The sequence below is a fragment of the Perna viridis genome, chromosome 9 (assembly GCF_037379345.1).
Source record: "Perna viridis isolate PV_CMFRI_1.1 ecotype Kerala chromosome 9, ASM3737934v1, whole genome shotgun sequence".
NCBI lineage: Eukaryota > Metazoa > Mollusca > Bivalvia > Mytilida > Mytilidae > Perna > Perna viridis.
This window is the reverse complement of record NC_142453.1, coordinates 12,458,144-12,602,322: the sequence shown is the minus strand read 5'-3', so window position 1 is coordinate 12,602,322 and position 144,179 is coordinate 12,458,144. Positions and strand designations below refer to the sequence as shown.

The window sequence follows — 144,179 nt, the reverse complement described above, 5'->3', positions numbered from 1 at the left end:
ATTTAAAAGTGTTAGTGTCTAGTAAAAGGTACAAGTGACAGAACTGAACTGAACCAAAATGTTCGAACCTTAGAATATAAGCGAAAAACTAAAGTGAAATTCAGACTACATCAATTAAGGTTTTGAGTTTGTTGTTAAGAGAAAAAATGCATTTATTGCTGTGAGTTTTCAACATGTAAGACTAAGTTTAAATTACAATTTTTTTTTCTTTGAACAGTGGTATTTTGCAACTACATGTATATTAATTGCAAAAATGAGTATCCTTTCTAATGTAATGACTGTTTTGATAGGATGTCAAGAGTTGAATTCAAACAAAGTAAAGCAAACAGTTTGTCAGTTCATGATTGACATCTTAGCGAATGATGTGTTGGAATCCTCTCTTGATCACATAACAGGCAAGGGCATCGCAGATAAAGATCGGAGAATGCTGAGAGACCTGCTAGATATATTTATCCTATTGATCGAACTCTCTGATATCGAACCAGGTTCAGGTTTTTATTAATTATGAGCGATTTATAAAATTTAATTTAATAATTATAAGAAATAACAATAATGATAATGATAATAATAATAATTTAATAATTATAGGAAATTGCAAGTCCGATTGACCTTTGACATGCAAGTGCAACTCTCACTCGAGAACAGTGTTTCATTAAGTGTAAGTGTTCGTAAGAATCATGCAAAATGGGAAAAATCAGAAACATGCATGTCAAAACCCCACCGATCTGACAATCAAAATATAAAATAAAATAACCAGCGTGGTATTGAAAATCTTGTCATTTTTCATACCATGTTTCACCCACTGTCTGATTCTTACAGATACTGACACTTAAAACTGCTAAACTGAAAGTTTTACAATGTATTATGATTCTTTTTTCTTTAACGTTTTTCATTTCGTTAACCTTTGATGATTGAAGAAAATATAGAAATAAAATATCATCAATAGAATTACAGTGTTGCTGTAAGTTTCCTTCGTTATCTATAAACATAATGTACACAGCATTACAATATTTAACATTAAAAATCATAGTCCTGTAGGTTAATAGTATTGCTTCAGGTTAATACACCCTTTAATCTTTTCAGCTGTTGACGATCTTGCTGCCGGTCAGACAGTACCACCACGAATAAGGTTATTTTAGATGTTTACACAGTGTCTATGGAATTAGACATGAACCAGGCAAACATCTCCTCCACCGCAATTCTGAATAAACCATTATATCCTATTTACAATTAGCAGAATACTAACTAGTACGCCTTTGTTACATGAATTACACTACGTGAACACGACTGTGTAATCGTCTGAATATAGCTGAAATATTGCTGCTCGGACGTTAAACCCCAACAAACAAACAAACAAATCAAATGCACATTATCTAAATTCAAATCGATTCATCACACCGTATAACCAATCCGAATCATTTTTTTTTAAATTTCATATTACAATCTTAATCACATGAAATTGCGTTAATTGTCATTGAATGCGTAATGCTACTAGATTCCACTATCGCGCGATTAGCTACGATTGGCACGATTGCCAAATCGTAACTGATTGTGGAACTTTTTTCAAGAATTATATGTTTTAGTACGATGTGTTGCAAGTAAACAGGGATGGTTACGAGTAGATACGATCTAATGCGACATGACCACAATTTTCAAATTACGAGTACAATGCACGACCTGATACGATGGGACACGTGCTATGTTACGACCAAATAAGTAGAGATGCGATTGTCCCGATTGAGATCAGGACCTCCTGGATCATTACGATGTATCCATCTGCACCTTGAAAGCCGATTTTTTCAACGTGTCATAGTTTTCCTCTCCTCTTTTGTCTACCCCGGACTTGACTTTTTATGAGCAACTCGGTTTTTTTTTTTGAACAACAGAGGACGCTTACCCTAACGGTGCACCTTGTCCATGCTTCCACTTTTTAGTGGGGTCCGAGTTGCTCAAGTTATATAGAAATCGCAAGAAAATGCAAGTTGCTTAACCGAACTGATCGTATCGAATCGTATCTGATCGTATTTCAGTCGTGTCGGGTTGTGAACATCAGGATACGATGGACCGTAGCAGGTCTTATCTGATTGTAATTAACCATAACAAATCGCAACGAGTCGTGTCTTTTTTTCTGGCCTAAGCGTATCCCTAAATCCTCCTCTTATGCTCGAAATGTTTGGTTGATTATATAAAGAAAAGAATGGAAATCACTGCATTGGGCTCTCCCACTCCCTTCGGATTGTCTGTATCCGCCACTGATGTATGGATTTCCCACTTCGAAAAGCATTTATGAATTTGAAAAAAAAAATTATTGAATACACATATATACATTGTGCTCCGCTTATTACTAACGTAGCAAAGCAGTTTAACAAGTCAATTTTCTTTTTAATACATTAGAAGAGCTTTAAAAGAAATACATGTAGGTGCAAACCAAATGGTTGTAACTCTATCACAGATTCAGAAGTTGACATCATCGGACGGTTTACAGGTATTGTCGGAATAGGAAATTAACATTTTATGATGTAACCAACCTTAACACATATTTTCTGTTCAATGAATGTCTCTACCTAAAAAAATAAGTAATAATGTATTGAAGTTAAGTTCGTAGGTTGAATTAATAAACGGTAATAATACTTCTGTTATATAAATGAATAAATTATATCTGCTCAGTTCTTAAAATCCAAAAGAAATCCATCAATTCTGAATACTGTCGCATACGGTGTAATACTTTAAAAATCTAAATGCTACATGATCGAGGATAAGCTACACATAACTGAATACATTTTTATCTATAAAATCAAGGCACTTAATTTAATTTGATATAAGAATATTATATTTATTTTCTTCAAATAACTGTACACATATATAGTAAGTTCACAGATGTGACGCTGAAAGGGCAGGCGATTTGTATTGTGTCAACGTACCTTAGGCTTATCCTAATAGAGTTTTCTGTCCACGCCTTTTGCAAATTTCACAAAGCGACAGGCGTTCGTTTCCTTTCTACCGCTGCACCTGGTCCATGCTCCCAGTTTTTAGTGGAATCCGAGTTGCTCATTTACTTTTGTTACTTTGTATGTATGATTTTAGTTACTTTATGTTCTTTGTTGTGTATGTCTGTTTTCCATGTCTGGTCTTTGTCCCTGGATTGCATTCTTTTGATTACCGCTATAACCTTGGTTCCCTTGATTACTCTTACTAACTGCTGCAGAAAGGTCTTCCGAAATTTCAAAAAACGTCGTTCGACGATCGGATAACGTCGCGTGAAATCATTCGCTGTTTCTCGATTTTGCATGACTTTCTAATTGCGCATGCTCTGAACAGCGTCTGACGTTCGAAATTCAGTCTAGACGCTGTAGCAATCCCTCTCAGAAATTTCAAGAATCTTGAAAAGTTGGGAAAAACTGAATAATTTTACGCGACGTTGTCCAATGGTCAAACGACGTTTGATTTGAATAATGTCCGAGAATTTTCGAAAGGCCTGTCTGCAGCGGTTAGTAAAAGAAATAACGGACGACTACCGCTCGCTGGAGCTTGGGCTGTCGGTAGCGTGTAAAGTGATTTTCGAACGTCAGACGCTGTTCAGAGCATGCGCAATTTAACTGTTGTATTATCAAAAACCGAAAATATCTCTGAAAAGTCTTTACTCTACATTAAAGAAAGAAATATCATTCTTAATTTAGAAAATTAAAGATGTTCAGCAGACAAATCAAACACGGACAACACCGAAGCAGTTGAAGACCTCAGAAACAAGTCCCGTGTGTTGGAGCAGAGTATTGTCCAAATACAAAGGTAGTTTGACCCGTAAGCATTTTTTAAATCGAATCTTATTTGTTTATATATTTGTGAACTTAGTAGCAAGTCCCATGTCTTGGAGCTAAGTATTGCCCGAATACAAAGTTTACCAGTAAACACACTTTAAATCTAATACTATTTGTATATACATTCGTGTACTTCAGTAGCAGGGCCCATGTCTTTGAGCATAGTATTGTCCAATCCTTTATCAGTAAGCACACTTGAATATTTGTTTATAAATTCCTGTACTTCATTAACAAGTCCCGTGTTATGGAGCAGAGTTTTGTCGTAAATCTTTTTCGAATGTACTTGTATGAGTTCGCAGCCCTAACTGTTTTGACGATAACGCACATATACCTAATTGAATCTCAATAAACCACCCATGTTGATGATTGATGCCTACTAATATATATATAATGATGTCTTGTTCATTTCATAAAGAGGTATGCGAAATAGTTTTCAAAGTGTCATTTTATCTTTTGAATCAGAACATACGTGGTCAACTATACAACAGAGAAAGCCATTGTCTTCTGTGCATAATGCAAATATAAAACCAAAGCCTGTCATCAGTACTAAATGTAAGAAGACTAGTCCAGCAGCAGTGAAAAGTACGTTAATGAATAATTAATGGTTGATCAAAGGCTAACACTATCGACTTTCCAGTACTTGGCCACCACAGTAAAGCGTTTATTTGGTTTAAGGTTTAAGATAAAGTTTAGAAAATCACTTGCACTCGGTATGGAATAAACAGGTTCAAGTACACTCATGTTGAATGAAGTATAAAGAAACACTTGTGCAATTGAGTAATCAAAGTAACCAAGATTCAAGAAATCAAAAGAATGTAATCCAAGGACAAAGAGCGGACATGGAAAACACACACACACACAACAAAACATAAAATAACCAAAGTAATACACAAAAGTAACAAAAGTAAATGAGCAACTCGGACTCCACTAAAAACTAGTCCAGCAGCATGGAAAACGGCATGGACCAGGTGCACCGGTTAGGGCAAGCTTCCTCTGCTTTTCTAGAAACACCTGCCGAGTTACTTATCAATAGTCAAGTCTAGGGTAGACGAAAGAGGGAAGAAAAACTATGATACGTTGGATAAATCAGTTCTCTTGGTGGAAATGGAAACACCGTAACGATCCACGAGTTCATATGATGACATATAAATTTTGTGGTGATGACTTTAAACTTTAAGCAATATAACCCTGTTCCTGAAGCCGAAGTCTGGCGCGTTACAAAAAGTCTGTAGAGTTACGGTAAGCAATGGCATAGCGTCTGAGTTGTGATATGAAAACTCCATGCGCAGGTACTGAAGAGATGCTGCCACAGATAAAACGCATGTCCTGAAATAGAAAACAAAATGATCAGATATGAGCGCGCACATAAATTGCACTGGGACTAATGATCTGCATTTGCTTGGCCTCCTCTATTCCGTACTGATCTATTTGAAATAAATCGTCTTTATTTTTGTTTTGTAGATTTATTTTCCGCAAATCTTCCATTTCAAGTGTTTTGATTGGTTGAAATTTGAGTTGAGGAAGAACTTGAGGAAAATCTCAATTTGAGACTCTATATGAAACGGGGCAAAAATTATATTAAAACATTGACCTACATGTTTACAAGTTCATTAAGAAAAATTTCGATGAAGGTTGGTTTGTTCTGGGCTAATCATTTTAAAAAAAATGTTAATACGTACAGCCCAGTACCGATGTGAGTGTCTTGGGCTCCTTAGGGCTTTATTTCGAAGTTTTCTATACTTTACTCAATAGCTTTTACTTAACAGCAAAGCAAACTTTCCAAAACAGAGAAGCTAAAAAGAAGATTCAATCCTTGGAGGAAGAACTGAATAATATAAAAGTAAGGAGAGAGGAAGTTAGAATTTTGATGAATCAGGTAAATGTAGCAGTGTTCAAAGTTAAGATCAGTTGTGGAACCAGGCCAAGGGTTGGTGGGGGGTCTCTAGGTCCCCTTTTGTTGGAATATTCTGTTAGTTTCATGCAAAAAAAATTAGCAAATATTTGCATGGAACCCCTTCATTGGAACCCTTCTAGACAATCTTATCGAAATCTCTGGATACGCCAATGAAGATGTTAATACTACAATACTTTTAAATATTTATTTTTCCATATTACACAACTCGCATTTTCTTTCTATCTAAAGTCGACATTTTGAAACTTGCTTTTGATCCCCTCCTCTAATAGTATATAATCGCTTTGATAACTCTCCAGTGGGCGCCGTGTGAACATTATCATTCATTTCATTTTCAACCGTCTAGACAAGGAACACTCGCACACAATGAAGAACATGAAGTACACAACTGTATTACATAAAGTGCTATGTACACAGAGACAAAGTAAATGACAAACCCGGAGTCCACTAAAAATTGGAAGCATTGCCCAGATGCACCGGAAGGGTGTCTTCTTCTTTTCTAGAAAAACCTGTCCAGTTTCTTATAAAATGTCACGTCCAGGGTCAACAAAATGGGAAAAGAAAACTATGATAGTCAACACATCAGTTCTCATAGTCATATGGAAATACCAAATTGATCCACGAGTTCATGAATATGACGACAATCAAACTTTCATAATGATGACCCCAATGTTGTAGCAACCTCGTACTGTTGCAGATTAGAAGGATATAACCATATTGCAAATTTATTTCTAAACTTTCAGTTCAGAATCAAGTGATAGGTTCAGCCAAAGAAAGACAAATCTAACACATTTATACATTATGGTTTTCAGGGAAAAATCCAAGGTATTTTCCGAGAGATTTCTATTGTACATTACGATTAAAAAAACATAAATGAATTGTTTAAATAAAACCTCTACTAAGGACATGTAGAAAGGTCATTTTTCTGCGAGAAAATAGGGGGTGAATACGAAGATTGTCTTGAACTTTAAATCGCCATTTCTTCTCACTCAACATAAGGCCATAGCTATTGTATTATTAGTTTAACGAAACTTTTTGATGGAGGACGAACAAAAAACCCAACTGCAGTTGATTATTTTGTTTTCAAAATCAAACTTGCGAATATCAAAAATATTTTGTTCTTTATATTTCACTTGGAATGTGACGATAATAACGATTATATTCGTAAAACTTATGCTAAATTTTCTTAACAAAACAAGATTAATGCTTGGTCTATCTTATAATCATTGTTCATATTATATTGCAACAACATTACTCTATAAAGGGACAAAAAGAAAACACAATATTATGATACCCCTCAATATACACCTGCGTCTGTGATATGCAATGCAAGACTGGTACCAAAACCAATTTGCAATTTAGCATACATTTGTAGGTCAAAGGTGAAAGGTCATAAAAATTTTGATTATTTTAATTTGGTAAGGAATGTCACGCTCTTCATTGTCTTTGTTTAAGTATCGCCTCAAGAGTTGCAATAACATTATCGTGAACACTTTCTTTTCATTCGTCAAACTATTGTTATAATCCTTCCATTAGTTTTATCTAACTAGGTTTATACTTAGAAAAATTACTTTCACAGTTGAAGGTCAAGGTCGCTAAGACAGCTTTGAATACATACGAAGTATAAAAGTTTATTTTAGACAAGTTTACCAAACACATTTATCTTGTCAATTACATTAACACGACAGTCGCCCATGAAAGGATTTTTGTAAAGTCAACAGATAAATAGTAGTTTCAATAATTTGCACGTAGTCAGACAAAATATTGACAAAGTATTTAATTATTTTCAGGAATTAAACTCAGTTTCGTGATAGTATGACTTACGTACTGAAATAAAAGTATTATTCCATTTGTACTGCTAATTAAGTACCCACCATTTCGAATACAAAATATCAACTACATGTATCATATTTATGTTTGAACAGTGTTTTACCTTATAGTTACAGAGCGAGGACAAAAGACTCAAACTATTGGAAGCTATACTAGAAAAAGATATACGGTTCTCTGTAAGTGTATTTATACCTACCACAAACAAAGTTACAGGGTATATTAAGAATAATCTCGTCTGTACAGATTTCATTAAATTTCTTAAAAGCTCAACCCTCCAAATTTGCACGTGTAAACGATTTTAGTGAAATTATATTGGAAGGTAGATATGCATGAAGAAATAAAATTATTGTGTATAGACTCCGAAGGGAGAAAATCCAAAGTTAGGGTTTTACATTTAACATTTAAATCCACACTAATTAAGAAGGAAGTCTTCATCGTTGTGAGCTTGTTCACAGTATTTCTTGTTACTATTTATATTTAGATTATATTTTCGTAACAACCTAAAAATGATTCTACCAGGGGAATAAGTAGTATTGGCATACATGTAGGCTATCGGGTCCCATGTACGAATGAAATTACTATACCATCGGCTTGTACACACACGGTGTGGCTATGTTCATAGAATTTTTATGAGTTCAAATAACTATTCGCCACACCTTCACGTAAAAAAGGCACCAACGTATAACCTAAAGACGTTCAACGATCGTTCCAAACACGTTTAAACCATTTCTTTGGTGTCACTATCATGTTTCAAGCGTTAGGAACCGTAAGGATAATTTGACTTTTTATACGCCCTGCCGACCTTCCTTAGATGTGACAGCGGATATATACTCACCCAATACTTAAACTGCACAGTATATGAAAATCAATCCTATTTTGTATATTTTATTTTCTTATTTTTCTTGTAGCGACCAAAGCCAAAAATCAGACCAAAGAGAAGAGATAGCCGACCAATATTTATCAGATAAACCATTTTTGTCTTTTCAAATGGCTGTAAAACTGGATTTTTAAAAAAAAATATTCTCGCAGAACTTATAAATCGTACAAGCAACTTGATGTAATAAGTAACAGGGATAAAATGCTTTCTGAAGTTTAACCGAACTCCAAAGAGAGGGAAAGGGGACTTCTAAAAATTGGTGTAAAACGCAATTAAATTTATTTTAGTTGTCAAATTTAATTAAGGAACAACTAGAACCATAAATAATTTTATTTAATTTTATATATAGTTCTACAGGAACATGTACAATAAAAACATTAAGTCTCCAGTAATAATGTGTTTACCTAAAAGAAATGGTGATAACTCCCAACGAAAGAGATATAATATTTCAATTGAAATCAAGAATAACCAAGTTAATCCAAGGAAAAGCAAAATTACTTGTTAATAGTGCAGAGAAACCCGAGGTTAGAGTTCATGGACTAAGGAATCAAGGTTTAGTTCATAATCAAATGATACAATTTAGGTAATTGTTCATAGTCCAAAGGAAACTGATGTCAGCTCATAATCTATGGGAAAAAGGTGAATATTGAGCATCTGAGACTCCACCAAAAAGCTAAAATCTTGATGCTAAAAAACAAACACATCGTTGAAATAATGAAGACAAATTATAGATAACATTCTACATATACGGTAAATACAGGGCAACTTACTAAATCAAATGTCGGCAGTGTAGGTTTATACAAGGGGACTTAGTAACTCAAATGTCGGCCCATAATCTATGGGAAAAAGGTGAATATTGAGCAACTGAGACTACACCAAAAAGCTAAAATCTTGATGCTAAAAAACAAACACATCGTTGAAATAATGAAGACAAATTATAGATAACATTCTACATATACGGTAAATACAGGGCAACTTACTAAATCAAATGTCGGCAGTGTAGGTATATACAAGGGGACTTAGTAACTCAAATGTCGGCAGTGTAGGTAAATACAAGGGGACGTAGTAACCTAGATGTCGGCACTGTATGTAAATACACGAGGACTTACTATCCTATATGTCAACAACGTATGTAAATACACAAGGACTTACTAATCTAGAAGTCGACATTCTACTTATTATTTAATATATAAGAACTTACTTACTTTTAGTTTTAATCTATCGTCACGACTTCAAAGATAATATAGACTGATAGTCTAAGAGTAATGAAGGGAACCAAGATCCTAGCGGAAATAAAAAAAAAAACGTAATCTAGGGACAAAGGGCAGACATAGATAACACACGCACGAAAAAAAAATAACCAAAATAGTACATACAAAGTAACAAAGTAAATGAGCAACTCGGACTCCACTAAAAACTAGGAGCATGGACCAGGTGCACCGGTAGGATAAGCGCCCTCGTCTCTTCTAAAAATACCTAAGACTCATATATCTCGAATTTTTATTAGACCAAAAATAAACAAACTCTGATCTGGTGAAGATGTTTATACATACATATATGGATAAATAAACAATCTGAAAGTCTTAGTCATGGTACAAACAACTCATCAATGCTGAAACTGCATAATCAAGTTATGAATATTTTGAAATTACAAAAATCAAACCTTATAAATTATGAGGTCCCAGGTAACCGTCTATGGTTATTCAGACAGTCAGTAGATTCTGTTGGAGGGTAAAGCGTTATTGGCTGTTTTAATAGTATATCATAGACGGTTACGGGAGCTTATAACACTTTTGTATGATTTAATATTTGTATCGAATTATTTTTCATAGGAGTTTATGGCAGTCATTAAGTAGTTACTAGGTACAATTTATATATGTCTAGGCGTCCAGGTCAATTTTTTTACCGATGGCATGATTGAACTATCTTTGTCACGACATTCAGGTCAAATCGTTTGAGTGCACACTTAGCGCGCATCGTCTTCATTGATTGAGCTAAATTAGTCTCATCGTCAATGTCAAATCATTGAATAATAGACAGATTATACAACTATATTTATTATTGGCGGATGGGTTCTGCATAGTCGTTTGCATATTGCTGCCTCGGTTATTTGGATGAATTGTTTTATCCAATCTTGATTGGTATACACAACGCAAAACCCTACAAAATACAGGAAAATGAAGCCGGAATCGGACTAGGCATGCACATTTCAACTTGAACTCCAAAGTACGGCTAAATATCTTTTTTTTTTTTTTTTTTTTTTTTTTTTTTAAAAACCAGGTCGTTTTGACAAAAACCCGACATATCAATATTCAAAATGTAAAAAGGTAGAGTTAAAGGAAATTCGGCCTAATATAGAATGTACTCAAATGTTCGAAGAAACATACCAATATTTTTGGCAACAAACAAGTATCGGTCATCTAGGATTACCCTGGGTTTATCTCATAGATCTTTTTTATGAAAGCCACAGCAGAACTACTAAATGTTTAGGACCGGAAATTTCGAATTTTATATGATTACTACTATCACTGACGTCATAAAATTGGCGTAATTCTTTCAAATCAAGACTGTAACGCCAATCAATATTAACAAAAGATTCAACAGTTAAAAGGACTGAAACCAACTTAGCAACCAACAAGTTCGTCCCGGATTATAGTGAAGCTGCAAACCCAATTTGATTTGTAATTCAAATTTTTAAATTAGCGTATTTCTGTGATGATCACTAAAAAGAATTTCTACTACTATTTAATTGATAAATACTTGTACACATTGTGCGATTCGTTCATGCCGAAAAACCGTTATAATTTTCTTTTCAATCAATGTCGCCAAGCATTATGTTGTTAGAAAAAGATACTTGAAACCCAACACAATTACGAAAGCATCACATATCACTTGAAATATTTAATAATATTGCAAAGAAGGATTAGCTATTCATTTTGGTTATGTGGCATTCATTAATACGAGTAAAATGTCAAGCGAACATGCCACATGATAGTCAAATCATCATAATAATGCCCTCTGTATATTCGCAACAATTGTATAAAATTACCAGCAAAAATTGGAACTTCCGCTCGATCGTAAGGTAAAACATTTCGAAAGAAAAAACACACAATGTAATATTTATCTAGGAACTAATGTCATTATTTGATGCAGGCAATCAGTCACCATGTTAAGAGTTCCCACGCATATGTACACGCGATATACGTAGTTTCGTGAAGAGGTTCCATGTGGTCGCTTCAGAAAGACAACGTTCAATTTACCGGTTGAGTTCACAAACACTGAGAACTTGAAATAATGCTTATGGTACTGTTCCAAGATGTCAGTATCCTGTCCTCGGGGTGCATATGCACCTATTGCATATTGGTGGTCTTTTGTCGATAAAATGACAGGTAGGTTGATTGAGTGATACGCTTCCGCTAACCGTGTTTGTGGGTTGAAAGTAAACGCTTCAGTGAATTCATACGTTAGATATAGCGCGGGCGCTTCCATTTGTACATATCTACCATCTTGAGGCCAATTTCCAGCGATTGTAAAATTGGAAATGAATTCAACGCAGTTTGAAATATCATTGGATCCGATGGTTATTTTCTTAGAAAACGTATGGGTGTACTGTGTCCAGTATCCAGTGCGAATCGGACATGGGTTACCATAGTTACAATCGTATGCTGTACCTGATGATGGTTTCACAGGTTTCCAGAATGCAGGATGACTCTGTAAAAGGAAATAAAATTCAGTTCCAAGAATGCGTATCGCAATGAAGGATATATAACGTACTAATTGTTTTCTCTTTGATATCAAGATTTGTTTATTATCTTAAGATAATTATATATTTTCATTATTACCAGTATTCACAATAAAATGCAATACTAATCCAAAACCTTTAGTGCTTAAAATGGTAACTTGTCATATTTTATCTAGATATTTAAATGAAATACATTTAAAAGATATTTCTTTCCAGAAGTTGAGGATATGTTGTTCAACGACTTTTGTACACTGAGTAAGGAATGAATGTAATATCATTTTCAGTCTATGCAAAAATAACCTCAGTTACGTGGTGAACAGAGCGAAAATGAGGAATAACCAACAATCGTTGCTGACACAATGTACAATTTGGTGTTGAAGATGACAGATGTTTGTCGAATAAGAAAGCACATCACTATAAAAATCCAAGACTGAAGTCTTCAAAGTCACTTATCGTCAAATATTCTCTGTAACTGATTTTGGCTTACTTTCAATATCCGAAATGGCACGAATGTGATTTACTCTAAAATCGGGTGACTTCTGCTAAAATCTTGGTTCCCTTGATATGATTTCTCTTCCGTAACCGTGATGACCTGAATGTTTTCAATCAAAACAACCGGTTACTAGGAACCATATTAAACAACTGGCAATTGCTATATATAGACATCGGGCCCTGATAATGTATACGACCTATATAGTCAATTGTTAAGAGCCCCTGTGTTTGAATTGGTAACAGTAATATTACATAAATTCAATCCTAACTGATCATTTGATTTTTTAATTTAAACTTCCCGTTCTCATACAAGCAAAAACACACATAGACATCTGTATGATATTTTTAAAAGAGGTACATTTTAGCGATTTTTAGTTTGTTTATGATTTTGATCAAGGAACACTGGGTTAGGAACCAAATTAATGTACCCCAGATTAAGCGACTAGCGATGAAATTTATAAATATCGGGGCCCTACTAATGTATATGACCGATATAGTCTTATTACGAGCCCTTTTGCCTGAATCGGAAACTGGGTAATGTTCAATTGTAACTGATCATTTCAGGTTAACTTCCTGTTCTCATACAAGCAAGAAACACGTATAACACACAACATGTATGATTTTTAAGAGGTACATTGTTATCTCATATGAAGCTAGAACTATGACGCAATGGCGGTAAACACGGCACAGATCAGCAGCATAACGTGGAGTAGTACTATATAATTATACAAATCATATGCGAATACAAAGTATTGAAATTAAGAGTGCAAGAAGTCGTTAACAATATTAAGTGATGCATATAATTTCTAACTGTAATTGTATTTGAGTTTCCATGAAATATTTCGTATATAAAGTATATATCTTCCCTGTGTTTTAAGGCATTATTTTATAAACGTATATAGGTATACTTACTTGTGTTTCTATGACATTACTTTGTAGATGTATCCAGTCAAGTGACGAGTGAGTTGTGTCTTTTACACCATCACAACTTCCTCCAGCTTCAGTTGGGTTGTAGCATTCGGTATAGGCATTGGTATTACAAGCCATCTGCATTTGTCTGCCGTGATCCCACGAGTTTATAAATTCTTTATTATTCCAAGTTAAGCTATCAATGGCCCCGGCTGTTCTCGTTGATGAACTTATATAAAATCCGTTTTTTGATATTGTCCAACGTCCATCATACCCGTGATTGTCTGGTGGAAGTAATCCTAATCGACGTTCTGTTCTGTGGTGAATTAGGTAATGTTCAACGGCAGCAACATAGTTTGTCCCAAAAGCCTTTTGTAGATCAGGGTATCTGTAAGGCAAAAATGAAACCAAAAGCAAGAAACAAGAAATCTGTGAGCGGCGACTCACTAATAATACACTCCCGCTCCAATTGTTTTCTTTCATGATATACTAAGTACAGAAAATTCCTGTTTATTTTCGACAAACAGGAAGTTGACGTCATACGAGAATGACAAATTATCCCACGATACAACATCTCTGTAGGAAGCTTCGTGTATTATATATGAACCTGTAATAATAGTAGTAAAGATAAAAATGCATACTACCACTATATAAAAGGACAATTCAATTTTTTTTCGGCAAACAGGAAGTTGATTTCATACGAGTACAAAAACGAATCCCACCGTGAAGTATACCTATATAAATCATTGTATCAAATAATTTCCAGAAGCTGAGAATATGTTGTTAAACAAAAAATGTATTACGGAATAACGGAATGACGGACACCGGTAAAACAGTATACTCCCTACTTATAGTGTCTGCGTCCAGAAATCTTGCCTACCTTATTAATTGCATCTACCTTCAACATGTAAAGCAATTTTTGTTTAAGCTCCATTAAAGTCTATGTTAAAGGCTTTCTTTCTCTTTGTTCAAAATTCGAACGGTTTTAGTAAACAAAGTCCATCTAATTACCTTGCTAGATATTGTTTAGAATGAAAATCACCAGAACCCCTCAACCCAGCCTTCATGCCATGTGTCAGCCAGTGTTGTCGAACCTTCTCTATTGTGTTTGCTCCTTGGTCAATTATCTTATGGTTATTATTTGCATAAAACATTGGGTCAAAAACTTCTGGAGATGCATAGTCAATGTTTTCTTAAATGATGAGAAGAAACGTAAGAAATTAAAAAATCTTGAAATAGAAAAAAACAAAAACAAAAACAAAACACCGTACCAACATTAGACCAAAACATTTGTTATTCATGGTAGGAAATGGAAAAGGAACAGGTTTACAAACTAGTGGGACTTTATTTTCAGTTTGAGATTCTTGTAACTTTTTGTTAGCATCTTTTTCAATTATCTTTTGCTTTATTTGAAGCTATGGCCAATAAACACATTTTTTGCTTTTTTTCTAACAATATTTTGCAAATCATATCATATTGTACATGTCCATTTATGTACGTTTAATAATATAGGGTTGGTCATATATCTTTACTTATGAATTATAATATACAAGCGGTGCGTTCATTTTGATTTTTACTTTTTGCTTGTTTAAAGTTTGTAAAACAAACAAAAAAGACGCTGCAATATACTTAACAATTAGAGACAAAGAAATACTAACGATGTATAAAAAGTGCTTGTTCAGATTTAATCGAAATAAGACCACTTAAAAAACAAATGATATATTGGTGTCCATATTCCTATTTTGAAGAAGTAATATTTGACGAATTTGGGTTATGAATATTAACCTCATTTAAGGAGGTAGACCTAGGGTTAGGGACATAACTCACTAAATCAGTGATATGTTTGTATCACATTCAATTTCACCAAAGCCTCTCAAGGTTTCGTTTGAAGCAGAACAAAATGAATCCAAGTTAATTAGATTCTTACATAAAATTGATGTAAATGCTTAATACAAACGTTCCAATGATTTTTAAGAGTTGTGTCCCTTACCCTAAATCTACCTCCTTAAATTAAGGATCACATAAATTTATAAATGAAAATAAGCAGCAACAGAATATTGCACCAGATTATCGTATAAATAAGTTGTAAAATGAAAATAAAGGGCAAACATTTGAAAGCGTTTTGCCATGATAGCTTTTTGTGTGATCGTGTTGCTCACATTTGGCACATATAATCATATATGTCTCCGGATAAACAGATGTATCTTAATCAAGGCTTGGAATATTATACGTTTTTATTAAACGCACTAGTAATACATGAATGGTTAGTTGCAGAACAAATATTTCCTGTCACATTGAATAAAAACTCAACACCAAATCCACTATTACCCAAATACTATTAAAACGCAATTAAATTGAGAAATAATCGTAATGTACATACCTGCACCTTGACAAAACACAGTTACTAAATTAACCAGAATGAAACGGTCTCCAAATGTAAACATAGTTCTATGAAGTCATTGAATTGTTGGAGCTGTTAAGGACAAGGCTAATAGATCTAGACTATTATTGCGTATTTAACAGATAAAACTCACTTAACATTACAGTAAATTCATAAGTCACTAAATCATACACGTCCGGAGGGTAAAATCACGTTTAGGTATATCATGTGTTTTCGAAAACTCAACGTTACCTATAAACTATACATGCTACAATCGATTGACTCTGCCATGAATACGTACATGTATATCATGAAGCCGATTTTAACATCAATCTGGTCACTTATAAAAACATAAGATGTATTCTCCATGTTTTGCTATGGGATACCCCCCCCCAAAAAAAAAAAAAAAAAAAAAAAAAAAAAAAAAAAATAATAATAATAATAGTAAAAAATAAAAAACAAAAGGCAAAACAAAAACAAAAGAAAACAAAAATCATTCAGAACAAAATAAAAAAAGAATTGGAGATACATATTTTTATTTTCAATAGATATTATGGGAATGCTAAGTTTCATCAAATTCCATTCAATGTGTAGGAGGATTTGCAAATAAGTGATGGGCACCCTATATTCATCAAAGGCACAATCTACGGTTAGCTGTGACCTTTCCTTAAAACGTCCAATTAAAATATGAAAAATACATATTTTATATAGTTCATAAATAATCTATCGTGTAAGAGAAGATTTACGTTACGAAGGTACGGACGAAAGGATAGGCTCCCCTATTTGGCCAAATTATCATACCAAATCCGATCTGGTGATGATGTAACATATGTGGATAAACGATAAAGCTGAAAGTCTCAGTCATGAAGCACAACTCTTCAAGCTGAAACAGCATATTCAAGTTTGAATACTAACAATTGATATGCGTTAGGAATATAGTGTAAGAATACAGGACAATGAATCCGGAATCGAACAAGGTAGGTGTGACATGCACGATTTCAATCTGAAAGCCGTTCTAATTTCAGTACTTTGCGGTGCCAATAAATATCCAACATTTCGAATGCCACATCGTTCTGAAACAAACTCGACATACCAATAACAAAAGTAAAAAAGAAGAGGGTTGCAGGGTCAGAGGAAATTCGACCTAGTGAAAAATGCAATCAAAATTATGTATCTCAGCCGAAAAACCCTACCAATATTTTTGGTATACCCTTGTACATTAATGTATGGGTAGATTTCCCATGACTACACACATGTACAAGCTAAACATGAAGCGAAACTGCAACAAACAAGCATCGATCTTCCAGGCTGTAATTGTATATATACTCAGTTCATTCGATAGATTTTTTTATGAAAGCAACAACAGAACAACTGAAGAGCCGGAAATTTTGAAGTTTATATGATTACTACTGTCACTGACGTCATGAAAGTGGGCGTTACTCTTTCAAATTAAGACTGAAACGCCAATCAATGATAACAAAAGATTCATCAGTTAAAGGGACTGAAACAAACTTTGCAATAACCAGATCGTCTCGGACACAGTGAAAAGCAATACCGTGTATACTTAAGCTGCTACCCAAATTTGAAATAATATTTTTTTAAATTATTGATTTAGCATATATGTTGTTTTTGTTTTGAAAATCTATAATCACCCATAAAAAAGGAATTGCTTTCATAAATAAATTAGTAAATACATGACACCAAATAAGAGATGAATATGCTATTGGTTTAACATGGTATGTGACATTCACTAATGTGCATAAAGACAATTCATCATAATAATGCCTTCGATATTAGCAAGTATTATGTAAAATTACCAGCAATCACGTATGGTTAAACATTTTGAGGAGGAAAAAGAAAACCAACACACATCATATTTTTTAATTTTTTATCTTGGAACAAAGGTCATTATTTGGTGCAGGCAATCAGTCACCATGTTAAGAGTTCCTATGCATATGTATACGCGATATACGTAGTTTCGTGAAGAAGTTCCATGTGGTCGCTTCAGAAAGACAACGTTCAATTTACCGGTTGAGTTCACAAACACTGAGAACTTGAAATAATGCTTATGGTACTGTTCCAAGATGTCAGTATCCTGTCCTCGGGGTGCATATGCACCTATTGCATATTGGTGGTCTTTTGTCGATAAAATGACCGGTAAGTGGAGCGAGTGGTATGCTTCCGCTAACCGTGTTTGTGGGTTGAAAGTAAACGCTTCAGTAAACTCATACGTTAAATATAGCGCGGGCGCTTCCATTTGTACATATCTACCGTCTTGAGGCCAATTTCCAGCGATTGTAAAATTGGAAATGAATTCAACGCAGTTTGAAATATCATTGGATCCGATGGTTATTTTCTTAGAAAACGTATGGGTGTACTGTGTCCAGTATCCAGTGCGAATCGGACATGGGTTACCATAGTTACAATCGTATGCTGTACCTGATGATGGTTTCACAGGTTTCCAGAATGCAGGATGACTCTGTAAAAGGAAATAAAATCCAGTGAACGATACATAACGTCCTGATTGTATTCTCTTCGATAACTGAGAAAAAACTCATAATCTAAAAATATGTATTGAATAACAGTTATTGTGTTTCCATGACATTTTTTGTATACGTTTATCAGCTAGTTTACGTTTGATCTCAAGTCATTATTATGTACAACTAAATGTATACGTATGTAGGTATAATTACTTGTGTTTCCATGACGTTACTTTGTAGATGTATCCAGTCAAGTGACGAGTGAGTTGTGTCTTTTACACCATCACAACTTCCACCAGCTTCAGTTGGGTTATAGCATTCACCATATCCATTGGTATTGCAAGCCATCTGCATTTGTCTGCCGTGATCCCACGAGTTTATAAATTCTTTATTATTCCAAGTTAAGCTATCAATGGCCCCGGCTGTTCTCGTTGATGAACTTATATAAAAACCATTTTTCGATATTGTCCAACGTCCATCATACCCGTGATTGTCTGGTGGAAGTAATCCTAATCGACGTTCTGTTCGGTGGTGAATTAGGTAATGTTCAACGGCAGCAACATAGTTTGTCCCAAAAGCCTTTTGTAGATCAGGGTATCTGTAAGACAAAAGAAAATGATATGTCTGTATTCGGGGTCCCTACCTATCCTATTTTATTAAATAAGTATTAATTAAAATCTTCTCTAAATATTTTATGTCATCTTGGTTCAAGCGCCGATATATTTAAGATTGTCTCTTTTTGAACTCAGTGTTTTTTGGGTTTTTTTTTTCGAATTGGAAAATAATTTCCCGGCATACCAATCCTATTCTTTTCTTGCATTTTAGCATAAAACAAGACTACTACGTTTTTGGGCTGAAGAATGAAAGCGACAGAGAAAAATTATTTAGGAATGAAATGACATAGATGATTTGACCTGTTTGTGATGAATAACAAAAAAAAAATAAAAAATTAAAATGCATTTTATTTTTTTTCTTCCAATTAATAGTTAAATGAGTATGAATATGATTAGGCTTTCGATGCCCATTTCAGAAAATCAAAACAAGTTAATTTAAAAAAAATACCTCTTTAGATATTGTTTAGAATGAAAATCACCCGAACCCCTCAACCCAGCCTTCATGCCATATGTCAGCCAGTGTTGTCGAACCTTTTGTATCGTGTTTGCTCCTTGGTCAATTATCCTATGGTTGCTATTTGCATAAAACATCGGGTCAAATACTTTTGGTGATGCATGGTCAATGTTTCCTAAAGTGATGAGATGAAAGTTAAAAAAAATCAAAATCGTAAACTATTAATGAGAGCACTTTCGCAAATATTGATTAAGTCGCAAATGGATATAAAAATGATTTGCAAAAGATAAATGTGACTTTTCTTTTTTTTAATCTCACTTTAAACAAGGCACAATTTGTATGGATTCTTTTTGTATATAACACCCTTGCGGGTGTTTCTAGAAAAACAGAGGTGTATCCTACCGGCACGCCTGGTGCATGCTGTCAGTTCTATTATTTGTAGTCTTTGTTGCTCATCTACTTTTCCTTGTATGTTGATGTTATTTTGGTTACCTCGTATTATTTGCTGTGTGCATCCATTTTCTTGATCTAGTTAACCTGTGATTATCGTTCCCATCCTGGTTCCTTCAACTCTCATTTAAATGTAAAAACACATGAACAATATAGATTCAACTTCAATCTCGAGGGGATTACAAGATTTCTCTACTAGAGATAGTCAAATTTTATATTTCAACACACGAGCTTTAGCGATTGGATTAAATATAAAATTTAATTATTGAGAGTGGAGAAATCTTGTAATCCACCAAACATTTGACTAAATTCGGTTTCTCCAATGAAACTTATAGAAAACTCGGAGAATTTTAACGACCACCCGGTGCTTAAAAAGTTACGTGCATATTGAATTATCGGCTTAGAATGAGAGAAAACAAGATATTTCTTTGTCATTTTGTTTAAAACCTCTGCAATAGAAAATCCCATGATGATACATTTAAAATACCAATATGAATACAATAATACCAATCATATGTATTGCACATTTCGATGGGATCTACACGTGTTTCAAGGAGTAACCTTTATCGAGAATTAACTGTTATGTACATACCTGCTGCTGGACACAACACAATTACTAAATTAATGAGAACGAAACGGTCTCTAAATGTAAACATATTTCTACGAAGTTGACTTATCTATTAGATCTAGACCACTATGTACATGTAATAGATAAAATAAATTTGCTTATTACAGTAAATTCATACTTTACTAAATCATATATGTCCGGAGGGTAAAATCATACTTCATGCTTATCATTTGGTTTCGAAAATTCATCGTAGCCAAAAAATCTGTTAACTGTTCAAACAATAGCAATACATGATACAGTTTGCTGTCAATACGTGTAACACGAAGCCGAATTCAACACTAATTTTGTCACTTCTATTACATGTATTCTCTTACATCAGTATTCTTCATTTTTTATAGAAGCTATAACCATAGCGATATTTTTATTTAATGTCTGTTGGCAAAATTTAATTTGTACACACTTTGTTTTTTTACATACATTTTAGTTTAACAATAGTTATTGCAGTATCCAAGAGAGGTTGTAAATATGCTTTCTCTCTGATTAAAAGTGCTTTAGATCCTACCTTTTTTTCTTCTAGGAAGAATGCATCGTGTCTCGAACATATTAACATTTTTTAAATAACGGTTTTAGTAGAGAACCTTTAATTAAAATAGTTTATTTTTATAGTTAAGAGAGAGACAAACTTGTTGTATTTTCATTAAACTAACAATATATACTTTACTTAAATAAATTGTAATTTTCTGATTACACAGTTCTTGTTTTTACTACAGCGAACCTTAATGTTCTGGTTTTTAATGGTTCATTCGTCCGCTTTTCCACCCACAATTTCGTTACATTTTTCTCTTTAACTAATTATTACAGCCACTGGATATTTTGAATGTTTCAGAAGCTTTATACAGATAGGGCAGGGTTTCAGACTCGTACAAAACAACATCCTATATTATTTATATTTTCAGAATATTCATAACAGTTTTTTTTCTGAATCTACTCGTCATTGTTACTTTACTTGATATTTTGACTTAATTTTTAACCTTTATATATATGTCACAATCGTGGCATTTGATGTATCAACATACTGTTTGAAAAATCTTGTCAAATTGGTTTCTGAAACCGGGACATAATTCCTTGACCCTTGTACTAAATTTTTTTGTTTGGTAAAAGTTTGATATACAGGTTAAATAAAAATAGAAACAATTGTTATCTATTTTAGTATGTCATTCGACCCACAATCATCTGCCCCATTTGGGAAATATTTTAAGAACTTATAAAGATATGTAAGCAACAACACTATAGCTTTACGCGAATATATCATAGCTTTGGATGGCAAATATAAAATATCTAAAATATAAAGTGCAGTGCAAGTTACCTTTTTATGTTTTTTATCAACTCAGTTTAATCAAACATGAAAATAGCTGTTGTGGTGGCTGTTTCTGTAATTACTAAATACGGCTCTGGATGCGCTATATTAATGGTTCATTCTGTGGGCCGACAAAATATTTTCTGTATAAATACAGTCACATGTACAAATGTTAACAAATGCATGAAATTATGCTTGAAACCTATCAAAACATTTTTTTTTAAATATTAGAAAGCGAACTGTACAAAACAAAGGTCCAATGAACGGCAGTCTATGCATTATAACAAACACGATTGGCAGTCTATCGTCTAAATAACAGTAATATGTCATTGCCTTGTGAGTCTTAAAAGATAACCAGAAATGTTAAAAACTTATTAAAACAGATGATCGAAACACTCCATCTTACAACTAATTTATGCCTTAAAAGTTTCTGTTTGGAAATGTGGAGTTTTCATTAAAACCTTCAACCAATAATCTGTCTGCCCTATGAAACTGAAACATCCAGGAAAAAAATTATTTCTTTTCTAAATTAAAGTTCAAAACGCAGCCAAATGCCACATTGTGGAACTACTAAGGTATCCACAGGTTTACAAGCTACTATATGGTAAATGAACTTCGCTTGAAAGATTTTTCGGCGCGACCAATAAATTATGTTCACAAGTTCAAATTTAAGAAAATGCATTTATACTGCAAGTGACATGATTAAAAGAAGTTGAACCTGTTTAGCTTCTCCCCTTTTTAACAACCCTGTAAATAATAACCGGGCACAATATATCATCCTATTCAAAGGTCTATCTTTTCATTCTAAGTTCTACGAACCGAGAATGAAAACAGAGAAATATGCTCAAGCAAACAAGTATTGAAAGAGTAATCAAGGGAACCAAGGTTATAGCGGTAATCAAAAGAATATAATCCAGGGACAAAGACCAGACATGGAAAACAGACACACACAACAAAGAACATAAAGTAACTGAAATCATACATACAAAGTAACAAAAGTAAATGAGCAACTCGGACACCACTAAAAACTGGGAGCATGGGCCAGGTGCACCGATAGGGTAAGCGTCCTCTGCTTTTCTAGAAACACCCACCGAGTTGCTCATAAAAAGTCAAGTCCGGGGTAGACAAACGAGGAAAGGCAAACTATATAATGAACATTGATAAGGATAACATTCGCAATTTGATAGTCATTATAAACAGAAACTGAACTGTTCGATAATAAATTCTTAAAAATGAGCAACGAAAGCTTTACAGTCTTTAATTTCGAAATCGTTCTGAAATGATATTTGCAATTCAAAAGTGATTGTTTTAACTTTGAACGCAGACGGCGTGTGTTATAGGAAGTCTCGCATTTTTCCGTTGGTCTACACATCAGCAATATATTGAGATGTCAGTTGATTGTCAACTAAATCAAATATCATTTAAGAACGAATAGCTCCATCCTTATATGACAAAGACTAAATTCATATCAGTACTCTACAATCAAGAAATTTCCTATCCTTTTGTTTTTAGTTACGCTGCTTCTACGTCTACGTTACAATATTGTTTATTTTTAAATTATATATTAATGTGTTACACCTATATGTTATTCTGTATACTTTATGTTTATTTTAATAATAATTACAATTAAGAACTTTTCTGTCTAGATTTCAGGTAAAAGTGTGGCGCATGAAGGAGAAAACGCGAAAATTTTATTGCATTATTCAAGTATTTTTACCTCATAACCTCCAGAAATAACCATTAGAGCGTTCGTAAAGTTTGCCTTAATAAGATATTTATAGGTCAAGATTAGTTGAAATGCAATATTATAAAAATGGCCGTAACATTTCCAGCACTCTTGCCAAACAAAAGTAAATGAGCAACTCGGACATCACTAAAAACTGGGAGCATGGGCCAGGTACACCGGTAGGGTAAGCGTCCTCTGCTTTTCTAGAAACACTCGCCGAGTTGCTCATAAAAAGTCAAGTCCGGGGTAGACAAACGAGGAAAGGCAAACTATATAATGAACATTGATAAGGGTAACATTCGCAATTTGATAGTCATTATAAACAGAAACTGAACTGTTCGATAATAAATTCTTAAAAATGAGCAACGAAAGCTTTACAGTCTTTAATTCTCTCTCAGTGGATCTTAATGGCGTAAGTGCTTAAATTAGGGACTTCAATAATTTATGCGCGCTTCATGCATGCACTTTTACGCGTTACCGCTCTCTCATGTAACGTCATTATTGATTCTATATATATAACGTCATTCTTCAGTCTTCCATTAAATGTTTATAGATAGACGTCGTTCTCACTACGTACGCTAATATTCTTCTATATCGTCAACACAAGTGCATTAAATTTCATTATAACTGTACATACATTTTGTACATATATATATTTAAATAATATGAAATTTATAAGATTCCGAACTATTGTTAAAGTAGATACTTTGAAGGAATATATTCCAATGCATATGTTTAGAAACCTGTATTCAATGGATTCAGATTTGAGATGGAACAATTCAAATAAATAGTAGCATAACATTGTAACTTCAAGTTATTGTTCATTTCTTGGAAGAGTAATCAAGGGAACCAAAATTCTAGCGGAAATCAAAAGAATGTAATCCAGGGACAAAAACCAGACACGGAAAACAGACAAACACAACAAAGAACACAAAGAAACCAAACCAATACATACAAAACATCAAAAGTAAATGAGTAACTCGTACTCACTAAAACTAGGAGGATGGACCAGGTGCACCGGTAGGGTAAACGGAAGTGTTACTATAAGAAGTTTATTGTTTTACTTTAATTTGCCATTTCATATTTGCTGTCCACTTAGGGACCTGTGGGTTTAAAACTTTGGGTATATAATTAATATTCACAGCCATTCGACATCAGTACTTTTATCTGTGTGAGCAGGCACAAAACAAATACATTAAATATGTTTCTGTCACTTGCTAAATGCAATAATTAAACAACAAAATATGACAATTATGTGAGAAAAAACACTAAATTCCCTCAAACACATTGTAAGTAATATTCATAAGCTGAGAAAATTCCATATGATGTGAAACATAGCGAGTATAGGTTGCCTTACACCTGTCAGGTAAATTTTCGTGGGTGAGTGGCTACCTATTCATCAACTTTTACAATAGCAACTGGTCAGTTTACATGTCCCAATAGCTTTGTAATCCTTTGTGTTGTTCAGATTGGTAACAAAAGAGTGTCATGGTTGTAGGAAAGTCACTGTAATTAGTTTTCTTTTTTTTTACCGTTGTCCACGAAAATCTTTAAGTATCAGTTTAAAGACATTGATTTGGATTTTTAAAAGGAATTTGAACTTGGCAATAATCCTCTAATAACAAAAACAAACGACAGTTACATTGATTGAAAAAGAAATTCAATCACAAGTGGACAATTAAAACGTTTACAGTATATCTTTTTTAAAATGTTGAATGATAAATAATAAAAACTGTTTTGTAGAAATGTTTGTCTCTTTTCCTGCATGATTTACTTTGTTAAATCCGAATTGAATAGGGAGAAAATTTCGTCTTGCGTTTTTTTTTGTTTTTTTTTTGATAAATTTTAGTTACTTTTTTTAATAAGTCATATCTTTGGAAATGATTTTCCTTCAAATACACAAATTATTATTTTAGTCTAATGTCTGAAACGGTTTAATGATTTTCTTAACACTTTACCAGACATAACAAAGCAAGAAAATCTCTACGTTAATATAGCCATGTTAATATAGTCAGGTTATTAAGAAGTTGGACAATCAACATGACAACCACATCGATATTTGGAATACGTATCTAAGAAGCCCTTGTAAGAACTTCGTCTATAAATTCAATTAATTATAGTATTAAACATTAGCCTGTAATACCCCAGGAAGAGCGACAGCTAATTAAAAACACGCGTCATCATATGAAAAACCAATAAGGTATAAATTAAGGCTATGGAGATTTAATGAATTAAATTATTTATCACCTGACAATTCTTAGCGTCCATCCCATTTTAAATCACCTTTGGCACAAAATGACAAGTCAAATATTGATGAAAAGAAGTACTTCCGAGAGCACCGAAAGACATATTTACATTGCATACCAGTACCTTAATTCTGGTTCATTTTATTAATTTGACTTTTAAATTATGTTTGCTGTTAGCGATCCACTTAACGAAAATATAGTTGATTTGTATTTGGTTAGGAAAAAAGGAAACATTCAGTTGCGTAATTTTATAATGGAAAAAACTAATTCATTCAATTACATGGTGACATCATAGTGTGTTTAAGCGTTTAGTAAAAGCGTTACACGACTGCTTGTCAAAAGATGATGCTATATTTGCTCAGTGTGACAACACACACTGAGAAACTAATTAAACCTTACTCGATACGTACCCAAAAGTTTGAACTAAATCATTTATATTTTTATCTTTCCGAATTGTAAAGAAAGAAATATAACTTCATTTAAAAATTTATTTAAAATTTTCATGCCTACCGGAACATCGATTCTCCGCACTGAGGCTTTTAACAAACATTGGCACAAATAAAACCTTTCAATTAACTGATCATGAGAATAAATTTAATTGCAAATAGTAAACCTTTCCCGAACTGTTGATTTTGCTTCCAAAGAGTCCAATTTAAAGCAAAGAAGCACCAGTGACGTCCAAATAAGTAGATATTCTGAAACTTGAAGTGCTCGAAATCGTTCTGAAATGATACTTTTCAAAAGTGATTGTTTTAACTTTGAACGCAGACGGCGTGTGTTATAGGAAGTCTCGCATTTTTCCGTTGGTCTACACATCAGCGATATATTGAGATATCAGTTGATTGTCAACTAAATCAAATATCATTTAAGAACGAATAGCTCCATCATTATATGACAACGACTAAATTCATATCAGTACTCTACAATCAAGAAATCTCCTATCCTTTTGTTTTTAGTTACGCTGCTTCTACGTCTACGTTACAATATTGTTTATTTTTAAATTATATATTAATGTTTTACACCTATATGTTATTCTGTATACTTATTTATTTTAATAATAATTACAATTAAGAACTTTTCTGTCTAGATTTCAGGTTAAAGTGTGGCACATGAAGGAGAAAACGCGAAAATTTTATTGCATTATTCAAGTATTTTTACCTTCATAACCTCCAGAAATAACAATCAGAGCGTTCGTAAAGTTTGCCTTAATAAGATATTTATAGGTCAAGATTAGTTGAAATGCAATATTATAAAAATGGCCGTAACATTTCCAGCACTCTTGCCATATGTTACTTAAAGTTTTTAAATTGATGAATTGAAAAATTCTCGGAATTGTGCTTGATTTACAATTAAGTTTTGAAAGATTTTGTATAATCCCTATTACTTCTCTGATTAAATATAATTGTACAAAACTGTACTTTATGCCTAAAATTAACATTAAATTTGTATATTTGTTGCTGAAACTATCTCGAAATGTTCCTTTCATAACATCTTTTTGAAAATGAATTATATGAACAGAAAAAATCATATTCATGCTTAGCATTATCTCAACTTTTTTTTTATGTTTTATTTTTTTATATTTTTTTATTTTTACAGTTGTGGATATAGTAGACGTGTTGTATGATAGCAACTACCACAGAGATGATTTGCCAATCAAAATTAACGAAAATGACAAATGTGAATAAAACAGAAACTAAAGGTTTATATTATGATTATTTAACGTCAAAATTGCTTATGTGATAATTGTTGTTTCAATTAAATTTAGTCGAATTAATTTTGTTAGGGATTTGCGAGTATGTCCAATACTTTTCTTCGTTATAGTTGGTTTGATTGAAAGTCTTCTTAAGCTGTAATTACAAATAACTTCACTAATGTCTTATTCATTATTTGTCATTTTGTTGCAAAACTTCCATTATTTCTTTACCCAGAACCATTGATCCTTACACATCCTGGTATTTCACTGAAGTCTGAAGAATAAATTAGCATAGCTATGCTTGATCATTTTGAAAAAGAAAGATTGTTGCTTCTCCTAAAACCTCCAAATGTATTGTTTAGGAAACACAGAATTAAAGCATTCCATTCATGTCTTTGTATTTTGTCAAGGAATGATCAAGGGAACCAAGGTCAATAAACCTTTTAAATCTTACTTTTATCATAATCTTTCAGTTTTGACTCGTTGGGAAAAAAACTGTGATATGCTAAATTTATGAATTCATAAATGAATGAAAAAGTAAAATTGAGCAGGCATTCAGAGTATATGACTTATAATTAATAATAATAAGTTTAGTTCAAATTTATTATGTTATGTTTATTAAAAAGTTTCCCGAAAACCGAAAGAAACTTCTGTCAATCTAAAAGGTTCAGGGAACGTCTTTTTCACAACGGGTCGATTGTGAAGCGGAAGTCATTATTGCCCGCATGCGCTAAACTTACTTTCAATTTTGATTTAAAAGGAACTAATTACCACAAAATAATTTGAGAGGAACTAAATACCACAAAATAATTTCAGAGGAAAACAACGTAAGAAATTTCGAATAAATATTTGTTCGTTAGGAAAATAATATACAAAAATGCGATATGATATCAAGAAAAAGGTCATGTCATAATTCACAATGGCATATAAATTTTTTGGAATATACAAAATGTACGAAAACTGTACTTTTTGCCAAAACATACTTTATCTGTTAGAAATTCAAAAGGTCTCAAGCTTATCTGATATGATTTAATCTTGAACAGAAAACTATTCATATTTCATATTTTTTTAAATGAATGAAAATATAGGGTTCCGATCTCAATTTTTTAAAATATTTATTAAGAATTTAATTTTGTTTATGAAGCTAATATCAACATTTAACAGACACCTGAGAATATTGGCAAACACATGTTGTCTTTAATTTTTTATAGTTACCTTTTGACTTTTGAGTAGCAACATACCAACAAAACCAGCCTATGGGGTATATGTGTCCCAACTGATGCATTACTTAAGAGTTTAAAGGATGTTATTGTGCAACTCATGAATATCGAAACAAACCTGTTAAATTTTCATGAAAATTAAATTGAAACAAAAAGGTTCCAATTCTTAATTAATTAATCGAGATTTATAATTAGGAAATTTGAATTTCCCGGGCCTATGGGCGCCACTATGATCGGTTGAAATGTGACTTCACGAAGTCGGTTTGTAAAGTGAGAGTAAATAGGTAATTGATTACGATGTCCCAAAAATCGCAAATTTGGGACTTTCCCCTATAATTTCAACCCAAATTCAGCAAATGTCAGACATCATTGACGAACAACGGAATTTGCAGCCAGATGACTAGTATTTGTAAGGAAAATCTTATGACTACTTCCAAAGAATGTTCGTGTTGCTATTCAAAAAAAAAAACTTTTAAAACATTTCCCTTTTATCATTCGTGCCATCGTAAGCTAGGCAAGTCATCATGTTTTGGTGATTAGATAAAAATAATCGTAGAAATATTTACGGAATATTCTTTGCTTACATATTATTTGCAGTACTTGCATCAGTACCAAACCGATTTAGTGACTTCACAAGCCAATCGGAAACTATCGGTAAATATCAATAAAGTCTGACTATGATCTTCCTTCAGATAGGAGAGTTCTGCAAGATGGCTATCCACTTATATTTCAAGGATTTCGAACTTTGCATAGCCTTGAGCATTCTACATAAGCGCATTTTGCATTAAAGGTTATTTTTTTACGTGGTGGGATTTATCATAAAAGCCTAACTTAATGCGAAGGTGGTCCTTCCCTTTAAGTTCTAAGAACATTGATTTTGTCGAGAGATAAATGATGCTTTTTTAAAAAGTGCTTAGACAGGGCTATGAATCAGTCAAATTAAAGACAGCATTCGAGAAAAGTCATTTTGCCATCACGACTGAAGCATTTCAGAAATTATATCTGATATTCTTTCTAGCTCAGCCTTTAGTAACTTTTCAACCTTACTGGACTGAGCAAAGACATTGCCATTACCTTTCTGATTTCATTCCTTGTATTTAGTGGCATTTGTGTTGTATCTTTTTGTGTTAGTTTCAACTGCTGTAAATGTCTTGATTTTATGAGTTCTTGTTTACTGCTTGGTTTTGATTGGTATGGTCTTCCAGTATTAATTTTCTATGAAGAACTTTTGATTGACCTTTGTTTTTATGTCCATGGTGCTAGGCAAAAGAGCATAGTGTTGTACCCATGTCTATCCTAAATTTTCATGATATGCAAATATAAAAAGAACAGAAATACTGTGTATTAATACTAATTTCATTCATTCTTCAGTGGTTTTCAGTTTGGTATAAATGAGTAACGAACAGGAAAAAATATATATATAAGGGTCTGAAAAATTCCCAACGATGTTAGAAATGTCAAATTTGGGAAGCAAAGTTTTGGTCGTTCCCTCCGCGGGACTCGAACTCGTACCGCTGTGACATTTATGGCAACACTGCCTGCACTAAGTCCAGCGCCCAGCTTCGCAAATTTGACAGTTCTAACATCGTTGGAAATTTTTCAGACCCTTCTATAAGTTTACGTTATCTTCCCTGTATCAATTTGATCCGATGAATCAGTGTAGCGAATAGTCGTCACATTCTGAGACGTTATATATATGTATATATGTATATATATCTTTTGAATGCATTTTCCTGCATATCTTTGAATATTGTACAATCAATTTCTAAAATTCCCTAACATTGTTAAATTGTAGAAAAGACTAGTTCTAACAAATGGTAAGATAACTGATGACCTTAAGGAATCATATGATAAAATTCAATAAACCTACGTATGATTCTTACAGGAGAAAGATACTAAATATGACAACATCTCTTTAAAAGGGTAAAGTTTGATCAATGAACACAGGGATTAATTTTTTGAAATTTAGTATTTCATACAATTTGAAACCATTGGGCAACCAAAACATTATTATAACTTTAATACTGAAACCCCCTTTTTTTATTAGTTATAAAGCTTGACTATGGCTAATTGTAAATAATGTTCAAAAAAAATTAGTACGAAAATCTCATCAATGCTATTTTTTTATCACAATAACAAAACGTATTGGTTTAGATTATGCTAGTATGCTGATAAGCAACATTAAAAATAACAAAAAGTGCGATACATTTTCATTGCTAACAAATACAGGACAAAGGTTGAATAAAAAGATTACACCAATAAAAAAAATGTAAAATGGATTTCATCAAAACATCAATTTAACACACCAAGCAATCACAATTATGAAAATGACTAAAACATATTTCAAGATGCATATACACTCAAATGTATTTAGAAGTAAAATCATGTCAAAATAAAGTACTAAGCATAGAATGTTTTATAAATTGACAAATAAAATATACATTTTATACATTCTATATGTGAAAGAAACTGACATTAAAACATTGTTGCTATTAATGCATAGAGACAAACAAAACTCTGTAGTTAAGGAGCTATTAACTTTCAGTTCAAATCCATGTTGAAATACTTTTAACACAAACAGTCTGTTTGTTAACAATTACTATTCATGTAGAAACTCATAATCTCATGGACTCATATTGAAAATATGTAAATGCATATTTTTGATAACAGCTTTAAATAAGTACATTTCATAAACAATGGGAATGGGGACCGTGTCTAAAAGGCAACAACCCAATCAGAACCTTAGATACCTCCCTCTCAATACCCCACATCACAAAATTTGCACTTTTTTGAAAAAGCAAGCCTGACCCTCTCAAAATGTGACAAGATAAATGGAAAGTAAATATTATATCCAGCTGCTACAGCTAACTAATCATTCAACAAAGTTTGAAGAAAAAATATTCAACAAATGAAGGCACTATCCAGGCACACTTAAGGATGGGCAGGCTCAAAACTAAATACCCCTTCAACTTCTATGTATAACTATTTATATTGTGATTCACAAATAATACACACAATTATTTCTTGGCACTTTCAGTCAAATGCATTTGAAGTGCAGCCACACACTCCGCACTGCACCCATGCATCTTTAATTGGCTTTTGACAATCAAGCATGTCACAAATTGTCCTCTGTGCCTTTGGTTTTCTAGATGTTTTAGGATTTTCTTTGTGACATATTCTCTCATTACCAGAGCAGCCTTTTGGGTCAATCGTATACCCTTGAATACCCTTGGTTAAAGCTAGTGCATTCTGAAACAAAAATTGTATAATTAATATAGCAAGATATTCTCTTTGGATTAATTCAGGTCTGAAGCTGTCAGTGGATGCTTTTAGTACTGTATTAGTACTTTATTGTTAATTGTTTTCATGCATAATTTGTTATATTCCCTACTTATACATTTGACTCAGTCTTCTTCTGAATTGATTGATGGTTAGATGGATGGTTGTTTGCTTAATGTGGAGTGACGGGTCAGATGCATATTAAGGACAAGATCATAAACATAATAAATGAATACTAACCAACACACTGAGCCAGTTCTTAATGGGAAGGGCACAATTAAAAAATCAATTTGGTAAAGAATGTTGATAGTTATGTTCATTATTATGTCCTCTGTCCTATACCTAACATTTAACAGGACTAAACATCTAAGTCAATATATCAAACCTATTGTACACAGATTTTGGTTGGGGCATTCTTTATTTCATTATTCCATACTCTACACAAAACACTAATAAACTGGCACACAATAATAATTTATCTGCATGTGTAAATCATATCATGGTTATCTTGACCATAAGTATAAACAGTCCACAGCAATGGCCATCTTTTTGTTGACTAGATTTTAAATTTCCACTCTTCCAATTAGCATCATTAGGATTTTTCCAATTTTTTGCCTCTGTCCTAAAACCGGTAGTAGCCAATACGAGGGGTTGACATCCAAATGGTGGCGACAAGAATCACTCTTATTTAGTTTGCAGGCAAAATGGAGTACTACAGATCAATTCTGGCGAGGGTCCAAGAAATGAACCCTACCACCAACAAAATTTCATTTTTTCGACAGTGGAAACTCGTGACCTCTTTTAGCTTTCAAGTCATCATTTATTAACAAACTACAGTCAAACCTCGGTATCTTGAACTCCAAGGGACCATTGAAATATGTTCGAGTTATCAAGAGTTCGAGAAATTGAAGTTCGTGTATTTCCGGATTTTTTTCGGTGCCGGTCCGAGTTCGACTTTATCGTTAGAAATTACATACTTCCTACGAAGTTGTGTTAGTTCGTGAAGATTATGTTGATTTGTGGAAATTAAAAATGATGTGTTCGCTTTTAAAAACGTTCGAGTTCCTTGGTCAATAATTTGTTTTCATCCGATTTTCTTTCATGCTTTTATCATACCGACTTCGGAACATTCTCGAACAATCAAAACTTCCTAATTAGTGAGGACTTAAATTGTACCTGTTATTAACTAAAATGACACTGATTAATGATAGGGTTTCAGTTTTTCACACCTCTTATAACCCAAGCTGACAAAATTGCTGACGAGTTCGAGTTAGTGAGGGTTATTCTCTAAGATTTATACCAAACGGACAGACTAGTTTGTTTGAGTGTTCGAGAAATCGAAGTTTGAGAAATCCAAGGTTATTTATATTGATTATATAGAAGAAAATTTTGGTACTTTGAATTGTGTTTGAGAAATCCTGGGTGTTCGAGTCATCCGAGTTCGAGCGAGTTACGTTCGACTGTATATATCAGATAGCTTCTTTTTAAAGCACAGTCACACTGCTTGCTAATGGATACAAATTGCGCTTTCCTAAACTAAGATTTACATTGCCAGAACCGATAAAGCGGAACCAGGTCCAATCCCAAACAGATCTAGGTGTAGCACGACAAGGGTTAAATTGCATACCACTGCAAAGCTTGGAAAAAGGACTTTCAAAATCAGTATGCTAAAAGTAGGATGATCATTTTTCTCAGATATTTAGCTTGAATAAATAATATTGAAAATCCACATTTTTACATTGCCTGCTAACCGAAGCATGGAGACAAATTAATCACACAACATTCGTACACTTCATTCTCAGCTTTATTTTGATTACCTTTGATCAACATACAATTGAATTACCCCCAATGTTGTACATATTTGTCATAGTTCCCATTCATGGAATCCAGTATTGATACCGATTTTCATGGAATATTTGCTGCCAGTAATATCCAGTGGTTTTGACACTTGTTGATAGGCATGAAAATCAAAGTGTATCTTGAGAATTTAACCTACAAGAACCAGATATATTTCAGCATGTGTGTTATAAATGCAAAAACATGAAACTTTAACATTGAATTTTCAACAGACCATGACTGCGGGATATATTCCTAAAATTTGCCTGAATTTGTGATAAATTATGGTAATGCATCTGCACACGGAATATCATTGACCTAGCATAAGGGGTTCAAGTTGAAATTAACTTATCAGAAAACATAACTGAAGATTGTGGGTGCTATCATTGCCGCCATCGCTGGAATAGCAAAACCTAAGTCTTGCCTTCCGTGACTTCCGTTGCACTTAACCAGTAACATACAAAATATTTTTCTTTGTTTCATTTGGTTACTGGCAGTAAAAAAAATTACATAACTCCTAGTCATTATCTTAAAATTTTAAAATACTACATGTTGTACAAATGAGATACTTATCTTACTGTAAAAAACCGTTTTTGCTCCCAAAGGACTGCCACATATGATGGCAGAGCGAAAATATGACCCTCTTGTTCTAATTTTTTTTCACTCTTCAAGATTCCCATATATGCGTTTATCACCTGAAATGAATTATTGTAACTTAAATTCTGAAACTAGGATAACTGGAGGAAATTTGTAATAATATAGCTTTGACTTGGCCAAAAAATACATACCAATATGTCGTAAAGTTTCTATATAAATTACTTGTGGACATAATCCAATTTTAATTTTTTTAATTCAGTATTCTTGTTATCTACTTTCCGCCCTGGAACCATGCATTCAAGCACACATTTGAAATGTTTATTTTTCCTGCAGCCAAAAAGAATTGAAAACCATTAAACAAGTACTATCTTTAAAAAAAGATAGCCGACGCGGAAAATTTTGATCTATCTCTTATTATTAATTTTCTACATTTCATTCAGAAAATAACGCATGGCACGGCAAACAATTTCGCTACAGTTTTTTTTTCGAAAGCCACTAAGTTATCAGTATCTGGCCAATGGAAAAACAGAATTGCGATCAGGTGACTTGCGTTTCCATGGAAGAGCGTCTTTAAGGTAAAAGGGTAAAAACTGTAAATATAACGACTGCGTCAGAAAGAGATGATTCCGCATAAACACATAACCTTTTCAGTCAGAAGTTTAAGATTTATATCAAAGCTGCAGAGACTAAGTCCTACTTCTAAATATCACAGCACTCCTTTCAGAAAGATTTCCTCTGCAGAATATATATTACGAATGTAACACTACTCTGCAAGGAAATATAGATTTACCTTATCATTAAGCCAAGTAGATCTTTCCCCTCTAACATTTCACCACCAACATCATATCTAACTGATCTATTTTTGTACAACATGTATGGGCAGGATTTTAGAAGTCTATCACATTTCAAGTCTTTTATGAAATTCCCTAAAACAAATCAGAATAACTATAAATGAAGGGTATAAATGAAATTAATGGTTCAAATTTACATTGAAGATTATTTGCTATTTTTTCTGAAACGAATCTTAATGCAAATAAAACAACAAAGTATAAGAGTTTATAAATGACATATATCACCTCTGTTAGATAAACATAATAAACAGTTGTCACAAAATTACACATAACGTACCTTCTACATCTTCAATATTACATTCCTGGTGTGTATCAATGATGTCTAGAAAGGAAATAAATCATTATCAATATTATGTAACCGGTTACTTATTCATCATACATATATCATTTTGCGGTATGTGAACAGGACAGTGGCATTCTAATAAAAAAAATTGCAACAAATGATCAAAATTACTTCTCACTATTGAGTTAAAACATAAACAGCCACTGAACAGATGAAAACATAACCCATTTCACAAATTTAAGGAGTCAAGAATCCAAGATATCCTATAAAATATTGATATTCTTAACTCGTATCTTTTTTCACTTATGCTTTTCAAAAACACGTCTACCGCAATATTGTATGCAATATAATATCAATGTCATGTGGCAAAAATGTGATACCAAATTCACTCCAAACAATTGCTGAAATACCTTTTAAAGATAAATTTGGTAATTAAAAAAAATAGATGTTTTACAGTTTCCACCTTGATTTGTAAGAGACTTCATAAGATCCTCAAAAGCATTTTTAGCACGTTTGTCTGTTCTTTTTGGATCTACTTCAAGTTGAAAAATCCCCCATCCACTGAAATATAAATCACACATCTTTTAGTTATAGATAATACATTTTTGTCACAGTATTACATATTACATACCTTCTACTTCTTCAGGTTCACATGTAAGTAGTAGTCAGATTTGTAGTTATTTTTAGTATGAAAACATTCGTACAAATGAAGACTCAGTTTTTTTACTAGACAGACAAACTGTGCTGGACTAGTTCAAAGAAGCAATAACCCGTAGAAAGGCAAGTTACCACACTAAGAAACAATTTTTTTTACTTCTATCCAATCAGTCATCACTTCGCCTCACAAAGCTGCAAGCTTAGTGGAGTAACAGAGCCTAACATTTTAAAGTCTTTGGTGTGATGAGGTCTGATATCAAACCCACGATCTCCACATTTAAGGCATTTGGCTACCACCTGACCAATGATGTTCCACACTTGAGCAGGGTAGGCTACTACCAATAAACAGAGTGCATCCTCATATGATATCAAGTTGATCGAAATTAAAAAGTAACTCTCTTCTATTTGAACAAATATTTTTAGTCAATACATTGCTTGTTTATAATTATGATAAAACAACTTTATAGACATTTAAAATATTATACTGATGATATACACGTACTGGTACTGAAAAAAATAATATTTATAAAGTGAGTGATAAAATATCTGAATAAGAAAAAATACAAACTGTATATAATAATTGAGTACTTACTATATGCACTACTGTCTGATTAAAAAAAAACTTTGTATCAGTTTATGCATAAAGGATAAATATTGTCTTACCCATCTTGGAAAGAATATAGAAAAGAACATCTACTTGACACTGTGGTGTAAATGACACAGGACTTATTCTTTTTACTATATGTAAGAACTTGGTTGGATCATCCACAGCAGAATCGCAGAATCCAAAACAGCATCTCCTCTTTTAGCGGGTACCCCTGGTAGGTAATGCTTTTACAATGAGGTCTTCCCATTCTCTTTCCTGTAGGTTTTTCATGTAATCTTAAAAATTGGTTATTGAAAATATTCTGGTAATGAATATTAAATACAAACATGCATAACAGTTAGTGACCAAGTATTCATTATGGAACCAGTTGAAGATTGCAAAGAATTCTGTGTCAAAACAACAAATAGCCTCGTTTAAAAAAGTGCAAAGCCTGCTATTTTTATAAAAATCAGGTGAACGGAGCGAAAGGTAAACCTGATCTGTAAGTCATCATGGTGAAAAACTCACATATATACCCGAAAAAATCAGCTTTATATATGAAGACGTTTAGAAAAAAGTCTATGTAATGATTTGTTGAGGAATGACGGAATGATGGACAAGGTGATAAAATGAACATGGAATGGTGATGAAATGAAAAATGGGATGGAAAACAAAGAAAATTGGATAGACAAATTTTAATTGCAACTGAAAATAGGGAGATGAGTTAAGCATCAACAGGTGTGAGGAACATGTCATCTTTATCCATCATGGTGCACCACTACGATTTGCAGTCAGGTTCTCTGCATTATGACCTGACAACTCCAGCATGTAGTATGCCAGTGTTACCCCACCATCACATTGCTCTATGATCGGAGCACTCTAGCCTCTAGCTGAGCAGGGGTTTAAACGCTGTTTAGAGGCCTTTTATGATTTGATTCTGATCTTAAATTGCTAATTGCATAAAAATTAAATTACTACTATTGTAAATAAAGATTTATACACACTCCCTGCTTGCATCTACAAAGAAATCATCTATCAGCACCGACATCAAACCAGTTATACTTTTCACATTGTATGGGACCAAGTAATCATGTTTGAAAACTTTATTTTGAGCCTCGACACCCTTGGTGGTGTTTACAACTTATGTCAACATCTCATCCCAGTAGGCCCAACCCATATCTGCAAAATAATTTAAAGACTGATTAATAAAAGTTAAATTTTTAAACAGATTTAAGGACATCAATAAGTAATTCCTGTTTTAGAATTAAGATTAAACTTTAGAATTTTAGAAACTTTGTACAAGCTAATGAAGCAGCTAATAATGAATTGGTAGTGTGATCTAAATACATAAAGTACATTTATTAAGCTGAATGTTTTTGGAAGTAAAAAAATATTTTACTGTTATCCTCATCTGAGATTTTTTTTCTTACTGTCTTATTTCTTATCATCATTATTTTATTCTTTTATCTGATTGTTATAAAACTTTTTCGATCCATTAATTCTTTTTTCTCCGCCAGATGTAAAATTGCATTTACATGAACTTTGTTGAATAAATGATCTAAATTGTAATTTCTTTCCTTCTCAGTCAAGGGATAAACTCAGTCTCCTTGGGGAAAGTCATAAACATGTATGTTATATCAAGTGTGTGTTGGAAGGTCTAATACTTACATCCATATATTTTATTTCCCACGTCTTTAGTCACACCATATATTAAATCTTAACATTAGGAACATGGTGGTTATTTAAAAAATAAAAGAATAAATTCAGACACCTTGTGCTTGTCATTTGCCAACCATTCTTTCTCTATGTACATCTTCAAATTGTGATTCGACTCCCAGATTTTGCTGGGTTTTAGTGTAGATAAATTTTTGTTGAACTCATCCTCTGTTATGGACTCTGCTACACTCTGTCAATAATATAACAGACTAAATCATGCATCAAACTAATGAAGAAAATATGGATAAATTACTGTCTAGAAATATGTGCAATAAATTCTTAGCATACGGAACAAATTAGAACAGAATAAAATTGTCAGTTTTTCTCAAGTAAGTGGGTGAAAATGGGTTTTGTGTTCTGATTTTCTTAGATATAAAGAAGAAATTCATGTTTTATAAATTGTATTTATAGAACAAATGTAAGTAGAAATACTGTGAGCAAAACTCACTTCAGGAACATAGTTACATAAAAATTCATTAAACAGTTTCGGATGAGTTGCCTTTACATGTAAAACAATCTAACAACAATCTAAGTGTTGTGTGTAGACATTTTACAACATGTAGATTATGATATAATAATCTTAGGATGATGTATTCATAAAATCACAATCTAAGTGTTTTGTATTCACATTTAACAACAAGTAGATTGTGATATAATGAAATAAAGATGATGAATACTTATAATCACAGTTTAATTGTTGCGTGTAGACATTTTACAACATGTAGATTGTGATATGATGAACTAAAGATGATGTGTTCTTATAATCACAATCTAAGTGTTGTGTATTGACATTTTACAACATGTAAACTGTGATTTAATAAACTTAAGATGATGAATACTTAAAATCACAATCTAAGGGTTGTGTTTAGTCATTTTACAACAGGTCGGCCAGGTGTACTAGTGATATGTTAAGTTTAATGATTTGAATAACCATTAATATTTTCTTTAAACTATACTCTGGAAAAAATCTCACTCAAGTATAATGCTGCACTGCAGCCCATCTTTTTTGTCCCTGTGTTTCTTTTATTATATGCAGCTTGAGGGTATAGATGGTCATCCTGATTCTCCTAAAAAAATCTCACAAATAAAAACATATTTTTTTAATAAAACAAAACTCAATTAAATGGTTGATATTTGAATACTTAATTTACAATTTATTAAAATCTTACAAAATTGTTTTAGCTTTGTTTCTTCAATCAATATGCATGGCTATTCTTAATGTACAATAATTTCACTGTCCCAAGAATTTGGATGAAAACAAAAATCAAATGTTATACCACAATTTTCAATTGTTACATCATAATTTCTATTAGAATCATTGATCTTAGGTATTAACTTTTCATTCTTTTTTTGTCTGTAATTTGGCCCTTGGTGACATTCTATCAAACGGTGACCAAGGATGAAAAAAGGGGGATCCTGGACAGGAATGCGTGAGCCATGGGTGACAGCACCATCATCTTCCCAGCGCACAAAATGCTGCACTAAGCATTGTTCTGAAATAAAATTAAACAATGAGAGAATTACAAATAAACATATGTATTTGGATTTAAATATAATCTCAGTTATGTTTTCAAAAATTCTATATTTTTTTCGACCTTTCTCTTTTCCCTTCCTTCCTCCTTCAACCATAAAAAAGAGATTAGTCAGAATAATTCACAACAATGTTCATTTACAAAATAAATCACAGCAATAGATCTTGTGACAAAAAAAATGCGCATTGAGAAGAAAATATGGAAAAGGATATTTCTTTACAAAAGAATATGCCTCACCATCTAGCGAAAATTTTTCAGAACTTTTGGTAGTTCTTGGTACTGCATAACTTGTGGAGGTAGCTGAAGAAAATTCCTCCACAACCGAATTAGCCGTCTCCAGATCTTTAACCCATCCATAGTAAGGGCTTGTGTGTTTAATGAACAAGTCACACGATGGAATGTCCTCATCGATGGAATCACCAGTGACAGTGCTGGACATAACCTTAAAAAAAAACTTTAAATGTATATTCAAGTGTTGTTAAACGAAGAGTTGAATCTGTACATGAATGAACATCTATTATGTTGGTCCCATAAATGTCTGTCGGAGGGGAAAGTGATATTTACAATTCAGTAAAATAATTTTGCAAGTTGGAAATTCACAATCCAAATGTATTTAATGAAAATGATGGTACCCCATTATTATCTTTTGATCCTCCTCATTAAATGTAAGAATTAATTGGGTATAAAAGCCATCAAACTTACTTGTTTTTTTTTACAATTAAATTGCCCGCTTCTTAAAGTTCTTCATGCAGTCAAAGTGAAAATAACTTTCGAACATGCGCAATGATAATTATAATATTCCCTACAAACTCGAGTCCATTTCCGCATCACATTACAATCCACCCGTTGTAAAAAGACGTTCCAAAAGGTTCAAGCTTTGTTTAAATAATGACTTAAAGGCACCAAACCAGAAATGTTTACAATATTTACATTTTCTTTATAACAATAAATAATAACAATGCACATTTGGCAGAAAGAATAACATAATGTAAGTTCTGTTGATGAGGCAAATCGTTCTGAATATAACGAGGATAGGTATGGTGTATGTGTGAAAGAGATAACAATTCCACCGGGATGAAAGAGTAATCAGGGGAACCAAGATTCTAGCGGAAATCAAAAGAATAAAATCCAGAGACAAATACCAGACACTGAAAACAGATATAAGAACATAATGTAACTAAAATGATACATACAAAGTAACAAAAGTAAATGAGCAACTCCACTAAAACTTGGAGCATGGACCAGGTGCAACGGTAGCAGAAGCGTCCTCTGCTTTTCTAGAAACACCAGCCGAGTTGCTCATAAAAGTCTAGTCGGGGTAGACGAAAAAGGAAAAACAATAACACGTTGAACAAATCAGTTTTCATGGTGTAGATGCACACACTGTAGTGATGATTTTAAACTTGTAGCAACATAATCCTGTTCAAGAAGCCTAATCGTAAAAAGTCTAGCGCAATACAAAAAGTCTGCGAAGTTACGGCACGCTCTGGCACAACGTATGAGTTGTGGTATGAAAACTCCATAGGGAATGAAGGGATGTTGCCACAGATGAAAGGGAAGTTGACAATTCTGTATGAAAAGTCACCTCGTTTGTCGTATAGTTTGGTCAATAGTTTTCCGTTACCATCAATCCCTAAATGTAGTCAACAAATGAGGCTGACGTCATAGTGTCTGTAGTATCCTTTATCTCAAGTACTTTGGGGTAGATGCGATGTATCAGAACACCGAAACAAGGATTGTTTAACTTTAATACGTCATTTCTGTAGCGGAAACTGAGATTAAAGGATCTAGATAAAGAGGTTTGATGGTACATTTTGCAGATCCAGTTATGTAGCGTTGTTTGTAAGGATTTTGTTGGAGTTTAGCAATCCAGTACACAGACGGTAAATCACAATCATCGTCTTTGGTAAAGAGACTAAAAGAGGATAGCACAGATTTATGGTTTTCCACTATATTTTCTTTGGAGAGTGTAGTGGCAGTATATATCTTATCATTGCTATTATTCTCTACGTCTACCTCTGATAATAACATTGGATGTAATACGTTTTGCAAACATAAACAATGTTGTTTTGGGCTTTGTCTACTAATACGACAACATATTTCTCAAGTATAGTAGACAATGTTTTTGCTACACCGGGGTCTTTGAAAACTGGTGTATCATTGACACTCATTGATCTACTTAAAACTTTCATACGTTTCCAAATTGAAGACCTCACGGCCTTTCCCGACTCTGACAGAGGATCAATGTCTTCTTGTTCTCGTTTTATCCATTTTCTTGCATAGTCCTTCACGGCATCCTAAGGTTTTAAAAGTTTTATTAATGGAGATTAATTGAGTGTCGTTCACGGTACTTGGAACCTTTAGAAAGGACCTTACACAGAGATTCGTTTCCGATGATGATTAATCTCCCGTAACGACCTGACTGGAAGGACCATATTTGAATGGAGAGTTTGTGCAAGTACACTTAGGTGATATAGCATTGAAGTCCTCAATCTCAAGGTTTTGTAATAGCCGTTTATAATTGAAAATTTTGGATGCAATAGTTGAAGTATAGGAATATGAAATAATCGTTATTGGTTTGTCCTTGAAATATGGGAGGATTTTGTTGGTTACGTTTATGTGAATGAGGATGTCAGTCAAATTAATTGTATCTATACCTGTTGACAAACGGTAGTGGAAGAAATTATCGTTTTTCTTCATCTTGACCTTTTACACAAACTGCTTTAAAGAGTCTGTGGAATCAAATATCCAAAATGATGGCAACAAGTCTGTATAATGAAGAGGTAGGTTTAAAAACAGGAGTGTCGAGACCTGTTTTGTTAAAGGAGTGTAATAGATTGAGAGGTATAGAATAGAGTTTAATTCGAATGTAATGAAGTTTGTCAAAAATATTTTTCTACGGAACACTGTTCCTGTCATAATTTTCAGAGTACAATTTTTCCAAAATCACACTGTCTACGGCATGCAATTTTTGACATAAACATAATATTTTTAATTGACAATTTCAATGTTTTTATGTACTTTTACGGGTTTTTGATAGATTTAACAACTATTGCATGAGTCTGTAGAGTCTTTCTATGCATTTATGTCATATAAAATTGAAGTTTATATGATATTTCGATAGTCAGATGTTGTGTTCTTATTAGGGTTTATCTTTGTATTTTCAGGTTTGTACCCTTCCTGGAGGTTTATTTAAGATAGTAATGACTCTGGTTGCTGTGTCTTCATAGTACAAACCTTGATTTGGATAGAACTTGATGTCAGCTTCCAACATGTCAGATCGTCAACTTCGAACAAATCGTCAACTTACAGACAGAGGAAGGCAATTGTTTGAAGCAAATGTTATTGACTTTGGTGGAAAAGTTCGAATTGAACAAAGATATATTGACATCATTCTGCAGGAAATTAGTGGACAGTCCATTTTGGAAGGAAGTCTGGCTCGGACCTACATAAATGAACTTCAAAAACATTTTGTAGCTTTTAAACACATTTCCATAAAGTTTTGTGACTTAATGTTCGCTCAAAGGACGGACGAAGCTGAAAGAGAATTGTCATCACAGAAGCTAGTTGGACAATCAACCGAAGAGAGAGTACTGAGAACCCTAGAACTTTTGGGCAAAATTAACAACGTTCAAAAAAGACATTGCTCAATCTGAGACGGTGAACATTCAATCACTGGAAGAACCAGATTTCAACTGTATTGAGCCTCCTCAAGCATTTAAAGACCAGACATCAGAATTACAGGAAAATTGCAAAGACATTCCTTTTAAGTCAAATAAATCATGCTCAACAACATCAAGTGCGTTGTTAACTAAACAGAAAATGAAACTTGAAGCTGCCAAAGCATTCTCATTTGTGGGTGTGGACACATTTGGACCTTGGCCCGTCGCTTTCAAACGTACTCGTGGTGTTCAAACAAATCAAAAGAGATAGGCCTTGCTTTTTACGTGTTTAGTGTGTAGAGCGATCCACATAGAAGTGATAGAAGAGCTTAGTTGGGCTTCTTCATAAATGCCTTACGTCATTTTATATCAATCAGAGGCCCAGTTAAACAATTTCGTTCCGATAGGGGTACAAACGTTGTTAGTGGAGCTTCAGAACTCAACATGGAAACGGAATTTGTTGAAAAAGATTCAGTGAAGTCATTTCTAACGGCCAACAGTACCATTTGGAAGTTTTACTCCCCGCACAGTTCTCATATGGGAGGTGTGTGGGAAAGAATGATAGGTGTTTCGAGAAAAATTCGAGACTCAATGTTGCTCCGGGAATCAACCAAAACCCTATCTCATGAGGTGCTTACCACTTCACTTGCAGAGATCACTGCTATTGTGAACGCTCGACCGTTAGTGCCTGTATCTACAGATCCAGCATCCCCATGTGTATTAAGTCTGTCAATGCTACTGACACAAAAATCTCAAACTGACACTGATATATCGCTCTCGTCATTCGGTACTAAGGACATATTAAGATCGCAATGGAAACGAGTTCAAGGTCTCGCTGAGGAATTTTGGTCACGTTGGCGCAGAGTACCTTCACCGTTTGCAAACTCGACAAAAGTGGACTGAATTACGTAGGAACATGGTTAAAGGGGACATTGTGTTAATTAGAAACAAAGAGTCGCATCGCAACCAATGGCCGGTAAGAGTTGTGGAAAAGACATTTCCAAGTACTGATCTTAACGTACGAAAAGTGCAAGTACGAATTGTGCGCGAGGGGAAGGCAGTGAGCTATGTCAGACCTGTGTCCGAGTTAATATGGTTGTTTGAACCTGAATAACATATTTGAAACCCTTTCTCATGCATTGATTCTAATTGAATAACATTGATTGCTATTTGAGGAATTTATTTTTGTTCATTGTACATATTTTATTTTTGATATTAGTGATTTCAAGTATGAAATTAGAGGGGGAGTGTAATGTCATTCCGGAAAGTGTTCCGTCTTCGATTTTTAATTACACTCTTTGTTTACATATGGTCATGCCGCCCGGCAATCCCAATCTTTCTATTTTATGGAGTTCGATCCGCCACAAGGTGAGTTGATAGTTTTTGTTTATGATATTGTCTTTATAATCATTTAAGAAACCGATTATGTGTGGGTTATACCATGCTTTCATTATTTTCAGACGATTGAAGTGTCAGGTCAAAGGTCACTTTCATTTTCGTTAGTTCTTTGCCCAAATCCCTTTATTTGTAGAAGATTTAATGTTCTTTTTGTTGTAATTATTATCCCATTCAATTTGGTCCATTTCTCCCTGCAAATTTACTCTGATTTTAATTTGCTCCGTCAGTTTGTCAAAAATATTTTTCTACGGAACACTGTTCCTGTCATAATTTTCAATTTTTCCAAAATCACACTGTCTACGGCATACAATTTGTGACATAAACATAATATTTTTAATTGACAATTCCAATGTTTTTATGTACTTTTACGGGTTTTTTGATAGATTTAACAACTATTGTATGAGTCTGTAGAGTCTTTCTATGCATTTATGTCATATAAAATTGAAGTTTATATGTTATTTCGATAGTCAAATGTTGTGTTCTTATTAGGGTTTATCTTTGTATTTTCAGATTTGTACCCTTCCTGGAGGTTTATTAAAGATAGTAATGACTCTAGTTGTTTTGTCTTCATATAAGTCATCGTGAATTCTTGTATAAAAGGTTTTGTTCGTAAGGGTACTAGTGAAGAAAGAGTCGGATGTTTGAATATTGCATGTTTTGCAATTTTTAATTCCACAATATGATATTGGATAATGTGGTTCATCACCGTTGTAGTCAAATATATCATTTAAAGTGATGGAACATGGTTGAATTACTTTGAAATAGTCAGAAGTTTTGTACTGGAATAGATGGCCTACAGACTGATTGTGCAATTAAGTACTTTTTGATGGAATTGTCGGGGCACTATCCATACCAGATTGAGCATGGTAGGATTCCCATCTGGAGACTCCAAAGCCTTGCAAGACAACAGTGTGTCCGGTCTGTTGTCAGGTTTGGACCTTTTGAGACTGGGCGACGTTCGAGCCAGTTTTCCATTAATTCCTCCTGTTAAAACCATTAATTATATTACTGAGCTGATGATAATTTCGGGGACAAAATCCATCCGCAACGGTATCGACCCAGTAATCAAGGGAACCAAGATTCTAGCGGAAATCAAAATATTGTTATTCAGGGACAAAGATCAGACCTGACAAACAAACACAATAAAGAACATAAAGTAACAAAAATTAAGCATACAAGGTAACAAAAGTACATGAGCAACTCGGACACCACTAAAACCTGGGTGCATGGACCAGGTGCACGGGTAGGGTAATGTCAACCCTGGGCTACCCATTGGTCTTCAATGAACGACGAGGAAATCCTCATACCATTGGAAAGGGTGCAGCTGGCCCAAAAACATCATTATACACAAGTACATCAAAAGAATTGCCCCTACATGAAAAATAAACTAAAGGTGAAAATGAAACAGGCAGAGGCCAAAAATTCTGACTCTTGACAGGCGATAAAAATGCGACAGTGTCAAATTATTTTGGCATGATTGCAACCTCCCCCTTCTAAAATATGGCCACCACTGTGGGAAAATTACACAATTAAACACGCTTAAAATCAGTTCAAATGGAAATTCCCAATGGAGCATTGGAATGGAGACAATGGGGAATTGGGGATGGTATATGGTACAAATGAGAAGTTTACACCATTCAAGAGCTGTAATTCAAGAACGATAACTCTTGCAATGTGTCTCATTCATACATGTCCACAATCTCTATACTTTTTATCTCGAAAGTTCATGGAAAAATATTCATATAATGTGATTAAATTTACAATATTACAACATTCAAATGTTCGAACAAGACCACCTTATTGTATAGCATGTGTAGCTTTCAACAGATTCTCCATCACTATAATTGAATTAGCACAATAAAACAAGCGAAAATATAAGAATAGAAAAAAAATAAAAGTGAAAAATGAGCGATAAGAACATATATGTAAAATATCAAGAATATTTGTAGTCGTCGTTAACTTTACATTTACTTTTTTCCACTGTTTTAGTTCCAAAAGGAAAGGCAAAATACTTTAAATTTATAACACTAAGCGCATGTAACATAGTAAAAGTATGAAAACTCGGTGAAAAAAATTAAGCAGAAGACAATAAGAAGCCCTTTGTTTAAACGCGCGGCAAATGTCTTCCATTTCTCTGCTTCACTTAGTTCATTGTTTTTAATGGGTTCCACCGAGTTGTTTGATTTATGTTTCCATTTCAAGACCCAGTCAATCCATTTTGGAGGTTCTTTAGTCGTCTTGATATATAGATAGTGGAGCAGAAGAACGCAAACCGTAATCACAGTACTGAACACCATTTGGAGCAGAAGAAACGTGTTAAAGTGTGACAGGGAATCTGTTGCCGGAAGTTTGTCTGCTACCATTGTCATAAAAACAGTCAGTGTTAGAAGCATTGTGACCGAGAATGAGATTCTGTCCGATGAATCGAGAGGAAGAAAAAATACCAACAGATTCGCAACACTGATGATATATACAGGCACGACTAAGTTCATTGTCATAAACATGGGCTTCCTTGTTAGTTTTATTGTATATGTCAATCTTGACCACGAAAAGCCATTTTCAACCACGGTTTTTACAACAGAAGTGTCCTTCATTTTGAACTCAGAATGCATCGAAGTGTATTTGACGTTTATACCGCTTCCAACTGCAAAAAGTTCAAGATCTCGCGTCGGTTCTGCAGCATCTATTTCTACTATGCACGCATGTGTATCAAAAGGGAATTTTGAAATGTCGCTATTGCACGTTGTTTCCCAAACACCTGAACTTGAAATGCTTGCCGCCCCGTTGTCAATAAAAGTGACATAAATCATTTTACTGTCAAAATAGTTATCAAACTTGTAGACTGAATGATAGGAAATACCATTACCAAGCACAATCTTTGGAACCCACACATCATGTATAGACAGTTGAGCCATGTCGAGTCCTCCATGGTTATTTTTATCCCACATGATAATCTCATCCCACCATTTTAGATCAAACTTTCCGAGAAAAGTCAACACACCCGATTTCTCATCGAAATCTATCACTGAATTTATACAAAAATCCACACTAACGTTTACAGGATGGGCACTCAAAAGTCTCGGTTTTACATGCCTTGTATAGTTTGTCAAAGCTGAATCGTATAGTTTCCTTGCAAATTGATAATTCATAGCAATACAAGTATTAAATAGCAAAAAGAAAGTACCAAGACACCTCAAAGATTTCATGTTTTCTCTGTCTGGAAGCACTATCAATTCAATATATTTTACTGTTTTCAAGATACGTTTTCATTCTCGGATACGGTGTTTTTGTTCCGTGACTATCGTAGCAACTCTTGAAATGTCATTAAAATTCCTGCAAATTACGAACTTAATAATGAGCTTTAGGCATACACTAACGCGCAGCATAAGTAATGCAAGTAATTCCTCAATAATTCTCGACCGTTTTAATTGTGTATATAATGTCACGTGATTTTAGTATGCTGTATAATGATGTATTGATTCGGCTGTCTAAAATATAATGCCCTATAAGGTTCTTGCAGTAAATACTAAATGTCCATTTTATTGTACTGTTATACGAATTCTGTATTTCTTACTGAATTTTGCTAGTTATGATTTTAGTATGCTGTATAATGATGTATTGATTCGGCTATCTAAAATATAATGCCCTACAAGGTTCTTGCAGTAAATACTAAATGTTCATTTTATTGTACTGTTATACGAATTCTGTATTTCTTACTGAATTTTGCTAGTTATGTTTTATTTGGGTATTCATTAATTTTTAGGGCAGAGGTAGACATTCCGCTCTTCATAAATTTAAAGCAAAACAAACACTACTCATACCCCCAAGTTTCAAATTTATCATAACGTAGTGTTGAACATATCGTTTAGGAGATCGTATCAGGAAGAAAGACAAACAAAAAAAACACTATTTATAATTTCAATTTTAACGTCCTTATATAAAAGAAAATGAAGTATTGCAACCTTGGTAAGAGTATTACTTAATAATTTATCAAATACAATTCAATTTGTCCTGACATGCAACAGCAAATGTTGCATTTTGAAATGCTTCTTTATTCGGTAATGGCATTTTATAAAGTTACTTTACCACAAAGTATTGCCTTTCAATTGTTTTATCTTATACATTTGCTTTAGCCTCGATATGTCTGCTATTTGCTCTAAGTGATCATTTGAGTCGTTACTCGTTGATTGCAGTAACAAAGTAATGATGTGGAAATAAACGTATTGTAGATAAGAATCAAACAGTAACCTTATGACCACCAACTACATTTAACACGAAGTTTAAGTAAAACAAAACAATAGCATGAGAGCACTGACTAGCCTTCATCACGAAGTTCCACTCACACAAAATAGTAACATGAAGGCATCGATTAGCTTTCAACAAGAAGTTTGCATTGCACAAAACAGTAACATCGGAGCACTGACCAGTCATTCAACTCGAAGTTCGACTCTCACAAAAATAATTGAAACAAATTATTGACATTATATTATGAGACATGAAAATGCAATTTGGTTTATGAAAATGAAAAATTAATAAAATTGAGATATATATAAGTATTTATTTGAATAGAATTTGTCCTGTGAAAACTTTCATTTATCATTAAGTTATATACCATTTTGTCTTAGCCAGCATCTGAGACCTGCATTATATTTAAATCGCTTTCTTAAGCTTATTGATAAAGTTCAAATTAAAAAGGTATTCCAGTCATTCATAAAAGACATGAACCTTCAAAAGTCTGACAATAATATTGTTCTTTCAATTTCCTCTCAAATCTATTAATGTTCATTGTAAGTTACTGTACTTATGTATATTTAACATAATATTCATTAGGTATACATTGTATAAAAGTATTTAAAGTTTATCAATTTATTGACATTTATTTGAAATAATAAAGAAGTGTTTGAATGATTGTGTTTAAATAAAGTTAATACACATATCCATCAACAACAAAAGCAAAGTTCATAACATGTATTTGTATTTGCAGTGTTCGAAGTTTTAGCCATTTTATATCTTCATCTGAATGTTAAAAGGTAGATAAAATTAAAATCCTTATAGCAATAACAAGTAGCAAACAAACATCTTGTAGAAGCTTTTATATATTTAAGAACTTGCAATAATAAAAATCTTGTCTATTGAAAAATAACATGTGCATATTGTTTATTGCGCGAAGTGCAATAAATTAAATATGTATATGGAAAATTTATGTTATTTTTCAATAGACAAAATGTGTATTACTGCCAATTCTTATAAATTAATTTTAAAACATAGTTTCATCTTTAAACATGAGAAAAGTAGCTCTGAATTTAACTGCATATGGGCGTGTCAATATTTTTGTTTCCATTGAGATATAACAAAATTATTTTAACCAATCAGATTAAAGTACTTATCTCAAACTAATTTATGTATAAATATTCACATTGAAATGCGATACTTGTATAATATTTTTTTTTTAAATTATGGATTGCTTACTTAGATATTGTATTTGAAATTCTCAAAGTTAAATGCATATGATGACGTTACATTAACCATAACATGTCATGCCAAATATTGTCCGGTCCTAATTTTGTCCAACCTATTTATACTTGATTATAAATGCCAATATTTTCAGCAATTACAGAGATATATTTACACAAATTTGTAAGCACTGGGTAGTATTTGAGTACCGCAATCGGTTTTACCCTCTTCACTTTTGCTACCTGATATCTTGCAATTAAGCTAATACAAAAGCCCTGATTATTTGTTTATAATTCTTTCGTGAACCAAGCAGCCTGAGACTCATTTGGGGGATGAATTTATGCTTCTTCTGGACCGTATCAAGTGTGATATGTTTCATATTAGAATGCAATGAAATCGTGCAATAAAGTAAAAATAAACTGGCACCTGGCAGAGTGTAGGAAAACTATTTAATCTTACCCTTTGATGTTTGAGATTGCCCAAACTTGCACGGGAATAGCCGACAGATTATTTTCCCACTTTCAGATTGTTTTTGGATTAATGTTTTTAAAAAGACTTTGCTACATTTTACAGCTAATAATGACAAATAAACGTGGACACAGATACGTCACGACTAGGCGTGAAATATCTCAGTTGATCATTTAAATGTTGGGATCCTTGAAAAAAATATACCACCAAACAAATAATCTTTATATACACTATACCATTTACAAATAGAAATGTTGTTTCGAAAGCTTGGAGCTGCAATACCATACGGCTGCAACGGTAATATCAAAAGTGTAAACAATCTAATTAATTACATCTGTAGTTCTGTAATGCAATGAATATTTTCAATAAAAGTCAACGTCGCCAAAGTAGTCATAGACATATACGTCATGACCTCTTTTTCTACATATATATAAATAGTCTACTGTCGTAAATAAATCAACCACCAGGTATTCATCACTAATGGGAATTATTTCTGTCGGGACACTTATGTAACTTAGGGATCCCGTCAGACGATCTACTGTACATAAACAATGAAAAAATCTAGCGAACAGAATAAAACAGATTACAAAAAAAACTGAAGGTAAGGAAAAAAAACTAGCACAAAAAAAAACGAGAGCACAAGCGATACTGACTTCAACTAAAATACAGGAAGGTAAGCATGTCCTTTCAAATTGCAGATAAGTGTAGTGCTTTTGTTTTTTGTTGGACGTCTTTTTTCCCTTATCTTAAATTTTTAGGTGTTGTCTTTTTTTTCCATTCGTTGCATTGTTTATGTAGATTGTCTCCGCTTCATGTGTTCACGTTTAGGATTTTAATTATATTCAAATCATCCCACTGCTGAAGCTTCGGTATCTCTTTGCCGATATATATTAACATTCTTGCTAAAATGATACAATATATTACCAATAAATACTCCTATAATGTTTTAGTGAACATCTGCAAAGAAATATCTTGTAGGTATAAAAATGTTCCATATGGGTCCTTTCTTTCAAAGAGAAAAAAAAACATATAAGATCAATAGACTTCTCTATACATATGACATACTGGTAATTATCTCTTTACTACAAGTCAACAGTCAATTCCTGGTATCTCTTTCCACTCCTTTCTCTCTACTCATCACTACAGCTGTATTACTCTATTCCTGTAAAGTTATAATCTCCTTTTATTCCATTCCAACATAATTCATAATTCTCCTTAGTTCTCTTCTTCATCCACTTATTCCAAACCAATTTATTTTTAGAGGTTTTATAAAAGTCATCGTAAAACATGGGACAATACAAACTACATATGTATGTACGCTACAACATTTGATCTTGAATGATAGTAGTATAATTAAAAACTGTAATTTGAAAAATACCGTTATGAGTCATATGATCAAGCTCATTTTGCTCGCCCTCCTGTGGTTCATATGATACAGTATGTCAATAAGCTTTCCACTGCAGCTTTTCAAGTGTCAAGCTTGGTAAGTTGTTAATGCAGTCAAATCCAGTATTTAACTTGTGTCATCTGTGAAATCGAAACGATGTCAATCAAATTGGGATGACAACTGTAAAACTTCTATAATGACCCTATCCACATCGCAAGAATTTCAAACACCATAAAATGTCAAGCTCGGATTTCTTGTTGTTAGAATTAGTGTTTTTATGCCTCTTATTTATCTAATACTAGATAACTGAGTATACTATTTCCTTGCTTTAGATAGATACATTTGTGAATGATATCACATAAAATTGACCTTAGCTTGTTATGTGGCAATGTGATGTACAAAGTAGAAAAAATATTACTGTGTATCCTGTTACAAAAGGTACTGGAAGAAAGACACTCTTGCATGTATTTTGATTTTTTTTTAGAATCCACATCTAGTTCACTCCACTTGCAGAGCTTTATCAGAGTAATCATAAGTCAACCTTTGATTACCGTAAGTAAAGAAGTAAGAAGTTTTCAACGAGGTCTAGCTTTGCAATTTGCTGACCCAGCTACACATATCTGTTCTTAAGGACACTTGTCAAGTTTCAGTATCCAATAAATTTGTTTTTAAACTCATTGGCGTTCTGAGGAAGTAGGAAGAGTATTAGTTTATGGAAGTACTTTAGTTTTATGAAAGTAATCCAAATAGAGAGTGTTTCAACCTAGCTCTTCTTTTCTTTTGGCCCATTTACTTGTATTTATCCCAACTACATACATCAAATGAAGACAATTAGGAACCATCATAAAGCGAGCTATGTGTGACGATAAGACTTTTTTTTTAATTTTGATCGGATTATTGCAGAAAAAGGCGTATCAAAATACAATATACAAAACATGTTTAAATTTCCTTCAAACACACAATACTATTTCGTAATCCGATTTAACATCAAACGAAATTATTACTGAAAGTAGTGATTTCATGTTATTAATATCTTTAACAATTTCTACATCTTTTATGTGATTTAGTTTTGTGATACGAGTTTAAAGGATCATTCGTGCCGGGAAAGCCATTGATTATGGTGTGATAATAGAATTTAAATGAAACTCATAGATCCTTTAATCTCAGTTTTTGCTGTATAGATGACATATTATCGTTACACAATCATAGTTTCGGGGACCTGATACATCGCACCTACCCCAAAGTACTTGAGATAAAGGATACTAAAGACATTGTGAAGTCGGCCTAATATCTTAACCTACACTTAGAGATCGATAGTAAAGGAAAACTATAGACCAAACTATACGACAAACGCAAATAACTTTTCATTCCGTATTGTCAACTTCCCTGTCGTCTGTGGCAATTTCCCTGCAGCACCTACATATGTACTTTTCAAATTACAATTCATACGTTATGTCTGAACTTGCTGTAACTATGCAGACTTTTTGTATAGCGTTCGATTTCTTACAATGAGGGTTCTGGAACAGGATTGTGTTGCTACAAGATTAAAATCATCACTACAAAAGTTTTAAGTAGCAGTCTTTATAAAGACCAGACAGGGGGTGATTCATGCATGTCAAAAACCTAACTCAGTTTTATTTCTTGTTCAGAAACCGTTATAAATCACATAACCAGTCTTATTTTTTTCATTATAGAGTTGCGTTTTTGGGATAAAATTCATAAAGATTGTACATAAAATTAGCACTTTGCAAGAGTTATCGCTCTTGATTTGATTTGGTTCACTTTAGTGTGAAGTCAAAATGTAGTTTTCTCAAAATTACAGTTCTAAATATAGAAATGACTAATGTCACATTAAATTATAGCATATGTAAACCAAAAAAAGCCTCGTCTGATCCTTGGTTATTTTACACCCTGAAAGACCTTACCATAAGCAGTGTCTGAATTTTATATTACTGGTACTTAATTTGTTAAATCATTTGCATAAGTCCAATATCATGAATACAATCTAATCTTTTATTAACATTATTAGAAAGTGCAAACTTATATTCACATCTAGCAGAATTTAAAGCTAAAAGGTATTTCTATCCTTTTATAAGCTTAGAAAAAAACATATGACAAAAAGACCAAACTTGAATTATGACCGTAAGCATATTTTTCTAGGTATGAAATAGAAGATTAGTATTTTTCCAATTTAATAATATACATTGAAAAAGGATAATGAATGTGTTGATTATGGAGCCGATATTTGTTTCGTTGCATTGAAACAGCTTGCGATACAATTTTGATATCGACATGAAATCTTTTAAGAGAATATATATAATGAATTTTATTGTATCCTTGGTTAATACGTCGGATGACGTATTTGATAAGTTTTGTACTGAGGTTTTCAGTGATACCTTACTTGAAATCTCGAAAAAGGAGGAAAGAGGAAGACATATCTGTCTTTGGTCAACCAGTCCTGGGGGATATATTAACGGAACCTATTCAACAAAGCCAGGACTATTGATGGATAAAACATCGTAATCAATCTGTAAATAAAATTAATAGACCTTGACGAATATATATTTTTTGTCTTTCGATAGACTCTGAAGGAATTTTTACCCGTTAGATTACATAAATAAATCATCAAGAAATCTGAATGCTGAATACGAAATCCTGTTAAAATAGTTTCCTTCAAAAAAGACAAAAAAAGGTTATCGATGAGGAACTCCAGCATACAAATTACTATGCTAGGTGAAGCACCTATTACTTTTAGTTCTGTTGTTAGAAAAATAGTTATGAGAACAACGAAACGAGTAGAGTCGCTAAGTTGAATTGAAAGAATTTATGGGCTAATGATTTCAGTCGAGTTATCAATTTGTCTTGTGGCAAGGTACTGTATAAAGGTCAAAGTTCTTTCACTGCTGTAAGACTTTGTGTAAAGTGACAATTCTTTTGTCGCCAATTTTGATGATCCGCCAAAAGTACCTCTGTCTGTATGGATCTTTATGAAATGCATGTATCCAATGCAAGAGTAATCCAGGGAACCAAGGTTATAGCGGTAATCAAAAGAATGTACTTCAGAGACAAAGACCAGACATGGAAAACAGATATACACAACAAAGAACATAAAGTAACTAAAAGTTTACATACAAAGTAACAAAAGCAAATGAACAACTCGGACTCCACTAAAAACTGGGAGCATGGACCAGATGCACCGGTAAGGTAAGCGTCCTCTGCTTTTCTTGAAACAATAAGATAAGTCGTATGACTTGGCATCCATGGGTATGTTTAAGGCAGTCATGAGGTATTTATGGTTTACCTGGATTCCATCTTTGATTTATGTTGTGCATATGTATGTAGGATTACTAGAATCTCCATTACACTTATTTCTTTTTTTAAAAGAAGACAAACAAAGTGATACGATTTGCACACACACGTTGATTGAAGCCTTCTCTTCACGGACGAAAAACATATTTGGCTTGACAACATTTTGCTTTTTGGTCTTTGAATACATATTTAGATTGAATAAGTGTAATTTCCTAATCTTCAAATTCACCTTGCACCAAATTGTGCTCTTACATTTTGACATTGAGACTAGGGAGGTTGCTTGATCCTTTTCCCGTTTAACCCATGTTTAAGCATACCCCTCAACTCAACTGCATCAACAACTATTTTTAAGTTTTGGTTCCAATAGATTTGTTTAGGTTCTCTGAATCATGGCCGTTAGATATTACTTCACGGAGTTGCTCAAGGTTTTGTCTTTTTAAATCACAAGTGATCATATGGCTGATAGAGTCATACTTGAAGGGGATGTGTAAGAATTCCAGATCATATGGTATTTGTGTAATCCTCAATATAGACCTGCAATGCTCAATATTATATACGTAATGGTGTTGGTGTAACTATGTAAAAATTGGAACGGTTTGGTTTTTAGAATGTATTTACTTCTTTGCGATTCTATATGATGATATTTATAACTTAATCGATTTCTTTACTAGTAAATGGAATATGAAGAAATTTTCTGTTTTCATCATGAAGAGGTTTTGAGTTTACAAGCCTATATATACGGAAAAAGCAACATCACAAATAATACTTGCCAATCTCTATAGTCAAAGTACACAGAAACTGAAAAGAATAACTAGATGTAAAAGGAGCAAACAAATGTTGAATCTTGCATAAAACGGGGTCTGGAGTACCGATTTATGACTTTATGGTCTGTTAAGCAGAGCGTTCAATTTATGTCTCTGTATTTATATTACGTCTTAGTTTGAATCTCATGAACAAAATGGGCAGTCTTCAGCAGAACTCTTGAGCGAATGCCAGGTTTTCGATATATAAAAGTGGAGGTTTATATACAAGAATTTATTTGTATAAATAAGCTGATAATAACAAATAAGCATGACACAACAATTAAAATACAAAGATAAATACTTCATCCACAAATAAAATTCATGAAACAAAAAAAAATAGAATTCATCTATTAATCTAAATTCTCCAATAAAAAAATTAATGATATATGTACAAGCTTCAATAAATAATATCAGTACTATATACACATGTATGATAGTAAATAAAGACTGAAGATTAATAATATTGTTTCTGATTCATCAATTCATCATCTTTTTACAGTGGACTACAGAAATGAGACTTCGGTTTGTCCGCATTTTGTTGATTTCCACAATATAATTTTAACTTTGTTTGAATAAAAGAATATGAAACTTTCATAGATCGGTATGTACAGGTTGTCATTTATACTAAAATAGATATTTAGAAGAAAATGGGTTTCGTCATAGCAACTTTTCTTTACTTTGAAAGATTAAAAAGAGACTTACAATTATTGAGGATTGGTAACATAACCCTACAAATCTTTGATTAAAAGTCAAACTTTACACCCCAGTAAGGTACATTTTTATCACCAATAATTGAGACTTTATTTTGAAAAAAAATATACAAGTGTCTCCTACTCTACTGATAATAAATCTACATTTTTTGCATTATTCTTGAAAAGAACTATACAAAAATCAGAAGGGTTGATATAAGCTTTGAAATGTAAATATATACAACTACATATAATTAAGTACTTTATGTGCGAATTATTTTAATTAAAACTGAAATTGAAATCTTTTATGCAAGAGCAAATAACAATATTCAATATCCGTATGCTGTGTTATTTTATATGGTAATAATGGTCAATGAATGCATATTTCATTCATATTTTAATATTTAAACAAGTTTCATGTATTATTAAGCTGGTTTTGGTGCAATCGAATGATGAGATCTTTGCTGTCTGTTCTTTGTTCAATTATAGAAACGTAAACATTTCATGTTTTAACATTATTTAAATCATTTGCATAAGTGCAATACCATGAATACAATCTTTTATTAACATTTTTTGAAGTCTTAAGTACAAACTTCATATTCACATCTAGCAGAATTAACAGCTAAAAGGTATGTCTGTCCTTTTATAAGCTTAGAAAAAAAAAACATATGACAAAAAGACCAAACTTGAATTATGACCGTAAGCATATTTTTCTAAGTATGAAATAGAAGATTAGTATTTTTCCAACTAATAATATACATTGAAAAATGATAACGAATGTGTTGATTACGAAGCCGATATAGTGCAAAAATATTTCATAATTCATGTCAGGCTAAATATAACGTATGATCCTGAAAAGACAGCGTGCCCTTAAAACCACTAAGGTGGCGACTGAAAAAAGCCAAAACAATTATTGTCGGTGTATATAGAGTGTACATATTCCAGTATATTCTAATATATCGGTGTTTAAAATTAAAAATCAGTGTTTAGTTCATTCTTCGATTTCATAACTGTAAGGAATTGGTATTAACTTATGAAGTTATCAATTGCTTGCTTTCAGCTCAGAGTGCTGCATTTCCCATCTCTAGTGTGTTATGTAATCTGTTTTCTTACCATCATTATTTCACAAAATGGGATGGTTATCCATGCCTAATCGTGGTGTTACAAGTGTCCTCTGTTTTAAACTGAATTGCGCAAGTTTTCAGATGAACATTTACATAATACTTAACACATTAGCTATTGAAAAGGATGCATTCTGATGGGTCGAGAAGTACAATATGCCTACTGAAACACCCACTTAAAATCTTACCATTGGCAAACAGTGTGTGTAATCGGCCGTAAGTTGAAATCAATGTCAATTATCATTTCTTTCGAATTTTACAGAATATTAACCGTTTTCCATTATTCAAACCTTTGATTTTTGAGAAAAGTTCTCAAAACGTTAGGATTAAGATGAAGTAAAAAATCATATTTAAGCATATTTTGCATAATATTTTCCTGCCTGGGTAGTCAAAGTGTCTTCGTTATAGCCCCTTTATATGGTTTTTGCTCTCAATGGTTTAAAACTCATCAATCCATTTAAGGTGCGGATATTTTATGTGAAACTGAATTTTGTTTCATTGTTGACATTGTTTCAAATAAATATTGTTATTTTGTAAATAATTTAAAGTATTTAAAAGACTCAAAAACATACACATATGCATTCGCCTTTTTGAAATGATGTCAAGGAATGAAATTCACATTAAGCGAAAGTCACTGGGAAATAGCATTTTCGGCTTTCTGTGAAAGTTAACTTGTGTCTCCAACCTAGTGTTCGAAGACAATGTTCGGAAACGAAAATGTAATTAAGACCATACGCTTACGGTGTATTATAAAAATAATAAATAAGTAAACAATAGCCAAATTTAAAAATTGAAAGGGAAAAAAATAAACATAAAATACAAATGAAACGTATTAAAACACAGGAAGTGAGACGTTATGATCTTCGTCGGTTGCAAAAAGTACTTAGTATCTAAAACTAGTGTGTCAACCCAGACTGTGGCGACAAAGTGACCTTAAAGTTGATATTAATCTTTGTAGGGAAGACGTGTAAAGTTCAAGATGAAAATCATGAAGTATGAATGACTAAAAATAAGTGAAAACAATAAAAATGCTGGTTTTGACATTTATTCTAAAGGAGTGGGCAGTCCCAACAAAACTGTAGATCCGTTGTTCAAGGAACACCTAGACACGTTTCGAAAAGGACAGTTTTTTTATGTCATTTACGCTGGGGTAGGCACCCCGAAAATGTCATGACACTCTGTTGGAATAAACAAATACTACTATGTATGTATGGTTGGAGTGACAGTGGAAAACAGTAATATTAATATAGCTACAAAATTTGACAGTACAACATACAACATACAATATATGCCGTTATGTACAATGAAATGAATGACTGGAAAACTCAGTTAAAAATTTTGTTTAGGTTTTGTCTCATCAGGAGACACTCATTCATAAAGTTTGATAAATATTTTAATAATACTGCAGATTTGCAATGTTTAATAGTTTAAATATAAAATTATTAGATAATCAATTTATCTTCATGTTATAAAGGGATATTAAATTGAATTTGTTTATAAGATTTCTTTATTCTAAGAGGACTTTAAAGAAACGGAGTACGTCTTCTATTTCTCCACTTTTACAACGAAGACAATTTTGCTTTGTTTTGGTATATTTATAGCACCGTCCTCTTTCAATGGATAACAAATGTGCATTTATTCTAATTTTTCATTCAGAATTGTGAATTTTCCTTTTATCTGTTGCAATATCCCTTCAACACATGTGTACATGTATGGAGATTTCATATCACAACTCATTATGCCAGGGCATGCCGTAACTACGCAGACTGTTTATTACAAGACTTCTTACAATTAGGACTCTGGAACAGGGTTATGTTGCTACAAGATTGAAGTCATCTCTACAGAAGTTTTATGGTCTTGAACTCGTGGATCGTTACGGTTTATCTATCTGCACCATTGAAACTGATTTGTTAATCGTGTCATAGTTTTCCTTTCCTCTTCGTCTACCCAGGACTTGACTGGACATGACCGGGAGTTTCTATAAAAGCAGTGGATGATTACCCTACCGATGCACCTGGTCCATGCTCCCAGTTTTTAGTGTAGTCCGATTTGCTCATTTACTTTTGTTACTTTGTGTGTATTATTTTAGTTACTTATGTTCCTTTTTGTGTTTGTCTGTTTTTCCATGTCTGGTCTTTGTCCCTGGATTACATTCTTTGGAGTGATAAATCTCATATTCTCTTCTCGATGTTTGGCATATTTACCTTTAGTGATGATGGATTGTTATAGTTGTATGAAAAAACAAATATTATTTAGAGTATTCTTGAGTTTCGACTACTTTGGTTTTATGGTTAGTTCACATTTCAAAATAATCAAAACCGTATGCAATTTTCATATCAGTACAACAGGGCTGGTTTTTTCTTAATTTTAGTTACATTTAATTAATTCGCAACTGCAATGCGAATAAATACAATCATGGTAATTTTAACAACAAAATTAATTGTATTTATAAACAGGTTTGTGCAACTCTACAGATATTAGACAAAATAGATTATATCATTTCAGTAACAACAAAAAATGGATTTAAAAGTGTGTTCACATTTACTACACATTCTGTTAACCTAATATTTACCTAAAACCGAAGAATGCGGAAGATAAATAGGTGATATAAACAAAGGTGTTTATTCGAAGTTCCTGAGGTAACAACATTTCTACTTAAATTGATCAAATGAATGTATGAAATAAAGGCAATACGAACTAAGTGGTAAGCAAAAAAGTTACATTTTTTTACAGTTGGATACTTTGAATAATCTAATAGATAGACGTCCACTCGACCATTGAACACACTTATTAATATATAATGTTAAGATATAGGACTTTGCACTACTTTTTTTCTCGGTTATTGCATAAATATATATACTGAATATTACATGCTCAAATCTTTATCATATGCTATATCAACCTGAGACTCATATATCACCCCAAGGGCCAAGGTCAGTGTGAGCAACACATAACCAAGACAAATTATACCGATGGTTATTGAACATTATACCTTATACATGAGGAAATAATAAAAGATCATTTGTTTACCAACCACACAGGATATTACACTACTTTGTGCTACCTGTTTTTTTTTTTTAATTCAATTCAGGTTGAGACAGTTGGGAGGAATGAAAACTTAGCTTACAGATTTGACTTTCAAGGAATGGCAAAACTTTTAAGGAAAGTCCTACGCAAAAAGAAAAAAGCACAAAAGAAAGGGGAGTGTCAAGAAAATACGTTAACTGACGATTATGAGGATTTACAGTAAGTTGCCATTACTTCTTTTCTCAACATCTATTGTTGACATTTTTATTCCAAGTATAAGTCAAAAGTAACGTTCATCATTAAATGTCTTGATTGGCCAGAACTTTTCACATTAAATCTTAACCACAGATTTAAACCGAACCGGTATACATTACCCAAGTGGAAAAAGAAGTCCATAAGTTATTACGGGTATAAAATTAAATATTTCAAGAAAATGTTAAAACATGACAGCGCAGGAAAATCAAATCAGTGGTGAAAATTGTAAAATGTCATGAATGATTTTATATTTAATTCATCAGTTTAATTAAAACGTTAAGAGTAATCAAGGGAACCAAGGTGATAGCGGTAATCAAAAGAATGTAATCCAGGGACAAAGACCAGACATGGAAAACAGACATTCACAACAAAGAACATAAAGTAACTAAAATCATACATACAAAGTAACAAAAGCAAATGAGCAACTCGGACTCCACTAAAAACTGGGAGCATGGACCAGGTGCACCGGTAAGGTAAGCGTTCTCTGCTTTTCTAGAAACATCCGCCGAGTTCCTCATAAAAAGTCAAGTCCGGGGTAGACAAACGAGGAAAGGAAAACTATGACCCGTTGAATAAATCAGTTTCCATGGTGCAGATGGATACACCAAAACGATCCACGAGTTCATGATGACGACCATAAAACTTCTGTAGTGATGACTTAAATCTTGTAGCAACATAACACTGTTTCAGAAGCCTATTTGTTAGAGTTCTAGCGCGATAAAAAAAAAAGTCTGCGTAGTTTCGCAAGCTCTGGCATAACGTATGATATGAACACTCCATACGTAGGTGCCGAAGGGATGTTGCCACAGATGAAAGGAAAGTTGACAATTCTGAATGAAAAGTCATAACTTTTGTCGTAAAGTTTGGTCAATAGTTTTCTTTACCATCGATTTCTAAGTGTAGGTCAAGATATGAGGCTGACTTCACAGTGTCTGTAGTATCCTTTATCTCAAGTTCTTTTGGGTAGATGCGCTGTATCAAATCCCCGAAATTAGGATTGTTTAAAGATAATGCGTCATCTATATAGCGGAAACTGAGATTGAAGGATCTAGCCAAACGATATTCTTTCTTTCTGATCAGATCAGCTATAAATTCAGCCTCATAAGAGTGAAGAAATAGGTCAGCAAGTAAAGGGGCACAATTTGTTCCCATTGGAATGCCGACCCTTTGTTGAAAAACACGTCCACCAGACTGGACAAATATGTTGTCGATTAAAAATTCCAGCATTTTGTAAACATCTTCCTCTGTATATTTGGAAGATGACTGGGAATTATTTCTTACAAAGTATGAGGAATCTCTACCAAGAACTATATATTTATATCTAGGTGTACCATCTTTTTGAAAAAACAACGATGTTTTTAAGTCGGTATTTTAACTGAGTATGGGGAATAGAAGTATACAGTGTTAAAAAAGCGTAGGTTTTAATTCTATTATATTTAGATAATTGTCTGGAACTGATTGTCTCCAAAAGATCTTTTCAGGGAAAAAAGGAGGGATCATGCAAATTTATTAATATCTTTAAAAGGTATTGCGACAATTACACCGAATGGAGACTGCTACGAAAGTCACATGACAAAAGAAGATGTAAAAATATTATTTAAAATACATATCAATTCATATGAATTTGGTGGTACAAAACCTGTATGATAGAAAAGTGATGATACCTAAGGTTCAAACGTATGAAAATATTTTGACAGGACAACAACGGAAACATCTAAAATTTAAACACGTGGGACAAACATGTTCAACAAAACAAAACTAGAAAAAAAGAGCAGCAGAACAGATTAAATAAAATCGCTAAAGTGTCCACCAAGGCAATCGCATTAAGAATTGGCAATAGTGAAAATGTGAAAATTCTGTCTATTGAAAAATAACATAAATTTTCCATGCGCATATTGTTTATTGCGCTACACAATTTTTATCATAGCCTATTCTCATAAATTAATTTTAAAACATACTTTTATTTGTAAACATGAGAAAAGTAGCTCTGAATTTAACTGAATAGGGGCGTGTCAATATTTTTTTATACATTGAGATATAACAAAATTCTTTTAACCAATCAGATTACAATATTTATCTCAAATTAATTTATTCATCAATAATTAAAATCAATAAAACTAAGTTCAACCATAAAGTCTATTTTCATATCTAATTTAATTCATTTGTTAGAGTTAGAATTCAATATAACTACTGGGTTTTGCATTGTTTTTACTTTATCACACGGAATATGCTTTAATCAATAGTTTAGTCAACCATACAAGAGACAGTCAATAGGCTAGCAATGATCTATCATTTCCGTTTTGCTGTTTTACTATTTAAAAATAGTAGCATCTAATATAAGATGGTCCTATTGAGATAAAGATGTTGGTGTTAAGTTTTAAACAGAGGCTTAATGTTATATAAAAGTACAATTCGCTATTTTGCATTTCGCAAAAGCATTGAATAATAATTTTTATGCGACATGCATACCTTTTCTGAACTTATTCTTGTATAATCTGAAAGATATCTTTTATTGGTTATTTAAGTTTTGATGCACTACTCTACATTAATTTCATTATTTTTCAGTTCAGCAAGTAATATATATATACAGTATACCAGTTATAACCAGATCAATACCAAAAGTTTTCTAGCCAAACATTTTAAATGGAAGATAAGGGTTTTTTTTATCTACCCCGGTTTGTCATAACTGTTTTCTTAATAACTTAATACTTTCGTCGGTAAATGAACATTTTAAAATTATTTCAGTTTGTATGAGGCAGAAGGCATATCGGAGAATTACAACCTTTTACCCGAAACCGAAGTCATAAATGATAATGAAGGTGATGATAATGTCTACGACAATTTAACACAAAAGCACAATGATGATTATCTGCTTGTGGCAGCAATTGATTTAGGAACAGCTGCCTCGGGTTATTGTTTCTCTTTTCGAAATGAATACCAGACGAATCCGCTACAGATATCAACCAACATCTGGATCGCTGCCACTACTGTTCTAAGATCATCAAAGACACCGACGTGTATTTTGTTTGATCCAAAAAAGGAATTTGTAGCGTTTGGGTACGAAGCACAAAATGAATATTCTGCGTTAGTGTCTGAACAAGGCAACTGGACTGAATGGTATTATTTTGAGAACTTCAAGATGTCGCTTTATGAAAATAAAGTAAGTTACAGGTGATCTGTATGAGTAAATGCTCGTTTTAAATCAAATGATTTAAAACTGTTAACTTGACACTAGTTGCATCGTGTAAATAAACGTCAAAATGTTAAACTCAATATTTATAGTGAGATACTGGTCAATTAATTTACTTTCATATTAAGAATATGTAAAATGCACACTCTTTAATCAAGCATTTCTGAAATTAAAATGGGTTTTTTTGCACACATCTGACACTACAGTCATTTTTCTTGAAAACTCGTAGTTGTATAATATGAGACACATTAAAGCATCGATGGTGGGAACATTTTCCTGAATGAACGGTAAGAAACAGGAAATGAAAACTCTTTCATTTAGAACAAAACAAAGACAATTCTCCTATATCTTCTTATGATTCGTTCAATGTTTGGTTTCTTTTGAAAAACATGTTATTCGTTTCTTCGTTGACTTGAAGATACCTGTTCATCACATTTTTTATTTCCAATACAGGACCTGTCAATCAGAACGGAAATAAAAGACAGCACGTTAAAGCCTATGACCGCCATTAAGGTATTTTCTGAGAGCATAAAATATCTAAAGGATCACTTACTAAACCGCTGTCTGAATATGGCATGTGGTTTGACGGATGAAGATGTTCTTTGGACTTTGACGGTCCCTGCTGTGTGGAACGACAAAGCAAAACTGTTTATGCGCAGAGCAGCTGAAATAGTAAGACTTATTCATTTCTATGGTCTAGAGTGTAGAGCAATTTCCAAGTTCAAGAAATCATACTCAAATATAAATAGCATTTAAAAGATCGAAAACGATTTTATATCCACAGTGAAAACAGGAAATTATAACATTAACAACATTAATTTTATTTTTCAAGGCGGGAATACCTCGGTCACAGCTCTTTCTTGCACTTGAACCAGAATCAGGTGCTATTCTATGTAAACATATTCCCATAGAAGTTAGAAGGGTTGATGACCAGAGTTATGTAGATGCTTTTAAGCCTGGTAGCCGATACATGGTGGTTGATGCAGGAGGTAAGATTGAATTACATCATTTGAGGAAGTATGACATGAACTCAATTACAAGTAGTTTATAGAACGTTAGGGGGAATGTTTATATTCTCGTTTTCAATAATTGTCTGATAATTAAGTCATATTTTATTAACAAGACGTTATTAAACTCAACAATGCTATTAACATAAATAAGGGCAATGGATCAAATTTATGATTAGTTAAGCTATTTGTCACTATAAAGCAGTTCGTTTTTTTTTTACTTATAGTTAACCAACAAAACAAAACAAATTTCATTGTTTATTTCAACTAATCAAACATTTTTTCTCCATCCTATTCAAATTATTATTAATACTCTACAAAAGAAGCGAACTTGAACGAAAACTTTCTTGGTAACAAAAGACAATAACAAATTAATATATAGACACTTCAGAACGCAAATCATACTTTTTAACTTTTTACGATGCCAAGGGTAATTGCGGATACATTCACACCAAAAAGCTCGGAAGTTACATGACAAAATTTATTATCATAATAAGGATACAGAAGAAAATGGGTTGAGGTCCCCGTATAACGTGCACCGGAGTGCTATTATATGTTTTATCTTTTACTAGAAAAGAAAACTACCGAAGTCATTTTTGGTCATGTCAACTTTTCTCTTTGCCCGGTCAAGATCGTTCATCTTTTTATTCAAAACTCATCTGCTGATGTGTGTCTTACAATGTTGCTTCTTATAATCCATATTCATTTGCTTAATTAATCCACTAGTTGGGAGTCATTCAGAATTGAGAATTTGCGTTTCTGATTACCTTTTTCAATCAGGTGGAACAATTGACATCACGATACACGAGGTTGTTGATGGTGGGAAAATCCGAGAGGTTCGAGCAGCGAGTGGTGGACCATGGGGAGGAAACAATGTCAACAAGGCTTATCACGAGTTCCTTTCTGATCTCCTTGGACAGGAAATATTCCTTGACTTCCGAAAAAATCACGTGGATGATTTTATGGACGTAATGAGAGAGTTTGAAGCAAAGAAACAGACAATGAAGGGAGATGGTTCAAGTGCAATAATTCGTATGCCTCTGTGTTTAATACAATGTTCCGAAGATGTGTCTGAAAATATACGGACGTCGGAAAAATATAAAGAGTTAGTTCAATTCAAAAAGGACAAACTAATCATGAAGGAGGATATATTCTTCAATCTTTTTAAGCCAACTACTGACAAAATCATTGAACATCTAAGAGATATTCTTGAAACCGAGGAAAATATATCATCGCTTCTATTAATTGGTGGGTTTGCAGAGTCCTACTTCTTGCAGAAAGAAATTCGATCTCATTTTGGTACTAAAAACATTATCATTCCCAACGAAGCATCCTTAAGTGTACTCAAGGGCTCAGTTTTATTTGGTCACAATCGAGGCGTAGTAAAAAGTAGAATCTTGAAATGCTCATATGGCCTTGAATGTTCTCATGATTTCGTGAAAGGGCTCCATGATATTTCAAAAATGTACACTAACAAATCAGGGATTTTAAAATGTAGGGATGTTTTCGGTAGCATCGCTAAAATGGGAGACTCAGTAGATTTAGACACGGTATCACCAGAACGTTACTTGCTGGTAGATGAACCTAACTTAGACTTGGCTAAAGTTTCTATTTACATCTCAACAATAAATGATTCGCCAAGGTATATTACTGAGGATGGATGTAGAAAGATTGGGTATATCGAAATCCCGTTACAGGGTGATCGGACTTCTCTAAATAGAAAAATTTATTTCAGTTTAAAGTTCGGTGATACCGAGGTGAAAGTGTTGTGCAGACAAGAAGACTCAACTAGGATTCAGGAAACATTGCTGAACTTATTGGAAGAAGAATCTTTAGAATAAACCAGATAGACTCAAGCAAAATATAAAAACAAAATATCTGTATTGCCAATAGAACTACCCTTAGGAACTTCAAATTAAGATAAGCTGTATTTTAAATGTCACAATTTTTTTGAGTATTTTAACTTTTATCTCGTCTTATTAATTGCCTGGCGAAATTAACTGTTCTTATCGAATACCTTAATAACTATAATAAATAGCTGGGAAGATAACCATGACCATTTTAATATATTAGGTACTACTTTAGGGTGAAATGACCTGTACCTCTATTAGAAATAGGAAAATGGATGTTATAAAAGAATAAAAATTAAAAATCATTTACATTTTTGTATATTACAATTCATAAATTGTTTTCACCAGTCAATATCAAGTACTGTATGATCTCTGTAAAATCCTTAAATTTATTTCAAAACAAATATTGTAAAGCCATCCTTTCATCTGTCTTTATAAATGTTTCATTGACAGAGATAAAAGAAAATCAAAATGTTTATAAATCTGTTTTGGTTAAAGATTAAATAAGATGTTTTACATAATATATTTACCTCACAGTTATTTACCACAATTAACTATGAATGATTTTCAAACTAAGGAATGTTTCTATTACAAAACAATACCGATTTAATCTTTTCTAGTTATTCATTACATTCCCATTGGGGTTTTAGTTGTTATCCTTATTTAATCACTTTGGTTTCAGTTTGGCTCTTCCATTTTTTTCCTTTTATTCACGCAATAATGGCCTCTAAAAATATCATGTACTAGGAGGGATTATTACAATATATTATACTTCATTCAAAAATCTTGAATTCTAATTGGGTAATGGGTGATGAGTTATTTTAGTCTATTCCCTGCACATCCTTAATTGACCCACCCCCACTGAAAAGTGATTGGTGGATCGATATATCACTTGGACGGCAGCGATATATCACACGCAAAATTTGTTCAACTGTCTTGAAAACATTTTTATACTAAATATTCCAAATATCACAACATTTACATCAGCCTATATAATGTGTACTCTTGTCTACAATGCTGTATATACATGTAAGTTAATGTACTTTTTAAAGACTTCTTGAACTTCATTATGTACATGTAGCATATTGGGCCTATAGTCATATACAAACTAGTAGTAAGCAACTGGTCATGATAATACTGTCATGTTCTTATAGCTTTGAATTAAAGGTGTAGGGGCATAAAGCTGTGAATATTGCCATAAAATATCAACTTTGTTGTAATAACATAAAAGGTTTTCATATCATAGTAAAATATATAAATATAAAGGAAAAATAATAATTTGTGGCATAAGTTCAAAGAAATGACATCATAATGGTGCCATATTTTTACGGCATTAAGCAAAACCTGCTGACAATTGTAAATTTTGTTGTTTTTTTCATCCATATTTGCATCCAGAAAACTATGTCCACACCCAAGAAACAACTTTATATTTTCACATATGATTACGTAATAATGAATGTATTTACTAAATATGAAGTTGTTTCTTGGGTGTGGACACCATTTCCTCCCAAAAATAAGACCAGAAAGTGACTAAAAAATACAAAATTTTACATAATATCTAAATATTGGTAAACTTCAAGAAATTTTTCAACCCTTTCCAAAGCAAGAATTATCAAAAGTCTTTATGTTTTCTTATTTGTGATGAATTCAAGTCTCCAAATTCACAAATTGTTCAACACTTTAAGATTAATTTTCAGTTGAATTTTAGGCCAACAAGACCCTTTATTCCCCTTCTCTTTTATCCTAGTCCTGCACCATGACGCTTATACAAACTACAAAGGCCATTTTTTGAGACTTTGATAGATAAATTGGTCTTTTTGTTAACTTATGGTAATGCTGACTATTAAGAACAATTTTACCTTTGCCATATAGGCATTTAGCACAATGAAAAACATGTATGAGTGGTTGTTTTTTTTTTTATTAAATTGATGAATGCTCCTATTGCAAGAAACTAAAGTGTCTTATTTTAATTTATTTCATTCTTTTGTTTCTCAAGGGATTTATGTTGTTTTATTTTATTTGAACACTTTGCTTTTAGTCAATTGCTTTCTTTCTTTTGATCTACAAGTAAATTCTTTTGTATGTGTATTTCTCTACTCAATTCATAGAACACACAATCTTCCAATAATTTCTAAAAACACATAAAATATGCTATGTTTTATTAAAACCTGGGCCAGAATAAGAATTTTTTACTTCAACATGTGGTTCACTATTTTTTCCTTGTCCAGCACAACAACTCTTTGTGTCTTTACAACATGTAACAGTTTGTTTTTCGCTACCTGTATCACATGAACATGTTTCAGTCCCCAGTCTCACAGATGAATGTGCTTCATTCCCTTGTCTCACAGCAGAGTGTTCTATTTCTGTTAGCTTACTTTCTATCTTAATTTTAGTCCTTTGTTTCCTGGGCCTCTGAGGTCTATGAACATCATTATTTACTGTCCATGGTCCTAAGCTATCATTGGCATAGAAATCCATAGGATACTGAGACTGCCACTGAACATGTTGAAGTGCAACTGACAGCTGCAAGGTGTTTGGCAAAAGGTGAATAAAAGTAACTTTAATATAATCATGCCTCTGGTTTGCTGTCAACAAGTATTAAGTAGCACTCCAGCTAAGAATTGTGCAAAATGTGATTCATGGGTAAAAAGCCTACCTATTTTTATTTTTGATATGTCATAGTAAACAGAAAATAACATGTGGTTTTTCATATAACTTGTGCTCTTAGGAGATAAAAATTATATAGAATGCAATGTAGATTTCAAAATTAAGGGAGATAATTCTGTAAATGACGCTCAAATACAATAGAATCTACTGGATTTTCAATGTTGATTATCTTCTAAGAGCAGGCAGATTTGAATGAATAATTACTCATTTTACAGTATAGACCCATAAAACAACTTAATTACAAAAATAAAAATATGTAGCCTTTTTTGAGGTGTATCACATTTTTCAGATTTTGCATGATTCTTACAAAGACAGCTACTTAAGTAGTAGTCTTTGTTAGAATCATGAAAATTCTGTAATATGTGATACATCCCAAGAAAGGCTACATATTTTTATTTTTGCTATTAAGTTGCTTTAATTTGTCTGCTCTTAGGAAATAATTCACATTGAAAATCCAACAGTTTCTATTGTATTTTGTGTCATTTACAGAGTTATCTCCATTAATTTTGAAATCAACTGCACATTCTATATATTTTTTATCTCCACAGAACAAGGGTTATATGAAAAGCTACATGTAATTTTTTGTTTACTATAACATTTTAAACAAAATATCAGCAATAAAAATATGCAGGCTTTCCAACCATGAATCACATTTTGCATGATTCTTAAATGGAGTGCTACTTAAATACTGGACTTACCTGTACAATTTGTACTTATTTGTCTATAGTTCAAACTATCTCTTATTTCTCTCACATCATGACTTGCAGTATAAGGATACTGCATCAAATTAAATAAAAACACTGTAGTATTCAATATAAAAGAAAAGACACTTAGTATTGTATTAAGGAGCAGTCTTAATAAAAATCAGACAGGAGATGATTCATGCATGTCAAAAACCCACAGAATTCAGTTTTATTTCTTGTTCAGAAACCATTATAGATCACATAACCAGTCTTAGTTTCTCATTTAAGGGTTGCGCTTTTGAGATAAATTTTATGTATTGTACATGAAATAAGCACTTTGCAAGAGTTTGATTTGGTTGACTTTAGTAGGAGGCAAATATGAAAGATTTCTCAAAAGTACAGATCTAAATACAGAAAGGACTATTGTCACATAACAATATACCATATGTAGATCAAAAAAGCATCATCTGATCCATGGGTTTTTCTACACCATGAATCACTTTACCATAGGCAGCGTCTGAATTTTATATGGACTGGTACTTAAACATTTTATTTCTGTTTTAAGTGTTGTTAAAGCTTAAATGAATAAAAAAAATCCTTTCTCTGTTTTGAATATTTCTTATATGAAATTATAATGTATTTCTAATACTAGTAATGTTTTACTATTCTTACCTCATAAGGACTCAGCAGTGGTTTCTCAAATGCCATTCCCCAATCTATGGACAGTCGTGGACAGGCAACTTGTACCCAACTAAAATTATAAAATGAAATTGTTGTAGATCAATCAATGATAATTGCTTACTAAAGAATAAATGAAATTAGGAAGACGGATTAAGACAAGTTTTGAGAAATTTGAGAAGTTTTTTTGAGATTTAACCAATTAAATCAACAAATATAAAATTGTTGGAATTTGTTGAAACTGCCAATATTTTTGAGTGATATGATAAAGCTTGGAGCTGGAAAATATCAAGAAGAATTGACAAATAGCAAAGTTATCGTAAAGGAGAACAAATAATGAGATCTCTGTAAAAGTGAGACTTTTGTAGTGAAACAGCTGTATATCATAAATTAAATAGTGTATAAATAATGTATATCATGTATTAAATAGCTGTACACTTGTATATCATGTATTCAGAATGGTAGACATAGAAAATGTTATATAATGAGAATTTTTTTTTACTACCTGTCTGAATATATCGAGTTTATCAGTTTACAATGTAGATATATTGTATCAGTTTACACTGTATATTTCATTATTGCAGGCAAGTCCTTATCTGATTTATGGCCTCGCCCACAGTTTTTTATTCCACCTTTTTTTTCTTTTTTTGAGCATCATTTGAGTTATAATCAGCACTAAAAATGATAACATCTTGTAGAAGAAATAAGACAAATTGAGCTCATCTATGATCTTTCATGAATAGTATTCAAATCAATGGAATACTCATACATTGTTTGATATTTAAAATGGCAAATGGCTCTCTGAACAAGCAAAAACCTTCACAAAACATAAGCAATCTAAAAGAGCAAGTGATATTTTATCAAGCTAAAACAGTAATAAAGAAATTTTGTAAGAACTTGGCTATTGCTTTCCATGTTGATTTGACACAAAGTTTTCAATTTGTTGTCATTTGGAAAAAAATTTTTGTACAGCATACTTTTAATAGATCATTTTACGCTACCTTACCAAAAGTGTCAAAAGTGACTTCATACAGTAACTTAAAAAAAAACAAACAATACAACTAAAATAATCAAAGATTTCTAACTGTTAATCATTGAAACTGTTCCTGTGGGAGATTCTTCCCAATTGACACGGTCTTATGTGGGAGAGTCTTCCCGATTGACACAGTCTTATGTGGGAGATTCTTCCCAATTGACACTGTCTTATGTGGGAGATTCTTCCCAGTTGACATGGTCTTATGTGGGAGATTCTTCCCAATTGACACTGTCTAACATGGGAGATTCTTCCCAATTGACATGGTCTATGTGGGAGATTCTTCCCAATTGACACTGTCTATGGTGGAGATTCTTCCAAATTGACACTGTCTTATGTGGGAGATTTTTATGTAACAAAAAACATCCCACAAATCTTACATTTTCATGTGTGAAATTCTAAATTTGTCATTGGCTTTGTGGGAGTCTAACCTCTAATGTGGGAGGGTTAGTAGGTATGGGTACTTTTTGCAATGACTGATGGAATACCTGCTATGTTTTATAACAAGAACTTTTCTATTTTTTTTTTGGCATGCTAATGTAAATTCTTAAATAATATTATTTGATAACTACTAATCCCTGACTCATCAAACTTCCTTCTTTAATTTCCTCCTGATAATTAATTGACACTAGACATTTTTTATGTTACATTTTTGTTGATACATGTATCTATTATTAGATTTATCTACAAAAATCAATTTACTTACACATCTATATCAGTAAAAAGTTTAAGTTTATCAGGGAAAATTTCAGATAACATCACAAGAATAAACTGTTTCTCCGACTCTAAAATCTTCTGTTGGATATGCTGTAATGGAAAAAACATTTTGCATTATCTCCAGACTTGTTTATAATTCTTTACAAAAATCTGTATTTTGTTCCATTTTTTTATGAAAATGATCATTAAAATTCCAAATTGTATGATTTTTCATTGTAGGCACCATGGAGAGGTTTACAATTTGCAGAGAGTAACTTACAGTCAAAATTTGTTAACACTGTGAATCCAAAAAGGGTCAAGACCTCTGTTTCTCTTAACTTTAAAATACTATAGACAACTTTCACATTCACTTCTGTTCCAGAGAAGTTCTTCATTTATATCGAGGTCAACTGGGGTCAATAGGTGTAAAATCAGAGACATTAAAATGGAAGTCGAAGGAAAATAAACTGGAGTCAATCATTACAAAGAATATTTTAATACATAATAGAAGCATTTCAGATATTTTTATGTTTGGAGATGTATTTCCACACAATTATTAGTGTTCTTGTAGCCTTTAAATCTGATATCCTTTCTTTGTCTAGTATCAAACTGTAAACCAGTTTTAACCAGATTTGACATTGATGGTGAATGTGAAAGTCATCTATTGTATTGTATTATGTTTTTTTTTTATATATATACTTATAATAAGAGATTCATCTTAGAATTATGCAGAGGGTGTCAACTTTCTATACAGTGTAAATGCTAACAGTATGTCTGTTAGTAATGTGAGATCCAATAAAGTAAAGAACACTAAAATAAAATGGTTGTATGGTAATATGTAGTGAATAAAAATGAAAGAATATTGACAAAAATATGGACTTATCACCATTTTCTCTGTTTACATGATTCTTTACTTCAGATTGATCACTATTTTTAAATTAGGCAAAACTGCATAATTATGTACACTGTATGAGGGGAAGTAATTTTAACAGTCCATAACGGATCAATGAAATCCCATATAAAGATTCTTTTTATAATCAATTATTTATCTTATATTCAAATACAATAATCAATGTTTAAAGGTACAAATTACAGTATTACATGCCAAAATATCAATACTTACGTCAAATACTTTAGGTGACCCTTGCCTCCCAAGTGTACCCATTATAATTCCAAACTTCTTAGCTTTAGATGCTACCTGTATGGCCTGTTGTCTTACTTCATGCATCTTCTCTGTCTCATAATACTCATGGGAGAATACCTTGCTGTACGGGTCATACCTTAGTAAAAATAAAGAGGAGTTGTGATGACAAGACGCTTCAGTCCTTTACTTCAGTCAACTAAGTTCTAAAGGGCATAACTACCACAACAAGTAAGGATCAGAATTTCCTAAAATAGGCTTCATGTTGTTTCCTTAGTATATACCAACTGATAGTATTGTTCACTAATCTAAAAGAAGTTGAGAGGACAAAAAGAGAAACATCAGACAAATGAATGACCACAAAAAAAAAAAACATTATTCCCTTTCGACTTTTGTTTCATTTTGTATATCAGTAATAATACAGAAAATTGACAGCAGGACCAAGACTGGTTATGTACTGAATATTAAAAAATCCCTTTACTGATGCAAATTCAGAATAGAAAAAAAAAATAAAAAATATGAAGCAAGTAGCAGATTGTTTAGCTGTCACTATATTTGTTTATTTCTAAATTAAATGTCAAAGCAATGTATAGTTACTGTAATGCACCTACCATTTTTATCCTGAGGGTGTCCTGGGATTTGATATCAAATAAGATTTTTTTCTCCACACAAATACAAAATAATTCTTACATGTTTATACATATATAAATATATTTTAGCAGCAACCAAAAACAATACTTTTATTTGAAAATCTGGCTTTTTAAGTAAGTGGGAAAATACAGAATTATCATTTTGATTTTTTTCAATGGATGGATAAGAAAGAATTTTTTTTTCAAAATCTGGCAAATTTATTTTATTTTCAAAAAGATCCCAGACCCACCTCACCTGTAAAATGGTCAGTGCCTAACAGAATTTTTTTTCACATAGCATTAATGCTTAAAACAGTGAAATACCAAGACTGGAGTGGAAATCAAAATAATTAATCCAAATGATGAAGACTAGACAGGGAAAATAGACATACAAAACAAAGAACATGAAATAACCAAAATAACATGTACAAAGAAACAGAAGTTAATGGGCAACTCAGACTCTACTAAAAACTGGGAGCAGATTTTGATAAAAATAAAAAAAGAAAGATTTGTATAAAAATAAAAGAAGAAAAAATTTCGTCATGACAATATACCTTAACTGTAAAAAGATCTGAACTTACTATAGAATACCCCCTTCTACTAGGACACTGAATATGTAAACCATTTAATGGCCTTGTTTTCTTCTGATGCACTTCCATTGTGGAATTATTTAACAATGAGCTGCAGAGTGTTTTTATACCTAAAAACTGGGACCTCAGGATCGAAAGTGAGTGAAAAGTTCCATACCTGTATGCTGGGACTTCAGGATTACTGATCATGATAGACTCTAGATGGAACCTGCCATCTCCTAGATATCTGAAATTTTTTAAATGTCTGAAGTAGAATAAACCCTGATCACAATACTTAAAAGATATCATAGTAAAGTACAGGTGATTGACTTAGTATACATATAAACATAACTAAACATTCCTTAACTTCCAAACACACACCATTCCAGTAAATGCTATTCATTGAAATTAACTTATACACTCACAAAACTATTTCACAATATGTTACCAGTTTAAAATCTAAACCCACTTTTCTATTACTCAAAATTTATACTTCTTGTGCAAATATTGAGCATACTGAATCGTGTATCCATTCTAGGTAACATAGACCAGCAAAATTTCTTTGTTATTTCATTTCTTGACAAATATACGATACTCCAGTGCATTGTAATTGATAGTTATAAAGAAAAACTACATGTGACGAAACAAAATCATCTTTTTTTTCTAAATGAAAGAGAATTTGACTGAAGTAAGGTTACTTTGAAAATGTACCACCCTGTGGTGTGAGGGTTCCTTGTAAATGTACCACCCTGTGGTGTGAGGGTTCCTCATAAATGTACCACCCTGTGATGTGAAGGTTCCTCGTAAATGTACCACCCTGTACTGTGAGGGTTCCTCGTAATTGTACCACCCTGTGGTGTGAGGGTTCCTCGTAAATGTACCACCCTGTGGTGTGAAGGTTCCTCGTAAATATACCACCCTGTGGTGTGAGGGTTCCTTGTTGTTCACTGAAGACCCATGGTTGGCCTTGAGCTGACAATTTTTATTTTAGTTAGGTTGTTGTCTCTTTGACATATTCACCTTATCCATATTCTCGTTATATTTGATAGAACTGAAATGAAAACATGTTTATACAAAGCTGTAAAATCTGAGGATCATGCACATGAGAAAAACATTTTTAGACTGAGGTAGACAATCTAAGATTAAAGGGGGAATGTTGCTACCTACATAAAAGCAGTTGTATCTTTAGACAACTTCGGAGATGTACAGCCAAGAATTTCTCCTGGTGAGAGAGGTTTAGATTGAGGTATGGTAACTGTGAAGGTCTCTTTCAGCAGAGGAACAGAGGACTGAAAAATAAGAAGAAATGCAAATCACAACCTAAATAGCAATTTAACACACAGTTTTATCTACATGGTATCCAATGTCAGATGAACAGACTGTCATATTACCATAGTACTCATAACATGAATAATTGTGGTGTTTTATCAAAAGTGAGCATTTCTATGTGTATTTGAGTTTGACTTTACATGTGCTATTCAACTTTGTATGCGACATTTGACTTCATGTGGGATATTTGACTTCATGTGGGATATTTGACTTCATGTGTGCTGTTTGACTTCATGTGTGATATTTGACTTGATGTGTGCTATTTGACCTTACAGATGTTCACTTTTAATCAAGAACTTGATTTGTTTGTATATACAAAAAAAAAATGTACATGAAAATCTTTTTTATGGAAATAATTTGGAAAAGGACACCTGATGTGGAGCAGGAACAGTACAAGCTACTTTATTTTTCCCATATCTGAAAGAGCTTATAGGCTCAATATTTCAAACTTTGAAAAAGATTCAGTAGGAATTTTCAACCAGAAAAAGTTGATCTATTGATCACCAATCCCATTAATTATGACTTTTCAAAGATTGATTAATGATTGTTTAATGCCCCGAGCAGCAATATTTCAGCTATATTCAGGCGATGAACATGAAATAATGATCATGAAATGAAAAAAGGGATGGGACACAAGTATAACAGGATTGACAAATTTTGATTGCCACTAGAAAGAGGGAGGGATGTGTAGGATGGGGTAATTCGGCCTCCTGTAGCGGAGCGCAAAGATTCCTACTCCTATCGATACCACAGCAGGGTTCTTGAACGTGCAAGGAACGTGGCATCTTTCCCGACAGGGTGCACCACTATGGTTAGCAGTCAGTTTTTTCGTATTATAGCCCGACAACCCAAGCATGTAACAAACCAGGGGTACCCCATTCCACTACCTGGGGCACACAACCCAGTTGCTCTGTGGGCAGAGTTCCCTAGTCCCCGGCTAGGGTTCTGAGCACTATTTAGTCGCCTTTTAAAACAAGCTTAGCGCTGCTGCAGGTCTATTCATTTGACACCCAGACCTGCATGGGGCACTTTTCAAAGACATAAAGAGACAGAACATGTAAGCAGCAACTGCAATACCAAAGGTGCATACTTTAATTACCCTTGACCTGTATTGAAATGTCCAATGTGCTGAAGTTTGAATTGATGGTAAAACATCACCAGATACAAGGAGACATAATGGATGATCAAATATAAAAATATATATGAAAATTATATCCCCTCTTGTCTAGCATAGCTATAAAAAAAAATGCTTGGCATGACACAGCTTGATATGACAGCAAATGTCAAACCCTGAACATTAGGGGCAAGTATTGTCACACCATTCAAACTTGATACAGCTTTGAATTTCGATTGTGATTAGGCATTTGACACAGGATAACAATTTGACCAGAATCAGAGTGGCCCTTTTTCTTACCTCTTATTCTTAATTGGATCCAGTCCCACCCATAAAAAGCAATCCCAACCTTGTCTTAAGATTATGGCACTTTGTGGTACAATTTTAAAAAGATCCATCCCTATTCTCAAGTTATCATCCAGAAATCAGAAAAATGCTTGTTTCTAGACCCATTGTGGCTTTTTCCTAATTGGATCAAGTCACAACCCCCAAGATAAATCCCAGATTTCCTTTTGTGGTATGTATCTTGTAGTACAATTTAAAAGAAATCCATTCAGTTAGACTAAAATTATTGTCTGGACATCAGAAAAAAATGCATGTTTCTGGCCTTTTAGTCTTAAAAATGGTTCAAATTAAAACCTGCAAAAATTAATTCTATGTATCCTTTGGTGGTATGGCACCTTGTGGTACAATTTCAAAGAAATCCTTTTACTCATAGTCAAGTTATTGTCTTGACATCAGGAAAATGTTTGTTTTTGTCCCCTAATTCCTTAACAGTAGAAGTCTTTAGCCTAAAAACAATCCCAGTCTGACCAGGGTGGTATAGAATACTGTTGAACATTTTAATCAATTAAATGATAATGTATCATCATGATTATGTTTCATATATGAATGTTCATGTATGTTATACATTAATAATCATAACTGTACTTTTGATGTTCAGTACAATAGGCCTTGACCATTTAATGGTTGATGGGTCTGTGCCAATAAATATTGAATTGAATCAATATTCATATGCTTTTACTAGAGTTTTATGGTTAAATTATATGAAATTCTTGTTATGGCCCTTTTTCTGCCCCTAATTCCAAAATGGTTGGGGCAATACCAACTTTCCTTTTGTAGATTGGAACCTTGATATAAAAATTTATACATGTATTATCATCCATGTTTCTATGGACAACAACACCAACATGACCAAAACAGCATCATTACATGTATATAACTACAAATTTTTTTTCACAATCATATCAAAATAAAAACAAAAGTATGAGAAGACAACAAATATCATTCTTTCCCACTTTTTATCACTACATTAAACACAAGAATACAGTCAAAATACTATTTTATACAAAGATAAATATACCTGTAAAGCAGCCACAAACTGTATAGTACTGACAAGAGCCAGATGTGACCCTGCAGGAAAGTTGTGTTTAAGTGTGTCCATAAAATGCTTCATATCAATAGCAATGTCAACAAAAACATATAACATCTGTATTCCTTCTGTTCTGTCTATCGGTACTACAAAATACATGTATACTACTGTCAACACCAATTCTAATTCTCCACTCTCCATAGTGGAAATATTGAGTGGAGTCACAGTGTCTCCACTGTCTTTATACCAAAGTATATTTAATGGTTCTAGCAGCTTAATAACATTTTATTATGTACTGAAAACAAAAAACAAATATCTATAAGTAATGTAATCTTCAAGAATTTTCAACATGCAAAACAAAACTGTGGACATCATACTTAGTGTACAAAACTGTGGATATCGTACAAAATTGTGGATATCATACTTAGTGTACAAAACTGTGAATATCATACTTAGTGTACAAAACTGTGGATATCGTACAAAATTGTGGATATCATACTTAGTGTACAAAACTGTGAATATCATACTTAGTGTACAAAACTGTGAATATCAAACTTATCGTACAAAACTGTGGATATCAAACTTATCGTACAAAACTGTGGATATCATATTTAGTGTACAAGATTATTGATATCCTCTGTTTTACTTTCAGTCTGTCAGGAAAACAATATTACAGTACTTTGAGATCCATGCACTGAATTTATTGAAAAACTGAAATGCTGACTTTTTGCCTTTAGTTATAACATTAATACTTATATTATATGAAACATGCATGTTATTAAACCCCACTGATCTGACAGTATACATATTAATAAATGAACTAGTTATAAAGATTGGCATTTCATATACTAACTAAGACAGCTGTGTCCATAATGTACCATTAAATCACATCCGAGAGCTTTGGCAGTAAAATCATCCACACAACAAGCACCATAGGTTACATCTCCCATTATCAAAGTATCAGCATCAGTAAATCTAAAAATAAAAAAACTACAATGCTAATCTTGGGTAACTTTAATATGTAATATACATTATTCCTTGCATTTTCACTATTAAATAGATGACAAATATATGTATTTTTTAATGGTAAATTCAAAATACATGAGATTAACTAAACCTTCTTAGAGAAAATGTTATACTTTTTTTCTGTATGGTTTTTAGTTCCATTGTTTAAAATTCAATGAAAAATCATGATCTGTTAGTGATTCCTAAGGAATAGTGGCTAATACTCAACATTAGTTAAACTTTTGTATGCAAAGTGAAGATAACAAATTAATACATAGATAGCAGTGATTTATCAAATGTTCCCTGTGAAATAAATTCTGTAAGTTCACTCTCCCGCCAAAACTTCACAGCAAAAAAATCACAAAATCTTAAAATAATGTTAAAAAAATCAAAAAAATCATTGACAAATTTACATGAAAATAAGATAATCAATTAGTTATCTTGAGGTACTAAAATATAATTACTCGTGCGAAAAATGCTTCAAGATTTAACTTGTACACAGAACAAGTTCAACACACCTGTTACACATGTTACATCTGTTCTTTGGCACTCATGATCATATTTTGGTTATTCATTCTAGAATCATTCTCCTATTATTCAACACAAGCCAAAACTATATATTACTGGACATAACTTAACATTTGGTATGATGGATCATGAGAATCACAGTTCTCTTAACCAAATTACACAAAAACAAATATTTGAGAGCTGACATTTTTTTTCTTCAGTTTGATTGACTTTTATTTTTCAGCTACATGTTTTTTTTTAAATGAATTGTTCATATTTTTTTCCAACTTTCCAGTGATCTTTCATCAAACTGAAATTACCTGATCCATATGTATAACATTTGAAATCTTTAATGTACATTATACAAATGTATTCAAATAGCAATCATAAATTTAATGTGACAATGGAAAGAACTTACTCTTCGATAATATCAGCTATAACACAAGAAAAGACCAGTAAACCCTCAGGAAACTGCAGTGCAACTGAAAAAAAATATAAAAGGTACATGTAATTCAAATCAGCCAAGAAATATGTTTGGTTTATTATAACTTGAATAATTAAGAACAATGTGAATATGCAATTAAACCTTAACCTTGATAATTGATTAATTAGAATTGCAATAAATTTCAAAATACTAATACCGGTACATGTCCATCATATAATACCGGTACATGTCCATCATATTATCATGTGTTAAGGCATTTATATATATTTCAAATGTTCCAGACTATAGTAAAACTAACTTACTTTAAAATACTGGTACAGAGCAGCAACTGGGATCAGTTAGTGTATTCAATACATGTAAATCAATGATAATTGTGTAGTTGACAAAGATAACTTACAAGATATATATATCTTTGAAAATATTCACAACCGCTCTATCAATGGCGAAGAAAAGTTCTTTTAGCCAACTGCCATTTATTGACATAACCTAAGCATCTGACACTTTCAACATAAATATTTGTCCAAGGATTGTCTCTCTTTTTGTCACAAATGTAGATAGTACTTCATCAGCATGCCCACTAGAATTTGGGTCTGGGTGTTCATTACCCTCAGACTTTTGAATTTGGGGATCAGGAGGTGTTTTTTAGGGTACAATTTTTTTAATTATGGGTATGTTGAAATGCAAAAGTACAATGTTGATAGATGTTTGCGATTGCAATATGTTTTGTATTGTTTTGCACATAATATGATACATGTACTGTACAAGTTCAATAGAAAAAAACACTTCTGCAATTGGACAGAGAACAAAAGCAGGCAATGATAATACCCAACATACTTGGACTTACGCACCAATTTCTATTTTGATGTATTCAAATATTATTATTGAATGTTGATGCATTTTGACAATGAATGAAATGAAAGACCAGAAATTCAAAGACTAATATAAAAACAGAATATTGTCAATGTTTGTGCATGAACATATTGACTTGTGAAATAAAATATACATGTACATGATTTTTTTTCTGCAGTATGTGAATGGGCATGCTGCTTCATGTTTATCTTGACATACCTTGTTTAGCTCCAATTGACCTGATTTTCCATATTGTTTTATAAATCTCAAAGTTGTAATTGTCAGGTAGCTACAAAACATGATGGTTATACATGTAACTAACATCATCTGATCAAATGTACTGAATTGCCTTAATTGGTATTTGTAAGAAGTAATGGTTAAATGTATCATACAGGCTATGGTAAGCTTAAATTGTCTCTTTGGCAAACTTTCCATTTCCACTTTCTTCTATAAGATATGCAAATAAGTACTACATGTATCAACCAATTTTTTTCATGCGTCAGGATATCAATTCAATTTCCCAGCTTTTTCTTTTCATAACTTATACTTTGCATAACATTAATTCCATATTTAAGGAATTATTCATGGCAATGTTTCTTTTATTAATTACATTAAAGAAATTAGCAAACAATTGGTTTATAGTAATATACATTTAGCTGTGCAATATTTGAATGATTCAAAGTTAAATCCATGAACAACATCATTTCTGAATCAATGAAGAGATGCTGCAAGTCTCTCTGTATGTTTAATAAGTGTACAAATGAATTTACACTATTAGTGTTTTTATTCACTATTCATCTCAGTAATGCAGATAGATAGTTTAAATATTCAATAGTAATTATTTGAAGTTTCGAAGAAAATATTTTACTAAGAGACTTGTAGCAAGTCTACATGTACATTAAAGTAGTTTCAGTGTATATTTGAAGTAAATGCACAAGTATTGAACTCTAGACTAGCAGACAGATTTTTCTATCTATTATTCAAAGAGTTTTCCATATATTGTACATTGTAATGTAAATGTAAAGTAATTGTAGTTTTACAAAATACAATGTAATTACTGCTAGAACAAAATTAGAACTATTTTTAGTGGTTACCTTTCCAACAGCAAGCTTAAGCTTTGGGTCATTTGAAATTTCATCTGGGATCTGATTAACTACCCTTTTAGCTACTCCTCCTGAAATCAAATAAATTGAAGTGTACAATGTATGATGGACATGTACATACTGTAGGTTTGCAGAACTTTGAATTTAATAATTACTTTTACTTTTAAATCGGGTACAAAAATTCAAAAAAGACTTATTATTTAGTTCCTTTCTTACCTTTCAAGTACCAGTCCATGTAAAATTCAGACACCGCCTAATGTAGAGGTGATTCATGGTGTAGAAAAACCCACTGAACAAATGATGCTTTTTCAGTCTACATATACTATACTTTTGAGTAACAATAGTTCTTTCTGTATTCAGATCTGTACTTTTGAGAAAGCAATACAATGATCTCCCACTCAAAGCAACCAAATCAAATCAAATCAAGAACAATAACTCTTTCAAAGTGCCAATTTCATACACAATCTACATGTACATGTATATAATTATAATCTCAAAAATGTAAGAACCAAATGACAAATAAGAACAGTTTTGTAGTCTGTAACCTTTACTAAGTTAGAAATAAAAGTGAAAATGGTGGGTTTTTGATATGCACAAATCACATCCTATCTGATTTTTATAAAGACTGATACTTAAATGTAGCTACTTTTTACTTGTTTATTATTCAAAAATAAACTAGATTTAAAATTAAATAATCCACTACATGTATAAATTTGAATGTATCCATTATCATAATTATTGCTGGTCAGGAATGTGTTGGCATTGAAAGTGAAGATGAAAGTTTCTGAAAAAAAATTAATTTAACAAGAAATCTGTGAGCGACGGCTCACTAGTGATACCCGTTTTCAATTACAATACAAGGAACATGTAAGTCCTTGGTAAACAGGAAATTGTTGTCCAATTTTTTTTTTATCCTGACATATGGCATACCTACAGGAAGAATTTCAAGCTGCTGCAATGGGCAGTTGCTCAGAAAACTGAGACAGAAAAATAAGTGTTACAGAAACACTAACACACAGAAACACAAACAAGGGTAAAACAGTATATCCCCTCTCCTTCAGAGCCAGTATATAAAAACAGTCAACTGCCTTATGTACAAATGTATGTCATGTATCAACATTTAAGAATCACTGAAGGAATGCACTCTTATTGAAAAATTAGCCTCTTGAAATTATTCGGGACATCATCCTGACACACTGTCATGTACATGTACATGTACAAATGTATGACATAACTACTTGTAAATTTAGTTATTTTCAATATTTTTTAAATACAATTACAATAAAAACATAATTATTATGCAAAAAGAAATAAAGTTGACATTTCATTAGATAAAAAGCCTCTAAGTGGGGAATTCGCGCACAGAATGTTACTGCCAGAACTAACCTTTTCACTACATACACAGGGTCCTACTAAACAAAGAGTGGTAAAGAGCACAAAAGTCTGGTAAAGACTAGTACCAAAATATTGATTTATTTTATTGAATAAACGTTTCTTTGTATCTATATAGTGATATTCTTTTATTTTTGGCTGAATTAAATGTTTTTGGTGCATTTCTGTAGACATTTATTTACATACGGTCAGCGATTGCAGATTTAAGCATAGCCAACTGCAAGTCTGTGTACAGGACAAGACTGGGGGGTGGGGGGGGGGAGGGGTTTGGATGGGTCAGTTGTGATGACTTCTCTGATAAAGAGACTGCCCTTAAACATGTTAAGACAGCTAAGACGTCATCAGCAACGTTAACCCTATAAGCGGACTCAGGTCTGCCTTTCCTTTGGGCGTAGTACTTGGCATTCTGAGTAACGCGGTGTGATACAATGTCATCAGGAGTAGCTGTATTAACTAAGCCAGGTCATATAGCTTATCAATGTTAAAAAAAAGATGTCACGGAATTTGTCGACGGATTTTCGTAGGGATGCACTAAATCCATCGACAAATTAGTGATGTCCATATCACTTGTGTGATGTTTTTGAACACTGACATTGACAGCCTTTGAAACATGTGATTTAAGAATGGAGTCAGAAATCACATGTTCAGACTGGTTGCAGTCTGATTCAGTTTGGTCTGACTGAACAAAGGAGTCAATGTGGGCAGGAGTCATGTCTACTTCTAAATCATGAATCGGAATCATATCCCGTCACATGAACAGACTGACCATTGTCTGATTCAGATTTAGAATGAAAGAAGCGACGGTAGCCTTCAGTACGGGGTCTGTAATATCAGAGTAATTAATGGTAGAGTCGGGGTCTGCTGAAGGCTTGCTCACTGAATCATGAGCAACAGGCGTAGCTGACTTGGCAGGTGTGGAAGTAGGAGCAACAGGTGCAGCTGACTTGGCAGGTGTGGAAGTAGCTTCCTCCTTGCCTAACAGTGGAAACTGTTCAAAATCATCTATGCAGATGGGGAAACAGTCAACCGTATCAGGAATGAGGGGGACAAAGTGGGTAGGCCTCCAAAGAGTGCCTATGGTGTGACCACCAGACCACATGATGCTAAGCTCATGTCGTGATCTTGAAGCACGGGGCTTAAAGGGTGTGTTCAAGATCTTAATATACTGATCTGAGGGTCCATTAACAATGGTGTACACAGACTTTATAGGTCTACCAATAACACTACTGGCAGCGTGCATGGTCAATGCACACGACCAACTACCAGTCTGTGCACAGTGTTTAATGGAATCAGATAAGGGCGGGCATATGTCTGGAATAAGTGTTTTTGAATGAATGCGTTGATAGTATGCAGCATTCTCAAACATCTCGAAAAATGTTTTCAATCTGAGCTCAGATGAAGTATTTTCGTTGCCAAATAATGCTACCGAAATAGCATTAAAAAGGCAATTCCCATTGCCCGTGACAGTGACTGGGGTGGGCCCCATCATCAGCAAATACCATTTTTAGTCGCATTTGTAATTTTGTAGACACATTAATTCAACAGTACGGGGTTGGAGAAGTTATAATTGGTAGCTTATTCCCACGTTATTTCTAAGGAGAGTGCATTTCTTCAAGACGGTGTCCATTTAACCGAAGAAGCAGAAAAGACATATGTCAGACAAATTAAATTAGCCATGTTTTGTAAACTTTTTAAACATTAAGTATTATTTTGTTTGTTTTAGCATCTTTGATATTCGTTTTCTAATAAATAAAGTATAGAAATTCCCTTTATCTTTTCATCAAGATGTTACGAAATGGTTGAATATTACATATACTATAACACATATTACCAATGGTAGCATTTATTAGTACATACAAAGTAAACAACTATATCATTTACCACAAAAAATAGACGGGATATTTTGACATTCAAATCTATTTACTGATTAATTACGTTTCCTCACTGTCACCGTAACATCATTAGTTTATTTATCTAGTCGCCATTTTGAACAGTCTACAAGTGGAAATACATACTCCAAAAATTATGTTTAAATTTAAAAAGACACGTTAATTTAATAAAATAACTTTGAATCATAACAATTTATATACCATACATCATTGTTTTTGTTTATTTAAATGCAAATAAATAGCTATTTAACTCCTTCACATCGCCAGACTTTGCGAACTGATTGCGCGACAATGTCTAGATGCCGATCTATGAATAAATATCCAGAATAGTAGTTGATATATTATTTTCAATGCTAACATAGAAAAATAAACACTATATAGATACAAAGAAACTTTTATTCAATAAAATAAATCAATATTTCGGTACCAGTCTTTACCAGACTTTTGTGCTCTTTACCACTCTTTCTTTAGTAAGACCGCATACACATATACCAAACAAGGATCTATATGTACAAATATATTTTTTATGTTTTACTAATATGATGCAACTATCAGGCATAACACATTCTTACATGTACCTTGTACTTGCTTTCATAAAATGTACATGTACATTGTAAGTTATGATGGAAAGTGTGTATATCCGACAATAAAACTTCTGATTTTCTGGCACTATAAATAATCACTTAAAATATCCTTGATATTTTGAAGTGAAAACAAAATAGTGGTATACCTACATCGCTGGAAAAAAATTACTAGTTTATTCAAAATCGAGATTGCATGGACCTTAGCCTCAGCCGGCTCAGGCTCAAGTTGATCCCTTTCGGAATTCATTGTCTAAAATTACTTTCTGATATGGCCAATATAATTTCATTTTTTATCAAAGAAAACATTTAAATATTTACCAGAAAATATTTTCCTTTCTTGCTTTGCAACAACGACAGTGTGAGTGGTAGGAGACGGACTTAGGGCATTCAATCCTGAACTCATATTTGAACTCTCAACAATCACACATTATATTAATTCAGGAGGAAATTCAAAAGACCAAATCGAGTAAAATACTATATACAGTCATAGACCTCTATTTAATTACAGGTCTATGGTAAAATGTAGAGATTGATCAACACTGCTTGTTGATCAACTGTTAGATTTTCGGTACTTAGTCAGATCGTAAACGTCTGTAGTTTCATGACAGAAAACCTAAGTCGCGAGCAGACAACTTGTGTTAAACCACAATTTGAGATGGAGGAAGAAGCTGAAGTTTTGGTAAGAATTTTGTAGTAGTGTTATGTCTTGTCAGTAGTTATATTTTTGTTTTCTCGTGAAAGGCAATAAAGTCATTGGATCTGTATGCAGGATTAGCAAATAATAATACATGTATTATTTTGCACATCATAAGCCTGTCAGTGTCATAGACTTGTGAGTTGTGGGATAAAATCCTTTCCATTTTTGAAACCCAAAAGTGGCAGAAGTAAGAACGAATATAAAGTGATAATGATAAGTATATTGATGAAATAAACCTGTACATGTTCGGGAAAGTTTTTTTTAAGAAGTTATAAAACATATATTGGTCTTCTTAATCTTGTACTAGTTATAGACTTTTTAAGATTGTGTCAGATTAGAATTGTGCCTTACAAGCAGACGACTCATTTTTTCAAATATCTATGGCATAAAACTAATGTTGAGAAGCATATAAATGGTACCATCAAAATAAGTATATATACACATTATTAGGTACTAGAATATGTACTTGTAGTGGGAGAGCCTTAATTGACTTTCAAATATATATTCTGCCACCGAGGATCGAGTTCTAGACAGCATAGTGACTTGTTAGGACAAACTGATTTGGGTACAGAATAAGTCCTTTAGCCAAGTCAATTAACTGGCTCTTTGAATCTCACTACCTACTACAACACAGATAAGCTGTCCTGCTACATGTCCTTACTTCATGAGTCTTTATACCACCAATTCTCAAACCCGCTTACTATAGCTGTCCAAACCCTGTAAACATCTTCCTCTGTAAATTTAGAAGATGATTTGGAATTATTTCTTACAAAGTATGACAAAACTCTACTCAGAACTATATATTTGTATCTAGGTGTACCATCTTTTTTGGAAAAACAACGATGTATAATGTTTTTAAGTCAGGATAGCACAGATTTATGGTTTTCCACAATCTCTTCTTTGGAGAGTGTGGTAGCAGTATAGGTCTTATCACTGCTATTATTTTCTACATCTACCTCTGATAATAAACATTGGATGTAAAACATTTTGCAGACAAAAATAATGTTGTTTTGGGCATTGTCTGCTGGTACGAGAATATACTTGTCATGTATAGTAGACAATGTTTTTGCTACATCAGGGTCTTTGAAAACCAATGTAGCCTTGGCACTCATTGACCTACTTAAAACTTTCATTCATTTCAAGACCTCACAGCCTTTAACCACTCTGACAGAGAATCAATGTCATTACCTACTACAGCACAGGTAGGCAGTCCTACCGTATTTCCCTTACCTCAAGAGTCTTTGTACCACTAACGACTCTCATACCCGCTTACTATAGCTTTCCAAACCCTGTGGGTTTTTTAGTTTGGCACCAAGTGTAAGAAAACTGCATGATTTGACTCGCCAAATTTTGCACCACTGCCAAGGATCTAACCCTGCACTGCTCGGTGACAAGCCTGCTACAAACAGATTCGGCCAAAGAATTAATCCTTTACTTTTAGACAAGTTAGTTCACTGGCTATTTAAATCTCACTACTACTACTACAACACAGGTAGGCATTTTTTCAACAAAATGCATGAAGTCTTAAAAAAAAAAAAAACTACTACATAAATTTAGTTTTGCTCACACAAATTACTGTACATACAAATGTACAAAATGTATGTACTTCAAAACAGTTTTTCAATGTTTCCTTTTTGGAAAGCTGCTGGCTGGTTTTGAAGTAAAAAAGAATTGGTACAATCATGTGTACATATGATGTACATTGTGTACAATGTAGTTTGTTGGATTTATTGGTCTGGTAAGACATACTTTGTAAGGGCATCATGATCATTGTACAGAATGGAAGTTTAATGTATATCTTCTCTAGCATTGTCAAGTTTGACAAACATCTACATGTATACACATGTATTGTAATATGCTCACTGAATACACAGGAAACAAATAACACAAAGTATAAGTGAACTCATACCCCTAACATTTTTTCTTTTCTATATCATAAAAGGTTAATTAGCTTTTAGCACTCATTACAACAAAGTTTATGGTTGTTTTGTCTGTTCTCTTTTACATATGTGTCTTTATGGTAAACTTTTAGAACAAAAAACCCAACCCATAATTTGGAGAAATAGGTATTGCTGACCTATACATGGAATTTTTACAGACCCACAAGGATTTTAACTAGCCTCAGACTTTGGGCTACATTTTTGAATCATGTATATTTTGTCTCAATTTAAATGAACATGCACAAGTTAAAGTATAATGATAAAGATATAGGTCAATTGTATTAATTCTATTTTTCAGAGAAAAGAATTAAAGTGGATTCTTGAGGATCAGGTTCACAGAGTTTTACAGGAAGTTCATGGTACTCTATTGGTATGTAAATCCTATTTGCCTTCATTTAGGCTTCAGACTTTTAAGATAAACTTCTGTCCATATACATGCACATATGTACATATATGCATCATACAAGGTTTATCAGCTGTATCTACATGTAAATGTACATGTAAATATTTAAAACCCCTCAATGGAGCTATGACTCAGTTTGGTAATCTTGTGTATTATGAAAGCACTGTGGGATGTTCTGAGTACACTCAGACTGGCATGTTAGTCATAGACATACATCTACATCTCCATTTAAAAATTTTTGTGTCAAAATTTGACTATAAAACACATGTATATATGAATATGAAATTAAATTCTCTCAAGTTTTTTCTCATGTATTGTATGGCATCATTAGATAATAAAGTTATCTGCATTATGCAGGTGATCAACTGAGGTTAAAAGCTGAGAGTTTCATCTTCATTAAAGCCCTTTTTAATAATTCAAATTAAAAAATGTTGCACAGCCATTACAGTTGGAATTATCAACTAATACACTTCTCAAACTCCATTAACCCTACACTTATTACCTGTACTGTAACAAAAATGCCTCATGATCTTTACAAAAGATTAATTAATACTTAGTTACATGTATCATGCTTGTGTAAAAAAGAGTAGTTATTGTGAAATGCAACAATCGCCCCAGCATATAATCTAAATCCAAAATAGTAAAATATGTTTTATAAAAATGCATTTTCTATGAATTTTGACTGCAAATTATGCTCTACGGATTGTGAATATCTCCCTAGTACCTTTGTGAAAATTTCAGAAAGTTCAGGATTTTACAAATCATTTCCATAGAATACGTTAAAATTACGGATTGTCATCAAGTAGTATGAACTGATCTGTACATGTACATGTACATTGAACATTTTATATTGAAAGAAGAATTTTATCTTTATCATATCTATTAAAACCTTTTTAGAGATACAGGGTACATGTTTATATTTGTGGTGAATAAATAATATTTATTTGCCATGCATTCTCTGTCAGTTGTTGTGTATTTATACATGTACATTGTAACTAATCATTTTGTTGAGATTTAACTTAGAACACTACTAAATAGTCCTTTTTAGGTATTTGAGATTTCATTACTGGATAAATGCTCAAGGATAGAATAATGAATTCTACATGTATATACTGTCAGTAGGTTTAGATTTGAATCATGAAGATGTGAGTTGGAAGCCAAAAAAATGGGCAAAAACAAGTGGTTTTTTTTTTTAAGAATAGGCAATAAGTTGACTAAAAGGAAATGAATCTCTTTAAAATTGTGTCACAAGGTGTCATGCTGCCAAACATTCTGAAAGCCCATGTTTTTTTTTGTATTTTCCTAATGCTTATGATAACTTGAGTAAATGGGAATGGATCTCTTTGAAATTGTACCAGAAAATAACATACTCCCAGAGAAAGGTTGGTATTGATTTTGGACTTGAACCAGGAGAGGACCTCGTCGGGAGAGGATAATGTTGTATAACTTATGTCCAATCCTGTTGCTGATATTGTAGCAAATAAATATGTTTAAACTAACCATTTAGGACTAAATGGCCAAAAAAGGAGCTGCTAAGATTCTGGTTAAATTCTTATCCTGTGTCAATGTCTGATTGTTACTTCGAAGTTGGTGTCCTAACTGTTAAGGCTTTGACCTCTGCAGTCATATCGAGATGTGCCAATCATTGTATTGTCAAAAGCAGGCCTAGGGGTATTTTACATGCATTTATAAATACTATTAAAATGCACAGATCAGATTAAATGATGTAAGTTAATTCCTACTTTGAATTATCCTTAAAAATGAAGTAATTGTCTTGAAGAACAGATCCATTTTTCCATTGTCATAAAGTAACATATTTCATTTGTTTTTCACACATAAAAGATAAAAGAAACCATCTGTGAGAAATCCAGCCTTGTCATTAAAACCTGTGAAAATCAGATGAGTTTATAGCTAATTATCATCACAATTGTAGATTTGTGATAAAACATGGGTTAAAAAAAGGCTTATTCATGTTATAGTGCATTGTACAAGCATACAAATGTTGACAGTTGACAGACAGAAATTGATTTTTGTGTTGAAAAAGGTAACTGAAAGCTTAGAGAAACTAAGATCTTCACCCCATCTACATTGAATGTAACCAGATTTGTAAGGCACTAATTAACAAAGTGATTTCTTACTGTTGTTTAGAGAAGTATAATTGACAGAATAACCTCTGTTCCAGGTCCTCCTATGTTTTTCTGTATTTATATATATCTTATGACAGTAAATGTATATCTTATGATAGTAAATTTAGCCAATACTTGCCTGTATTTATATCCCCATACAAATGAAGTTTTGGTGGAATATACATGTAGGTTTCACCCTGTCTTAGCTTAGCAGCTTGCAGCATTGGAGACAATGTCTAGTTTACCCTCACTATTATTTATACCATAATTAGGCCTATATGTATCTTTTGTTTTACTTCTAGGAGGGAGATTTTTGGAGTTACAAGACACACTGAAGGCAGTTTCACATAATTACTTTAACAGCAATTGTTGGTTAAAAAAAGATTAATGTTAACATGAAAGCATATAAATAGTCAAACAGTTATGCTGTTTTAGCATAGTTTGTTACACTGCAACTACATGTATGTACTGTAAACTGGGAACTTTTCAAAAGTTATTATTCTCAGTTCTATATAGGTCTATTTTGTGCTTACTAGTGTAATAATTTTTTATGGGTGATTTTATCTGTAAGGTCCATTTTTAACATTTTTATTTTTGCAACTTTTTGCTCATAAAACTGTTTCCTTTGTGATTTTGTGTTACAAAATGTATCAACTTTAATGATTTATTATATTTGAGTGTTTCAGACTTTTGTCAGCTGGCAATTTTTCATTAACTGCAGGTTTACTGTTTACTGCAGAAATATTCATTGGCATAATTTAATTTACAGCATTCTTATTCCAAATGAAAAATAATACAAAAGTAACACAAAATCCATTAGATCTCAAATTTTTAAGTAAAATAAACATAATTTGATACATTATTGAATGTAATTATCCTTGGAAGGGAAAAAATTCTCTGACAAATAATTGAGAAATATATTGATAAACTAATAATGGATTTATTAATTTGCTTCAGGAGATAAAACAGACATTAAAAGGAGATAATTACTCCCTTTTTACACATTTCATAATTAAAAATCTATTTTCTTGTCATTCTTTTGATCATAATTTGCTATCTAGGGAATCATGGATTTGTTTGCATAATGTCTTACACTTATATTTATGGATTTTTTCATTCAATTCTTTCATGTAAGATGTACATGTACTTTTATTTTAATATTTTGATAAATATTTATTATCAAATAAGAAATTTCTTGAAGTTTTTTTATAAAAGCACATTAAGTTGCATGTGTTGTCATGCTAGGCATACCCCCACTCGATAACCAACGATAACCAACAACAACATTGAACAACCAAAATCGCTTACAATGTATGCCCAACCATATGTACATGTCCATGTACATCATTCAAAATAAATCCATCCTTTTGTGACAAAAATTTTCTCTATCATTCAATATAGTGAAAAGTGGTGAAGACCAACAAACAGGAAATTGATATCCAACAGCACCCAAAATCACATACAATGTATCAGCAATCAATTAAAATCATCCACTTAATATGAAATCAATCCATCTATATGGACCTGAGATAATTGCAATGAAATTTGGATGGACAGACAGACAGACATGGTGATTCCAATATATCACCCATTCACTGAGGCCAGAATGAAAATTACTTGTAAGTTTGTTTCCCCTTACTCTACCTATCCATTACATTGGCCCTATTCAAATTATTTTATTGCCATTATCTGACAGGATTTTTTTTTTTGACAAGCAACATTTTTCACTGCTTTGAGGATGGTTTTTACAGAATTAGATTAACTTTGGGGAAAAATATTTTCCTACCTACATTTGTACCTACCTACATGTACCTACCTACATTTGTACCTACCTATATGTTCCTACCCACGTGTACCTACCTACATGTACCTACCCGCATTTGTACCTACCCACATTTGTACCTACCTACATGTACCTAACGACATTTGTACCTACCTACATGTACCTACCCACATTTGTGCCTACCTACATGTACCTACCCACATTTGTACCTACCTACATGTACCTACCCGAAGCCAGGAGGTAGGGTAAAGTAAGACAAATATTATTTTAAGTGTGTTGGGTCAAAGTTGGGTAACTAAAACAAGTGTTTATCCATATAAACCTACTTATAGAATACAGCACAATTCCAAATGTTCACAGGATATTTCATCTATCAGAACTTTATAGTGGGTTGGTAATAGACTGTTCATCAGTATATATCATTTAGAGATATCATCCCTACAAGAAAAGGGCCTGGGTTTGTAACTCAAATGACATTTCTTCTGTAGTAGTGGTCTAGTTACATTATTTCATTTATGCTTTCTCACAAGAGTGGATCTTGGGTACTTCTTTTCTGACATATAATGCTTCTTCTACAAGACAGATTGTGCTCATCATTTCTGATGTCACTTCTATGCAGGAGAGGAAATGGGGAATCATTTCTTGTATTAAAATTGTCTTCTTGTCACAGTTTATTTTCATTATTTTAGGAGTGTAGTAGACGATTTCCAATTAGAGGTGGTCTGGGTAAGTTTTTACATTATTAATAACGAGAGATCAGTATCATCTGAGATGACGTTCCCTAATTACCATTACTGTCAATTATTTAGTTCTTTAGCTGGAGAAGGGTCTTGTTGGATTGAGTTAGGAATACTAATTGATTTGTGTCAAACCATGTTAATTTTCAAGATGAAATTTTGAAAGATTTTGTAAGATAAGGTTTAGCTTTTTGTACAATTTCATTTTGATGATGTCTGTTTCCATTTTTTTTGTTAACATTTCTAATTTTACATTTGATTTTGTATTATATTTCATTTTTAGCAAATGATGCAGTTAAAACACATTAGTTTTAAAATGTTTCCATAATAAATTTTTTTCTTAAAAAAAAACCAGGTTAGACAAATGTTGAAGTATCAATAATTAAGAGTACTCCCTAGGCTAGTTTGTATTTTATAAAATTACGTCATTACTAGAATTGAGATCTTCCATATAAATGTAGATTATGGATATCAATTCTATTTATTTATACATGTATTATCAAGTTTCAGTCTCAGAGCAGGACTTTAACATTCTCTTTGGAATTTATGTCTGATGATATATTTTTTGTGTACATAGATTTCATATTTTCTTAAACAAAAAAAAATAAATGTACATGTATTTGGAGAGAGCTGCTTCAATACTTTTCATTTGTAGATTTTCTTTTCTTTCCTTTTCTGTTTTGTTTTGTTCTTGTTAAAATCACAATATAATAAATCACAATAAAATAAAAAATTATAATTTATGATGGGAAAAAATGAAATAAAATCTTTTTGATGAGCATGTCCTTAGTATTGTATGAAATAAATGCAGTGTTCTAGGATTCACATTGCCAATTACCTACGTGCAGGGCTAGAGAAATCTTGGCAAGTAGGAAATTCCAAAAGGAATTGTTAAGATCAGAAAGTAGTCATTTTTAGGGTTTTATATTTCATTTGGTTATTTTCCTTGGGAAAATGAAATTTTCAAAATCCTAGAGTACTGAGTGTGTAAGATAGTAGTTAATCTATGGTAGCCGAGATATTTGTTTCATGTACTAGTAATGTATTTCCTTCAGTTTTTTTTTTTGTTTTCTTTATGCATTATTATACCCCTACTTTCAGTAGACAAAAAGTAAAGTAAACTCTTAAGTTTATTTTTAGTTTATTTTCATAAGTAAGATTTTAAGAATTACTTCTAACTATAGTTAACCCTCTTAATACAGCTTAAGTTGTAGGTATTGATATAAGTGTGATATTATTGTTTTATGTCAAGACAAGTAGGTATCACTATTTGGAGCTCTAAAAAGCAAACTTATTCACTACTTTTTGTAGTGTTATTACATTTTGTTTGAGAGCATCAGAAAAAAAGCAAAATCTATATCTGTGTTCATATAAAACAAAGTGGGTTCTCAATGCAACATTTAAAGATGAAAGCTCATTTTTATGTTGACTTAAACAAAAGGTTATTTTGATAGAGAACCAGAGCTTGAAAATTTTATTCTGTCTATTTTCTGTTTAAACATAATTAGTTATTTTTCTGTTATAAACAATTAATGTTATGTTGTTTAGGTGATGAGGATACATCTGAAGAAGAGACTCCTAAATATCGTGTATGGGGTCGTCGTCTTAGCAATGGTATTTGTAGAGGTCAAATGGGGTTTTGCATGATGTAGCATATAATTGATATAAAATTGTGCAGTATGCATTGTTCTTATTGTTACATTGAGAGCTTAAATCACAAGATCACCCATTGGCTAAAGTCAATTTGCATACAATGTAATTATTCAAACTTGTAAATATTTACCTTGTACCACTGTACAGTAAAACAAGTGATACTTATTTCACAAGGATGTTCACGGGATGATTATGTTTGGTTTGTAAGTCCCACTAAAATCATTAATTGGTTGCAGACAAGGAACAAGAATGTGCTCTTAATAGATATGTTTGTTAATAACATAGATTTGTTCATTTTTTTTCTCACCTGACCGTAGACAATCTGAGCTATTGCCATCACTTGGCGTCTGTTGTCGTCGTTAACAATATCTTCAAACATCTTCTCCTCTGAAACTACTGAATGGATTTGGATGACACTTATCATGATGGTTCTTTGGAGTATTCTGCACAAAATGACCGTTTGGATTTTTGATCTGTTAAACAACATGGGCGCTGTTACTATAAATAGAGCATAGGGGTCAGACACCAGATTTTTGCAAATATCTCCAAAACCATTAGGTTTAACCAAATTCTGACTTGGGGTAAAAGTATTCAGCATAATGGCTTCTATCTGTGGTCAAATTTTTGTGAAAGTCCATTTTGGTCTCACTAACCACTTCTAACATTTCCATTACTTTACATGTTAAAAAAGTAATTTTCAAAGTCTCACTGTGAATTCCCAGGACAAATGACATCTTAAAGCTGCATACCATTGCGAAGCTTGGAAAATAAGGCTTCCAAAATCATTATGCTAATGGTACGATCATAGTAGAAATTCTTCACAAAATTTACTTGAATAAATAATACTGAAAATCCTCATTTTTACCTGTTCTGCTAACTGACAGCATGGAGGCAAATTACTCACACATGTAAACAATATTCATACACTTTTGTAGTTAATTACATATATGATTTTAAAGTACACATTCTCAGCTTTATTTTGACTACTTTTAATCATAATTCACACAAATAATGCACTTACAATGCATATGTCTAGGTTCAGTGTGTTTTTGGTACTACATAGGGGGTGGCCATTTGACCCAGAAGTGGTTAGTGAGACCTAAAGGTTGGAGTTGTTGCCCTTTTTGGACGTTTTTTGCTGTTTTTGATGTTATTACTTTCAAAAATCTCCTCATGAATTACTGTACAGAATTCAATGAAAGTTGGTAATTTTTGTTTTTTGGGGTATTCTTATCAAAGTGATCATTTGGATTTTTGATCAGTTAAAAAACATGGCTGCCGTAAATGAAAATAGAACATAGGGATCAGACAGCAGATTTTTGCATGTATCTCCAAAACTGTTAGTTAAACCAAATCCTGACTATGTAAAAGAATTCAGCATGATGAGATCTTTCTGTGGTCAAATTTGGTGAAAATCTGTTGACCCATTAGGTTTAGCCAATGTATTTCAATTGCTGAATGATCCTTATTATAAGGCCTACAAAAGTCTCCATGGATCAAAGTTGTCAGATGACACCATGTAAGAGTTATTGCCCTTGAAAGGGGAAAAATTATATTTTTTGTAAAGTTTTCAATCAATATCTTGGAAACTATAATAGATAGAATGTAACTTTCAATTGATGAAATGATCCTTACAATAAGTTGGCGGACAAATATTTGTAGAGTTATTGCCATGGAAAGGCAAAAATTTTACCAGGTGAGCGATTCAGGCTCCTGTTATTTTTGGGGTTTTTTTTGTTAAATTTTGTTTTCTTTTGGGGGGGGCATATTTTTTTTCTTTAACATTTCAATGGTAATAGAAAGAACTTTTTAAAACAGGATTTGGTATCACAAACATTGGTACTATTTCTGTACTGCATGTATAACTAGATTTTTCATACAACGGAAAATAGGCATAAAGTACATCAATAGTTTAACTTATTTGAGAGTAATTTAACATCAGCTTTGACAGATTCACTAAAATCACATCCTAACCTTCCATTCTTGTTAGTTCTGGCAAATTTTCATGGGTTCAATTAGTATTAGTTTGAGGTTCAGGACCCTCAATTTCTATTGAAGGACCATTAAAATTTCATTTACCTAGGTCTTGTTTGGGACATTTCACTTTCTTCTTGTGGAATTTCATTTAAGATTTTAAAAAAGTCCATGTCCTTTCACTTTTTGAACCCCTTATTTTTGTCTCAAACCTGTAGTTATTCAGTTTGTATAGGGTTAATTTTCCCTGTCATTTTCCTGATGAATATCACATTCCATTCACTTCATCCCTAACACCCTGCTGTACACTATTTTTATTCTTTTCTTTTAAATAATGAAATCATGTATGATTATAAATAGATATTACGAAGATGAATAGCTCAGGAGAATTTTGTTTTTGGTTCAGGCAATAAATTATTGAAGTTACTTCCTCATTTGGGATGAAAATCTCTGATACTCCATTGTGATTAATCAAAATTTGAATGAATAAACAAAGTAGAATATGCCCATTGTTCTTCAAGCAATTATGGTAAATACTAAAACAGTTTCCACTCTTTCCAATCTCTGTTGTCCCAAAATCATGACTTACAATCTGAATTATGTTGTAAAACTCATCTTAGATGAGAAATATATCAATATTTTTGTCTGTAATTGACTTTTAATCAAACGAGTTCAGCAAGAAATACTAATTAATCACTATTTATGTTTGGACTTTCAAATACAGGTTAATTGCATTGGTATTGTTCTTTGGTTCAATTTTGTAATGATATTTGAAGAAAAAGAATGTATAGAATCAATTATTGGTAAAACAGTATGTAAAAGTGTTAAAGAAATTTGTATTGAAGAACATTGCTAAAATAGCCTGTTTGTGTACATGATTATACTTTATAGCCTTCTTAAAATGCACACTGACATGTACGCCAAATTGTTAAAATTACTTTTGTGATCAACTTGAAAAGTTAAGAGTACAATAAAAGGTTCTCATTGTACCCCTTTTTGTTCACAAAGTTTGGGGAATATGTAGGAATTACCCCATTTTGCTGTCAGTCCTTCTGCTATTTTTTAAGCACAATTCTTTGTGTAACTGCTCAATGGATTTTATTAAACGTTTATAGTTGATTAGGAAACATGTGCGTAAAGGACAAGAAATATTGTCTGATGCCTGCAAAGAAAAAATAATGAAACCAAAGGTTTAAATATTATTTTAATCAATTTGAAGCAGGTAGTATTCTTTTTGTTAATGTGCTCACAGAATAATTTTTAGGGAGGCAAGTCTTCTACAAAATCCTATTATAGTCTGGTACTAAAAGTATAGTAAGTTATTAACCTATTCTGTTTGCATGAGAAGTCTTAGATTCTTATTATTAGAACAGAAAATCTCTGGAAGCTCTCAGACACAATATTGTTGTTGATATCTTATGATATTTTTGATAATTGTATATAAACGAATGTCTGAGATCCCTGACTTATCTTAGAAGTCTAATGAATTCTGTAGGTGGATATTATATATGATATAGATGAATGGTGATGTGAGTCTTAGTTCTTCACTTATTCAGGTGTAATATAGGAAAATCTCAGTCATTCATTTGATCAAGTGTGGTGTAGATAAAAAGTTTGTTGGTTTGTTTGTTTGTTGGGGTTTAACGTCCGAGCAGCAATATTTCAGCTATATTCAGACAATGAACATGAAATTGATGATAAAATGAACATGAAATGAAAAAAAAAGATGGGTCACAAGGATAATAGGGTCGACAAATTTTGATTGCCACTAGAAAAAGGGAGGATGGGTAAGGTCGGGCAATTTAGCCTCCTGTGGCGGAGCGCAAAGAAAAAGTGATGTGTATCTCAGTCATTCATTTCATCAGGTGTGGTGTAGGTAAAAAGTGATGTGTATCTCAGGCATTCATTTCATCAGGTGTGGTGTAGATAAAAAGTGATGTGTATCCTAATCATTCATTTCATCAGGTGTGGTGTAGGTAAAAAGTGATGTGTATCCTAATCATTCATTTCATCAGGTGTGGTGTAGGTAAAAAGTTATGTGTATCTCAGGCATTCATTTCCTCAGGTGTGTTGTAGGTAAAAAGTGATGTGTATCCTAATCATTCATTTCATCAGGTGTGGTGTAGGTAAAAAGTTACGTGTATCCCAATCATTCATATCATCAGGTGTAGTGTAGGTAAAAAGTGATGTGTATCTCAGGCATTCATTTCATCAGGTGTGGTGTAGGTAAAAAGTGATAGGAATTAAAGTTCATTGAGCAGGTGTTATATAGGTAAAGGTTGATGTGAATCTCAGTTGTTCATATTATATGGCATGTATTTAAACAGAAATAGTATCCTACCCGCCAGCCCGAGACTGGCAATTTTTTGGCAGGGCTGGCTAATTTTAGCAAAAATCTATACAGCCATATAGTAAAGGTATTGAAAAATTGTATTCAGGACTGGCTAGAATTTGAGTGAGTTTCCTACCCTGATTTAAAGTCATGACAAAAGCTGCTGTTTCATTATTTATATATAAAAATGTTGATAAAATGACAACTTACTTCAGAGTAGAATAGATACTTATTTTAGTGCATGGGTGTACAGACATTAACAAGGGTGGTGTATGCTTTTGAAATTTACAGCTATCCTACTGCCAGCTGGGGACAATTTCCCAGAAGAATAAATTATAAGAATGTAAGTGTAAAATTTAAGTTAGTTCTGGCAGAATAATGGAGAATGTATTATGATGTCAAAACTTTCAGCCAATTTTACACTTACAACTTTTTGAGAGAATACAAATGTAGCTGTTGATTTAAAAAAAAAACATTATATTAAATTTTATATTCCTGTATTTAACTAATCTATTAAATAAACTTCCTTATATCAATGTGAGTTTTTTTCATGATTTTCTTTTTTAACAACCTGATCTATGATTATTTTAATAAAGGAGGTTCTCATGTTAAAGGATCAGAACCATTTTATATGAGAGGAAACTGTAATCAACAAAAATTGTCAACCGGTCATGATGTCATTTAGGTAGAATATTCTTAGTAATCTCAGAATAAGGAAATGTATCATATTCTTGTTACAACAACTGTTAAAATTTCTATTTTCAGTGATTTAAATTCATATTTGCCTTGTTAATCTTAATGTGAGGATCTTTCTCATATTCAAGTATTTCTTCAGTCTTTGTGTTTCTATTAGTAAAAATCATGAAAGTAGGCCAAGATTTACTGAAATGGTTTATATGATGATAACATGAAACATTTATTTTACAGGATCAACTATCTTTGGTAAAACCACTTAAATCTGATAAATACATTTCATTTAGTCTTTACTTCTCTATACATCACTAACTCTAAGACATCTTCAATCTGTGTGGAAATTTAAAGACTTCCTGAGTGAACAAACAGTTATCTTCCACTAGACATCTTGAGATATTATAGGCCTACTTAGTACCAGTCAAGTAAAATGATAGACAGAGAAGATTACTATTTATATTGTAAAAGTACTGTTTTACATTGTAAAAGTGTTGTTGTACGCTGTAAAAATACTGTTGTACACTGTAAAAATCCCTGTTCTATTCTGTAAAAGTACTGTTGTATATACTGTATACACACTTATGTATACTGTATACATTTAAGTACTTTTGTACACTGTAAATGTACTGATGAACATGATAAAAGTAATTGTATACTGTAAAAGTTTATTTTACAAACCCACAAAATTAAGTACCCCATCACCAGGAAGACTAAGACAAGACTCCATGAATAATATTTTACCAACATAAGTGTGAGACATATAGTTTATGAAGAAAGGTAACAAAAATCTGTTAATTCAAGATACTGAAATAAAAGATTACAATCTGCCTGACAAACTAGTGTTGTCATTACCTTTATTGAAGAAGATTATCGAGTAGTTTTTCCTATCTTCTTATAAGTCTTTGGCCAACATAGTTGGAATCTGTTGAATTATTATAGTACCAATATGAGTAGGTTCTGAAGCAGATACATACCCTGAGTGTTATATTAGTACATTGTTTATAACATATTTTTATCATAATGGAAAATGTTCTTAACACATAGCTAGCACCTTGCTGGGAAGGTAGGTGTGGTTCTGACCATTCCATTTTGTTTTTTTTTTTGGCTTGAAATGCAAACTGTTCTAAAATTTTTATCTTTAAAATTACATCATATAAATGTTGTCACTGTGTTGAATTAAACATAAAAAACGAATTTGACCATACCCTTTTTTCTGTAAGTGCTATGCCTTGACATGAGTAGCAATAAATCATACATGTACATGTAGGCTAAAAAATGTGATATTGGAGTTAGACCTGAAATCTCTAGCCTGATATTTCAGCAGAGCTGTACTTTAGATATAAGCATTCCATTACTGTCTAGGGATTTGTCTACTGTCAATTTCAAAGCTTATAATACTGAAGTAAGTCAAATAGCTGCTAAATAGAATCAATTTAAATGGATCATTTTGAGATCATTTAGGTTTGTATTGCCTCAGACGTTTTCCCAGAAGAGGGCTGAATCTCCGTTGTACTAATGTCAAATATGGATTCTTAGACTCACATGTAAACACAGTAATGTTTTCTATCGAATTGAACAGAAATAATTAAAGATCCAAGTTGCAAAAACTAGTATATAATTCATTGGAAAAAACCAGTATATAATTCATTGGAAAAACCAGTATATAATTCATTAAAAAAAAACAGTATAAAATTCATTGGAAAAAAAAGCATTTCTTTGTGATCCATTGAATTTATAATATATTTTACTGTGTGGAATGGTATTTACCATGGTTGAAATTTATTTAACTTCCTGGTTAGTAGTCATTTAATTTTATTTTACTTTATGACATTAAGACTTTTATACCAGTAAGTTGAAGACTGTTTCCGATTACATCCAATTTTTTGTACCCTGACATATTGAAAGGCAATTGAACTGAACTACATTTTTCTCTTTTTACGTAATTCCAAATTTTTGAAAAAAAAACTTTTTTTGCTTGTATTTATTACATTGAACTGTTATGTTTTGGCAGACAGTCCACCGTGCCCCTTAATAAAAGAAATAAATGACTTGTGTCTGAATTGAAGACAAAGAATTAATGTTCACTACTTGCATGACACTAAATAATTGAAGTGTTTCCGTCACCATTTTCTTTGTTACTCAGACATTCTTGATGGTAAGACTTATTCATGTCAAAGTCAAATTAATTATTGGTTATATATGTTCAAATTTGCATGTTTTACACGTATATACACTTAATGTATTGATTGCATGTCTATTCTCGCAAAACATAAAAATAGACTGAAATATTCTCACAAACAGATATCTCTCTGGGTATATCATTAAACTTGGGTCCATGCAGTTGTATACAATTATGGCAGCTCAGTGCATGTGACTAAGGTTGATTACTTTTTAAGTGTTCCATAAAACATGATATTGAATGCTCTGAGCTGCAATAGTTGTTTTATTTCATTTCTCTATAGAAATTTTAAGCCCTTCCCTCTCAGTTACACTAGTGTCTTTAATAACAATTTACATGTTCACTTATTGTATGTATTTGTAACTTGAGCAACTGACTGTTCTCAATATTCATTATCAACAGCCATTTTATCACCAACATGGAGATGATAGATTGTAGTTCAGGTTTCATCATTTTATTTTAAGGTCATGTTTTTCAAAAAAATGTTGCTACAGTATAAAGGTTGACATGTCTGCAACATATGTATCTCAACCCTTTAAAATTGACTTCTTGGTGTGGTTTTACATCATGTTTGACAAGTATTTAATTGTTACTGCATGGTTTTTAGTTTGAATCCTATAAGTCATGCAAAGTAGATGATTAAAGCAACTACATGTATATTTAATGCTTCATTGTATTAAACATGTAGGATTATTAAGTATACATAAATTTTATTTATAAAAAAAGCAATGTTTCATACAGATGTAATGACTTCTTATTATAGTTCATCATTATATTTGTTTATTTTAGAAGAAAACAAAAGTCTGGTAGTACCTCACAGAATTCTACTTTCAAGTCCCAAGTAAGTCATATGTGTCTTTTTAGTTCATCACTTGCTGTTTTCCCTAAATCCATGGTTCTATTGCATTGAGTTGTAGTTTAAAATTAGAAGCAAAAGTCAAAATTTCAACAAGGGCCCAAACAACAGAAGATATATTAGTATTGATTTTGGGGTTATGACTCCAACCATTTTGGAACTAGGGATCAAACAGGGGCCAAAAACACTAATTCATGAAACTTAGCAGCTGGTATATAAATCCAGTTACAGGATATTGATGATGGTATATACATGTAGAATAGTCTATACCACAAATGTCAGATTTGGTTTTTAGATGTCAACCATTTAGGATTGAGGGGCCAAAAAGGGACCAGAACAAGCATTTTCCTGATGGCATAACAATAACTTGACTATGAAGTAAATGGATCTCTTTAAAATTGTACCACAAGGTCCTAGACCTGTAAAGGAAGGTAGGGATTGATATTGAAGTTTTGACTGAAACCATAATTACCCAAACTGTTCAGAATTTGTGTTTGTTTTAAGCTGTGCAAAACATCTTACTGTTTAATTTCTTCTAAACTTGGATGGTGTGTTGGTATAAATGTTAAAGTATGTACAGGAATGATTTTCATAATAATCCATTGAGGAGGACCACTTTCTTGGACTGAGTGTCAAAGTTGAGGTGAGGTTGTGTAAGGTTTCTGAGCATGCTCACTTAATTTTTTGGTCTAAAGTTAAGTCCACATTTCAAGTCATTTTGCTTTTTTATTTCATTTTTCTGTTAGTTTTCTTTTAGATGTTCATTTCACATCCCTTTGACTCTTCCCTAGATAATGATTTTAGAAAGTATAAGTATTACGTATTTAGAATAAAAAAAACATTGTTACCACAAAGCATTATGAATCTATAAAGTCACAGGACAGAAAAAAAGTAAAAAAAGAACAGAACTGATGAATTTCATAAATAAGATATACTAACCCAGAAAAGTAACATAGAAGAAAAAAAACTTTAGACCAAAAGTGTAGTCGGGGTAAGCTGAGTTTGCTTTTTTACAAATTTTTGTTTGTTTGTTAGCATTTATGAATATTTTGTTTTCTTTTAGTGGTGGTAGTACAATAAAATGTGTTGTGACTCTGTTGGGAGATAGTATATGTGATGCTGTAAGTACCTTATCATGTATTTGTGACTTTATCTTGAGATAGTATATGTGATGCTTTAAGTACCTTATCATGTGTTGCGAGTTCATCAGGAGATAGTATATGTGATGCTGTAAGTATCTTATCATGTGTTGTGACTTTGTGGGAGATAGTATATGTGATGCTGTAAGTACCTTATCATGTGTTGTGAGTTTATTGGGAGATAGTATACGTGATGCTGTAAGTACCTTATCATGTGTTGTGAGTTCATCGGGAGATACCGGTAGTATATGTGATGCTGTTAGTACCTTATCATGTGTTTTGACTTTATCTTGAGATAGTATATGTGATGCTGTAAGTACCTTATCATGTATTTGTGACTTTATCGGGAGATAGTATATGTGATGCTGTAAGTACCTTATCATGTGTTGTGAGTTTATTGGGAGATAGTATATGTGATGCTGTAAGTACCTTATCATGTGTTGTAACTTTATTAGGAGATAGTATATATATTACCCTGTAAGTTTTCTATTACCTAGTAACATTATGAATAAAACTCATATTTGTACCAGATCACATCACAACTTTTCAAAGTGGTAGAAATGTAACTACTTTTGGTCCTGTATAATAACACATTTCAGGCATCTGAATTAGTGATTATTGGAGGATAAATAACTTTGTTATTTTTTTTAAATGGAAAGTTAAATACTTATGTTGCAAAACATTCACCGTATGGTGAGAAACACATGTACCATGTATATGTGATGTCTGAGGCAAATGGTACCAAGGTTTAATACAGGGAGATCAGTCTTTTTTAAGTTATGTAATTTTAGACGAATAACAGGTAACTCTTGAAATGTGTATTCTTTTGTCTGTTTTCTTAAGTAAATGTTGTGTTTCTGCATTTTTACAGTCATAATGATTGATTGGCTCTAGAGAATTAAATCTAACATATCTCTAATTAACAGCAAATAATTTTTTTTAATATCATGCAGTTGCTTTAATTGTAACTCTTGTTGCAGGATATCAGTTTTAAACACAAACAAGCAAAAGACCACCACAACTTTAAAACTTCCATCAATCCAGAAATCAGTTGGAAATTACAACAGGTATATGGTGTTTTAGAAAACACCAACTTATAATCAAAATCTACAATATCACACATAGATCAAAAGTTTAAACCATCTAATGTATTTAGTATCTATAATGAACTGTTTGAATATGCATAGACCAGTCCCTGACAAACAGATTTATCAGCCAAAGATTTTATATGGACAAGTAGACAAATTTGTCTTGGACATAATAATGTCCGTAAGAGTCATATTGGACTGAAAACTAACTTGGCCCTTTCCCGGAGGAAGCCTTATTTAATAACTTAAAAGTATTCTAAAAACCATTTAAGTAATTCAAATCTCTGGCATGTTTGAATTACTTTTAATTCAAAAATGTTTTAACCTACAGAATGAATTTCAATCTTCTATGACTTCTGTCTCATCTCATCCAAATATTCTAATCATCCAAAATAGATTTAAAAAAGGAAATTTACACCAGAAATGAACTGGAAATATTGTTCCAGAATATGCTGATTAATTACATGTACATGTGTACTTTGATAAATTATCAGTAGAAGAGAAATGTCTAATTAGATATAGACTCACCTAAGAATCAGGCAGAAGGTGATCAGTTCATATTTTTGTCATCTTTCTTAGTGGCATTTCATTCAGTATTTTCCATTAGTGATTTAAAAAATCAAATTAATAATGAAAGTTTGAGAAAATGGACTTGCCATATAGTGAAAAACAATAGCTGGAAATATTTTACAGTAGAATGGACCAATTCAGAAAATGTATGGCATTCTGTGATTTCTATTGTTCATGATATTCTGATTGGTCCATATGGTTATGAGAACAGAAGTTGAATTTCAGAATGGGTCTGTTTAAAAAAGCTCTTTTCAGTAATTCCATTGCATTTCTGACCTTCTTTCTTTCTGAAAGAATTAAGGTTGTCAAGGAAGTTGACAATTTTTTTTTTTACCCATCACAATTTTATTTTATTTGCATGATTCTTATGTGAACTGGAACTTTATATACTACATGTTGTTATTGAATTATTCAGTGCTTAAGAAGTCACTATGATAAATCTACTTACTTGGGCTGTGTAATATCATGTCATTGCTGATTTTACTAATAAATGAAGGCATTTAAGGAGGAAATGTTAGGCCTTGATATTTAATACCTTTCTTCAGGGGTTGTAAATTTATACAAGATATGAAAGATGTAGTCATAATCAATTAATCAATTATCTCTGACTTCGATTCAATTACTTAGTATAAAATCTTGGTTATATAAAGCACTGGTGATTTTAGAATGCCATGTACTGATATAAAAAAAATAGGAGATGTGGTATCATTAACAATGAGACAGTCATCCACCAAAAGTCATTCAAAAAACAATGAAAGTTCTACAGGTCATCACACGTCTTCAATGATGTACAAAACTCATACCATAAAGCAAGTTGTAAACGGCCCCAAAACAAATGTAGTGAAACTATTCATTAAGAACAAAATTCAATCTGATCTGTAGAAAAAATGTAAAATGAATAACATTGAACCTAAAAAACAACAACAGTCACTGAACTACAGGTCCCAGTTTTAATTATGGTAGTGCTGACAGAATACCATGTTTAATAGACACTGTGATATTTCTTACAGATACAAGATGCTGGTAATTACTTAGTCAAATCCATTTTCTCCTTAAATCAACTAGATAAAGAACATGTGTTTCACTCAGCGAAAGAAGTTTTTCTGGTTAGTATATTGATGATTATGGGGAATTGTCTAGAAGTCAAGAAAAAAAAAAAAAAACTATTTGGTTTATGTACACTTTATCTATGAATCAGTACCCACATACAAAAATTATCTAAAAGTTAGAAAATTTAAAAAATATACTGTGGTTAACTGCTCAGTGAATCAATTTCTATTTCTCTCACAAGATTTGAACAAATTTCCAATATAATGTATTCCATATTCTAAGGAGGCTTGTTTTTCACATTGTACCATACCTATTCCATACCTGTTAACCTTTGTAACAGTTCACATTGTACCATACCTATTCCATACCTGTTAACCTTTGTAACAGTTCACATTGTTCCATACCTATTCCATACCTGTTAACCTTTGTAACAGTTCACATTGTACCATACCTATTCCATACCTGTTAACCTTTGTAACAGTTCACATTGTACCATACCTATTCCATACCTGTTAACCTTTGTAACAGTTCACATTGTACCATACCTATTCCATACCTGTTAACCTTTGTAACAGTTCACATTGGAGATTCTCCCCATTGACATTCTTTAATGTTGGAGATTTTTACATGAAGGCATATTTGTTACGAAAAGCTCAGTTATTTAATATTTTTGGCAGAAATTATAGTAATTTTAACCAAAAATCTTCCACAAATCTGACATTTTTTATGTTGGAGATTCAGAGTTAACAGGTGTGCCTATTTTGATGTCTAGTAATGTTTGTTCTGAACTCAAGTTCTTCCTAAATTATGGTGAATTTCAACTAACTCACATTCACAGACAAAAGAAAATGTAATATGATGGTAATAATTGTGTTTATCTCAAGAAAATACTGAAGCATCAAAATAGATGGTTAATTCAGAGGCATCACAATCAATGTACTTGGTCATACTATTCAAACCTGAACAAGGAGGATATAACACATGTAGTTCTGTCTTCAGCATGCACTAAATTGCCAAGTTACAAATATTCTTTCTTCTAAAAGAATTTAGGTACTATTTACCTTAATTTCTTTTTTTTTTCTTTTTTAGTTATTAGATGATTTAATCAACTACTTGAATCAGGGAAGATCTTGTTTAGCATTTCCTAAAAGGAAATCTATAGAAGATATTATCTACAGCAGAAATATGGTAATTTATAAGGATAACTGTTCTCAAGGAATGGGGTTAAAATATGACAAGGCCTAGATCTGCCAATAGTTAAAGATTGTTACCATATATACAAGTAATATGCTAAGTAAATTTATTATATCGTTTACTGTTTTTGAGTACAAAATGATCCATGAATGCTCCCTGAAGCCTACCTTATTACTTAAATTGAATTTCAAAATATTGTGCAATTTTGTATCCAAGTAAGTTGTCCTGTCCATAATGAACTGTAAGTCCCCATGTTGAGTGTGTAAAACTGATATTGTGTCCACCATTACCCCAAGTGAATAGAGTTCAATTGGCTGTGGTTGTATCACGCTGCACTTAGCAAAGCTTTTAATTTATTTTTGGTCCAATTTGAAAAAAAAATCATTTCAATGGGATTCCCTTCAAAAATCACTGTCGCCGTATTATAATCAAATTTCAGATATGTCTTATGGTTTGAGAGTTATAACAGGTCCTAGAGGCCACATTCCCCCCCCCCCCAAAAAAAAATACACTTTTCAAAATTTTTAGCAGATTTTCTAAAGATTTAAATTAATTTCAAATTTTGTGCTAAATTGTGTCAAAACCAGTCGTTGTGTATAATGAACTGTTAGTCCCTCTGCTTAAACATGTCAAAAACTAATATTGTGTCCACGCTTGCCCCCCATTGAACAGAGTTCAACATGCTGAGGCTGTATCATGCTACACTCTGTGAATGTCTTTTTTTGCTTTATTCAATACTAAATTCAGGTGGAAATAAAGGTTTATTTCTATCTTCCAGCAAACATTAGTCCCACCAGTGCCAAATGATACTGCATTGAGCTTTTACATCCATTCATCAAAGTTAATAATGTCATTATATACCTTAACCAACTCAGCAGGAAGAGTAGATATCAGCTCAAGACAACAGGTCAGTAATATCAGCTCTAAAGAAACAGATGAGTGATATCATCTCAATATAACAGGTGAGTGGTCAGCTCAAGACAACAAATGAGTAATATCAGCTCAAGAAAACAGATGAGAGATATTAGCTCAGGACAGTAGGTGAGAGATATTAGCTCAGGACAGTAGGTGAGAGGTGATTAATATCAGCTCTAGAGTAACAGGTGAGTAATATCAGCTCAAGATAACAGGTGAGTAATATCAGCTCAAGATAACAGGTGAGTAATATCAGCTCAAAACAACAGGTTAGTAATATCAACTCTAGAGACAAACAGGTGAATGATAGCAGCTGAAGAGAGTCTAGAGAGTTTTCTGGACACTTTGTCCCTCAACTTCAGTTTGTTCACACATTTTTTCAGCTTTTTGAATTTAAATTTTGTATTTTTTTTTGTTATGCCAGAGCTTGCCAAACTACTGAGACTTTTTTGTATCAGGCTAGACTTCTTACAATTAGGCTCCTGGAACAGGGTTGTGTTGCTACAAGATTGAAGTCATCACTACAGAAGTTTTATGGTCTTCATCATGAACTCATGGATCATTACATTGTATCCATTTTCACCATGAAAATTGATTTGTTCAATGTTTCATAGTTTTCCTTTCCTCTTTCGTCTTCCCTGGACTTGACTTTTCATGAGCAACTCGATGGGTGTTTCTAGAAATGCAGAGGACGATTACCATACCAATGCACCTGGTCCATGCTTCGAGTATTTAGTGGAGTTCGAGTTGCTCATTTACTTTTGTTACTTTGTATGTATTATTTTGGTTATTTGATGTTCTTTGTTTTGTGTGTCTGTTTTCCATTTCTGGTCTTTGTCCCTTGATTACATTTTTTTTTCTTTCTGCTTGAATGTTGGTTTCCTTGGTTACTCTTTGAAATGAATTTAACAGTTTTACGTGTCCTTATCAGATGATTAATTATCCACATTGGTTATGCTTTCTGAAAATTAGGGAGATTTCAGTCAGGCTCTTTTTTCATTCCCCATCTGCCTGATAAAATGATATCTCACACTACTCTTATATTACTTGCTGGAACTTTATGCAGTGTTAGATCACTATTAGGAGATCTGTATATTGCCTGATCATTCTTTTTCAAGAGAGTTAGTACCGTGGCATTTGACATTCTTTAGTCTGATATCTGCTTTATTGTTATTCCTTAGCCAGTTTTATTACTTGCTGGATTTTTACATAATTTTATGCATAGTTATCTTTTTAAGGAGTTATGTAAAGGTACAGTTTATTTTGAAGTAACATCAGTTTTGCCTGTTTAAGTAGCAGCTTGGATTTTTGTTAATTCAGACAGAAGGTGATTAGTCATAGTTTGTCACTTTGTTGTTGCACTTTTAAGATAAAAAATACATAGACTATGTATGAATATGGAGCTTTGCTAGAGTTAATGTTTTTTGTTTAGCTTGATTTGTTTGGTATATGTGGGAGATTAATGTGTGGTTTGCTCAAGAATACAGATCTGTATAAAGAAAGGACTGTTGTTACTTAAAGGTATAGCTTATGTGGACCAAAAAACGTTCTTTGAATGGTGTTTTTTTTCCTACACTATATCCCACCTCTACTTTAGGCAGTGTCTGAATTTGGTATTTAAAAACATTATATTTCAGAACAGTTCTTATGTCTATTGTTTACAATGTTTATTAACTTCTCCGCTTTTCACTCACAATTTGCAGTTTATCTAACCACTTATGTTTCTGTGTTAAATTTTATTGGTGTTCAAGTGTAAATCAAACCCTAAATGATGATGACACATCAGAAAACTTCTTGTAGCAGCAATGCATGCAAATACAGCTTGGTGATTATCTCCCCTTGACTATTAAAGAAGAAAACTTTATTATTGTCCATAGTGTAATCAATGTGTCAGATGTAGATTGAAAGGCCTATATTTTCTATAGATTATCAAACATGATGATGTCTGTTTTGTTTTTTTTTTATTTTGTATTCATTTGTTGAATTTGAGATTGGAATGATTTATCAGTATTAGCTTCTTTTGCTATTACTTCTACTATTCCTGGAAGGCAGTATAAAGGGAGAATTTTAGATGAATTTGTTTCTACAGAGAAATTCTGCCTCTGAATTAGTAGTTTGATTGTTCATCATAAAGTTCCTGTTTTTATATTACTGCAAAATTTAGTGATCATATAATGGTATGATGCTTTCATCATCATCATTGTCTGTGTCAACTTCTTCATCATCCATAGACACTTGGTTTTCCTGCAATAAATTAAATACTAGTTGGTTTATCTGCATAAAATTTTATAACAAGGTTGTTAAAAACAAAAGCAAGGTTGGTATTGTTTTGGGGGTTTATGGCCCCAACCACTTCTGAATTAGGGGCCAAAAAGGGGCTTAAAAAACATTTCATTGAATTTAAAGATTCAAGGGTTTAACATTTGAACATTTCAGAAAACATAGGCCAAAAAGGGTGACCAGAAAATGCATTTTCCTGATGTCCAGACAATAAAAACACTTCTGATGAAGTGATATCTTTAAAATTGGATAAGAAGGTGCTATATCGCCAAAAGAAGACAGCTGGGATTGATTATAGGGGTTGAGACCTGAGCCTTTTTGGAATTGGAGGCCTGAAACAAGCATTTTCCTTATGTCTTGACAGTGACTCACTTAAAGTGAATGGATCTCAAATAGATTTTACTACAAGGTGCAATACCACAAGAGGAAGACAGGGATTAATATTTGGGGCCTCGAGTAGAGCTAAGTAAGAATAAGGGGCTACAAAGGCACCAGGAACTACAAGGTGCCATACTCTGAAAGGAATGTTGGGATTGATTTGAAGTTTTAACTGGAACCAATTAGGAATAAAGGCCAAAAAGTGACAACTTGGACTCTGATTCATTTCTTATACTGTGTCAAATATCTAGTTGTAATAAAAATTTAAAGCTGCATCAAGTTTGAATGGTGTGTCTATATTTGCCCCAACTGCTTGGGATTTGACCTCTGCAGTTGTATCATGCTGTGCCCTGTGAAGCATTCAATTTATTTTTGTGGAAGCCAAGGAGACACCATTCATAGAGTAGAGTACTAAGTTCCTTTATTCTGTAATTACAGGTAGAGTGTACAGTGCAGTGGTTAAATGAAGCTGTGATGTTATTTACACTTGCCTTACAACAGTGTCAACAACTCAAAGATAAGGTAAATAAGCAACAAGCAATGTTGTTTTGATGACAAATGTTAGTTGTCAAATTTTTGGCTCACATGTTAAATTTTCTTAAATCATATATTCTGAAGTCACTCAGTGGATTACCTTATGACAGGTTATTTTAGGGGGTGTAAACTTTGTTAGATTTGAGGAAAAAAGGTATAAGAAACAATTTTGGTAGAGGTTTGTTGTATTAAAGCACAGAGTAATTATTTTGTGGAATTTATTTTGGCATTTTTAAGCAAATTGCTAAAATATGCCAAAATTAGCACTCTGCAAAAATTACTTGATTCATGTACATGGTATTACCAAATTTTGCCACTAGCATTCATGGGGTATCTACTTAAAAAACTATGTCAATTTTGCAGATCAAGCATAAAGCAGGACAAAAGTTGCTATTTTCAGACCACAGGGGTCAAGTTTCCAATTTCTAGATATATAGAAAAAAACTATAAGAGATACTGGGAAATGTTTCAATATAACTTCTTCAGCTTGAAGAGCTCTACAGAAGTCTATAGTGGTCAAAGTTTTATGACGAATCAATATTGAAGTTATTCACTTGGTAGACAAAAGTGTTGCATTTTTTTTGTAGTGTTTGGCTTTAAATTTAAAAACTGTAAAAGACAGACAGAAATTTCCAATTGTTAAAATGATCCTTTAGACAAGGTTGACGTAAGTCCACATAGTATCTAGGTTCCCAACAGTTATTTTCCTTGGCAGGTCAAAAATGATGATTTTTGTGGTTTTTAGGTTATAACTTAAAAAACAAGAAGATAACAAGAAACTTTCAGTTGTTGAAATGATCCTTATGACAAGACTCATAAAAAGTCTTAAAGGTCCAAGTAGTATGATCATTCATTTTTATAGTTATTGCTCTTAAAAGGTAAAATCACAATTTTATGGTTTTTAGCTTATCACATTAAAATCACAAAAGAAACTATCAGCTGCAGTTATGACCCTTTTAACAAGGCATGCAAAAGTCCCTGAGGTCCAAAATGTATAGCAACTCTATATTTGAGTTATTATACCCCACTCAATGAAAGGGTGGTACACCAGAAGCACTTTGTTCATCCAAATTTCGTCGCAATTATTTCAGCTCTGAATGCATGGATTGATTTCAAATTTAGTATGTGGCTTTACATATATGGGGCATATGTTGTAGGCCACATTGAGTGCTGTCTGATGTCAGCTTCCTGTATGAGTAGGGTAATCCCTAGCAGGACAATACAAGAAACTTCATGTTTCCCTAAAAATGTAAGAAATGGTGATTTTTGTGGTTTGAGCTTATAGCTTGAAATATTTTCTCATAATTTGATGTATATAATATAAAACGTGATTATAAACTATTAATATTATCACATAAGTTTAACGACCAAAAATAAAACAAGTAGAAGTCCTTTTTTATTTGTTAATACACTGTATAATGAACAGATTCATTTTTACTCCTGTTATATACTGATATGACAAAACAATGGATTCAGACACAATTAACTGTGAACAGCAAGAACATTGTATGGACACTGACATTGAACCTGTTATAGTTTGCCTTAAAGGAAGTGTTAGACAATAACTTGTTTTTACATGAATTGTTGTTATTCTCTTCATTATTAGATGTTATTACCCATCCTCTCACTGTCTAATCAAACTTTTCACTTGTTTGGAAAGCAATTTATGTAAACTCAGATAAACAATTTGTTCTAGTTCGGCAGTAGAAGTTTTTAAGCCCCTGTTGGATTTGTAAATGTTTAATGAACTATGGAGAGGCTCCAAACGGAGAACTCCTGTGTATACAATAGAATGAACATGTAACTTCTGCAGAAAGATTTGTATTATATTTTATAACTAATGGTATAGTGAAAATTTAATCGTCACTTCCTACACATTGTCATTCATTCAGTATGTTAACCTGTCAGAGCTGTAAACATGAAGGTGAATTTAACTTTTATTGCATGAATGTTTCTAAATATACAAACATCTGTCCCTTAATTACTCTCAGCAGAAATTTTGTAAATTTTCATGGGAATGATTTTTAACAAATTTGTAAGAAGCATTAACATGATTAATCAAACCCACTTGTGTGTGACTTTTACCTTCGTAACAACATATTCTTGTTTACTGAATGTATGGGAATTTTAAGGTTGTTAGTGGTTACTTGCTAAACTTGCTAATTGTCAATATCAAATACAACATGTCCTAGTTACAGCAGTCTTAGTCCTCCAGGCATATTCCTTCTTGACTTTCTTAGATGATAATTTTTTATTAGTTTATGAAGTACCCATTGCTTAACCAATCAAAGCAGGTGCAGCTCAATTGTTAGGTTCCAATTCTACTGCTGTGAGTGTAAAACATCTGCTTCTAAATAAAAATGATTGACAAGTCTTTATTAATTGATCAGAGGCTGGTGATAAATAGACAATGATGCTTTGAATTTTGACTTAAACTCACTAAACTGTCAAAAGAACTTTAAAAAAATTATCTTTATCTACTTTTAGCACATGATTGTGTATTGTAAATAATGACTCATTTTTCCTTTTTGTTAAAGTTGAATTTTAACAATATCAATAATATTGTTCATAATATTGAATTATTTCTTGATACAACAAGTTTTCAATAGTATGAACAAGATTTTCAACTATATTCTATCACTGTTATTTAAGAATTGAGAAGGCAAGGGGGCTAGATTATGTGTGGTTTCTGTACGATCACACATTTGCTGTCTTATATTGGTATGATGCTGTTGTCTGTATTGTCCAAGTTATTGTCGTAGACACTTGGTTTTCATGCTGTTGTCTGTATTGTCCAAGTTATTGTCGTAGACACTTGGTTTTCATGCTGTTGTCTGTATTGTCCAAGTTATTGTCGTAGACACTGTTGTCTGTATTGTCCAAGTTATTGTCGTAGACACTGTTGGCTGTATTGTCCAAGTTATTGTCGTAGACACTGTTGGCTGTATTGTCCAAGTTATTGTCGTAGACACTTGGTTTTCATGCTGTTGTCTGTATTGTCCAAGTTATTGTCGTAGACACTGTTGGCTGTATTGTCCAAGTTATTGTCGTAGACACTTGGTTTTCATTCAATAACTTGAGTATTAATTGGTTTATCTTAAAATATAAAATTTTATAACAAGGTTACAAATTACAAAAGGAAAGTTGGTATTAATTTTGGGGGTTATGACCTCAGCCGATTACGAATTAAAGCCAAAAAGGGTCATAAAACAAGCATTTCATTGAACATAATTATATAACTGCAATAAAAGCATAGGGATGTCTATGATATTGTTCCACAATGGTCAGGCTTGGATTAAATTTTTGGATAAAAACTTAAACTTTTCAGAAATTAGGGGCCTAAAATAGGGGCCAGAAATATGCATTTTCCTGATGTCCACACAGTAACTTTACTATTAGTGAATGAATCTTTTTGAAATTGTATTACAAGGTGCCATACCACAAAAGGAAGAATGGAATTGATTTTTTAGATTGTGACTTGAGTCAAGTAAGCCTAATGGGCCACAAAGCAGCCAGAAACAAGTATTTTTTCTGATTTCTTGTTGATGACCTGTGTATTTCGGTCTAATTTTTAACTTTTTTTATTAGATTCCTTGCCTGTGTATTTCTAACAGATTTCACATATCTTTTACAGTTTTCGAATTATAAGGGGCCAAAGGGGACCATGCCCCAAACAATGGACTTTTTTTATTTTTGGTGAGATTTTGAAAACATTTTTTTGTTGAATTCCTTAAGGAAAATCGCAGCCTATATACAAAATCGTCAAGAAGTATGCTTACCAAATTAACCCTATCAATTACTGTTTTTGTGATGATGAGTTACAAGGTGATCTATGAATGCACCCTAAAGCAGACCTTTGTTCTTATATTGAATTTCAAAATATTGTGCATTATTGTGTCCACAATGAACTGCAAGTCCCTATGTTTAGTGTGTCAAAAACTAATATGGTGTCCACACTTGCCTCAAGTGAACAGAGTTCAACTGGCTGCAGTTGTATCATGCTGTGCTCGGCAAAACTTCTTGAAATGCTCAGTATATAAAATTGAAGCATTTACAGCAGATATGAAACTAGTTGATATACTTTTGTTCAGTCTAGAGAGTTGAGAAATATCCCACACTGGCTACTTATGATTTTAATTTATAGAAAGACTATGTTCATCCAGTCCAGACTGTTAAGATCTTATTTACCCTACCAGTCAAGCAGAGATTTATACAACACCACACACTACACTAAAACAAGGAGTTTTCAATATTATACATATGAATTGTGGTTTTGAAATATAGCTTACTTGTTCCAAAAGCATTTCATTCATTTTGAAGTTCAGTTTTGGTAGATTTTTAGTGATACATGAATCTTTTTATGTTTGGGAGGTTTGAGAAACTACTTACATTTTCAAAAGTTTTCTCTATGATTTGTAAATAGAAAGCATTTAATTTGGGCTAAAATAATAGCAGTAGCTTTTAAATTCTTGTCTTTACAGATCTCAGTGCTGCAACAGTATGAAGATATATCCTGACATTACAAGATCAATAACTGTTGGTTACAGAGGATGATTAACACAAGGGAGATAACTGTAATATATTAACTGTGATGAATGAACTTGCCTTAATATTGTGATACTTCAGATTATTGTATAAAGCTATGTACAGACTGGTCATTTTGTACATTCTACATGTATTCAATTAATTGACCAACTGATTGACTGTGAATGGAGTGGTGAATTGGTACATTCCCCAGAGTGTGTAAAATTAACTTTCCAATTGATTGACTATGAATGGACAGCCGAACAGAAAAGTACCTCCGCGACCCCGAATTCCTTTGATCCAATCTGCACTGAATAATGGGAAGATAACTTGGATTGGGGGCGCTTTAAATACCGCACGAAATTTTTCAGTTTTGTATGCCTCAGAAAATCATTTAAAGTATTAATTATTAAATAACTTAAACGGTTATTTCAAGTACAATTTATGAAAAGAATGGTTGATGTTTGTTTACATCTATTTTTGGAGTGAATTCATTGGACCAATGAGCGATGAGATCGAAATAAAATCACTCTCTCGGAAAAAGAGATTTCCCTTGTTTACTTTATTACCCAATGGAAAAGCTGACAGAATTGCATTTAACACATCATAATTAAAGATAGAGGGGTGTTTTCTGTAGATTGTCCAATGATCTTTGATCATCTAAGGGGATTAACTGTTTCAAAGTCGGGATCACCGTTTGTTTGCAAACTTTTGAGACCACCAAAATGAATGGCATGTGCACGTCGCTGTCAGTGACAAAATCAAGTGCTATCCAGCCAAAATACTTGTTGATATGCACAATAAATGGTAAAATTGGGACCCAAGTATGTTTATTCAGGTTAGTTATGCCACCCTAATATATCTTGTGCATTATCTTTGATGGGATTAGTCATGAAATGGTTCAAGCGAAGTATTTTCACTCAATATATTAAAGGTAGCAAGGATTTTTATTATCTAAAAAAAATCACTGGGGAAAGAAAAATGAACACTTCGTCTTGTAATAATTACTACAATTTTTTAAGTCTATTTATTTATAACATGTTAGTTCACCAATTCTTTATGTCTAAATTTTTTTAAATTTTAATAGACAGCAAAATTTATACTTACCAAGTTTTGAAAATATATCAAATCTATCAAAGTGAACCCTAACATTATTTCAGCAACAAATCAGTAGAACTATAGATTCATCATACTTACTTTTTAGATAAATATTATTTCAAATACATGCACAGTACGTGTATTTTCCAATATTGTTTTATTATGTTATGGCAATGATTGAAATCTTAGACACATGGAATGGTATAATGATAGTCTGAAGCAAGGGAGGGTGTTCTATTTTTTCCTCCAAGTACTTGTAGCCATAGACATTTAATACTTACTACTGACAGATCTTTTCCTGATAACTTGTTGCCAGACAAAATTAATATGGAATATATTTAAATTTTTCTGTGTTCTAAATTGTGGAAACTCAATGAATTTGACAACCATACCAGTATTTCATCCAGTTTTGTACTGCTAGTGGGTAAAGCTACCATGAAAATAGCAACGATATCTTTTTTATTTTAGTTTGTATGAGAACAAACCTACATGTAAGTAGAACCCATTACAGTCCCATAGGTACCAAATTGATTTCATGGCAGTGAATTTGAAATAAAAAATGTATTCCTACATGTTTCTGTTTATAAATGTATTTAAAATTATAGTATATATTTTTTTGTGTAATATAAAGAGGTGAGGCGTCAAAACGCAACAAGTACTTGTTATTTCCGAATTTTACTGACACTTCTGAACACAGTTGCCTCCCCTGTCAAGAACGAAATTTTAAATAAGCTGACAGAATTGCATTTAACACCACTTCGCAAGTAAAAACATTCACTGCAGCTCAGAAATATATCGATCCTTCATTGTGTAAAATATCTAAGTGTTTCAAGATCTAGAAATTGAGATATCTTTATTTTTATTCCGCTAGGCGGCGAATTTTTGACAAGGAGTTGGTCTGGAAAAAGCTGACAGAATCTCTTCTTTGAGATATTTTGGCTTTTATTGCTATATTTTAATGATAAAATGAACAAGGATGCGCAGCATATCGGTTAATTTTGCCGATGTAATCGATGAGGCTCTAACAAGTCGATTTTTCAGTGCAAGTTTTGGCAGTGAAATATATCGGCATTCTGGTGTCATGTGTCACGTGACTTTAGCAGATTGATGTCGCCATTTTATTGACTTTGCATTTCGGCTGGGAATGGTCAATTAGTACATTCCACTGGATGTGTACAAAAACAGATTACTATTGTCTATAATAGCTGATTTTGGACCTTTGTTCTAAGTTTGGTTGTGCCATCACTTTTTTCATAATCTTTTATAACTAAACTTGGAAGAAGTGGTGCTTAAAAGAACTATACATGTAACCCACTTTTGTCCATTTGATTGTATAGAGAAGTATTGATCATAATCAGCCATTATTTTTTGCAGTTGAAATTATTCTTGTTCTGAAGATGATTGTTGTTACCATTTAATGCAAACAAAAAATAGGGTAGATATGTATCTTTAAGTGTAAGTTTTTCAAAGAATCAAACAAAATAGGAAAAATCAGAAACGTGCATGTCAAAACCACACTGATCTGGCAATACAATTTCAATCATGAAATGCTTTCTCTGTTTGAAAAGACTATTATATGAGCTCTGCATTACTGGATTTGCTCAGTTTTTCAATAGAATAGTAGAAAAATGAGGTTTTTGAAAGAGTTATCTGCCCTTGAAATGTTCATTTTCAGTGCAATTCAATGAAATTATAACTTTCCAACTTGATATGGAAAATTTTGTCTTTTTTCCTTGATTCTGATTGTGCACATATAGTCAAATGTTGGTTTTTTATACCAAAATTGTTCTACCCACTGCCTGATTCGTACAGAGAATAAAACTTATTAAAAATTATTCAGCCAGCACTCCACAGTATTGTAGAACTGCCTAATTTTGGTCTTTTTATCTGGTGCTTTGTAATATTTATCACTAGTTTAAGATATTGTCAAGCATCTGTAAATCTATATATCTAGAAATAGCTCAAGCCAAGGCCTTCAGGATGCAGTAAATATTTTCTGGAAATAAAATTACCCACAGCAAATAGGGTTACCATAGAAACCATGCAAAAATATGCGAAAATTTGCAAAAAAAGTTCATAAAATCAGTTTTAAAAATATCAAATTTCCCGCAAAATATCTTAAATTTTTATTTCATCCCCTGAAACTGTTCAAACTTTTCCCTTCGAAAACCCCTTCCTCATATGGGCATCGCCAGTTAGATTTTGAGCTATTTCACTTTGTAATCCACTTATTAAATTTAGCATGGTAAAAAATTGACTTACTTTCACTTTCACAATGGAGTCACATTGTCATTGAGAAAAAGCCCCTTCAACATTGAAAATATATAGAGCATTGCAAAATACTTTTAAAAGTCCCCTACTTTCAGAAAATGTTTTATCAACAATAGATTCTTCATTTTAATCACTATAGCAACCACCGGTTTCCATTTATGTCATTTTTCATCTCAAGCCAAAAGTGCAAAACTAAACTTAACTGTGGAGTGCTGGCTCAAGGTACGACCAGATCTGAGATTCAGACTCCTGATGAACTTGTACAGTCAATCCTATCTAGAATAACCCCCTAAGAGCAATATTATGATCACCTTATACGGGAGGTTTTTATACAGGTTATTTTTTCAAAGAATACACTGCTGAGATATTTCTATCTCATTCTATTAAGAGAACAGATACAGATGGTTGTTAACCATGTTAACACTGGTTTGACTCAAATTTCCATCTGTTGTTGTTTTAACAGTTTTTACTGTACTTACTGTCATCAATGGTTCTGATTTTTTTTCTATACTTTTACTAGATATCATCTTCGTGTTTAGCAGGACTTGGACATTTTCCACTACATGGTCCATCTGTCTGTCGCTCAATCCAATATTTTTGCAGTTATCTCTGCTCATAGTGGATGGATTTATTGAAAATGTGTTGGGGTATATGTTGTAAGAATATTTTTTTGGGTTGGAACTTTACTATTTTATATGATTGCAAAAAAAAAATCACAGTAGAATATCTTGTATGGAACTGTTGTTGTCACCACTGTAGCTGTTGTCCTTTGACATTTGGTTTTTCGTGCAAAAACTTGATTATTAGTTGATTGGTATTGATTTTGGGGGTCATGGCCCCAACTATATTGGAATTGGGCACCTAAAAGTTTCCAAAACAAGCATTGCAGTGAGTTTAACTATATAACGCCATTAAAAGGTTAAGAATGTTTATGATATTATTTCACAGTATTATATACCACAATAGTCAAACTGTTATTGATTTTGGGGTTAAGACTTGAACATTTTAGAAATTGAGGACCTGAAACATGCATGATCCTGAAGTGCAGACAATAACTTGACTATTAGTGAATGGATCTCTTTAAAATTATATAACAAGGTCCAATACCAACAAAGGAAGGCTTGGATATTTTTTGGGGGGTTATGCCTTGAATCTTTTAAGGGTTTTGATCCATTAGGATAATAATACCTTAAATCACCGATTTATGCCTGGAACTTCCCTGTTTCACTACACAAAAATATAGTCCAAATGTAGGTCCTTTTATATCATTCAATACATCATTTTTAAACTGAAAAATGTTTCTGGGAATTATTCAGCTCAAATATATTCTATTATTTCTGCAAATAAATTAATTTCTGGTTATCAATGAACTGAAGATTTTAGGGACACCTCTTTGGCCTTGAAAGGTTTTTAAGAACAAATTTTCATTTAGGGTATACAGTTTTTGCAGTAATTTGCTAAGCATATTTCATTTACTTCAATTATCAGTCAAAATCTCCATTAAATCATTAATATTTTATGATCAATAAACAGAAAGTGAAGAGCTGTGATTTTAAGTAAGTAAAATGTGTTGGAAATTTAAAACTGATCAAAAGTGTCTAGTTTTGAAAACCTTATATTGATCAAGGAAATGTTTTTCTCCAGCCGAAATTGGTTCCATATAAGTATAATTACAGCGTAAGATGATTCTCTGTTGAAAAAGTTTTGAAATGGATTGCAAACTAATTTTTGGACTTGCTTTAAAAATTGTGAAAAATGTAACAAAGTCTGTAAATGTGTGTGAGTTGAATACTGTTTAACTATTGATTACAGTTTGTACTTCAGATATCAGTAGTAATGATTGACATTCAGTTTATACATATTATAAAAACAGTTCTGAATAATATGGGAATTGCAAATGTATAATTATACTTTACATCATGTAATCATTGAAATTTTGTTCATGCTACAATTTTCACAAGAATAAAAAAAACTGCAGTGCTAACAGCACTTTGATAGGAATAAGGGACCTGAAACAAGTATTTTCCTTATGTCTAGTCATTGACGTGGGTAAAGTGAGTGGATCTCATATAAATTTTGCTACAAGGTGCAATACCACAAAAGGAAAACAAAAACTGGGTAAAAAATAAGGGGTCAGAAACAAGGTTTTTTTCCCTGACTTCTGAATTATAATTTGAGTAAAAGGGAATAAGTCACTTTGACATTGTATCACAAGGAGTCAAACCCTTCAAAGAGGGTTGCGATTGATTTTGCAGGTTTCAACTAAAACCATTCAGAAATGAAGGGCCAAAAAGTGACCACCTCCATTCTTATCATGTGTCAAATATCTAATCATATCCAAGAATCAAACTCGTATCAGGTTTGAATGGTGAAGCCATACTTATCCCCTACTGTTCTGGGTTTAACCTCTGCCATGATATGAAGCTGCACCCTGCTTCCACTGTATGGAATGATAGAGAAAATTTTCATTCCCCAAAATCTCTGCTCCTACAGGATGGATCGATTTCAAATTTGGTGTGTGGCTTTTTATAGATTAGGTATATATTTGAAGCAATTTTTTTGGTTGCTGTCCAATAACAATTTTCTATACAAGTGGGGATATACCTAGCACCACAACACATATAACTTCATGTTGACCATAGCTTGACTTTTATTGAAATACAAATTTTTCAAATTGATCTGTCTGTAAAGTAGAAAATGAACAGTTGTCTTCAGTAGTATTTTTTTTTTAGATATAACTGTTTGATGACAGTGATGCTGCATTGTAGAAAAAAACTTTTATCAATATTAGCAAAGTTTTGATTTTCTTTAATCCTCTCTTAATATGAATTGAATTTTCAGAGATATGTTAATATATTAGTGTGACTAAAAGTTTATATTTCTCTTTATTTCTTTTGAAGAATAGTGCAGATTAGACCCATAGACAAAAATTAATGTCAGTGTTTTTCATTTTTTGTAAAATAAAAAATATTTTCTATTTTATACACATGAAGCTAGAATTAGAAATACATATAACATCAAAGACAGTAGAAATGTGTATTTTATCAAACAGATCTTTCTTTAATAATTTACAATATTAGTAGAAATAGATGTACGAGGCAGTTGGGGAGTACATACAACTCATACTTGGTACAAAACATGAATGTTACAGCGAATTATTTAGTTGACATAAGGGAGTTGGTCTTTGATTTATTGAATGACTGTTTCTTGATGAAATGAGTAGTAAACTGGACAATTAATAAGGAAATTTTAACTTTCTATCATTTTATGTTTTTTTTTAAGTTTGATACTCTATCAGTTGTACACTTAAGTACCAAAGGAAGTTCATATGGTGACTATCATTGCCATATAATCTAGTGAAATGGAATTATATTCCTTGAAGTTAACTATTACTCGCTGTAACTTCATTGACATTCCATCAAACATATCAAGTTGAACTCAAGAGCATGCATCTGATGTATAGTGATCTATGGAAATTTTACATTGAGATTTTATATTGATACTGTCACCCTGAAATGTGTTTTTATTTTACACTGATATATTCTTTTCCAATAGATACCTTCATGTTCTCTGTCATATTTGTAATGTTTGAAGCAGTAATGCATTAAATATTGAAGTAACACTTACCAGTGCAAATGTGAATTGTTTTAAGGAATTTACTGCCAGTTGTAAGATGTGATTTAAAGAGTGGCCTCCTAAAATTGATTTCAATGGATTATTTTGTACATGTATTGTTAATTTATGCAATAAACAAGTTTTATAACAGAACAACATGTGTATTTTCTATAGTTCTAAGGTTCAGGATAAAATCCAATCGATGTAAGTGAAATAATGAGCGTGGAAAACGAAATCATAGTATACTAGAGTTTGAAGTTATAATAAATTCACTGATAGGGTAAAACTTCAGGTCATTGTAAAATTAAATACCCTAAAGAAGTAATGTCCATTTTACAAATGGCAAAGTCAAGGTAAACTAAAAACCTCCGAAATGGTCGTGACTAGGTACAGGCATTTCCAGTGCAAAGAGTGGGTTAAACAAAGGGTTTGTTTGGGAGGGAGGGGGGCGCTTATCCTCCCGCATCTATTGCTGTTATTACATCTATGATCCTATGTATAAATATATATCAACCGAAAGAAGGGATACACTGATAAGTTGTTTTTATCCTTTTTTTGCATATTTGATATGTAGCTTTAAATAGCAACACACTTCATCACCAAACTTTCTGACTTATTGTTTACTTGTATAACATTAACAACTTATCCCATCCTTAATATTGGTTAAGCCTATACATATTTACAGTTTATATGGCGTCATAAAATTCCCTTCCTGGAAAAATCAACATGTGAAGAATTAGCAAATTCTTATTTTGAATAAAGGTGTGAAGATTCCTAGTGTAAAGAGCACTTACAAAGGTAAAGAGCATAAATATGCTGTTTGTGTATTCTACAATAATATATGAAATAAAATCACAGGTTCTACAATAATAACAAAAGGAATTTGACTCAAATTGTGCCTTTTTATGTGGTCATTTCCACAATAAGCTTTGTGTCTAAAAGACAAAACATTACAAGAAAACTTGACCACTTATACCTGTCAGAATATTATGTTATTCAAAAAAGAAAGACGGTACTCATTTGAGTCTTTGTCAGAGTGGTTAAAGGTCGTGAGATTTTGAAACGAATGAAAGTTTTAAGTAGGTCAATGAGTGCCAAGGCTACATCAATTTTCAAAAACTCCGATTTAACAAAAACATTGTCTACTATATATGACAGGTATGTTGTCGTATCAGCAGACAAAGCCCAAAACAACATTGTTTTTGTCTGCAAAACGTTCTACATCCAATGTTTATTATCAGAGGTAGACGTAGAAAATAACAGCAGTGATAAGTCCTTGTTACTCCCGTATTGGTATTAATTCAATGTGGATCCTGAAAAATTCGAAAGATCTTTTGGAGACAATCAGTTCAAGACTATTATCTGAATATAATAGCATTAAAACCTATGATTTTTCAACACTGTATACTTCTATTCCCCATACTCAGTTAAAATCCGGACTTAAAAAAATTATACATCGTTGTTTTTCCAAAAAAGATGGTACACCTAGATACAAATATATAGTTCTTGGTAGAGATTTCTCATACTTTGTAAGAAATAATTCCAAATCATCTTCCAAATATACAGAGGAAGATGTTTACAAAATGCTGGAATTTTTAATCGACAACATATTTGTCCAGTGTGGTGGACGTGTTTTTCAACAAACTGTCAGCATTCCAATGGGAACAAATTGTGCTCCTTCACTTGCTGATCTATTCCTTCACTCTTATGAGGCTGACTTTATGGCTGATCTGATCAGAAAGAAAGAATATCATTTGGCTAGATTCTTCAATCTCAGTTTCCGCTATATAGATGACGTATTATCTTTAAACAATCCTAATTTCGGGGATTTGATATGCCAGAGCTTGCTGAAACTACGCAGACTTTTTGTATCGCGCTAGAACTCTAATAAATAGGCTTCTGGAACAGGGTTATGTTACTACAAAATTGAAGTCATCACTACAGAGGTTTTATGGTCGTCATCATGAACTCGTGGATCGTTATGGTGTATCCATCTGCACAATGAAAACTGATTTATTCAACGGTCATGGTTTTCCTTTCCTCGTTTGTCTACCCCGGACTTGACTTTTTATGAGCAACTCGGCGGGTATTTCTAGAAAAGCAGAGGACGCTTACCCTAACGGTGCACCTGGTCCATGCTCCCAGTTTTTAGTGGAGTCCGAATTGCACATTTGCTTTTGTTACTTCGTATGTATGATTTTAGTTACTTTATGTTCTTTATTGTGTGTGTCTGTTTTCCATGTCTGGTCTTTGTCCCTGGATTGCATTCTTTTGGTTACCGCTATAACCTTGGTTCCCTTGATTACTCTTTCCTAGATACGAATATGTAGTTCTTGGTAGAGATTCCTCATACTTTGTAAAAAAATAATTCCAAATCATCTTCCAAATATACCAAAGTCGTTTTCAAAATGATAGATTTTTTTATCCACAACATATTTGCCCAGTATGGTGGATGCATTTTTCAACAAATAGTCGGCATTCCAGTAGGAACAAATTGTGCTCCTCTGTTTGCTGACCTATTCCTCCATTCTTATGAGATTACTTTTTAGATGATCTGATCCAAACTAAGGAACATCGTTTAGCTAGATCTTTCAATCTCAGTTTCTGCTATATACATGACGTATTATCGTTAAGCAATCCTAGTTTAGGGGATTTGATACATCGCATCTACCAAAAAGAACTTGAGATAAAGGATACTACAGACACTGTGATGTCACCCTTGTATCTTGACCTACACTTAGAGATCAATTGTAAAGGAAAAATATTGACAAAACTATACGACAAACGTGATGACTTTTCATTCAGACATGTCAACTTTCCTTTCATCCATGGCAACATCCCTTCAACACTTGTGTATGGATTGTTCATATCACAACTCATATATTATGCCAGAGCTTGCCGAAACTACACAGACTTTTTGTATCGCAATAGAATTCTAACAAATAGGCTTTCCAACAGGATTATGTTGCTACAAGATTCAAGTCATCACTACAGAGGTTTTATGGTCGTCACCATGAACTTGTCGATCATTACGGTGTATTTATCTGCGCCATGAAAACTGATTTGTTCAACATGTCATAGTTGTTCCTTTCCTCTTTCGTCTACCATGGACTTGACTTTTTCATGAGCAACTCAGCGGGTGTTTCTAGAAAAGCGGATGACGCTTACCCTACTGGTGCACCTGGTCCATGTTCCCAGTTTTTAGTGGAGTCCGAGTTGCTCATTTGCTTTTGTTACTTTTCATGTATGATTTTAGATACTTATGTTCTTTGTTGTGTATGTCTGTATTCCATGTCTGGTCTTTGTCCCTGGATTACATTCTTTTGATTACTGCTATAACCTTGGTTCCCTTGATTACTCTTCCAAAAGGTGTGGGACAACAACCTTCCTATGAACAATGTATTAAATTTTTAAAAAAGATTGTATAAGTTTTACTCAGGTCAAATAAAATAAAGTTAACAGATGCCAACAACAATGATGCTAACAACGTCTGATACCATTACACAACTAAAAATTGTTTGTGGTCATATAAAAAGCAAAATCTTACCCAGGGGTGTAAGAGATCAAACACAGAGATCAAAACAAGACTCATGCCTGGATCTTTGTCACTGTCATATATTTTTCAGTACATAAATGTCTTCAATATGTATAAACACTAAACCAGTTGACAGTACTACAGTGTTGAAAGTTTCCAAAAGTAATGTATTAATGATTAAATATACTGCTGAAAAAAAATGGCTTTTTGAGTTACAGATACTGTCCATAACATTAAGTAACAAGGAGTGGCTAGGCTTGACATGCTAAAATGTAGGAAAAAATAATCAAATATGGTCATATCAACAATATGTATATAAACAATGTGTGAATTCTGAATAATATTTTTTGAGCTACAGATTACACACAGCAGGTACCATCCTAAGCATCAAGGACATACCGGTGGAGTCAAGCAGTAATTAGACCTGCTCTAACCGTTAGTGACACTGGTTATAAGAAAGGAAATTCAAAAATTTAAAAAACGTGATGATTATCTGTTTAATCAATGTTTTATCAATTTTTCAATACCAGGTAAAATTTTCAATCACAAAATATAATACATGTATAACAAATTACAACAAATTCTAAAGGGCCTAAAATGCCCTACTACAGCAAACATAATGCTCAACTTGGCCAAATTTTTATTTATATCTTCTTCAAAAGTTGCTGAACAGAAATTCTTGACAACATGGGCATCTTAATACAGTGATCTCACTAAACAATAGAAAAAATTTCATGAAAACCCAGAGAGTGATATACAAAGAGTTGTTATGTCTGATGGTAAGTGAGGTGAGAATATATACATGTATACAGGTGTTTAAATTAGTGTGGATCCAATGTCTGGAACCTTCAATTTCTAACCAAGGACCTTTGAAATATGATTGTCCTAGGTCCTGGACCTTCAAACCATTTCTTAGACACTTTATTGAGGACTTTTGGCTTTCCACAGGTGGACCTTCGATTTGAAAATAGAAAAAAATCTTGGACTTTCATCACTTAAAACTAAATTTGAACTGTATATTTCACAACACTTGTGGAAACCTATAAATGTAAATTTGTACATCTCATATAGTGATTAAACAATACATCAAGTTTCATGAAAAATCCAGGGAGTAATAATGAAAAAGATTGGGACAACATCATATCAGAAAGACAGACACATTGAAACATATATACCACCAAATTTATTTTTGCAGAGGGTAGAAAAAATGGCCATACAAAATACAGATAATTTGTTACAAATATCCCTCTCACAATTTTTTCACTCCATAAAATATTCCAAATAAATTATAAATTCATCATTATAACAAATGAATTCTTTCAAACATAAAAACATAAAATAAAGTGTTTATTTTAAAAACTCCACCATGCTGTACTTTGCTAAACCACTTTAGTCAATGAAGGAAGTATTTTTCCCATTAGCATATTACATACTTTAATGATAGAAATCATGTCAGTAACTAATCCTCAATACTTGATGGTATTCTGGTGTTACCATTCAACTGTCAACCAATAACTTTTCATAATCGTATAACAAACATATGCCACTATGGGTCTATGACAGATAACACCAGTACTATGAATGTCTCATGTAATAGTCAATAGCTGTAGAAAACACAGCAAACCCAGCTGCTCCTAGTACACCTGCCTTCAGCCCAGCTGTAAATACAGCAATACAATCAAATATACATATAAGTATTTATCAGTCAGAAAAAAAATTTAAACTATTCTTCCATTCTTATAGATTCATCTATAAACAACTTTCCATGATTTTTTCAAGACAGTTAAACAAATGTTTTTTTGTAATTATTATTCACCTATGACTTTGTAGATGTTGTACTTTAACACAGTGGCTACCTACCTGAAAATTATTTTCAGTAGATAGGAATAACATTTTATAGGGCACTGCTGGCAGAGCAGAACTTGTCTACCCTTTTGGAACACCAGATGTCACTCAGTTTTTTGTGGGAGTTCATAATGAAAGTTGTACAGTATTTTAGTGCTGTCTTTTAATATGTTTGTATTTTATTCTGTCAGCTACATTGTGTATGTAGACTGTTTTCTGTTTTCATGTTTTGGTTATGTACACAGATTTTGATGTCTGAATTGTTCTTCTACTTTATACTTGGGTTATTTGTCAATTTAATACATTGTATAATATAGTTATTATAATGAGACAGTTTTAATGTGTGTTTGTAATAAAATGAAATTTTGTAATGTCTAGTGATATGTCCAACCCACTACAAACAACAAACGTTGTGTCTCATTGCCATCCATAATGAAACTGATTCTCAAACTTTTGCAAAACAGAATAATACATACAACAAATTGTACTTGTTTTCATTTTTCATGTGTTAACATTTACTGTAGATTAGTAAAAGTAGAATTTCTGTGAGCAGGTGCACAAAGAGAACACCCCCTCACTTCAAATGGACTCAAATGTAAAACCTTTATTTGGATTTATCTCCCTTTGGAGTCATCCAACACTATGATATTCAACCTTCTAATAAAATAACATCATAATTCATTGAGGGGTTTAGGAGGAGTCACTTAATACATTGTAATATCACTTTACATATAACATTAAGGATCTTTTAATTAAAAATAAATCATAAAATATCAAGGACACCTTGAATTCTTACCTCTCAGACCTAGCACACCACCAACAATCCCACCAGATATTGTACCATTAATCAATTCTGTCTTACCTCTATACTGAAATCATAAACCTTTTTTTAATAATGGAAAACCATACAATGTAAGTTCATTCTTTTAACTATCATAAACACTCAGTTGTACAAGGATCTTGTATTTAACTGTACAAATTACATGTAAATGCATTGAACAAGTAAATTTTGATATCAACATACATGTGTTTAGTGTGACATTGATTCCTATCATACTAGTTTCTGGAAATACTATCAAATTCTCATCACTGCATCACTACTTTAACATGTAAAAGTTAAATTCGACAATAGTGTATGGAACAGTACTCACAGATTCTAAACAACATTCTGTTCCTGCAAACAAGGCCCCAACTAAAGCAAAATTCTTGCCGTAAGACATGGCCCTGGTCTTCATTTCTCTAAGGACCATCCTTGTGGTTGGTGTCTCTGTTGTCATTGTTGACATTGGATCAATTCCTGCTGTAAACAGTCCAAAGGCTCCACCAAGAGCAAAACCTGAATCATCAAATGTACAGTAGTTAGTATATTAAGTTTCAACATAAGTACTCTCCCACTGTCAAAGTGAAATTGCCCACTGGACCACCTAATTTTTTATATTACATTTCTTACTGTTTAACATACTATAAGGACAAGTAAACATCTCCCCGGGCCAGTTCAATTATGACAAAACTTACCTGCTTGACCAGTATAAAAAATGTCCTTTTTCTACCCCTGTTTAAATATTGAATCTTACTCTACAAGCAGTTAATTATTATATTTCAAGTTTGTATGCCAAGATGTTTTAATACCATAATTTCCTATATGTAATATCTGAGGTTCTCCAGCTCTTGAAATAGTGTCTTACAGTCTATGTACAACTAAAACAGTATTGTCTGATTCATTGCCAGTAGATTGAAAAGAAAAAAAAATAGTTCAAGTTTAAAAATACAACTTTGAACAGAAACAAAAGGCTCCAAGAAGCCTAAAATCGATCACCTGATTGAACTTGGCCTTTCAGGGACAATAAATAAGAAGTTGTCAAACAATCTTGACTCGAGAGGACTATGGTAGGACTTATCATAAGGATCATTTCACTATTTGAAAGTTTCTTTCAATCTACCATAGTTTTCAAGATATTGACTTAAACCTGTATAAAAAGAAGTCATTTCTTCCCCTTTCAAGGGCAATAACTCTTACATGGGGTCATCTGACAACTTTTATCAGGAAAACTTTTGTAGGCCTTATAATAAGGATCATTTCAGCAGTTAAAAGAATTAGCTAAACCCACGGTTTTGGATATATATGCGAAAAACTACTGTCGGCCCCTTATGGCCTATTCTTAGTAACAGCGGCCATGTTTTTAAACGGATCAAAAATCCTCACATCAGTTCTATGCAAGATATCTCAAGGCTATTGATACTATGTTTGGTTCCAATTGGTCAAGTAGTGTCAGAGAAGAAGATTTTTGAAAGAAATAATATTAAAAATAGCAAAAAAAACTTCAAAAAAGGGCAATAACTCCAACAAGGCTTAATGGATCAAAATCAAAATTTGACCACAGATACATGTAGATTTCATCATGCTGAACACTTTCACTCCATCAGAATTAAGATAAACCTAATGATTCTGGAGTTAAATGCAAAAAACTATGGTCTGAGCCCTATGTTCTATTTTTAGTAATGGTGGCCATGTTTTTTAACGGATGAAATATCCCCACATCAGTTCTACGCATGATACCCCAAGGAACTTTCATAACAAGTTTGGTTCCAATTGGTCAAGTAGTGTCAGAGAAGAAGATTTTTGAAAGAAATAACATTTAAAATAGCAAAAAAGTGCCAAAAAAAGGACAATAACTTCAACAAGGCTTGATGGATTATAACCAAAATTTGACCACAGATAGATCTCATCTAGTATGGTCTAAACCCTATGTTCTGATTTTAGTAACAGTGGCCAGGTTTTTCAACTTATCAAAAATCCCCACATCTGTTTTATGCAGGATATCTCAAGGCCATTGATACCAAGTTTGGTTCCAATCGGTCAAGTAGTGTCAGAGAAGATTTTTTAATGTATAACTTTGAAATAGCAAAAAAAATCCCGAAAAGGGATTAAAACCAAAATTTAACGAGATCTATAGATTTCACCATGCTGAACACTTTTACCCCATGTCAGAATTTGGTTTAACCTTACAATTTTGGAGATATATGTGATAAACTACTGTCTGACCCCTATGTTCTATTTTTAGAAACGGCAGCCATGTTTTTCGACCGATCAAAAATCACCACATCAGGCATCAGTTTCACAAAAAGTCGTAAGTGTGAAATTGATTGTAAATTATGACGTCACAATGCTATTTTAGATTGTGTCGTCATTACTTATGATCAACTTTACACTTACGACTTTTTGTGAAATCAATGCCTGTTCTATACAGGATACCCCAAGAAACATTCATACCAAGTTTGGTTCCATTTGGTCAAGTAGTGTCAGAGGAGAACAGTTTTGAAAAATTGTTAAGAACAATGAAGGAAGACAACGATGGTATATTGAAAAACCTAAAGGGAAATTATGATAATACATGTCATAACCGTAGAGATCACATTGTTTTGCAGTGTTCACTATTAAACTAATCTGAACCGTAACACTGTTGCAGGCTACACCTGACTGATTACAATTGATCCCAAAAGAGATTATGCTACAATATAACCATAAACTGTTGACATACATGTATATAATTTTATAGCGAGCACAAAGTGAACTCAACAGCAACATGTGTGTACCAGGAATACATTGTACATTTGTTAGTCAGCAGAAACGGCACACAAAATAGAAGTTCTGTGGCAAAAAATCAGAAATTCATACTCATCTGGATCATTAAACAAAACTAGATAAGAATAAATTTTTATCATTGGAAATGTACGGCCATTTTCAATGCATTCTTTAATTCCTGCTTCATGAAATATTCATGGAAAAGTTTGGGAAAGGTTGCATGCACTGACAAGTGTTCTTAATTGTCTTTTCTTGCTACTTTAAAATAAACTAAAATATTGCCACCATCTGTTATCTTCTGGACTTTTTAAGTTGCTAATATTGTTAGCGACTTCTTGCACTCGTGATTTCAGTACTTAATATTTGCATATGATTTGCATAAATATGTAGTGAATGTATATGAAATGATCCGTTAGCTTTGAACATTATCCAGTCTCCAATTTAGTTACTGGGGCTTGTTACAAGACGATATAGGTCATATATCCAGATATTTATGAATACATTGCCAGTTGCTTAATCTGGTTCCTAAACTGGTTCTCTGGTCAATATCATAAGCGACCCAAAGATCACTACAACATACTTCTTTTATTTTAAAACATATCATGCACTTTTTTTGCTTGTATGAGAACGGGAAGTTTAAATTAAAAGATAAAATGATCGGTTAGCTTTGAATTTATGTAATATTACCCAGTTTCTGATTCAAACACAGGCATTTGTTACAATTGACTATGTAAAGTTAATACTTTATACATGTACATTTACATTGTATTATCAGGACCCCAATATCTATATACATGTATATAGCAATTGTCAGGTGTTTAATCTTGTTCTCGATGGTTGAAAACATTCGGGTCATCACATGTACGAAAGAGTACACAATCAAATCAAGGGAACCGAGATTTTAGCGGAAGTCACCTGATTTTAGAACATGTCACATTCATTCCATTTCGGATGTTGAAAGTAAGCCAAAAAATGACAGTGAATATGTGACAAGTAGCGACTGAAGACTTCAGTTTTCGATTGATTGATAAACAAAATGTAGCATATAACAGTCCTTTTCTTCAAAATTCAAAAAAGGATTCAACTTGCCCGTAACGAGAAAATTACACATTTCACTAGCCCAATCATTTTTTAATAGCCCAGGGCTTTGGGCTTCTATAGGCAATATATATACCTAATCATATTATAATAATTCAGAAAAATATCACGCAACTCACCTACAACACAGCTAGCAGCCGATCGAAATCCACAGCTCTCAAAAAATGCACCGATCATAACTTCTTCGCGTGACTTTGGCATTTGAGGAACAGTTCCAAATGGCATAAAGTAATTTCTGATTTTTCTTTTTTCACCAATAACATTGTCTACTATTAAACTGAAGTTCTTAACGTCTTCTGGTGTTAAATTTTGTATTTTCTTTTCTGGAGACGGAGAAGTGTCGTTCGCCATGGGCGCAGCCATGACAGCGATTGTAATATTAAGTTAGAAGTCGGAATGGCAATTCGCGTTTTCCGGAATTGGTCGAGATAATTATAATTATTTTCATTGTTTGAAAGCTGTAATTGCAGTTGTGTGCAATAATGCTCCTGAAAATGCTTCCCGATGTAATTTGCACATTGGTTACCGCGTATTGTTCGAATGGTGCGCCCAAAGATTATCTTTATTGTAATTCTTTTTGCACTACGTATACGACCCACAGTGACAATATATGGTATGTTTATTTATTCTTTCTTTTTATCTCAGATAAACATACCATTTTAATAGATGGTTTGCATGCAGGACATACATTGCTTCATAACATTTTTTTATCCAAAAATAAAGCTGCGAAAATCTTGCAATACTTATTCGTCAAAAGGGTCGTTACACCAGGGAGTGTTATATAAATTTCAGTCTTTGGTTACATGCATATATTGTTGTAATAATATGTATACTTATTATTAATATTATAGTATAAACTTTACTTATATCAGGAACATATATACGGATGTATGGCAAGCCAAAATGGACGAAAATGGGTGTTTTCTAATATTAAAAATGATTTTTAATATTACAAACTTGATTTCTAATGTCATAAAGCCCATTTTAGTATCAAAAATTCAATTGAATTTTTAATATTAAAAAACGATTTTTTAATTTTAGAAATTGATTTTCTAATATAAGAAAATGGTTTTGTTTTATTCAATTACGATCTTCTAATAGTATTAAACAATCATTGTGTTATAAATTCAATTTGTACTTTTTATAATATTACTAAATTAGGAATTTGAAATATTAGATAATATATTTTAATATTACAAAATGAATTTCTTATATTAAAAATACTTTCTAATATTAAATAATGATTTTGTAATATAAAAAAAATCTAATATTATAAAAGAGGCATAAAATGATTTTTTTTTTAAATATTACAGATTTGATTTCTTATATCACAAAGCCCTTTTTTAATATTATTTTTTTAATGACGTTGGTCATATGTTTCTCACTTTTTTACCACGACCTTTAAAGCACGTTGGTCATATATTTATCACATTTTTTACCATGGCCTCTGAAGCACTTCATATTACAGAACAACCATATTTTGATATCGCTACATAACGCATTAAAGTGAAAGCATGACGCAATTGTACTACTATATATATGAATTGAAAATGACATCGAAGAGATTTTTTTTTTTTTGCAAATAAAACAAAAATGGTTAATTTGGTGTATATAAAACTGCTTTTACTTTAAACTTTTAAACATGCTTTGCGAACTGTTTTATTTAATCTCACAGAAAATAAACACTGCCATTTAATCAAGAACCTTGGTTATTGTCTGCAAGAACATAAGAGAACTTTCTGACACGTAATTCGACTTATTGATAAAGCGAACAAAACTCTTGTTGGAGAAGGTTTACAGTGCAGATAAAGTAAAATAAATACAGAAATAGAGACACTGCATAAATCCCGAAATACAATTTGTCAAACCCATGTTTTGTCATGATTTTATGATTGAATAATAATCGGTCCCCTTATGTCTACGTCCCGATACGTCGAATAATGGCTAAAAACCACTAATTCCACTTCCCATAGGCTTCTATGCTAATTTCACAACATTCAATGGCTTCTCTGGACTTTACCTTAACTTTAACCTGCAGAGGACTACATATCAGCATGATTCTACATATGTCAGCTCACAATCCTCAGAATGGCATGTGGGGTTAGCAGACTTGCAGTGCAGTACTGGTCACCGGAAGTGAAGTGTCTATAAATAGCATGGGAAACCCCAGTGTTTTCACAAGATAGGGGTATATTTAGAAATCATTATGGAGATTAGGCTTCACATCACAAGAAGCAAAATGCACCTATAAAATGTACAGAAATGTTTTTCCTTTCAGAAACTGTTTAAATTTTTTTAATGAGATGAGAACTTTTTTCACAGCACTATGAGGAACAGGGGTAATTTCTGCGTTCCAAATGCTCATTGGTTGAATTGGTGGTCTGTAACCTAATGTCAAATGCGGCTGTTCTCTATTAGAACATATGGTAGTTCCCGCTACTGCTATCGTGGAATTACTAATACATGTTTTTAGGTCACAGGATCTACACTCATATGACATTATTTTTTTTTCTACTGTTCCATTGTCAATTTTATATACTACATGTTAGAATGACGCCATTCACTTTACAAAAGGTGCGGATAATTATCATTTATTACATATCTTGTAAACACCGGAATTGTACTCAGGATCACTCCTTGCGAAGAAAATATTCGAATACACGAACGCGACTTCGACGTGTTGAAACGTTATTAGATATCACGCTCATAGAGAATGACGATGCAGAATAAATACACGATTTAGAAAATTAATCTACAGTTTCTTTGTTGTTAATCATCATAAATAATTTATATCAATACACTTATAATGAAGTTGAAGAGCATTTCTGTTTTTGTATCAATCTCACTGCTGAATCGAGACAATGTTACAGGTTTTTCTTAAAATGTTCCGAGGATCTCTCAATATTTGTCCTTACATATATTTCTACCTTTTTAGTAACATCCTAAAATTATTACCTCTTTCAGGTGTTGACTAAAAAGGAAATGTATCGCCAATTGATCGAAAAGCGGTTGCTTTTCTAGTTGTACTTAATACTGAGTAGCTGACATTTTATTTTAATCACATTTCAGATAACTTAGTTATGTAGTCTGTCAATCAGCCCTTAATTTTAAGCCGTGCGGAATAAACTTTAAATGATTATGTTAATTTGATCAATTTTCATTATTAAAATACATTATCAAATTTTGAAATTTACATCATAGTTATAAGAACATGTCATCTCCTTTTTCTTTTATGCCTTATTTTAATTATCTGGTTGACATATGCAGCTATGTTTGTATCCAAATTTGAATGTTGCAGCACGTGAACCTTGGTAAGAGCAGCAACCGCAATCAAACTGACACAGAGCAAAAACTAAAACTAATATATATATAACAATACAGAAGCACACAATATTTTGTCACGGGACAAAACTACGCCTAAAAAGTCTCGTAAACGCAGATTTAAGAGAAAAGCCAATTTGAAACGAATTTCCACCATGACAATTGTCAACCTTTCATCTTTTGCTCTATCTGAAACTGAAACCAGGATTTATACGAAAGGTTTGAATTTCTGTCCCACCACTGACAATATAGATGAAGTTCAACTTGAAGATGACCTGGGTAAATTTGATAGATCCCTCAGGCTCAAAGAACATTTCGCTAACAAACATGGAGACCAGGATATGGACCCAGACAGTTCTGACTCCGACCATGAAGAAAGTGATATATACACTCGAAAATTCAAAAAGAAAAATCAATGGGCTCGTGAATCGAATAAATGTGGCACGCTAGAAAATGTCATTTACAAAATAAAATCACTTATCCAACAACTACATCCCATCTTTCTTCAACATTACGCCCGATGAGAAAAAAAAGCAATACAGTCGTTGAAAAACCGTGACGATATAGTTATTAAACCAGCAGACAAAGGCAGTGCCATAGTAGTTAAGGATAAAAATGACTTCATCTCAGAAGCAATGCGTCAACTTTCGGATGAAAGATTTTATAAAAAGCTACCCAGTGACCCTACTAAATCTTTTAGTGAAAAATCACTTCAGAACTGAACAAAATGTTCAAGGACGAAAGCATTACTGAAGAACAGTTCGAATACTTAAAATCAGAGGATCCAAGACCCGGACGTTTTTACCTTCTACCTAAAATTCACAAAAAAGATAACCCTGGACGGCCCATAGTTTCTGCAAATAGTCACCCAACCGGAATTCGTGGATTACTATCTCCGACCCCTTGTTCAAAAGCTCCCGTCATATTTAAAAGATACCACGGACTATCTGAGGGAAATTGAATCAATGAATCCTTTACCTCCCGAATCATTTCTGGTCTCCCTTGATGTCACTTCACTCTATACTAATATCCCACACGATGACGACATAGAAGCCTGCAGAGAAGCTTGGGAATCACGAGACATTTTGGACCCCCCTACTGACTGCCTAGTTAATTTACTCACTTAAGTTTTGAAGTGTAACAACTTCACTTTCGACGACACTACCTCCAAATCAATGGTACAGCTATGGGAACGAAAATGGCTCCTTCGTATGCTAACATCTACATGGGTAAATTAGAAAATAAAATAATCTCAACACCTTTATCGAAACCCCTCTCTTGGTTTCGATTCATCGATGATGTTGACATGAAATGGACTGAGTCGAAACAAAATTTAGACAATTTTATCACACATACCAACAATGTTCACCCATCAATCAAATTCACCTATGAAATTTCTGACACTAAAATCACATTTTTGGATACTACTACGTTCGTAAAACACGGGGAAATGTCCATGGATCTTCACAGCAAACCAAACGTGCTAACAACATCAGCCGTAAAAATCTCCTCGAGTACAAACCTCAGAAAAAGAACAAAAGGGTTCCTTTTGTGCTTACATACCATCCAGCCTTTGGGAAACTCTCGCAGTTACTGCATTCAAATTGAAAAGACATTCAAAAACATCCCAAGCTCCAAGCTCTTTCCCGGGGCCCCAGTCCTGGCATTCCGTATACCTAGGAGCATAGGAGATGCCCTAGTAAGAGCAGAGATTTTATCTCAGCCCAAACAAAATACAACGGGCCAGTGTGGACCATGTGGAGATAAAAGATGTAAGGCCTGTACCCAGATACTGCAAACCAAAATGTTTAAAAGCTACTGCACTGAAAGAAATTTGCCATTTTTTGCGACGTGACTTGCAAAACCGAAAATACCATATACCTTCTCCAGTGCCGATGTGGTATGCAGTACGTTGGCGAAACAGAACAACCTTTCAGCAGGCGTATGAATGGTCATCGCAGTGACTACAAATGCAAACCAGACCTTCCTCTAAGTCGCCATCTTTCATCCACCAGACACTCCCATATATATACATTTCTCCTGGTACCAAAAATTTCATCAAAGTAGACATAATCACCATGAACCAAACACTAACAGTACCATGAATACTAAAATGGGTTAGGGCAATAGTAAATAATTACGTAAGTAAACTGGATGGTCGCACGACAACGCCGACTGAACACAAAGAACGGGAATAAATATTAAAGTCAATTGAAGATTCAAAAGGCTAAAAAATTAAAGTAAAAATTAAGTAAATTCCTAAATTTTTTGAAACATCAATACGTTTAACCAAGTCATCTTTCACATAACCGTCCTTAAAGGATTCGGATTTCCAACGGCCATGACGCTTAAACATTCTGTCTGGAACGTTAAGACTGGCGGCGGATGTAGTCCCACCCGAGCGAAGGCTATGAAGTCCATAATTCTTTACATTCGGCACAAACTCAGAAAATGCATCTATAAAGAGTTCTCTCATACGTGTATAACTCAACGGTTTTGTTAGCGGAGCGAAAGACATGATTTCCTTTCATAGTAGTTAATTGCCTGAATAAGTACAGATGCGAGTCCAATGAAATACCGGACCATTGCAAATACAGTTCTAAATTCCTAACGGAACATAACGGAGTTAAAGTTCTACCAATAATTAACCACGTTCCATCCCGGTATATATCCGTTTTACTCTTTTCGATGAAAACTGAAATATGCGACGAGTAAATAACGATATCATTACATCTGATATTCAATAATTCTGAAACACACAAAAAAAGCAAAATCCATCAAACAGGCACATATAGTACGCTGTGAATAAACATTATTTACACAATATAACTTATTATACATTTTATGTAGCAACTCGGGAGTTATTGGCTCTTTTTTTCCCTGGAATGTGAACTTAATTTACGGTAAGCACCTTCCAACACATTTTGTACTATAAACGAATCAGCGATATGGCATTGACAATCGAATGCGCCCATTTCATACTGTAACGCTACATATAACGGTTTAGTTGGTGATATATCGGCATCAGAAATACCATTAGCTACAGCCCATTTCTTCCAGCTCTTAAAACCATAGTAACATTTTCTTGTCGTATTTTCAGCCTCGCTATCTATCAACAGTCCAGGAATAAGAGGTAAATAACTGACAAGTTTTTCCGGTATCTCCGGGATATCATTTCTGACAACCTGAAAAAAAACATATGTATAAACAAATTTTGTTTCAAATCACTACCACAGTAAATACGAATAATCATTTTTAGAAGATATCTACACAGCATATTAATTCAATACAATATAAATGTCCACAACATCTTAGCTAACTTCAAATAATTGTCCTTATAATGTAACCATCACCTACATGACCGGCCAATACCAGAAAATATAATGTAAGTGGAAAGAATTATCACCTAATATCCATTCTCAAAGCCAAAACCGAGAATGGCAAATCAATATTACCGAAAACCGATTTACTTCTCCTGCCAGATAGAAAATCAGATTTGTTAGTAAATCCCACCACCTGATCAATGAACCCGTCACCATAGGGACATAAAATGGCCAATAGTTTGCCGATCTCCATAACGGTACTATAACAGTACCATAAGCTTTATATTGCTGCATGTACTTAAAAACTTTCAATAAAATACATACCGGAGGTACAAACCAACCGTTTATTCCCTCCCAATTAATAGTAAAGGCGTCAACGTCCATGGAATATACATTCCAAAACTTTGAGTAAAAAACAGGTAATTTTGCGTTGTAATCACAAGCAAACCAGTCAATTTCGTGCGGACCCCAAATTGAATCCAAATGATTAAAAACATGGTCCGCTATAGCCCAGTCGTCATAATCAATAATACGACTAATATAATCTGCGACTTCGTTCTGAGAACGAGGAATCCATTCAAGTTGCAGAGTCATGTTATATTTTAAACACATATAAAAAATTCGTAATGCTATGTCCTGTAAATGACGTTTCATGCTTCCCTTTTGAATAATGGAAACCACGTTTGGATTGTCAGTCAACCATTTTATACGTGAATCTTTCAAAAAATCAACCAAGGAAAATAAAACCTTGTGAACAGCAGTTAATTCTTTCCTAGTAGAACTACGATTAACATCATCTGCATGCCGCATACCATGTGCAATGTTTTTTAGGATTTTCTAAAGTGTACCCTCCAAAATCAGTATCACTGGCGTGACTGTATACTATAGTGTGACAAGAATAGTCAGTCACAAATTTCTCAAAATTAACACATTTAATGTTATTTTTCCAAAAACGAAATTTATTCTAAACTCTGATCTGAAAGAGTAATAGCTGAATTCCAGGATGATGCTGATAAAACGTCAATACTAATATATTTAATCATAAGATATGCAATGTTTCCCACAACATAAGACATAGAAATAACTTGACCCACTAAGGAAGCTATTGTACTAACTCGTACTCGATTCAACCTGGCAAGGGTCTGTAACTACTATAGTATACTACAATTTGTCAAGTCGATCTCCCGGAATGCTAAGCAAGCCCTTTTTAGTATCTATGAAATAGTCTAAAAATGTAAGTGTTCGGACAGGGCGCCGCAAGGATTTTTCTACCTTGGGTACAAATCCACTGATGATTAGATCTTGTTAGACTTGAGAAGCGATTTTTGAACATACATCAAAATCTACATTAGTACCTAGCCCGTCGTCTAAATACATGAGTACCTGTTTACCTTCTCCTCTCCACTTCTTGATTAAAGGTCTCAACCCAAATGGTAAAACTAGAAATTTAAAATATTTAATCTTGTCACCATAATTACATGAAATCCCCAAATAATCTGTATTAGGCTCATAAATATCGACGTGATGATATGCTGTATGAATATCACATTTAAAACAATACGAATCTTGCTGAACAAACTGCATAACTACCCTAATATCCTCAAGCTTAACAGAAGTCTTCCACAAATGTACATTCGAATGACGGAGGTCTAAAATTAAACGCTTTTTACCGCTCTTCTGTACAGATACAGTTAATGGGTTTACAACTATAGGTATACTGGTACATTCCGCAATTAAACCACGGATCAACATATCACAAATTGCTTCAACTACAAAATCGCTGTGCGTGACAGCAGAACTATTGTAAATTTAAACGAACAGGAGGCGATGTAGTATAAAACGCAATTTGTAGCCGTTTAGTATAGTGTCAATTATAAAATCAGAACAGTCGATGTTGTGCAAAAAAATTAATGTGTTTTCTCAATCTGCCTTTAACAATAATATTAGATTGACCCTGTTCGTATTCATAATAGTCATCAGTTAAATGAACCGGGAATTGTTTATATTATTATCAACATCAATAAATGTAAACTCATCTTTG

General features: G+C 32.7%; 8 protein-coding genes and 2 pseudogenes across 16 annotated transcripts in view; 3 read left to right on the top strand and 7 right to left on the bottom strand.

Annotated features, from left to right (window-relative positions):
* The window catches only part of LOC148606821 (uncharacterized), an 11,192-nt gene extending 2,307 nt beyond the window's left edge, over positions 1-8,885 (top strand). For 2 of the 6 annotated variants that reach the window (XM_088544961.1, XM_088544966.1), the window contains 8 exons: positions 291-491; positions 1,084-1,129; positions 2,395-2,485; positions 3,678-3,798; positions 4,278-4,397; positions 5,582-5,691; positions 7,668-7,733; positions 8,466-8,848. In XM_088544961.1, coding sequence (XP_088401087.1) covers positions 291-491; positions 1,084-1,129; positions 2,395-2,485; positions 3,678-3,798; positions 4,278-4,397; positions 5,582-5,691; positions 7,668-7,733; positions 8,466-8,525 — 815 coding nt within the window. In that variant the 3' untranslated portion in view covers positions 8,526-8,848. Of the gene's footprint in view, positions 1-290; positions 492-1,083; positions 1,130-2,394; positions 2,486-3,677; positions 3,799-4,277; positions 4,398-5,581; positions 5,692-7,667; positions 7,734-8,465 lie in introns of all 6 variants that reach the window. The other 4 variants (XM_088544965.1, XM_088544963.1, XM_088544962.1 and 1 more) reach the window with 4 other exon arrangements.
* Positions 8,886-11,322: 2,437 nt separating this feature from the next.
* Positions 11,323-16,148, bottom strand: LOC148606820 (uncharacterized). Its single transcript, XM_088544960.1, has 4 exons — positions 15,958-16,148; positions 14,589-14,769; positions 13,581-13,965; positions 11,323-12,145 (listed from the first exon to the last, which is right to left on the bottom strand). Exons 1-4 carry the CDS (start codon positions 16,019-16,021, stop codon positions 11,555-11,557), a joined length of 1,221 nt encoding a protein of 406 aa, XP_088401086.1. The 5' UTR covers positions 16,022-16,148; the 3' UTR covers positions 11,323-11,554.
* A 1,683-nt stretch (positions 16,149-17,831) lies between these two features.
* Positions 17,832-20,660, bottom strand: LOC148606819 (uncharacterized). Its single transcript, XM_088544959.1, has 4 exons — positions 20,548-20,660; positions 19,500-19,680; positions 18,651-19,035; positions 17,832-18,436 (listed from the first exon to the last, which is right to left on the bottom strand). Exons 1-4 carry the CDS (start codon positions 20,609-20,611, stop codon positions 17,846-17,848), a joined length of 1,221 nt encoding a protein of 406 aa, XP_088401085.1. The 5' UTR covers positions 20,612-20,660; the 3' UTR covers positions 17,832-17,845.
* Positions 20,661-46,948: 26,288 nt separating this feature from the next.
* On the bottom strand, positions 46,949-48,523 carry LOC148606818 (acetylcholine receptor subunit alpha-type unc-38-like). The gene has a single exon (XM_088546380.1). The coding sequence runs from the start codon at positions 48,366-48,368 to the stop codon at positions 47,190-47,192; it is 1,179 nt and encodes a 392-aa protein (XP_088402506.1). The 5' UTR covers positions 48,369-48,523; the 3' UTR covers positions 46,949-47,189.
* A 12,416-nt stretch (positions 48,524-60,939) lies between these two features.
* LOC148606817 (heat shock 70 kDa protein 12A-like) lies at positions 60,940-74,351 on the top strand. Of its 2 annotated transcripts, XR_015915285.1 has the most exons (7): positions 60,953-61,097; positions 61,485-61,639; positions 64,421-64,835; positions 65,319-65,537; positions 65,698-65,854; positions 66,653-70,266; positions 73,720-74,351. XR_015915285.1 is itself a non-coding variant. In XM_088545783.1 (6 exons), exons 2-6 carry the CDS (start codon positions 61,539-61,541, stop codon positions 67,711-67,713), a joined length of 1,953 nt encoding a protein of 650 aa, XP_088401909.1. In that variant the 5' UTR covers positions 60,940-61,032; positions 61,485-61,538; the 3' UTR covers positions 67,714-69,678. The 2 variants fall into 2 exon arrangements, 1 of the variants encoding a protein (XP_088401909.1); XM_088545783.1 differs by lacking the exon at positions 73,720-74,351 and having other exon boundaries at positions 60,940-61,032; positions 66,653-69,678.
* Positions 69,865-87,861, bottom strand: LOC148606816 (2-(3-amino-3-carboxypropyl)histidine synthase subunit 1-like). The gene is made up of 12 exons (XM_088545784.1): positions 87,726-87,861; positions 83,534-83,613; positions 82,659-82,728; positions 81,564-81,627; positions 80,487-80,608; positions 79,625-79,779; positions 76,986-77,107; positions 75,997-76,065; positions 74,603-74,759; positions 73,490-73,590; positions 71,745-71,823; positions 69,865-70,245 (listed from the first exon to the last, which is right to left on the bottom strand). The coding sequence occupies exons 1-12, from the start codon at positions 87,808-87,810 to the stop codon at positions 69,874-69,876; spliced, it is 1,476 nt and encodes a 491-aa protein (XP_088401910.1). The 5' UTR covers positions 87,811-87,861; the 3' UTR covers positions 69,865-69,873.
* A 108-nt stretch (positions 87,862-87,969) lies between these two features.
* LOC148606815 (protein rogdi-like) lies at positions 87,970-125,589 on the top strand. 3 transcript variants are annotated; one of them, XM_088545786.1, is made up of 12 exons: positions 87,970-88,086; positions 90,343-90,414; positions 95,046-95,082; positions 101,980-101,994; positions 104,711-104,762; positions 105,841-105,898; positions 106,897-106,983; positions 108,585-108,680; positions 109,714-109,812; positions 110,597-110,725; positions 113,830-113,913; positions 118,407-125,589. In XM_088545786.1, the coding sequence occupies exons 1-12, from the start codon at positions 88,009-88,011 to the stop codon at positions 118,440-118,442; spliced, it is 843 nt and encodes a 280-aa protein (XP_088401912.1). In that variant the 5' UTR covers positions 87,970-88,008; the 3' UTR covers positions 118,443-125,589. The 3 variants fall into 3 exon arrangements, with proteins under 3 accessions (XP_088401912.1, XP_088401911.1, XP_088401914.1); XM_088545785.1 differs by lacking the exon at positions 101,980-101,994 and adding an exon at positions 96,642-96,707; XM_088545788.1 differs by lacking the exon at positions 101,980-101,994.
* A 3,862-nt stretch (positions 125,590-129,451) lies between these two features.
* Positions 129,452-135,869, bottom strand: LOC148606814 (mitochondrial import inner membrane translocase subunit Tim22-like). Its single transcript, XM_088545789.1, has 4 exons — positions 135,614-135,869; positions 131,965-132,149; positions 131,610-131,682; positions 129,452-130,626 (listed from the first exon to the last, which is right to left on the bottom strand). The coding sequence occupies exons 1-4, from the start codon at positions 135,855-135,857 to the stop codon at positions 130,544-130,546; spliced, it is 585 nt and encodes a 194-aa protein (XP_088401915.1). The 5' UTR covers positions 135,858-135,869; the 3' UTR covers positions 129,452-130,543.
* Positions 135,870-141,042: 5,173 nt separating this feature from the next.
* LOC148606813 (uncharacterized) lies at positions 141,043-142,006 on the bottom strand (annotated as a pseudogene).
* Positions 142,007-142,217: 211 nt separating this feature from the next.
* LOC148606812 (uncharacterized) lies at positions 142,218-143,722 on the bottom strand (annotated as a pseudogene).
* Positions 143,723-144,179: the final 457 nt, after the last annotated feature.

Coding starts and splice junctions, on each gene's coding strand:
- LOC148606820 (XM_088544960.1), bottom strand. CDS start 16,021: ATGTTTACATTTGGAGACCGTTTCATTCTGGTTAATTTAGTAACTGTG. Junction 14,770..15,957: donor TGTGTTTTGTCAAGGTGCAG/GTATGTACATTA, acceptor TCATCATTTAAG/AAAACATTGACTATGCATCT. Junction 13,966..14,588: donor TCTAAACAATATCTAGCAAG/GTAATTAGATGG, acceptor TTTGCCTTACAG/ATACCCTGATCTACAAAAGG.
- LOC148606817 (XM_088545783.1), top strand. CDS start 61,539: ATGGCAAAACTTTTAAGGAAAGTCCTACGCAAAAAGAAAAAAGCACAA. Junction 61,640..64,420: donor GACGATTATGAGGATTTACA/GTAAGTTGCCAT, acceptor AAATTATTTCAG/TTTGTATGAGGCAGAAGGCA. Junction 65,538..65,697: donor TGCGCAGAGCAGCTGAAATA/GTAAGACTTATT, acceptor TTATTTTTCAAG/GCGGGAATACCTCGGTCACA.
- LOC148606816 (XM_088545784.1), bottom strand. CDS start 87,810: ATGAGTTCAGGATTGAATGCCCTAAGTCCGTCTCCTACCACTCACACT. Junction 77,108..79,624: donor AGTTTGTGGCTGCTTTACAG/GTATATTTATCT, acceptor CTTATTTTTCAG/TCCTCTGTTCCTCTGCTGAA. Junction 73,591..74,602: donor GGTCACCTAAAGTATTTGAC/GTAAGTATTGAT, acceptor TTTCCATTACAG/CATATCCAACAGAAGATTTT.
- LOC148606814 (XM_088545789.1), bottom strand. CDS start 135,857: ATGGCTGCGCCCATGGCGAACGACACTTCTCCGTCTCCAGAAAAGAAA. Junction 131,683..131,964: donor CAGAATGTTGTTTAGAATCT/GTGAGTACTGTT, acceptor TTATGATTTCAG/TATAGAGGTAAGACAGAATT. Junction 130,627..131,609: donor TGGTGTGCTAGGTCTGAGAG/GTAAGAATTCAA, acceptor CTGTATTTACAG/CTGGGCTGAAGGCAGGTGTA.
- LOC148606818 (XM_088546380.1), bottom strand. CDS start 48,368: ATGAAATCTTTGAGGTGTCTTGGTACTTTCTTTTTGCTATTTAATACT.
- LOC148606815 (XM_088545785.1), top strand. CDS start 88,009: ATGACAGAAAACCTAAGTCGCGAGCAGACAACTTGTGTTAAACCACAA. Junction 109,813..110,596: donor TTATCTACAGCAGAAATATG/GTAATTTATAAG, acceptor TCTATCTTCCAG/CAAACATTAGTCCCACCAGT. Junction 110,726..113,829: donor ATATCAGCTCAAGACAACAG/GTCAGTAATATC, acceptor CTGTAATTACAG/GTAGAGTGTACAGTGCAGTG.
- LOC148606819 (XM_088544959.1), bottom strand. CDS start 20,611: ATGTTTACATTTAGAGACCGTTTCGTTCTCATTAATTTAGTAATTGTG. Junction 19,036..19,499: donor TCTAAACAATATCTAAAGAG/GTATTTTTTTTA, acceptor TTTGTCTTACAG/ATACCCTGATCTACAAAAGG. Junction 18,437..18,650: donor GTAACGTCATGGAAACACAA/GTAATTATACCT, acceptor TTCCTTTTACAG/AGTCATCCTGCATTCTGGAA.